Source organism: Convolutriloba macropyga, chromosome 1, assembly GCF_964194025.1.
Source record: "Convolutriloba macropyga chromosome 1, txConMacr16.3, whole genome shotgun sequence".
Lineage (NCBI taxonomy): Eukaryota > Metazoa > Xenacoelomorpha > Acoela > Convolutidae > Convolutriloba > Convolutriloba macropyga.
Genome location: NC_134468.1, coordinates 62,940,379 through 63,084,557, shown reverse-complemented (window position 1 = coordinate 63,084,557; position 144,179 = coordinate 62,940,379). Strand labels below are relative to the sequence as shown.

General features: G+C 35.3%; 4 protein-coding genes across 4 annotated transcripts; 3 read left to right on the top strand and 1 right to left on the bottom strand.

Annotated features, from left to right (window-relative positions):
* The first annotated feature begins 18,651 nt into the window (after window positions 1–18,651).
* Window positions 18,652–32,346, top strand: LOC142341420 (serine/threonine-protein kinase ULK3-like). Its single transcript, XM_075392353.1, has 3 exons — window positions 18,652–19,144; window positions 23,277–23,691; window positions 31,286–32,346. Exons 1-3 carry the CDS (start codon window positions 18,706–18,708, stop codon window positions 32,283–32,285), a joined length of 1,854 nt encoding a protein of 617 aa, XP_075248468.1. The 5' UTR covers window positions 18,652–18,705; the 3' UTR covers window positions 32,286–32,346.
* Window positions 32,347–43,774: 11,428 nt separating this feature from the next.
* LOC142350492 (SH3 domain-binding glutamic acid-rich-like protein 3) lies at window positions 43,775–44,810 on the top strand. Its single transcript, XM_075402346.1, has 2 exons — window positions 43,775–44,168; window positions 44,620–44,810. The coding sequence occupies exons 1-2, from the start codon at window positions 43,956–43,958 to the stop codon at window positions 44,680–44,682; spliced, it is 276 nt and encodes a 91-aa protein (XP_075258461.1). The 5' UTR covers window positions 43,775–43,955; the 3' UTR covers window positions 44,683–44,810.
* Window positions 44,811–56,239: 11,429 nt separating this feature from the next.
* Window positions 56,240–99,144, top strand: LOC142350482 (regulator of microtubule dynamics protein 1-like). Its single transcript, XM_075402335.1, has 5 exons — window positions 56,240–56,432; window positions 60,060–60,349; window positions 81,670–81,934; window positions 84,627–84,760; window positions 98,786–99,144. The coding sequence occupies exons 1-5, from the start codon at window positions 56,240–56,242 to the stop codon at window positions 98,822–98,824; spliced, it is 921 nt and encodes a 306-aa protein (XP_075258450.1). The 3' UTR covers window positions 98,825–99,144.
* Window positions 99,145–104,585: 5,441 nt separating this feature from the next.
* Window positions 104,586–112,676, bottom strand: LOC142341412 (tubulin beta-4B chain-like). Its single transcript, XM_075392343.1, has 4 exons — window positions 112,438–112,676; window positions 111,682–111,901; window positions 107,988–108,914; window positions 104,586–105,047 (listed from the first exon to the last, which is right to left on the bottom strand). The coding sequence occupies exons 1-4, from the start codon at window positions 112,492–112,494 to the stop codon at window positions 104,917–104,919; spliced, it is 1,335 nt and encodes a 444-aa protein (XP_075248458.1). The 5' UTR covers window positions 112,495–112,676; the 3' UTR covers window positions 104,586–104,916.
* Between the last annotated feature and the right edge of the window lie 31,503 nt (window positions 112,677–144,179).

Here is a 144,179-nt window from a genome sequence, read left to right as displayed (position 1 = left end):
GAGTGTTCATTGGTTTTTACCGCTCTGTAGTGGTATCTATTAGTGAGTTTTCCTCAGGGTTTGCATGAGCCACAAATGCATAAGATTCTCCAAGTGCAAGATGTTTTCTCGTTGTAACATTAAACAAAATTTTGCCAATAGACGTACGTCAGCGAGCTATTTTTCTGTTTTACATTGATGTACTGTGCATTTCGAGATAGGATATTTTAGAGAATACTGGCACGTCTGACGAAATTCTCGTCGGATTTTCTTTTTCGGGTGCTGTTAAATGCTAGTTCTTTACGCTGACCCTGTCTGGTTGACTCGTTTTCATTAATAGTCAGAAGTGCTGAGGCTTTTATATCAACTCTGCCGTTAAGTATCATTTGCAGGTAAAGTACATCAAGAAATTCAAGGTAAAGGGATACTGGTAGGAGATGGCAGCGATTTAGCTTTGCTTTGTAGTTGTCTTTGTACCCGTAGAACCAAACTGTAGCGTTCTTTTGGATTTCCTCTAACTTTTTCAGAGAGCTGACGCTGGGATAATAGGCTTGAGAGCAGAAAGTGAGGATTGGTATGACATAACCTGTGTACGCATGGATTTTAAAATGACTGTTACAGTGTGCCGAGATATTCCTTCTGAATTTAAATAGGGCTCTTAGGGATTTGCTCGACCTAATAGTACAGTTTTCAGTTCAGCTCAAAGAGTTACTTACTAGGAGACCCAGATCGCTTTGTAAACAAGATCTCGTAACTTCTTGGTTTTGTATTGTAGCAGTCATTTTACCTTTGATTACAACCAGACTATATTTTTTGGCATTTAATTTCATGTTTTTAAGAGTACACCACGATTCTAGTTTTTTCGTGCCTTCATCAACTTTGTCTTGATTTCTGAAGAGGATTTTGTAGTCATCTGCGTAGCCAAAACACTCTTGCAAAGAATCTGGTAAGTCGTTTATATACATGAGAAACAGTAGGGGACCAAGTATGGAGCCCTGAGGGACTCCACTCGTTACTCGGAGCGGCGAAAACACTGTGTTGTTTAGTTTGACAGATTTGACATGACCCGACGAATAGCTGTTGATTAGTTTCAGCAAGTTTCCACCTATACCGAAGTTTCTCATTTTTCTGATGGGATTGTGTCCAATGCCTTGGAGAAATAAAGATAGAGGACGCTCAAGTTTTCCAATTCTTTGTCGTCGTTGTACTGATGGACTCTGTCGTGGAAAACTAACAGTTGTGATATAGCTGATCAATTTTTTCGAAATCCAAATTGTTGAGCATGCGGAGAGGAATTTACAAAGGAATAGATGTGATCAAACAGTATTCTTTCGAATATCTTGGAGACGCAGCTTATGAGGCTAATGGGTCTATAGCAGGACACATCTTTTTTATCTCCATCTTTGAGAACTGGGCACACATGGCACAACTTCCATTGGGTTGGAAAACAATCTTAATTTACAATGGTTTGATACACAAAGGTGAGTGGTTTAGAGATGCCATCGTCGGCTTTTTATAACTTGATATTCCCTATACCATCGGTTCCAGTAGATTTCCTGATGTTGATTTCTTGGATCAATTCATTTACATTCGACTGGTCGATCCTGAGCCAGTTGAGGGCATTTCGGCTGAAGTCATTATCGTGTGTTGTTGTGAAAACGCTAGCGAAGAAGTTATTAAACATTTCAGCACAGTCCAATACTGATACAGCTGGTTTTTCTTTATTATACTTTCTTTATTGAAAAGGAATTGCAGGGTTTTTGCGGATGCAGGAAAGGTATTTTTGAATATGGCTGAAATAGCGAGTCTCAAAGAACTTTGCTTCGTATAAATTAAAGTCATTCTCTATTGATTGGCTCACCTGTTTCTCCAGTTTCTGAATTTTTGGGAGCTTGTGACATATGGAAGGTATTCTTCTTTTTCTTTTTCTTTGTCATGAGAAGCTTTTGCAGATGGGATGTTCTGCTGGTAATCCAGGGTGGCCGGGACATTATGTGTTTAGTAACTTTCTTCAAATTGACCTCCATGATGCCGTGGAACCATGAGTACCAAGTTTGAAGGAGAACATCGACATTGCTGTAGCAGTATGGCTGGAAGGGTTTTCAAGGCTTGCAGTGACAATTCGCTGATTTAAGGCTGTAAACTTGCTGGAGTTTTACAGGGGTCCATCTATTGACAGTTAGTTGGATAGTGGTGATGTATGCAGAGTGGTCGGATACGTTGTAGCGGGATGCGATCTGTTTGTCCTCCTTGGAGATGTAAACACTTTCGTCGTCGTTACAAAGGAAGATGTCGAGAGACTTTTCGTTGTTGTGTTCCAGAATCTGATTGAAACCTTGCTCACAGAGAGTGTCCAAAATGCTTTGTTCGTAGTTGTCAGTTGATTCCATGCTGTCCCATGAGGTCTTAGAGAAATTAAGTTCTCCGGTAATGACAAATTTGCAATCCAGAAGTGCTTGTTTACATTTCAGTTCGTTGAGAAGAGCAATTAATTTATCACATTTCCATCGGAAGGGACTATTTACAGGGGGATTGTAGAGGCAACATATGAGAAAATGTTGGGAAGCGTTTACTCTAATTACAAGAGATTCCTCGAAGGTGGCATCCAGTTGCACTAGTTCGTGTGAGATTGAGGGCTTAATGCCTATCAGGACACCTCCATGTTTCGTTTTGATGACTGAGCTCAGTCTGTCAGCTCTATATACAGTGTGGTTTGTAAGAAAAATTCTTCATCGGGTACCTCAGGGACTAGCCATGTTTTCGACAGGCAGATTATGTAATTGCCCTCATGGACAGAATTTGCGAACAGTGTCCGTCTTTCGAAAGAGAGTATGCTACGAACATTGAAGCTCAGAATGTGCATATCAGGTAATAATTTAGTGTTGTTGTTGTTGTTGTTGTTGTTGGGAATTTACGACTGCTTGTCGAGGGGTCGTTCTGACCCTTAAGTCTTGCTTTTAGAGAATTGTCCGTAAATTTCTGCATCGGTGGCAATCGCAACACAGTTGCCACGTGCAGATATTTTGAGTGTTGAACGATTTATTAATCGTTGCCAGAGCATAGTCAGCACCCTTCTTCTACGGTAGTTCTCCTTTACTTTTATTTACTTTAGTTCTGCTGTTAATAGTTGCTCTTGTAGTCAAGGGTATTTGACAATCGCGATTTCCGATTGTCTCACACTATAGTCCTCTGTGGAGCTAGAGCATTTAATTCCCTCACTGCCATAAAATTATCAAAGTTTTGGGTTTCAATGGGTGTTATAATTGGACAGACCACCTTTTTGACGACTGGAGATTACATCAAAACGTATTTATAACGAGTGGCTTTGCTCTTACCGTAAAATAAGTGTTGAGATGATCCTGATTGAGTAAATGAAACAATCATCTTCCAGAAGATCCCTTCAAACGGAATACGAAGAACAAATGCAGTTGTTTGAAATTTGTCGCCGATGATGTACGCACTTTCTTGGGAGAGCGCGAAACTTACTTTCGGAAGGGAATCATTTATCGAATTTCCAATGAATAAAGATAGGTTTTTGCTTCTCTGATTATCGAAACCCACGACCGTTAACGCAATTTGTTTCTGATTGAAGCGTTCATCTAACTGGAGGCGCAAAGTGAGCTCAAATGGCACAAACAGACAGTTTTGCTTGTTTTCCTCCTCAACGCAATATTCTAAAACATATCCCCATCCTCTTAAAGCAATCTTTAGTGATGTTAGTTGCCTTGATTCAATGAACTCTTGTGCAATAAGTTCTGGTTTCGCGGGTTTCGTATTTGTTTCGAGAATTTTGTGACTGCTCCTTGCTTCTTCCTGAATTGCTGCAGCATAGAGGAAGTATTTAGTTCCCGGTTGCAAGTTTTTGAATTCCATTTCTATTTCTGATCCGTTGCAGTTAACTTGCGTTTGAGGATGGTCATTTGGCTCAAGAGAAAGAGAAATATGTGAGCAGTCACCGTTTTGTGCAATGCGAACCTTAAACTCGAATTCTTTGCCCTTTTCAGAAATTTCAACCAACGGAGGCAGGGGTTGTAGAATAACTGTCCTGATTTCCTTGTCGCCATTTACCAGAGGATGGAACGGAAACAAAGTTATTTCGTATACTTTGCCTGGTGTAAGATCTGTTTGTGTATAAGAGTGTTTTTCTTGATACGTAAAAGTTGAGGTGTTACTGCCAATTGTAAGACTTGTTCGGGCGCCTTGTGAACTGACTGCCCATTGAAGATAAATGTAATTTGATCCTGTGGTGATTGTTAAGTTTTCAATTGTTGGTTCATCAGCTCCTATAACAGATAGATAACAGCTTTTTACTAGATAGCTTGAACGTCTGCTGGATTCAACTCTAACTTCGTTTGATGACGCAGTGACATATTGGATTTCGTTTTTATTAAGGTCATGTGACTACAAAAAACGTACCGAGACAAACACAGTACGGGAAGTTGAAGTTTGTGGACAATATGCGACAACAGTCTAGTTGGTTTTGGTATGAAACATTTTTGTAAAGAAAAACGAATGCTCAAATTAAGAAAGAAATATGGCAACGAAAAACAAGGATCTTCGATAATTTGCGATGTTACGCAAACCTGACTCATCTTATTACAAAAGTATAACTCTGATGTGAAACTTTGATTCAATTCGACGACATTTTCTCCAATTTCCCTGGCAGAAACTTTTACCATGCCTACTAGCTTCTGGAGACAAAAAAGGAAAAAAAAGTTTTTATTAGCCGCCGTCAGCCTCTACACTGCTATTATTTAGGCGCTCTCCTTTTGTAATTAAGACTCGAAGAGTCTTTGTGGTTTTCTGTTTTTACGACTCGAAGAAGAATATTGTCGGAGCGGCTTTTTTATCGGTAATTTTGTTGGAGAGTATTTGAAACAGGAAGTGAAAAAGTGTCAAATTGCATAAGAGCAAAGAGAAGCGAGAATGGTTTCTAGTCATGCTATATTTTTGAGAGAGAGCGCGAGAAAATTAGTTGTGAAAACATTTTCGTAAAGTGAGCGAAATTTTTTTGATCTCGTGCGGCCTTTTCGAAGCAGATTTTTAGTTTAATGTCCAATTTCTTTAGTCAAAGATGTTTGATTTGCTTACCCAAACGTAATAGAGCGTTTGAAATCTTTTTTGACCATCTGAATAAACAAATGATGTTTTTGATTCTATTTTAAGCTATTTTTACCATTTTGCCATAAACGCTTTTTTAGAACGCTTTTTTTTTCAAATTTAAATAGCGTTTGGAGTGTCCTATGGTTCAAAGCTGTTTTACATGTTTTGGTTGGCTTTGTGATATAATTGTTATTGATTTTGAGTTGACTTTTTTTAATTGAGTAAATTTAAGAAAATTTTGGACAATTTTTGTCTGTTAAGTTTTTTTAAAGAATATTTTTGCTCATTTTAAGCTTAGGTTGGATCTGTTTATAGGTTATGTTATGAATCTGTTATTGGTTATGCTCCTGAAAGGTGCCAATGAAGTTCAGAGAGTGCACTTTTCCCTGATATAAATAGTACAAATTTTAAATTTTTTTAGTTGTTTGAATTTTTGGTTGTTTAAGTTTTTGTCAGGTGTTGGGTGGGTAAGTGCCTGAACAGAAGCAATGATATTTTTTGCCGAATGATTGATGAGAAATAGAATTTCAATTTTTTTGCATAATTTTGTTCAAATGTTCTGTCGATTTATTGTCGACATTGTACTTCTCCTTCATTTCTTTTCCTTTCCCCGGTTTTCTCTATGAACTATTTTGTGGCATCTTCTATCAATTGGCAATCGGTAACTAAATCAGAACTAACTTTGTTGAAAGGGTTTTAGCCAGTAGTTGTTTTGGAGCCGCAATTCTTAAAGAACTTTGTTTAATCGGATTCTTTTTCAGTTGTCAGTAAATTTTTCCTTTGTTTTTTCGCCTGTTGTTTCAAATTGATTGGCATTATCAATTAGGAGGTTCATTGTTTTAGTTAGGTTAGTCAGTTTTCTACTCCGTGTCGTTTCCGGAAGTCTTCCGGCTATGAAGCGAGCGATCAAAAAAACCGGAAGTTCAGGGGGTGAATAAAGTATGAAAAAGTCGTCTCAGTGAACAATTTCGAAGAGAGGGGAAAAGAGAGACTGTTTTTTTGTTCATGCCTTTTTTAAAACAGAGCAAAAAGTGTAGGTGTAAAAAAATTTCCGCTAAGCGAGGATTTGTTCACTTGCGGCTTAAACTTTTATGTCTAAAAGGTTATTTCAGACTGAGTTTTCAGGTTGTTTTGATAGCTTTTCAAAGGTTTGTGGTAATTGAAGGGAGTTTTACGTTAATTTGAATGTTTTTCAACTAATTCTCTAGTTTTGAGGCTATTTGAGCGATTTTTTGCTAATCATTGTTTTTTATTGCTTTCATTTGTAACTGAATGTAGGCTTAACGCTCGTGGACAGTTTTTATTGCGAATGAAATACAGGTTATTGTCCGATTTCGTGTGAGCAATAAAATTGTCTCAATTACTTGAAATATTGCTCTCCCTTTGTATTTGTACTTGTACAAATTTTAAAAGTAATTGATTCATTTTTTTGTTCAAATTGTTTTTTAGTTAAATTATTTTTTATTTCAATTAAGATAGTCTTTTTTATTCTTTGATGCTCACTGCCATCAGAACCTAGTTTTTCCAGAGGCTGTTTTTTGGCGAAGACATCTTTGAGTCGTTTCCGGAATTCTTCCGGTTATGTATTGAATTCTCATGTATTGAATTACGTGATGTAGTGAATATCGTCAAAGTCAAAAGAGTTAAATCAAAAGAAATGGGCTAAACATATAAGTCAAATGTGAAGACTTCAAGTCATAGTGCATTGGGTTATCAAAGTCTATTAAAGCGATTGCTAGCTGGTATTAGTATTAAGCTTAATAGCTTCCAGTTTAGTAGCAGAATTAACTGTATTTTTAGAATCTAACCTATTATGCAGAAGTCACACACCAAATAAGAACTTTGACACTTAGTAAATTTCTGTCAATTTCTATCTCTTATTTTCTGTTTCAAACCCAATGTGCGGGTAAACGGCGGCTATTTTCTGACAATTTGTCGGCTATATTTCAAATTCGAACCCTGAAAACAGCATTATACCAGCAAAAAGAATGGAATTGTGTTGCAATATCTCAGACTGCAGATAGGAATCTCAACTCAATTTCTAAAAGTTTGAGTTTGTAATAACCATAGAGTCACGAGATGCGATACAGGAAAGCAGAAAAGGACAAAGCGTGCCGTTGATTGCTCTATAACAGCAGTTCCGCTCTTAGTTGAAAGAGCGGTGCAATTTAAAGTATCAACAACTATAAGAATCAACAAAAGGTAATCGTAACTTAGAAGTTAACGAAATATTGAGCAACCCAAAAATTAATTTAGCTGCTTTTGTAGGAAGTTTTTTGAGAATTCTGTAATATGAAAAGCTATATGGACTTTTGATTTTGTGCCTCATGATTGTGAAGAAGCATAGGAAAGACAAAAAGGTGAGAAATGTGCATTCGAAGTAGAAAATTAAAAAAAATCAGACAAATGTAAAAACTCGTTTTGAACAGTCAAGTTCTGCTTAATGAAAAGGTTTAATATTAAATGACAGCTTAATTGTTGCACTCTTCTTAAAAAAAACTACTAGTTGTAAAATATTGTACTAAAAAAGTTTTCTTTAAAAAAGTTGTTAGTCGTGATAACCTCTTATAGTCATAGTGTTCAGGCTGGAAAGGCTATATATTCGGCTATGTTTTGACTTTCGATGGCAAGTTTGGTAGTCCAAACAAATTTTGTTTTTCTTGAGTTTAATCATTAATTAAAAGCTTCAATGATATATCGGGCGCTATTATTGGCCTTGGTTTTTTTAAATCTCGCAAAAGAGTATTGGTAAATCGGAAGTGCTATTTGTTCAAGCGGTGTTTTGAACTTAATGCAAACGTGAGTAAAGTTGCCGTGTCAATTGATGTTTTTCCAGCAAGAAGTTTTCATGCGCTGCGTTGTATGAGTACTTCCCGACTTTAAAAAGTGTTTTTGTTTAGAATGGGGGATACAGATAGTCGTTTTCAGCGTTGTTCATTTTGATCTTTTTTTGCGTTGACTTTTTGGCGGTATTTTTGATAGAGGCTGCATCAAAATATAGACCTCTGGAGCTGATAATACCCTGTTTTTATAATACCCTTTAAAACCAGTTTTGGAGGTTTTAAGTCCTATTTCTGCAAATGTTAAGTCCTAGTTCTGCAAATTGGTAATTGCGATCTTAACGATGTTTTCACGCTTTTCAGTTTTAAATCATTGATTTCTGTTGTCACTCTTTCATTTTGACACAAGAATGGCTATGAAATTTTGCTGAGTCTCCAATCTAAGTAATGAAATGTACTTGTTTTTGATTAAGTTTTTTCAATGTCATTTTAAATGGCTGAAAACTCTGAATACTTTGTTACTATGATGAATATTTTTTACAATATGTCCATAGCCTCAATAATCTAGATTTAAGCTAATATTAGTTTCTTTCAAATATATATGCCGACCTGTTGCCAGAAGCTAGAGGTTTGTTAGAAAATCTCTTTTGGTCTGTTTTTAATCTTTTTCAGACTGATTATGTACCAAGCTATTGCGGCTTTTTTTGCTGTCAATCTGCCAGCTATGTTTTTCATGTTGTCGCACCTTGATCTAGTGATCCACCAGAATAAAATTTGGATAAGCAACTCCCTATTTTTTTGATTGTTTTTAAGTTCTATTGATTAGTTATCGATTAACTGTTTCGGTGGCTTTATTAGTTTTTGTCTGATCGTTTCAGTTGCTGCTAGACCTGTGGATTTTTAGGAAGTTGAAGAAAGAACTATCACAACCAGGCATGAAGCGTAAGAAGGTAGAAACGCGTTATGTAAAAAGGATTCGAAAAGCTGCTTAAAAAAGTTTGAAACCAGTTCTTTTAAGATTTCAATTGTTTTGGTCAAAAAATTTTGAGACACGAAACATTAAATTTCACCGAGTGGTAGATGACTATTGCACTCTGGACAAAAATTATTTCACAGCAAAGTTATAATTCGTTAAAAACCGGATAATTGTGTTATGGATGACAAACGGAAAAGAATTCGGTTAAGTGACATAGAAGATTCGCGAATTTTTTTTTCAATGCAAGATCGGTTTATAATCAGAGGTGTAAAAGGTAAATATATGTTGAAAAAGACACAATTTAAAAAACGAAAGATTTGGTCTAAAAGGGCGTAAGTGTTGCAAAAAATGCGGCAAAGTTTTATTTAAGCGTATAGTTTTCTGCTTTTTTTAAACTTGACTCAAATTATGGAGTTCATTTTAGTCAACCTACAAAATCGACGTACAAATTTGAACTGAAAATGTGTAAATATCCTGAAGAAATATCCCTTTTCAGTTGAAAGTTTCCTTAAATTTCTGCTTGAAGTCTAAATGTCTCCATAATGATTTGTTTTCGATAACGTAATGTAAGCTGACATTTGGACCATTTAAACTAAAATGTTGCAATTTCTGATATAAAAATAAAAGCCTAAATTTAACCCAAATATCATTTATTTTTAACGAAGCCTTCTCTCCATTGAAAATTAAATCACAGCCCTCAAAGTATTCCAAATTTCTCTGATAATTTGGCAAAGTTATGGAAAATGATTGATTTGGCGACAGTGTATGCATAAATCCTGGAAATTTCTATGCAACTTTGGGGCCTTACAACATCGATAAGGATTAATTAACAGACTAGTACCGTTAATTAGTCATAACTTGATACAGGTGGGATTAAGGTCAATAATTGAAAAAAAAACAAAAAAGCTTAGAAGAGAAACAAGATAAAAACCTGACTTAAATTAGACGTAAAAGTTGGTTGCTGATTTAATCAAAGGGATTTATCTGCGATATCGATTTCTGAAATAGCTTTCTGTTTGATTTTCACATATCAATCCTGCTTCCACAACAGAAATCTTCGAAATAATTGTTTGAGAGCGGGCGAATGCGTTTAAAAAGTTGTAACTGCGTTCTTTCAATTTTTTTCGCCGTTGTTTTTTGTAACCCAACTGTATTTGTAATTCCGTTCCTTTGCCGATTATGTTAAGAGCGATTATATCGTGAAACGTATTAATATAGCTCAAATTTTCTTAGTTGATGCCAAATTATCACAAGTCTCTCGAGAATTCAATGATTTAGTGACCATTGAAGATTGGTTAAAAAATTTGAAATACTGTAATAGTGAGCAGATCATAAATTTAACAGCGAAGAAATCAGCTTGAAAATTGTCAAATGTTCATTAAACGTTAAACCTCGACATGTCTTGAAAAAAGTGAAATTCAAAAATACTTTTATTAGGATATTTTGCGCTCTATATTATTTATGATGATACCACTCATGTCTTCGTCAAATATATAGATTGACCAAAAGTGACTGAACGAAAAAAGTTGAACTTATATTTCCTTCCCAAATATGTGGATGGGAACAAAAATCAACAACATCGCCAGTTAGAGTTTCTCTCAACATTGTTTCTTAGCCCGTAGAAGACGTCTGATACGTACAGGCTGATTATGTTTAAATCAATATTCAGAACAAAGGAGCAATGGAATTACATTATTCACAAGAAAAATCTAAACTGTTTCCTCTTTTCTTTGAATTGGGTGTCATTTGTGCCTGAATATCCTAAGTTTTGTAATTACTCGCTATAGAAATTACTTCGTGCTGTAATTTGTTCTGTATTGGCATAAAATTAAAGCCCAATTTTCTGTCATCTTTGAGTGTTATAGGTTAGTCAATTGAATACCTTTAGTAACAGTACAATTTTGTTGCTTTTCTAAAATTTCAGAAATAAACATACGTCCAAATGCAAGAATCTCGCACAAAAGAGCATCAAGTGGTGGCTTTTGGGTGCTTCTTATCTTGATGTGTGTTGATAGTACGTCGGGGTTGCATTGTACGCCCAGCCATTCTCCGGGAAGTAAAGACGATTGGCTTGCGGCACATCGATATTCTCTGCCTGTGCTACTAACTATATTTATAACCAGTCCCGTCAAGTTGCTATCTGAAACGATCATTTGCGCAATATTTGCTAAAATCTCCACTTCCTTCCCGAAAAATGCTTACTTATCATTTGATGCGGCTAGGGCCGCAACATATCTCTCCAGGAATAAAACCTCTCATCTATATTACAATTTTTTCATAATGTTTTGAATATGCAGCTCGCAAGTACAAAATATAGAGTTCCGGAAACGGCTGGAGGTAGAAAATGGACTATCCTCACTGAGCTAGTGCTCATCACCTAAATAATTATTCTAAACATTTTGAAACCAGAACACGAAAAATAACATGAAAGATGCTATATCAGCTGAAAACTGATATAGCATCTGATTAAATTTACTGTAGGTTGGTGCTCAATAAAACTATTGGCAAAAGACCTTGTAATACAGATAGTTTGCAACAAAATATCAATTGATGGACAATCTAAAGGGTTCATGAAGAGAAAACCGAGGAATGGGAAAGGAGATGACGTATGAAAAAAAAATGAAAAATAACATATCTATAAAAATCTCTAATAAATTCTCTACAAAATGCTCAATTAAAAGGTCCCCAAATATTTTTCTTAACGCGGCAGAGAAACATTAAACGCCATTTAAAAATGCAAGGAACAAAAAAAACACACTCTCTTTCTCGTGTCTCTACTCTTCAATTCGTTCAGCCGTTTGAACTAAAAACTTAGTTCTCACTTGCGGCATTGACGTTTCCATCCTGTTTTAAATACACTCTAAGAACTTATCGACAAAAAAGATGCTCCACCAATACACCTCTTCGAGTCGTAAAAAAGCAAAAAAGCAATAAACAAGGTTTTCAGATTACTCACTCGATGAATTCTTCATAATCAATAGTTGAATATCGGTGATATATCGTTGTTGTCTACTATCATTAAAACGAACTTCCACTGGTGCCGTTGTGGTGAAAAATTTGAGGCATTTTGACCCGATGGTTCGATACTGTCCGTCATGTATCAATTTAGTGGTATTTGTTTGACTTCCCTCATCAGAGTTGAGTTCGACCAGTTCTTTCGCTCGTGGATGAACTAAAAAAGATCAATCCGCGCTTTTTTGCACATCAGTTCAAACCTCAAAATTTGCATATGTGTATTTGCTTAGCACTGGCCTATCCAATGCAGTAATACGATGCCTGTGCTGTCAAATAAGACAAGTACGAATGTGGTAATGTTATGTGCCACGCTCTGAATCATGTAAGCGTTCTTGTTGTTCCGACCCCCACTTTAGTGGGGAGGGAGGAACTATATACTCAACTGGGTTTTTTTTTGTTCAGTCAATTTTGGCCGATCGATATATTCATCGTAGAGGGTTGAGACTGACATCATTAGAAAGCTCGTCCAGTGTAGAATATGGAATTTAAACTATTTTTGTGATTTTCATTTTTTACATTGAGTTATCGAGGTTGAAACTTTTAAGATTAGTAGAGTGAATTCCATTGTTTTTATTCACATTTTCCGTAATTTTTGACCTATTTTTCTTCCATTTTACTAAAAAATCGTTTATTAAATAAGTTAGATTGAATTTCATACCCTACTCTTGTACGCCATAGTATACTGGAAATTAAACACACTTTTTTGTTCCGACCCCCCTCCACGGGAAGGAGGAATATATTTGGTTTTTTTGTTCAGTCAATTTAGTTGGTTTTTTGTTCAGTCAATTTAGGCTAATCGGTTTTTTTGTTCAGTCAATTGGTTTTTTTGTTCCGTCAATTTAGGCTAATCGATATATTCATCGTACAGAATTGTGAGTGGTATCATTAAAAAGCACGTACATCCTAGAATATGGCATTAAAAAGATTTTTTCCGATTTTCGTTTTTTACAAGGAGCTATCGAGTATTAAAGTTTTGTGAACATTCAACTGTTTTTGTTAATATTTTCAGTAATTTTTGCTAAAATTTGGCACAATTTTGGTAATATTTTAAAATCAGTGTAAATTTATAACGGTACTTGTTACCGTTAGAGATAGAAGACCGTTGCTGAATTGTTTCTATGAAGTTTTTTTGGCTAAAATTTTTCGATAAATATTTCAAAATTCGAACTCTTTTCATCAAAAATTGGCACATGCTCTTTTGGTCCACTTTGTTAAAGTTTGCCAGACGATGTGACCTAGAAACCTTAACATAGACTCCCTAACATCCAAAAGAGCTTTAGCTGAATTTAGGTGCCCTATGAAAGTCTTCTGGAATTAAAATTTTGCCGTTTTTTGCAAATTTAACTCGATAATTATAGAAAATGCATCGTTGTTTTTTTTTAATATTTGAAGAATTTCACTCAAGAATTGGTCTAATTCGCAAACATTTGAACCAATTGGGGGGTTTGTTAGGCGCGCGGCAAAATCGGGGATAGGTTCGATATTATCATGGGTTCTTAGAATCAGAAATTTTTATTTTAATGCTGCCTTCTTTCAAAAAATTTTGCTTGTTTTTTTAAATGTTAATTATTGACAAAATTTTTCATTCACGGCTCCATTAATGACAGGTCCCATTTAAGCAAACATGAGGCTGAATTTAGATAGAGTCTGTTTTCAGAGAACCATAGGGTTTTTATGGCTTTGAGGAAGAGTTTTAGTAAACTTCAACTGAATTCTTGGATTTTGCCTTCCAATGTTATTCTTTTTGCAGTCTCATTTTTAAGTTTAACAATTCAAAGATCCAAATGGCTTCCTCAAGAGGTGTTATTGAACCTTCAGCATGCATTCGGTTGTTACCTAATTTCTCTTGTGTTATTGAATGTGTTTGTTTTAGGGAAATTTCAGTGATTTTTTTGTACTTGTCAATTTCTTATATCATTTTATTCAATTTTTGCGTATTCTCAGTAAATACAGGTCAGATTATCTTCCCTATAGAGTACAATCTAACTTTGTGGCGGATTGTTTTAACGGGAGGTTCTCTTGCTTTTGGTACTACGAGTTTTCATACAAAATTTTATGATTTTTGTGCATAATTGCTCATTTTTGCTGTTGTTTTTGTTTCTTTGGCAAATTGTCACAATAGTTAAAAGTCTTAAGTGAAAAACCCTTTACATTTTGTTCTCATTATATATGATTTTAAGGGCTGCGACACCATTCTCTTGCAGAATTTGGTAGAGTTTTTTATTTTTGACCTCTGTTGTTAATTTTTGTTGTCTTATGCCAAATATTTGGAGATGAATGGTCCTAGTGGCCAACTATAGATGAATCTTTGAACCTAATAGCTGATATCAGTAAATAGCTAATGGTTTTTTTGACTTTCAAATAAAATTCTTAAAAAGAGTAATAGTATTCTTCAACTTATCCCTTTTTGTTCAGATTTGCGTTTCTTTCGTATTTTACAATGTATAATTTTCGTAACTTCGCATTATTAAGAGCTCTTTTTAATGTTTTGTTGAACCAGACAATAAATCCTCTGTTGTTTAAACGTTTTGACTGATGTCTTCAAGGCTTAGACAATTTGTTTCAGAAGAATTTTGTGAAATTTAGATACTTTTCCTTTTTTGTGGTTCTTTTTGCTGTCAATGTGGTAGTCGTTTTACAAAAAGACTTTATGATGATCAAACCAAACGCAATTGAAGATTTTAAGTTCTGCTCGTTTATTTTTTTTATAAATTTAATGGTTTCAACAATGTGATTTTGTAAAGTTTTGTGTGAAATTTTTTAGTTCAGCTTGTACTTAATGTTATTTTGTAGTCCTATGATTTAGTCTCAGTAATAACAGGCACAATTAGTTTTCCAGTTAATTGCAAGACAAATTGTCTACTCTTGTAGTCGAAAGCTTTCGTTGTCTATGAATTTTGAAAATATTTGTTTTTAAAAAAAGACAACATTTTTGAGAATTGCCAATATTATGTCTGTTTACTTGTTAACTTGTAGCTTAGCATCTCTAATGACAGGTCATTTCATTAATATATTGAAGTACAATCTGCTCTTCATAACGGTTTTATTTTCATCAAATGGTCATTTTGCTTGGTACAAGCAGTTTTCATAAAATATTCTTGATTATTGCATATTCGCCCCCTCTTTTGTAGGTTTTTGTTTTCATTTCACAGTATTTCAATAATGGGCGTCATTTGATTCAATTTTTTTTCAGTTTAATAAAACGCAATCGAAGATTTTCAATGTTTTTAATGGACAGCTAATGTTAATTGGCCGGGGATATCGTTTTCGTGCAAATTTTTCCTTTTTGCCTGTATTCGTCGTTCTTTTTGCAGTCGTATGACATATCCTGGATAGTGAAAGGTCTCAATCGCTCTCTGTGGGGGTATAAAAGAATCTCTCAATGATTTCATTTGATGCATAATGTTTCTAATCAGTTCGAAATTTATTCTTTTCAATAAAGCAATGTTTTATTAAATTTTGTTCTTTTGCTCATTTCTTGTCGACTTTTTACCAAGTCGCATTGAGGATAAGTTCAATATTTTGTTCTAATAAAGTACAGGTTAACCTCCGTAGTATAAGTTTTTCTGATGCCATCTTGATTTGGTTATTAATGATTTTCAAAAAATAGACAACGAGTTTTGGTCGTAATTAATATTTGAAACTATTTGATTTTTATCGCCGTCTTTTCTGGTAGTCATATTATGGTAGTCACAGGTCTCATAGGCCCTTTAAGGTAGATTGTATTATTCATTTATTAGTTTGTTGAACGACATGTTGCCATGTTAATTTTTTTATCTCTTCTTCATTTGGTAGACAATTAAGTGAAAATGTAGATGAGCGGGGTCGGAAATTAATGTGCGAACGCACACTACCGAGCCTCCTTGTTAACGTCTACAATGCTTTTCGAATGATGCCATTCTTGGATCACCGAAAGAATATTAACAAAAGACATTGCCCGAGAGCCTAAAAATCAAATAGATTTTATCATGGTGTAATTTGAAGCTTTAAAAATGCCATCACCTTTCTCTCCAATGAGAGATATCTCGCATATGCCTATGACAGATGTGTTTGTTTGGCCCTCCAGATTATAAGTAATTTCCACTTGAGTTCCAATCGAATCACACTGTACATATGCCCAGCCTGTTCTAATTGTTTCTGATGCAACGTGCTTCAATTTCTTGCATTTGTTAGAAGAATCCGATGCGAGATCACGTATGATGACGTCCACGTGTGTATTTTGATTAATATCTGAAATTAAACCAAAATTGGGCGTCATAGTAAAAATTAGACATGAAAATTATTTATTAACCATTTCCGTAGAACAGTCCAACTGCGTGTATGAAGTGCCTCTCTTTGATATTCAGCCCCAATATTGCGTCATTCTGAATAGCAAGAGTTTTAAATTGAACACAGTGTACGTTGAAATCCTCAGTATTTGCCAGAATACTCAAGTCGAACAGTAAATTAATGTATTGATCTGAAAAATAATTAATATTCATAAAGATATTGTACTTCTTTTCACTTTGCTTTAGAAATATAATAACCGGAATCCGTGTGATCGCTTGTTCTGACCATTGTGGAGTCCACTGGAATCCTCTCAAAACCTGAAAAGAAAATAGGCCTTAGAATTGTGCTAAATTTGCGGTGGGAAACAAAATTTTGATTTCTCTTTCTCGGCTCACATGATTTCCCATTATACCCTGAATGAAATATTTCTTTTCCAACTTGTACTCATACACAATCAGCTGTACAATTTAATTTCGCTTCCTTTGTTCAATGATTTTACAATTTGGTACCGCTGGGATTGTTCAACAGCTACATCTAGTGCGCCAAATAGAAATATGTATAGCAAAATCCTTTAAAGTTGTAATTGTGATCCAAAAAATAGGCGGAAGAAAGCGCGATGTTTCAAACTTTGTTGTTTTAACATTTTAAACAACATGTGCAATTGATTTTCTAACATTGTCTCTTAAAAATATGTCTGCTCTAAATATGCTAAAAGAATATTCCGTACAAAAAGGTGTATTTTTGGTTTCGTATTCAATGTGGCTGCGAAGTTCTGATTTCACCTGTGCAAAAGAGGCCATTTCCTCTGAGGTGAGGTGGACATTCGCAGAGAATAGTGAAGCCATCAAATGAACAATGAGCCAGATCATCGCAAGGATACTCATCTTCAATTGCATGACATGGGTCTGTGAAGAAAATTGTTTAATGTAGACAATGTTGAATGACCAAAATGAAGCAATTAATATTAACGTTGACAGAACTCACTGGATAATGGAGGTGGTATTAAGTCAGCTGAAATAGTTTTACGTACAAAAGTTAACCATCATAAAGAAATTTAATAAATGAGAGTTAAAACGATATTACGGTGTGCACTATAATGGTAGCGTGTCTGTTTGGGTGACCATGAGAAGTCGTGTAGAGTTGATTGGAATTGTTGTTGGCATCTGTTGAAGAGATAACATGTGCATTTGCCAGAGTGAGTTTCGTATCTGTTCACATGGTTGTTAAAGTGGTCGTTCCCAATGAGTCGCTTACACAAATAAGTGCACTGCTGTATGCTACTACTGAACAAGACATGTGCGATATCTTCAGCTTTGAGTGTATTGTGTAATTCCAGATTTCGGTCAGTTCCTATGAAGAGCAATCTCTTCATTTCTGCCTCAGTTGTCTTGGTAACAACATTTGGATTGACTGGGGTGTCTGTACTCGTTATTGCACTTAATCCATCATTTTCTATGACTATTGCATCGGTGTAGCTCTGTAATACTAATTGCTTGATGGTTAACGAGAATTTCAGCCATGCGATTATGTGATATCTTGTTAGAGGTCTACAAAGTTTCTTGGTCATCTGCATCGCTGTCATCTTTAATGGATCGAAAAGACTATCATAGCGGTAATCAATCTTGAATTTTAAATTTCTCCAAGTTGATCAATTTTTAAGATGATACTTCAGCGTTGCTCTATTTGGATCTCAAACATCGTCCGTGATTCGAAGTAATTTAGATAGCTGAGAATTTAAATAGCCTTTTTTCAGTGCTTAGGAGCACCGGTTTCCCTCTCCGAACAAATAAGTTGAGGGAGCAATACATTAATAATTATGAATACACTTTAAAATTAAATCAATATATCCCTTCAAAAATTTAATTTTAACTTTATAACGAATCCGTCTTTTCAATCTGAATACATTAACTTAATCGTATGTCAATCATTATGGTCTCTGCTGTAAAAGAACGGAAGAACGGTTAATATGCAAATTATCAGGTTTAGGTACTGCTGAAGATGAATATTTGCTTTTATGGAGAAGGTATCAATATTTGACATTCAATAAACTTTTTCGAACCTACTTACTCTGAGTTTGGAACTTACCCGGAGTCTTTCAACGTAACCAGCAAGTTTTAAGTCAATTGGGGTTCTCCATCGCAAAAGAAAAGCTCAACGACTTTTTTTTTAATTTTTCAAACATTAGGGTATCCCCTTAAACAGCAACATAGGAGCGTTCAAAAGTTAGTTTTACCTTAAGGAAGAAAACCAACTAATTCCTTAACGTATCGAAGAACTGATTAGTTCATGGTTTAAATTAAAAACTGATGGGTTCTTTCATTTAATATTTTGTTTCAAGTTTGCTTAACCGTTTGATTATAATTTTAATTGTTTTTTAAAGACATCTTGTGTTGTCATTATTAAAAAGTATTTCTTATTCTATCATTCATTCTCCACTCAAAATCATTCTCCGCTCGATCATTATCCACTCAAAGTTGCACGACTTTTCTGCCATTTCGTTTTTTATAACAGAATGATGAAGTGCTTATTTTTCAGAGACATATGGGCGAAGTAAATCGATAATGTAAAAAGATTTACTTCAACATGTTCCACCAAGGGCAGACGTCAAGTGGGTCGCGCACTGGCGTCGTATCCCGTAGACCAGTAACAGCTTATCAAAGTAAAAAGTACGAGAAACCTCTTTTGGATCCCTACAAGTTTGAGCGTGTCCTTGGTGAAGGAACGTACGCGAGAGTATACTGTGCGTCCCTGAAGTCACAAGCTTCCGACGTATCCCGGAGATACCTAGCACCCAAATTTGCAATCAAATGTATTCCGAGATCAAATGTCAAAAGCAAAGTGGCTGTGGACATCCTCATCAACGAAATTGGAGTTCTAAAGAAGTTGCGACATCCTCACATTGTCGAAATGATTTCATTTGATTGGGACAAAGTATATATTTACATTGTGATGGAGTTTTGTCCCTGTGGTGATTTCTCCATTCTGCTTGAAAGAAATAGAGGAAATGTTTCTGAAGCTCAAGGTTATTTGCTAGTTGAACTTTTGTCTTCTAAACTTCTGTTTTCCTTCGTCTGTGGTTTTTGGGGAAAAAAGGTTTCGAAGTAGAGCAGTACTCGTTTCAACAGATAGATAATTTAACTATTCTGCACCCAAACCTAGTGGTCATGTAATTTGAAAGCCTCTCAATCGTACGTGGTCATTTTTACGTAGCAACGTGCTATGTGCAGAGAATTTGTAATAGGGACGAGGGGTCATAAACGGGACTGGGAACAGAAAGAGAACTGATCCGAACTATTTTTGCTATTTAATGTCGCTGATAGAGTTACTCGTCGTTTATTCTGAACATTGGAAAACCTCGGAGCAGTTATTGTCAAACCATTAATACTTCTTGTCCAACGAATTTTCTGTGCTAATTGAAGGTTTTTCGTTTTGTAGGAAGCAGCTGCACAGGAATGACCGGACTGTCGAAATGGGTTTTGCACTCATGATTGAATTTATTGCTTTTAAATGAACGATTTGTTTAGCTTTGACTAAAGGGAGTACGAAGTAGGTGAAATGACTTAATATTTCCATGGCTGAATGCGAGAGAGAGAGAGAGAGAGAGAGAGAGAGAGAGAGAGAGAGAGAGAGAGAGAGAGATGCATACATAGAGGCTATTATTTGGATTATTATCTGTATCCTGCTCTTCATTTGCCATTTGTTTTTAAATTTTTGCAAATATTTTTCGAATTGAAACAACGAGAGGGCTAAATTGTGCGTTAATTTTTTTGGCGGGGGTGGTTGCTAAAATGCGAGTTACCAGCAAATTCATTAGAAACGGATGAAGACGTGCGTCACAAAGTATCACATTTTTGGAATTCATTGTAGCAAAAGTTACTTGTGCCGAAGGGAGAGGAACTATTTGCTCAACTGGATTTTTGTTCAGTCGAATTTGGCCGATCGATAAATTAAGCATAAACAGTTGTGAGCAGTGTCATTGGAAAGTACCTCAAGCGTCGAGTTTGAAATTAAAGTGATTTTTCAAATTTTATTCGGGGAGTTATCATGTTTTAGAGTTTTTGTGATTATCTGATATCTGACGTGTTTTGTTCAATTTTAGCGTCATTTATGTTCAATTTAATATTTTTTAAGCAAATTGTTTCAAATTATTTTTTACGCTTAGATTTGTTCCGATTATCTTAGATTTTACAATCAAAAGGCTTCGAATTTTATTGGAGCGCTTTTTTATCGGTTTTTCTTTAGTGTCCACTACAGACAAGTCATTTTTCTTAGCAAAGTTCTAATAATGGCAGATTCCATTTACGCTCAGATGAGGTCCAATTAACATATACTTTGCTTTTGGGGCAAAAGTGCATTGTTTTTATGGTTTCGACACTGTTTTCGTAAACTTATGACTTTTGTTTTTCGTGCATTTATTGCTCTTTTTGTAGTCCTGTGGCTGAGTTTCATTAAACAAAATTTAATTGGCTTCCTAAAGAGAATTTAGTGAACCTATCCATTGCTTTGAGGTGATACCGAATGGCTGTTATGACATTGCTCAAAAAATTGTCCCAAAAGGAGTTTTGCATTATTTTTAATTTCTTTTCTATTCGTAGTTCGGTCTCACAAACTACTGGTCCTGTTTTCTTAGACAAAATGGGCTTTTTTGTTTCACATATTGCTTTTACGTCTTTGACTCTACGAGTTTTGATTTAAAATTTTGCGATTTTTGATTTGTTCATAATTTTGGCTTTATTGAATTCTTGTCATATTATTACAATAGTTACAGTTTCCATTGGTGTTAAATGGAAGCCCAATAGCTCATGGTTGTAATGACTTTGATACTTTTTTCTTGCCCTGCTTTTGATTTTCTTGATTTACTGTAGTAAGACTTATTCTGATAACTGAAAGGGATGTAAGTCAACGTATTCATTGCTTTCAATTGAAAGCGAATAAGTTTGGCTCTGATGCTACTACTACGAGTTTACTTTAAAATTTTGATTTCGGATATTTAAGAAGATTTAGGTTTTTGTTATTTTGTCACTTTATCACGTTAATGAAAGATCCCATTGGAGTTGAAAAAGGCTCAATTGAAGAAGCTGGTTCTAATGTCTTCGGCGCTTCTTTTTTACCTCACTTTTCTATCGACTTTGTGGTTTTTGCATGTATGTTTTGCGTTAATTTTGAATAATGACTGGTCTCTTTAGATTGATTTTGATATATCAGTGAGCCTATTTAATTCCGCCATTTGGTAGCTAGTGTTTTAATTTATTTTCATTTTACTGGTTTTCAAATATTTTGAGTATTTTTGAAATTCGCCTCTTTATACTTTTTGTCACTTTGTCGCATGACTGGTCCGGTCTTCTTTTTTGTAAGGCAAATTTTGTTTTAGAGTGTAAATGTTAATTTTATTGAAGCCAATAAAAGTTTCAGCTTTAGTTTTAATTGATTAGTTATTATTTCATTTGATATTTATCATTTTGAGTTGTTATTTTACTGGAACATTGTTTCCCTTTTAGGACTTATTTGAAAATCAGTGGGACCTGCTTATAAAGGGACTATGTGAAAAGACAACTATCAGAACCACAAATATCAACCGCTCAGAAATTTTTTCTGACAAACTCATAGTGTCACAATCGTAAAACTTCAATGTTCTGAGACTTGTACGTAGCGTTTCCATGCAAATCTTTTGAGTGGTCAATAATTGCTTTCAATATTCTTTTTGCAACTTTTCTCGTATTCCCTTTAATTATTGGTCCCATTGATTTTCAAATGAGACTGAAGTGAACGTATTTCTTCTTTCAGTTATCTAATAACTGTTATAATGTAAATAATAAATGAAATAATATAAATTCAGTTAAAAACTAACAATATAGCTAATTTTATTCGTTTCGATATACCTTTCGTTGTAATTTTTTGATCGTTTCTGTTTGTTTTGTTGTTTTGTAGTCTTGTGACTGTTTCACTTATGGTAGGTCCGATTAGCCTCTGTAGGTGCTATATGTGAATCTATCTAGTCTTTTTTTAGTTTAAAGCTAACGATTGTTATGTTTTGAATATTCGTTTAATTTCTGAACCTCTCCCGCTTTTTGATTTTGTACCTAATCCAATTAAGGGTAGGTCCGGTCTGTTTTCTGGTGAAGGATAAGTTTGTGTAATTTTGTTTATATAATGGTATTTTGACTTTACTTTAAAGTATTTTTAAATTAGTTATTGGGTTTTTTTGTTAATCAATGTTTTTCGTTTTTATTTTTTTTGTCTTTTCTCCTAGTCTCATTATTGGCAGTTCTTATCGGCTCTGTAATGCGGCATGGCTTTACTCAACCCATTTAGTTGTTTGGGTTTGAAACAATTTTTATAAGCTCAAACACCAATTATTTTCGAATTTCATGTGAAATTTAAGTTGGCTATTTCTTCATTTGGTAGACAAATAAATCAAAAATTTTGATTAGCTGGTTGGAAAATTGTACGAACGCACATTATCGAGCGTCTTTGCGGGTTGTTGTAAAAATATTACTAGGCTTCATGTTGAGCATGGTAATTTATATTTGTTCATACGAGAAAATGTTCAGCAGAATTGTTAAAATTTTACAATGGAGGCTGATAGAGGTAGTATCTTGTAACGGACCGGCAACTTTTTTTATTTATTACGTAAAACGTAATTCGGATCCTCCTTAATTCAGATGGCTGGTGTTTCGCATCTTTTTTAACATGGATCCACTTGTGAATTTTGATTGAAATGTTTAATTGAGTTTAATTGAGGTAAAATTGTTTGCTCATAGAAGCCATGCACAATAAACATGTTCCCGGTCTGAACAGCGAAGTTGGCAGAAACATTAAGCAGAACGATCATTGCTTTTCAGTTCTAATTTTTTTGAAAGCTGATGTAAGGCAAAATTTCTCAGAAATGCTTAATTATGTTGCCATTTAATTTGCATTAAGGTTTTGGTTGGATATGTTTGTAAATTTATAGTGCGTGAATTTTTTATGCATACTGGAATTATAGTGGTGGGCGTCATGGCTCTAAAAATGACTAGTGCAAACATAGTTTCCAATTTGTGAATCGAAATTGTGTGTCAAACTTGACCTTTAACTCCTATTAATGTTCTGTTCAACACGAATTCCAGAAATTCCGTAGAAAGACTTTGTAGTGATATTGTTAGTTTGTGTTTCAGCCAAATATTACTTCCGCCAGCTTGCGGATGCAATGTGCTATCTCAATTCACAGAATGTAGTCCATCTTGATTTGAAACCTAAAAATCTCCTCTTAACTCACAACAAACAGCTGAAAGTTGCGGATTTTGGGTTCTCTCTTGTTCTCCATGATGCGACGGAAGATGACAAGAAGTTTGCTCTGAGAGGAACTCCGCTTTATATGGCTCCTGAAATTGTTAAGAACGCGACATCTAAATCAAAGCCACCGACGCAACTGCAGCGATCAGTATCGGCTTCTGCAGGGCGCCCTTCTACCGCCCCTGTTGGTAGACGTAAACAGAAAGTTTCAGACAATGTGTTTGATGCCAAATCTGACCTTTGGAGCTGCGGTGTGATTTTATACGAAACTCTGCTTGGAACTTGGCCAGTTACAGGGTAGGCATACATACATACAGTTCCCGTTTTAGATTAGATGGGGAGCGTGGGGCCAGTTGAGGAAAAATGAAATCAGACAAAAACTGAGACTGTTCCTTTTTTGTACGTTTTACTTTGCAGTGTGCTGGGGTTTTGAATTAGGAGAAATTTGATTCAATGTAGATTTTTTTCTGGTAAAGAACCAAGAAGACAGGTTTTTCGAAAAATCAAACTATTTTTCAATCGCTCTAAAACGTTTTTGGCGTGAGCCCTATTCTCAAAAATGTGATAAACGGGTTTAGCAAAGAAGCTCTAAACAGCTTGACTAAGTGTACGAATCACGGAAGCTGCTGAGAAGACAGGAGCCCCTCACCTGCTGATGCACGCCATTTTTAATAATAATAATAATGGTTTTTCTGATTTATCAGATAGACACTATAAAACATTTCCTTCGAGTATCTAACAATTTATGATGCTAGAGAGGGCACCATAAAGGCTGTTGACCTGTTGTGCAGCTCTTTTGCCCTCCGTAGCAGCTCTTTTGCCCTCTGTTAAGCTTAAGCTAGCCTCCCTGAGCCCCAGCTGGCTACTGACGAAGTTAAATGCTCGTTTTTGTCACATGATTGCTGCTTTCTGTTTGTTTTTGACATGAATTCTGCTTCCACGACAGATATCTTCGAAAGAATTGTCTGAGAGTGGTTGAATGCGTTTAAGAAGTTGTTGTAACTACGTTCTTTTAATTTCTCATTTTTTTCTTGCTACTCAACTGTATTTGCGTAATTCCGTTCCTTTGTCGATTCTGTTAAGGGCGATAATATTGTGAAACGTATAAATATAGCTCAAATTTTCTGAGTTGATGCCAAATTAACACAAAGTCTCATCAACTCAGAAAATCTAAGCTATATTTATACGTTTCAAGATATTATCGCCCTTAACAGAATCGACAAATGTACAGAATTACATAAATACAGTAACAAAAAACAATTGAGAAAAGAATTGAAAGAACGTAGTTACAACTTCTTAAACGCATTCACCCACTCTCAAACAATTCTTTCGAAGTTGTGCTATGGAGGCAGCTTTCATATGTCACAAAAAAGAGCGCTAGGCTATTTCATAAATCGATATCGCAGATAAATTCTTTTAAATCAGCAACCAACTTTGCCTTTACTTGAAAGCGTGTTTTTGTTCTCCCCTACAGTTAATTTGTGTCAGGTTTGTATCTGATTGCTCCTCTAAGCTTTTTTATCTGTTTTTTTTTCTCATTTTTTGACATTAGTTCCACCTGTATCAAGTTATGACTAATTAGCGACACTAATCTGTTAATAAAATCCTTAGCGATGTCGTACGGCCCCATTGTTGCCTGAAAATTTTCAGTATTTGTGCATACACTGTCGCCCAATCAATCATTTTCCATAACTTTATCAATTTAATAGAAAAATTTGCAATACGTTGAGGGTCGTGCTTTAATTCTCAATGGAGAGAACGTCGCGTCATCAATAAAGGCTGGTTAGGTTGAATGTAGGTTTATGTTTTGCTTCAAAAATTGGAACATTTTAGTTTAAATTGTCCAAATTTAAGCGTACAATATGACTGCAGTTACCAAAAACAAATTGCTTTGGAGAAACTTTCATCTGAAAATGGATATTTCTTCGGGATATTCACATTTTCAGTTCAAATTTTTTCTTCGATTTTGTAGGTGACTAACATTTACCAATGAGCAAAGTTTTTTTATCTACTTCACTCAAATTTCAAATTTGAGAGGCTTAAAGAAACGCAGAAGAATACACGCTTAAATAAAATTATGTCCCATTTTTTTGTATCACCTACGCTATTTTAGAATAAATCTTTTTTTCTTTTTAATTCTGTGTTAATTTTCAACCTATGATTACTTTTTACACTTCTGATTATAAACCGATAATTCTCAAAGAAAACTGTTTTGCAAATCTACTTCACTTATCAACCGAATTTTTTTCGTTTGTTATCTATAACACAATTATCAAGTTTTTAACGAATTATAATTTTACTGTGAATTAAGTAATGTCCAGAGTGCAATTGTCATCTACCGCTTTTTTAAAGAGAAAAACAGTTTCGATGAAATTTAATGTTTCATTGTGTCTCAAAATTTTTTCACGAAAACAATGGAAATCTAAGAACTGGTTTCAAAACATTTTTTGCAGATTCTCGAATCCCTTTTACATTAAGCGTGCTTTGTTGTGATTGTTCTGTCTTCGACTCCCAAAAAGTACACATGCCTAGCAGCGACTGATTAAAATACTCATAAATTTATCTTGCCATGACCGACCCTTTCAAAATTTTACATAATCGCTGTTTTAGATTATCCCAGAAATCCAGGAAAAGGTTCTCAAAAATAAATTAAGAACCCTATTTGTCTTCTAATTGATCAATTCAGTCTATTTAAATTATAATTTTGTCTACAATCTGTTTGATGTTTGGTATTGTTATAGTATTGTCCAGGAAAATTTTCAATGGTTCGAGGTTGCAAAGATCGAATCAACAAATTTAGATAGAAAGGACGAACTTTTGCAGCTTTTAACCTGCTTCGCGGTCAAACATTTTTTTGTAGCTTTTCAACCAGTACTCATAGAAACGAACTGTTGACAATCAAAGGACAAATTGCTCTTGAAAAACAGCAGCCGTGATTTAATGCAAAGGAGTCAAATCCGACTTATTTAACACTCATTACTAAATTGTCGCTATTTGAGTTTAACTGCATTAAGATTATAAAAAGAGTGCAATGTAGATCGGGCAAAACTAACGGAACCAGGGAAACCGAGTTAATCCATAACTATTTAATAGAACTTAAAAACAATAAAAAAATTAATAGGGAGTTGATAATCTAAATTTAATTCTGATGGATCACTAAATCAAGCTGCGAAAACATGAGAAACAGAGCTGGAAAATTGACAGGAAAAAAGGTGCGATAGCTTGGTACATAATCAGTCTGAAAAGGATTGAAAACAGACCGAAAGAGAAACTTCTTTCTCTTAATTGCTAAGTTATAATATTTTGATTATGATGTATAACCTAATGCTGGCTTCACTAGCTGCTCTCAGATAACCTTCCATTAGAGCAGCAGAGATTCATTTGAACTTGTGAAGAGCAGTTATTTTGAAAGTGAGGAAAGCATTTTTTTAAACAGTGCGATGTAGTATTTTTATTATGATTCTACAACTTAATGCTGACTCTACTAGTTTCTCTCAAATAACCTTCCAAAAGATGAAACCGCTTAGCCATTAGCTCGGCACACACTCATTTGAACTTATTCCCATGAATTAAAGTGAAGAACAGTTATTTTGAATATGTGCAAAAAATATTTTAAGTAAGGTAAACCACATGTGGCCAAAAATTTAACCCAGCGAATGAACAAAAAACTAACATATGATAACTCACGCACACCGCAGCATCTCAGAGCGCGCTTTTCGTTTGTTTTTGACAAATGAATGCTGCTTCAAAAACACAACAGACGTCTTCGAAATAATTGTTTTAGGGCGGGTGAATGCGTTTAAGAAGTTGTAACTCGTTCTTTTATTTTTTAATAGCCGCCCTCATCTTCTCAGCCGGCTATTATAGCGCTCCTATTTTTTACAATTCAAAGAATTTGAATTGTATTGGGGCGCTGTCTTTTTTTTTAAGATCTGTTCACACATTTTCGTGATTTTGAAGTCAAATTGGAGTGAAGATTTTGGTCACGCCGAAACAGGAAATGGAGCGAAAAAGCGAGTGGTTTTGCGGCGTGAATTTTGTTCGCTCTAATTTTAGAGTAGAGTGAGAAAACGGTGTTTGAACAAAAATTCGGTTTCTCGGTAGTGGTTTTTTGTTTACATGCGGCAATTTCACTCTGATTTTTACTGTTTTTTCGATTTTTTGGATCGGATTTTTTTCGAAATGGTTTCCCCAATCCATTCACAGCTCATTCTAGGCCTAGTTTTTTGTTTGAATTAAATTTTCATTTCTCGCTAGTGGTTTTTTTGTTCCCATGCGGCATTTTGACATTGATTTTCTGTTTTTTTTCTGATTTTTTTGTTCTGATTGTTTTTAAAATGGTTTTCTCATTTTACTTATAGTCCATTCTAGGTCTAATTTTTCTGTTTAGTCAATGAAAATTCTTTGAATTGTACGTCAGGACTTGTCCTGCTATGTTTTTTTACTTCGTCGAATAAAAAAATGTTTCGCTTTACCTCATTTTGCCGCTTTTTCAACATTTTGCGTGAAATCTTTTTGACTTCTCTAGGCTAGTTTCTCTCTTCTCTCATTCTGCTAAAAGTGATTTTGAACATCAGTTGCTCAGCATAGCAATTCAAAATGAACAGAGTCAGTAAAAAAATTGAAGTCAGAAGTAGAAACGGGATAAACCCATAAAGCCCAATTTTAGATGCCCGCTATTTGAACGTCGTTCCTATAAGTCTTAGTTACCATCTCTAATGCTTATTGGTATTGATAGTAGCCCCTTTAGCCTCTCTCTAAGAAACACAAGTACGTTATGTTCGACTACGAAATGTCATCAAAATAAATCGGACTTAAAAAATGTTTTTGTACAAAAAACTTTTTTTTTTCATTATCTTCTATTCTTTCAATCCCAATCATGCTTATTGGAATCAACGGCGGCTATTTTCCGGCAATCTGCCGGGTATGTTTCTTAATTGATTTTTTGTTACTTGAGAGACTTTGTGTTAATTTGGCATCAACTCAGAAAGTTTGAGCTATATTTACGCGTTTCAAAATTTAATCGCTCTTAACAGAATCGACAAATGAACGCAATACAAAAATACAGTTGGGTAACAACAAAACAAAAGAATGAAAGAACGTAGTTACAACTTCTTAAGCGCTTTCACCCGCTCTCTAATAATTCTTTCGAAGATGTTTGTTGTAGAATCAGCTTTCATATGTCGAAAACGCTCTGAGGGGCTATTTCAGAAATCTATATCGCAGATACTCCTTTGATCAAATCAGCAACGAACTTTGCTTTTTTGAAAGGGTTTGTTTTCTCTCCCTACAATTAATTTGTGTCTGATTTTTGTCTTGTTTCTCTTCTAAGCTGTTTTATCTGTATTTTTTCAGCTTTTGACATTACTCCCAACTCTATCCTAAACTGTTAAAACTTACAGCAATTGAAAGTGTAGAAAGTTTGGTAAAATATTTTGTTTTTCACCTCTTCGATCTTAAGTTGCCCGTGTTAGCTAGCAATTTCAGCCTTAAAGTTAAAAAATTAGTTGGATTGGAATATCCATACGAAGCCATTTGGGACCTGCCATTAGTGTGATTAAGTCATAAGACACGGAATAACAGCAAAAACAAGCAAAGCACAAAAATTTACTAAATATTTTGGAAACAGTAAAGACATTAAAATGAGAATAAGCTACACGTTGGCAGATAGAAGATTGAGAAGGTTGCAATGTTCTTAAGTTCACTGATATTTGGAAACAAATAAATTCGAATATATTCAAAGTCATGAGGCATTGGAAAGCCGATGAGACCTGTTAATTAGATTACAGACCAGAAAAACGAAATAAGAAAAAGTTAAACTGAATATTACCTTAAAACATCCAACAAAGGTTAAATAGCCTTGGAGAAAAACAAAAAAATTCGAAAAATGAAAAAAAATTCTTAATCCACTGAAGTTGATGAGACCTTTTCTTTATGAAACCTGGTTACAAGAAGAAAAAAAAGGAGTAAAAGGTGCAGAGTTCAAAAATCCATTGAATTGTTTTGAAAGAGAATAATTTCAAAAGTCATAACAACCATAATCCTTCAACTATACAAATACTCGTTAGATTCAAATACATATCAAAACGAAGCCAATGGGACCTTCCATCAGCAAGATTAAGTCGTAATACTATATAGTAACAGCAAATACAAGCAAATTACATAAATTTACAAATAATTTACGAAAACCGTGTTGGTGCCATTGAAATAAGAGTAAGATACAAGTTGACAGCAATAAAATTGAAAGTGTTGCAATGTTGAAAAGTTCCTGTTTTTGTGAATGTTTTTGAAACAAATATATGCAAAGTTATAATAGTCATTAGGTATGAACAGATCATTAGATGGTTTTGACCTCTTTGGGAAGCCAATTGGACCTCTTTTTATTGAGACGAAGTCAAAAGACTACAAAAAGGACACATGCAGGCAAAAGACAAGAATTCTTCAAAAGTTTGCGAAAACACTCTCGAAGACATAACAACCATAAGATTTTCTCTGAAAACATAATGTTCGTCGGTTAGTATTTGACCGTAAACGGAACTGTCATCAATTGAACCTTGATTTGAAGTCCTTGTTTTTAATTGAGACAACAAAAACCTTGGAAAAACTTTTTTTAAGACAGCGCCCTAAAACAATCTCCATCATATTTTGCAAATATCGACGATGAGACCAAAACTAGCCATGCTATCGCTGAATGATAACAAAAGCACGCCATTTTTCCAAATCTTAGCGCTATACATTACCATGAAAAAAAGCTCAATTTTTAAGATAAATTTTGCATTTTTGGTAAATGTAGATTTAAATCGGGAAAAGCCAGGAAAACCTTAATTCTTGAACAGTGTCTTTGAAATTGAATTGAATGTAATGCACTCAACGGAGTTTAGAAAGCTTGCTTCAGTAGTTATTAGGTCTGTACTTCTGGCAAATGTGGACAAAGTGGGCTAAAGAAGCATGTTTGGTGTGATTTTGCATTAAAAAGAGGCTGAATCTTTAATAATTTAGCAAATCTAATTTTTAATGAAAAAGTCAGATCAAACAGTTCAGCAACACTCCTTCATCTTAAACACCATGTTTTATTACTATCATTGTCAATATTTACTTATTTTTGCAAAATTGGTGAAAACTTGAGCAATGATTACAGAAAGTAGGAACAGAAATGTTGCACGCTTGACGGTTTTTCTTATACCGATCACAGCTCCCTACGATGATTATATCGGTCTCCCAAAATTGGCTGAATAAAAAATCCAGTTGAGTCTATAGTTCCTGAAATTTCGTGGTTAAAATTTTGACGTCGAATAAGCTCGAATAGCAATGTTGTCGAAACTTGATCAACTGTTGCTAATGTTTGGGTGTTGACCGTGAAGTGGAAAATATTAATAGCAGGATAAGTTTCTTCAATTCAAAGAGGAGTTTTAACAGGCAAGTTATTTCATGTTTTTGTTTGTCATAATGGAACCTTTTTGTAACTTTTATAATCCGAACAATTTTCAGATCATTTTACAGATAACTTTTGTGCTGATAAAAAAATTGTTGTCTTGAAAACCGTTTTGTATCAAATTACAATAGTTTCTTAGAAATCATGATTTGGGTAATTGTTAGGTCTTTAGCTGATTCTCATTTATTAATAATGGCGTAGAAAATGTTCTTGCTCTCTGAGAGCAAGTAGCATTTTTTGGATGAGTGCGCCTATTGTTGATATGTATACTTTTACCTTTGAAGAGTTCATTTTGTCGATTTATTCATTGAATACATCAAATTAGGCTAGGAAAAATTTCGACCACAAAGAATTGGATTGGGCAAAGGGGAAATTATATCCTAATTCCATCGCGCCCACATTTCCGTGTCAAACCGATTTGAGTGTTGATCTTAATCTGTTAATTGTTTCATATTTCAGAAGCTCGTCTCAGGAGGTTTTGGAGAAACTGATGTTTCTGAACAACCCTATCAGCATTCCAGAAAGCAGTCTGAACAAACTTAGCCTTGAATGTGCAGATATACTAACACGACTGCTACAAGTGAGAGTAGAAGATCGTATCTCGTTTTCCGATTTACAGAACCACCCGTTCACAGACCTCAATACATATCGAAATGTCGTCAATTTGCGAACTCGAGCAGATCACAGCTTCGCCGAAGCAAAAGCTGCTTCGAATGCAGGAGACTTAAACGGTGCTATTCATCTGTACGCAGAGGGTGCTAAATTGCTGATGGATGTTGTTCAGGTGTCTGAAACAGAGTTCGAGAAAAATGCTCTGAGAAATGAGGTTAATCTTTATACACAGAAGGCCGAAAAGTTGAAGTTGCTATTAGAGAAGCAGCAAAATGCCGAAATGTTGAAAGCAAACGTGGGAACCACGAGCCTAGTAGAAACACAGCCCGAAAAACTCGAAAAGGCGAACTTTGGTGAGGAAATTGAGTCCTTGTTCGAAGCTGGAGCTAAAAGTGAAGTAAACTTTCTTTCATGCTTCAGAGATTGTCCGGAAATTACAATGCGGCACCGTGAAAGTAAGAAGGATTTTTTGCTGCCTATATTAACGAAAAATGATTTTGTCAAATGCAAAGATATTTTGTTGCGCGTGATAGAGTTTTATCGTTCATACTTGGCCAATTTCTCAAGCAACGATGAAACGTCACAAAAGTGCAGAAAGTTGCTGAGCGAAGAAGTGTTGAGACTGGTTTCTTTAGCCGAAAAAATAATGGATCTTAAAACTCAGAGGAAAGTTTGTTTGACCGATAATTCCGATGAGTTCGTGGAGTGTTCGGTAAATGATGGTGGTGCAACTTTTTCTGTTAATGCCATGAAAACTTCTCCCGATGAATCGGTGTTTCCAGAAGTTGTGAATGATGAAACCTCTTCAGAAATTGAAAGTCCCTCAAACAAATGTTTAATCCAATGAATTATCAATTGTGATTAACTAATTTTATTCTGCTTTATACTTTAACTAGATTAGAAAGTTTTCCAGTTTTTGCAGAAAGTTTCCAGATGAAAAACAGGCTGTTCTGCAAATATGCAGTTATAACTGACATATTCAAATTGTCTCGTACTCTCCTGTTTCGTTCTTGTGTTCTTAGCCCTATTTAGATTTTGTTAACATTTGGATAGTTCTATATTTGTAAGTTTTTCAATCTCGCACACCAGCCCAGCTATGATACACTCAATCAGAAAATTGTTCTTGAATCTTGCATTCAACGTTAAGCGATGTGTCTGAAGATTAATTGTGGCTTTACTGTGATACTTCGTTCCTCGCGTTCTACCTTTATCCACGGGTGCAAAAGAGTTTAATTGCTCTTTTACGAACCCACAGTGAGTATAGGTTTTCTATCGGCTTTTACGACTCGAAGAGTGCAAAGAAATGGAGTGACATCCAGAAGTTAACAAAAGAGTACTGTTAAGAAACAGTTAAGAAAAGTATTAGGGAAAGAAAAGGGACGTTTTAAAACGGAAAGAATGGATCTTTCTTTCTTCAGGGAAGCTGTAAATTTGAAAAATTGGTTTGTAAGTGTGCGGAACTAAATATGAAACAACTCTTAAGATATTGAGCAATCATAATCGATCCAAATTTGAATTTCTATACTAAATTAAATTAGTAGTTGTTCGTTTAGAACCGTTTTTAAAATGTTTTAAAATGTAGAAGACATCTATTAGGTACGGACATAGAATGTATATAATGTATAGAATATAAAAAGTTCATTTTAATTGGCTAACTCTTTCCTTATCTTATAGCAGTTCATTGAACATCCTTCACAAGTTGCAAATTCAAATTAATTATATTGCACAACAGACCTCACGATACAGTTAGTCACAGAGTTGTTAGGAAACAGCATACCGAGAACACGAAGGATAAGGAAAAGACAGGAAAGGCCAAATATTGAAATCTATCATGTCTTGCTATATTCTCAAGTTACTACATCGTAACAGTTGTTCTTAGAGAACTCCTGACACTTCAACGACTTAATTAGGAACACAATCTGAACCCACTAAATACCAATTAACGCACAGTCAGAAAAGCATAAAACCTGGAGAAAATATCAATTGTTTTTCTGTAACGAAGGGCCTATCACATTCGAGTGTCTCCTGTTAGCAACAGCTCCCATGAGATAGTTCTAAATGGGCTGTTCAAAATTATGTGACCCAAATAATTTTGATCTTAACTATACAGCTAAAACTTTTTTCTTCTGATTCCTGATTTAAACATTCTATAAACGTACCCACCTACGTAACGTATTCCTACGGAGGGCGAAGTTCCTAAAGCAAAATTATTGTCGTAAACCCTCCTGTGACCGTGCTTAAAACTTTTAAAAACGGTTCTTAACGCACAATTGCCAGCTCAATAGAATAATCCAAAAGAGAATATTCCAAAAGTTACAACGTCGCAACATTTGCAGCGAACTTTGCTACCGCAACGATTTAATCTGGATTACAACTAAAGCAAAGATTGAAGGCCTGTCACCTATTCAAGTGAATGAGTATTTCTTTATGAGCAGTTGAACAACAAAAAGTATCGGTTTCTGATCAAGCAAAAAAGAATTGTATAAGAGGACAATTGTCATCGCAAGCATTATAAAAACTTAATTGAAACCTGAAAAGAAATCAGTCTAGCCATTTCAGATATGTCAAAAAATCGAACAAGGATAACTCGGTATTAATCAAAGAGTGAAGAATGTACATAAGAGTGCCTCTTAGACAGGTATGGGTAAATTGGGGTCGTGAGTTAAAAAGAAGTAATGGTGGTGGTGATGGTGATGGTGGTAGTGGTGGTGGTTGTTGGGGGGGGGGGTGGCTGGTAGTAGTGGTGGTGGTTGTGGGGGGGGGGGGCAATACATGTAAATAGTTAGGAGATTTCGGGTTGATAGATAGTGGGAGAGATTGAGAGTTTGATTGGAGGAGTGGAAGGGGAGTGGGCTAGAGATAGGTGTTGTCTGAAAACGAGAGAAGTCACTTTGATCAACCTCACTCAGAAAAGTGACTTTTACACTTTGATCAGTATTCAATGCATTTTCAGTAATAAAAGGCAATATATAATTGATTTGTTTGTGGTTTCACTCGCTTGTCGATTTTGAGAGTGGTTATTCCTAAGCTTTAAACATCAAGAGTTTTCATTATCCCTCCGACCTATTCGAATCCGAATGGCTATCTTGCAAGATCTTGTAAAATCTTGCAAGACGATACTTCGTCTTGAAAAATGTTCTTTCAAAATCTTCCAAGATAACGATTCGCCTTGCAATATACTTGCAAGATAGCCATTCGTCTTGCCATAATCTTATAAGATAAGCATTTGTCTTGAAAGAATCTTGAAAGATATACATTCGACTTGCAAGAATCAACAGAAAAATCAATACAGAATCTTGCAACATAACCAGTTCTAGCGTCCTACATCCTAATGACTTAGTCTTAGACCGAAAACTGTTAATGTCGCTAAATTTGAATGTACACATATTCATGGAATCGACAAAATTGATAGGAAAAAACGTCAGAATATTACTAGTGTAAGGCGTCAAGAAAAATGACCTTCCAACTTCTATCTTCGTTTTTCTCAAGATTTCTAAATCTTTTCGTCTTGATTTTTCTGTATTGATTTTTCTGTATTGATTTTTCTGTCTTGATTTTTTTCAATTTTTGCTAATTCTAAATAGCTTTTCTGGAAAAGCAGTGAAGTTTACTATATAATAAATATAATGCTTTTTAAACAATATAATTCTTTTTCATGACTGTCCTTAAGTTCAGTGACTAATGATTTTGGTTTCCATCACTTTGTTCGTGCGTGCCGTGCTACTATGAGGTTGGTGCCCCTTTTTAGACGCTAAAAACGGTAATTTTTCAGTCTCTTCAATTTTGCAAGAACCTTAAAAGACAAACATTCGTCTTGCAACAACTTGCAAGATAACCAGTTTTCAAGAATTTTACAAGATAACCATCTGCTGGTCTCGCCTGGGGTGGTTTTAACTTTTTGACAGATGTGTTTACATTTTTATTATAGAGCTTTTGGAAAGGTTCTGGGCCTTTTGTTGCAATGGAGTCCCTAGGCTAGATTTAGTAATCTTTTTTAAGATATTTTATGTGAACATTTTGATGTACTGTTAATGCCGACTTAAACCTTGAAAAATGTTTTAAATGAAGATTTCGTAATTTTTCCTGAATTTTTCGGATTTTTTGTGCGCTTTTTAATCAATTTTTTGACCAATTTTGTAATAACTGCTATAGTGATAGCTTAGCAGAGTTTTTATTGGCCTTCTTTTGGTGTTTCATTTTCAATCGTCAATAACTTGGTTTTCAGTCGTCAAGATTATTGTTGCAGCCAGCTCTAGTTCATTCATTCATGCAAGTATTTGGCTGAGTTATGTACGTAAATATAATTATCACTCTTAATAGAGCTGGTCTGTGGATCATGCGAGTGAATCAATTATTCATCACACGTGACTTAGCCCACTCTCAAAACAGACTCACATTACTCTCAAAAATACCTTTGGTTACTTTAATTGAGTGAGTCAAGTTCAACAGAGGATCTACCATTCTTATTGAAGGTTATGTGGGCCGCTAACAAAAAAACACAAGTTATACAGTCTCTTATTCAAAATCAGAGAAGCAGCAAAATGCCGAAATGTTGAAAGCAAACGTGGGAACCACGAGCCTAGTAGAAACACAGCCCGAAAAACTCGGAAAGGCGAATTTTGGTGAGGAAATTGAGTCCTTGTTCGAAGCTGGAGCTAAAAGTGAAGTAAACTTTCTTTCATGCTTCAGAGATTGTCCGGAAATTACAATGCGGCACCGTGAAAGTAAGAAGGATTTTTTGCTGCCTATATTAACGAAAAATGATTTTGTCAAATGCAAAGATATTTTGTTGCGCGTGATAGAGTTTTATCGTTCATACTTGGCCAATTTCTCAAGCAACGATGAAACGTCACAAAAGTGCAGAAAGTTGCTGAGCGAAGAAGTGTTGAGACTGGTTTCTTTAGCCGAAAAAATAATGGATCTTAAAACTCAGAGGAAAGTTTGTTTGACCGATAATTCCGATGAGTTCGTGGAGTGTTCGGTAAATGATGGTGGTGCAACTTTTTCTGTTAATGCCATGAAAACTTCTCCCGATGAATCGGTGTTTCCAGAAGTTGTGAATGATGAAACCTCTTCAGAAATTGAAAGTCCCTCAAACAAATGTTTAATCCAATGAATTATCAATTGTGATTAACTAATTTTATTCTGCTTTATACTTTAACTAGATTAGAAAGTTTTCCAGTTTTTGCAGAAAGTTTCCAGATGAAAAACAGGCTGTTCTGCAAATATGCAGTTATAACTGACATATTCAAATTGTCTCGTACTCTCCTGTTTCGTTCTTGTGTTCTTAGCCCTATTTAGATTTTGTTAACATTTGGATAGTTCTATATTTGTAAGTTTTTCAATCTCGCACACCAGCCCAGCTATGATACACTCAATCAGAAAATTGTTCTTGAATCTTGCATTCAACGTTAAGCGATGTGTCTGAAGATTAATTGTGGCTTTACTGTGATACTTCGTTCCTCGCGTTCTACCTTTATCCACGGGTGCAAAAGAGTTTAATTGCTCTTTTACGAACCCACAGTGAGTATAGGTTTTCTATCGGCTTTTACGACTCGAAGAGTGCAAAGAAATGGAGTGACATCCAGAAGTTAACAAAAGAGTACTGTTAAGAAACAGTTAAGAAAAGTATTAGGGAAAGAAAAGGGACGTTTTAAAACGGAAAGAATGGATCTTTCTTTCTTCAGGGAAGCTGTAAATTTGAAAAATTGGTTTGTAAGTGTGCGGAACTAAATATGAAACAACTCTTAAGATATTGAGCAATCATAATCGATCCAAATTTGAATTTCTATACTAAATTAAATTAGTAGTTGTTCGTTTAGAACCGTTTTTAAAATGTTTTAAAATGTAGAAGACATCTATTAGGTACGGACATAGAATGTATATAATGTATAGAATATAAAAAGTTCATTTTAATTGGCTAACTCTTTCCTTATCTTATAGCAGTTCATTGAACATCCTTCACAAGTTGCAAATTCAAATTAATTATATTGCACAACAGACCTCACGATACAGTTAGTCACAGAGTTGTTAGGAAACAGCATACCGAGAACACGAAGGATAAGGAAAAGACAGGAAAGGCCAAATATTGAAATCTATCATGTCTTGCTATATTCTCAAGTTACTACATCGTAACAGTTGTTCTTAGAGAACTCCTGACACTTCAACGACTTAATTAGGAACACAATCTGAACCCACTAAATACCAATTAACGCACAGTCAGAAAAGCATAAAACCTGGAGAAAATATCAATTGTTTTTCTGTAACGAAGGGCCTATCACATTCGAGTGTCTCCTGTTAGCAACAGCTCCCATGAGATAGTTCTAAATGGGCTGTTCAAAATTATGTGACCCAAATAATTTTGATCTTAACTATACAGCTAAAACTTTTTTCTTCTGATTCCTGATTTAAACATTCTATAAACGTACCCACCTACGTAACGTATTCCTACGGAGGGCGAAGTTCCTAAAGCAAAATTATTGTCGTAAACCCTCCTGTGACCGTGCTTAAAACTTTTAAAAACGGTTCTTAACGCACAATTGCCAGCTCAATAGAATAATCCAAAAGAGAATATTCCAAAAGTTACAACGTCGCAACATTTGCAGCGAACTTTGCTACCGCAACGATTTAATCTGGATTACAACTAAAGCAAAGATTGAAGGCCTGTCACCTATTCAAGTGAATGAGTATTTCTTTATGAGCAGTTGAACAACAAAAAGTATCGGTTTCTGATCAAGCAAAAAAGAATTGTATAAGAGGACAATTGTCATCGCAAGCATTATAAAAACTTAATTGAAACCTGAAAAGAAATCAGTCTAGCCATTTCAGATATGTCAAAAAATCGAACAAGGATAACTCGGTATTAATCAAAGAGTGAAGAATGTACATAAGAGTGCCTCTTAGACAGGTATGGGTAAATTGGGGTCGTGAGTTAAAAAGAAGTAATGGTGGTGGTGATGGTGATGGTGGTAGTGGTGGTGGTTGTTGGGGGGGGGGTGGCTGGTAGTAGTGGTGGTGGTTGTGGGGGGGCAATACATGTAAATAGTTAGGAGATTTCGGGTTGATAGATAGTGGGAGAGATTGAGAGTTTGATTGGAGGAGTGGAAGGGGAGTGGGCTAGAGATAGGTGTTGTCTGAAAACGAGAGAAATCACTTTGATCAACCTCACTCAGAAAAGTGACTTTTACACTTTGATCAGTATTCAATGCATTTTCAGTAATAAAAGGCAATATATAATTGATTTGTTTGTGGTTTCACTCGCTTGTCGATTTTGAGAGTGGTTATTCCTAAGCTTTAAACATCAAGAGTTTTCATTATCCCTCCGACCTATTCGAATCCGAATGGCTATCTTGCAAGATCTTGTAAAATCTTGCAAGACGATACTTCGTCTTGAAAAATGTTCTTTCAAAATCTTCCAAGATAACGATTCGCCTTGCAATATACTTGCAAGATAGCCATTCGTCTTGCCATAATCTTATAAGATAAGCATTTGTCTTGAAAGAATCTTGAAAGATATACATTCGACTTGCAAGAATCAACAGAAAAATCAATACAGAATCTTGCAACATAACCAGTTCTAGCGTCCTACATCCTAATGACTTAGTCTTAGACCGAAAACTGTTAATGTCGCTAAATTTGAATGTACACATATTCATGGAATCGACAAAATTGATAGGAAAAAACGTCAGAATATTACTAGTGTAAGGCGTCAAGAAAAATGACCTTCCAACTTCTATCTTCGTTTTTCTCAAGATTTCTAAATCTTTTCGTCTTGATTTTTCTGTATTGATTTTTCTGTATTGATTTTTCTGTCTTGATTTTTTTCAATTTTTGCTAATTCTAAATAGCTTTTCTGGAAAAGCAGTGAAGTTTACTATATAATAAATATCATGCTTTTTAAACAATATAATTCTTTTTCATGACTGTCCATAAGTTCAGTGACTAATGATTTTGGTTTCCATCACTTTGTTCGTGCGTGCCGTGCTACTATGAGGTTGGTGCCCCTTTTTAGACGCTAAAAACGGTAATTTTTCAGTCTCTTCAATTTTGCAAGAACCTTAAAAGACAAACATTCGTCTTGCAACAACTTGCAAGATAACCAGTTTTCAAGAATTTTACAAGATAACCATCTGCTGGTCTCGCCTGGGGTGGTTTTAACTTTTTGACAGATGTGTTTACATTTTTATTATAGAGCTTTTGGAAAGGTTCTGGGCCTTTTGTTGCAATGGAGTCCCTAGGCTAGATTTAGTAATCTTTTTTAAGATATTTTATGTGAACATTTTGATGTACTGTTAATGCCGACTTAAACCTTGAAAAATGTTTTAAATGAAGATTTCGTAATTTTTCCTGAATTTTTCGGATTTTTTGTGCGCTTTTTAATCAATTTTTTGACCAATTTTGTAATAACTGCTATAGTGATAGCTTAGCAGAGTTTTTATTGGCCTTCTTTTGGTGTTTCATTTTCAATCGTCAATAACTTGGTTTTCAGTCGTCAAGATTATTGTTGCAGCCAGCTCTAGTTCATTCATTCATGCAAGTATTTGGCTGAGTTATGTACGTAAATATAATTATCACTCCTAATAGAGCTGGTCTCTGGATCATGCGAGTGAATCAATTATTCATCACACGTGACTTAGCCCACTCTCAAAACAGACTCACATTACTCTCAAAAATACCTTTGGTTACTTTAATTGAGTGAGTCAAGGTCAACAGAGGATCTACCATTCTTATTGAAGGTTATGTGGGCCGCTAACAAAAAAACACAAGTTATACAGTCTCTTATTCAAAATCTAACATCTCAGCAATCGGTAAAACTAAATCTTTTCTTTGGTTTAACTTTTTGGGCGTTTGAGACTATAGGTACACGTAGTTATCGGTCATTTTTTCTTGTAATGTGTTAGCAGTGATTACTATAGCCGCAAAGCTGTAAGCTGATTTCTTTCGTCTGACGCTCTTTTTTTTGTCTTACATTTGTGCACCCAGCAAGGTTTAAGAAGTTAACTTCCCTAAATTACTTCTTACTCTCACTAACGGAATTTGCGCGCGTGACGTTGCTTCTCACACTTTAGTTCTTTCTAATCCTTAAGTCATTTACGTGTTTAGATTTTGATCATAAACGACTGGCCCCATTCAATAAAACGACTTTTGTACTGAAAAACTTAGTTTTATTTTGAATTATTTGAAGATCAAAGGAACTTAAAAAGGCGTCTGTTGAGTGAATTTCAACAAGTCTTAATTTATCGCAGAATGTTTTTACATAGTTTTTGTGCGGTTTCGATAACTTTTCGCCTTTACACCTGTATCTTTTTGTATCTGTATAATTATACGGCACGCAAGTTTATTTCACAGCTATTGGGGCAATCTGCCGGATGTTTTTTTCTAGGCTGTTTTTGATTAAATATCCTGTGATGAAAATTTGTTTTTTAAATCTGGTAATTTGCTGCACCTTTTTTAAAAATTGTTTTGATATTTCGGAAGTTCATTAATGTATGCTCTTTTTTCACTACTTCTACTTTTTACAATGTGAAATTATTTTCATTTAAATCCGTGTTTCTCAGATCTGGGTTCTCATTACCTATTTTTGGAAGACCTTTGATAGATGTAAAAAAAGTATTTGAGAATAGTTAGGTTGCACAATCAGTTCAACAAAAGTTGGAAGCAGAGAAGAGAAAAGGGGGAAAGAAGTGGTTACAGTGATTTTTGACCGTTTTCTTTTTCATTTATTGAACTTTAACACCAAATTTTGAATTATAGTCAGTTTGCCATATTAGGCGCTTTTTAGTGGTGTTATTCTTGTTCAACTGTCCACGTTGAGATTTCTCGATTGAAAGCAGTGTTTCTGTTCAGTTCTGTTGGTTGATCTACAAAGGTGGCTGATATTATTTTGAGCACAATTGTTTGGAGTCGTTACTTAGACAGAATTTTGAAAAAGCTTTTTGATTGCTTTTTGTCCATTCTAGCTTTTGTATTTTTCAGCTGTTTACGCGTTTTGATGATTCTTGAAATCAAACTGGAATGGTGATTTGGTCATATTGATACATAAACCGGAGCCAAAAAGGATTGGTGTCGCAGCTCTAGAATCAACACTGTGTAGTTTTTATATGATAAAACTTGCTTTCTGTGAAACAAATGAGTTTTAAGAACGAATGTCCTTCAAATTAGCGGGAAGGGCCTTTTGAGTGGGAATTACATAGAAAGCATGAATGTTCGTCGTGGCTAGGATTACAATTTAATTATAATTTTTTGATATATAATTTTGAATTTTTTTAATTTTAATTTTGAAATTCATTCTGTAGAAATTTATAGCAAGGATGTTTCATTAAATAGATATGGTTATCTGGTTTCAAAAAAAATCATTTCTTCAAAAGTTTCATTGCTTTTTTCAAAAAATTTCAAATCTATCAAATGCTGTTGTTTTATTGCAATGGAGTCCTGATTTACTTCTCTAAGTTTTACTTCTCTTAGTGATGTCAAATAGTTGTAATCAAATTTTTCTTAGTGATGTCAAAAAGTTATAAGTACTACTTGCAATTATACTCGCAACTATATCACAAATAGTTTTAACTTCTCTTTGGGATGTCAAATAATTTTAATCAAATTTCTAAATAGTTTCGGGAGCTCGATTTTTATAGTTGTAGATTTTTTGTGCATTTCATGTTTGTCTCCCTAAAAAGTATGCGAGCGATTCCATGAGTATTTATTTGCTCTCAAACAAAGTTTGTAGCAGTTCGATTAGTCTTGTTTGTAGCAATTATATTAGTCTTGTTTTTAGCAATTATATTTTATTAAATATGGCTGAGCAGCTATCTTAGTCCCTTACCCCTTGCTGGTCTCTAAGTCTCGATTCACTTAAAATGTGAACGGTGGTTATTAATATTAGAAGTCATCCCCACCATAACAATTCCCCGTCCACCCTCCTTCACCTTTCGGTTTGAACCCACCTCACCTCAGCCCTCCCAGCCCCACCACCACTCGTCCCACCCCCCTAATTCTAGCATGTTTATGCCACAGCTGACTACTACGGAAGCTAAGCCATCGGCGGTCGTTTACCGGATCTAGCTGTTTGCCCGACATAAGTTGGTTATGTTTGTAGTTTTCATCCAGGGTTTTTTAACAAAGAGAATCCATTGAATTTTTTGGATCTAAAGACCCAAAAAAACTTGATTTTTCGCAACTTGAGACACTTAACATTTGATTTATAATACACTTTTTTCAACTTTAGATCCTTTTTAAGATTATATCGTGCCATGCTGTTTTTTATGTTTCAGTTTTTAAGATTGAGATGTTGCGGTTCTCTTAAGTATATATAGTGTTTCTGAGAATCAAATGGATTTTTTGTATTTGCAGGAATTGTTGTTACGCGGTGTTTTTGTTGTTTCTGTTCTCTGTCAGCGGTTTCTCTTCTGATGAGCAGTTATAACGGGCATGGAATCGGTGCTGTTTTTTCGCAAAAAAATTGGTTTTGTGGTTTGGTTATGTTGTGGGATTTGACGATGCTTCAGGAATTTTGCTGCCTATATTTTTCGCCGGCAAGATTTCTGTTACGACCAGATCGTCACTCATTTCAAATCAGCTGCTGTTTTCATTTATTCAATTTTTTGACTGATTTGCTTGCGTGACGTCAGTTTTTACATTTACTGGAGACAGTTTTTTTTCATCTGCGTAAAATTTTGGTTGGTCTAATGCTCAATATGATTTCTCTAAGGAATATTACTTTTTTGCTGACTTTAATTGACGGAGGTGAGGTTAGTTGATGATTATGAAATTGAGGGGGATTTGAGAGCATCTTTATAGTACTTAAGTTTAAATTAAGTACAGACATCGGAAAAATGTGTATAACTTTTTCAAACTTTTGGCTCCTTTTCATTAATATTTTGAAGCTATCGGAGCAATTTTCTGGTAATCTGCGAGCTATGTTTTTATCATGCATGACTTCGGGAGCTGATAAATGAACATCTGAACTTGACTGAAGTTTAAACAATGACACGAACGTGAATTTCAATAACTTGCCGGGCTGAATTCCGTGTGAGATACTGATGTCTTTTAGGAATTGAAAACTATGAATTTTGAATTTATTAAAGTGACGGTGCTCGTTTTTCCGTTTTTTTGTCTGTTTATTTATGGTTTAATTGCTTCCAGAAAATTAAAGATGAATTGGACGCCGTCTCAACTTTCGATTTTTGTCCAACCGCTGTTTGTTTTTTTAGTTCCGAAAAGTGAATCGAAAATTTTTCAGCTTCATACTATTCAAGCACGCACGCAAAATTTTGCCAAACTGGCGCATGTGCATGTATACATGGCAAGTATGCATATGACCTAACGTATACATTCGCTTGTTCATATTAGCAAATATGAGCTTATTATTAACGAAGTTTCTAATCAAACAAAACAGCATAGCAAAGTTACACTTGCGGCAACTGTTTTCAACTCATAATTGCTTTCAAGTATTACCGTCATAGTGCGAGCTTTCATTCTCGATCAAACGATTAACAAGTTGGTATCAAATTTTAAAAGTAAAATGTCAGTTGTGTGTTATTTCTCCACCGTCTCCTCGAACAAGGAAATTAAGAAGAACCAACAAAAGATCCAGATGATCCTGGATAGCAAGAAGATTTCGTATGAAGTTGTAGATATTTCATCTGACGAAAGTGGGAAAAATAAGATGAGAGAGTTGGCCGGCGACCCGAAAGCTTTGCCTCCCCAGATATGCAACGGTGATCAGTATTGTGGTGTAAGTGTTTGTATAACTTCTATCCCTTGTTAAATTTATGCCACGTTTATGAATCTGTGATATGAATAAATCAAATAAACAATAGATCCGCGACTTTAAAATTTAAGCATCGTCCCAACTAAGCGTTATTATCGTTACTAAAATGTTTTTGTCTCGAAATAGGAATTGAATGTTATTCATGTTTGCTTTAAGACTGTTGCAAATGAGAATAACACCCATTTAGATGTCAGAAAGTGAAAATTTTAGAGATAAAATACTTGAAAGAATATACGGAAAAGACGCTAAATGTAAATAGTGATCTGCATGCTGGCTTTAAATACCATTTGAGTAGACCATAATTCTCTAATTTCAGTTGGGCAGCAAATATTTATAAAACTAAGCGTACCGGTTGAAATCTTAGCTAATGAATAAAAATGAAAATACTATAAATGTCAAGTGTTTGCTGTTTCAGAACTACGAGCAGTTTGAAGAAGCAGTTGAAATGGAAGAAATAGAGAAGTTCCTCAAACTATGAGATAAAAAGAAACAAATCTTATGAAACATTTGTCTATGGAGGCATTTTCCTTCTCCCTCAAAAATTAGTGCGATCAAATAGCTTTTTCGATGAGATAATCCAAACGAATTGAATGGTTTACAATGCTATATCCGTCTGTTCAGAACTGATTATTTGCAGTTGCGGAAGTTAAATTGATATTTAAGCATTACTTCGAGACGATGTTTTATCGAGAAGGGAGAAGGGAGATATGAATTTCGCATAACTTTTTTTTGTTTAATAGCCGCACAGCGATAGCTGAGGCTATTATTGGCCTTCTCTTGGTTTTTTTTTATTTCGTCGTCATGATTTTTGTTACGACCATATGACGTCACAGCCACTTTTTGTTCATTCGTTCATGCAATTTCAACTGAATTGCATGTGTGACGTCATTTTTCGCTCTTAGTGGAGCGAGTTTTTTTGTTCATGCGCGTGATTAAATTTTTGGTCACACTTGACTTACCTCACTCTCAAAAATGACTTCCTCGCTTTGAAATTGACTTTTATTTACTTTAATTCAAAGAGATAAGGTCAAATGGGTGTGTATCACTCTAAATGAAGGTTATTTGAGATCAGCTAATACAGGCAGCAATAACTTATACAGATTTTAAATCAAAATGTAACAGATCAGCCTTCAATGAAAAGACGAATTTTTTTGGTCTGTCTTTTTTACTGTTTTTTTTAGACTGCCGATCTACGAATCTATTGCGGCTATTTTCTGGCAATCTGCCAGCTATGTTTATTATTAAATTTGTGAAATAACAGATTTTTTTTAAAAATTGTTCCAAATATGAATAATGTGAATAATGGAGAAGTTAAATAATTGAATCCAGATTTCACTAAAATGAGAGTTATGAAGGTTTAAAATTGGTTAGGTCAGGATCAACTAATTATGGTTTTTCCCAGGAAGCGAAAGAATTACTGTTTTCATTTCTTGCCAACCGCAGACAAAAGGTGAAACTTATTGGCATGTTCTCTGATTGTGAAATTGTGAATCACGGTGTGCCACTGTTTTAGGACCACTCATTTTTCTTTTATATGTGAACGATTTCTCATCTAATATAATCACAACGGAAAAAGTAATTCAATTCGCAGATGACACAAGTATTGTCGGTTGTGGACAAAGAAGTAGCTTACATGGAAAAGTCATGGAAATTTTACAAGAAACAGAAAAATATGTAGAGATGAACAAACTAACTTTGAATACAAACAAAAGCGAATTAATCTTTTTCTCGCGCGATAATTCTGATTTCGGATCTTTTTTTTTGTACAAAAACGAAGTTCTCACAACACAAAAAAGTTGCAGATATCTTGGTATTCAAATTGACAGGAATCTTAGTTTCGATGAGCAGCTGAATAAAACCTTTAAATAGATGGCTCATGGTATAAGATCATTTTAGCTAATAAGACATCAAATTCCCCTGAACGCGCGCAGTCTTCTAAAATTGTGCATTCACAGTTATCATTTTCGGCAATGTTTTTTCAAAATTTATCTGCAAAAAACCTAAAACGCCTTAACCGACAGATTAACTGCGGTTTAAAGGTGTGATCTCTAAGCAAAAAGTATGACAAAGCGAGAGATCTGCTAATCCAGACAAAGACCCTACCAGCTGAGCTAATAATAGCAAAAATGTCGCTAATCAAATTTCATTATAATATAGCCGGGCCAGAAAATTCTGAAAATTTTCTCGGGTATCTGAGTCTTCGTCAAAATACTTGCACAAAACAGTTAAAAATTAGACAGCATGCAAAAACCAGCTTTGGAATGAATTCGATTGTTCGTCAATGCGTACAAAAATGGAATAAGTTACGACAGTGGCTTCGGTTGGCAAAAAGTGAAAACGTTTTTATGAAAACGTTGAATGATTTCTTGCTCTCACAACATGAAAAAATTCCTATGAATAGTAGCGTAGAAACTTTTAAAAGTTATTTCTATCTTTAGGAAGAAAACAGTCGGAAGAAAATTTATGTGATTCTTTAAGAAATTTGTTTATGTTAATTATTTTATTTTGTTTGAATGATTTGAAGTATTTTTTGTTTCAAGTATATTTAACCGTATGGTTATAATTGTAATTTACTTGTTGCAAAAAAATAATTGCCTGCAGATTTGTGTTACAAAAGCTTCATTGATTTGGTAATGCACGGAAATACATCTTAGAGATTACTTGTTAAGAGACTAAAAAAGGTAGCTAAGTTTGATAACTCTCAATTGTTTTTCATGTCAATAGTTTAAATATATATGAATAAGAAACTTGTTTGAGTAGAATTATTAGTATTTATTTTGAGCAAGATCTGTCATTGTGCTGTGGGTACGATACAAAATGTTTTCTTTTTTGCTCTAAGACTCAATTCAAATAAGCAACTGTTTCCAACTGAGCATACAATAGGCGTTTTCACAAAGTACTTATATATTTGTAGCCCAAGATTCAACCAGTCGTATTGTCGCATGAAGAGATTCATGATACTCACATTCGTGGAAAAAAGCTGAAACCATGGATCGGAAAACCCAAAACTTTTAGACTACGATTATTAAAAGTGCATCATTATTTTGTAAGGGTCATTTTAATCCTCTTTTCCTTTCTTTCTTAAGGTTATCTTATATCATTTTTATCCCAGTTTGAAAAAATTCTTTTAACTTTCGGTTGATGCCGCTCCCTCTGTGAATGAAAATCTGTGATTAAATTGTTTAGGTGGCGCCCTTAGGGGCTAATCCATTACTGATAAATATTTCTAGTTCCTAGGTGTAAATTTCGTTCGTAACGCAGTAGTCTCTTTGCCAATTGTTAATCAATTAGCTTTTATAAATAAGAAAACGGGATTGTTCTTTTGTTATATACCAATATTTTGTTCAATTTATTTTTCGGACACAAATTAAGTCGTTTGATCGATTAGGAAAATTTTCTCAAGTAGGTGAAAAAATAATGGCGCTTTTAAAGGGAATTTATGCTGTTTTCAGGAGAAAGTAAAAAATTGAATAACATTGAACTGAATTTGCGTAGTTCTTGGAAGTTCTAAATTTGTAAAATTTTTTGATGATTTTGAAAAAGTCAGGCAATTTTGAGAATTGAAAAATTAAATAGTTATTGTGGAGCTACATTGTCGTGGAATCTAGGTGGTTGTTCTATGGTAGCTTTTTTCAAGGGAGACGAAAGAAATATGTACATTGCAGAAATCAATAGAATGATCTATCGAGTTGGAAGCTAGAACGCTGCAAATTTTTATCTGTTGTCCGTTAATTGCAGTTGCTGTTGTTTTAGTGGTATTGAGATGTTTTTTTTAAAAAAGATGCATCAAAAGGACTTATTTTGCACATTGAGTTCCATGAAAGTGTGATTTTCAAGCTCTTTCGAAGATTCAAATTGTTCAATGGGATAAAATTATAAATAATAGTGAGAATTGAAGAAATGGAAAGTTTTAATATCGTCGCTTTGAATTGCGTTTTTCGTCCTCTGAATAAGTGATATGAAGCCTAGAATTAGCATCGCAGGTGTTCAGAGACAAGAACTCCGGTATGCGATTGGTTGGTTTTTTGGAACTCCATTTTTTTAATTGTTTTGCTACAATTTCCGAATCTGTGGTTTGTTGTTAATTTTGTGCCCCTTCAATTCTGATGATTGGACAGGCATCCTCTTTTGCAGTCAAAGTGACAACCAGGTTGCTTGTTTATGTTTGTTTGGTTAAAAGCCGCGAAGCGATAGCTGAGGCTATTATTGGCCTTCTCTTGGATTTTTTTTTATTTCGTCGTCAAGATTTTTGTTACGACCATTTGACGTCAAAATCACTTCAAATCTGCTTTTTGTTCAATCATTTATACAATTTCTACTGAATTGCGTGGGTGACGTTTTTTTCGCTCCTTTTTGTTCATTTGCGTGATGAAATTTTTGGTCACACGTGACTTACCTCACTATCAAAAATGACTTCCTCGCTTTGAAATTGACTTTTCTTTACATTAATTCAAAGAGATAAAGTCAAGTGAGTGTATATCACTCTAATGGAAAGTTATTTAAGAGCTGCTAATAGAAACAGCGATAACTTATAGAGATTCTTAATCAAAATTTAACATCTCTTCCTTTAATGAAAAGAGTTATTTTTTGGTCTCTTTTCTTTACTCCTTTTTTAAGACTAGATCTACGAAGCTATTGCTGTGGCTCTTATCTGGCAATCTGCCATCTATGTTGGGAAAATTGTTCCTTAAGACCTTACTGTATCTTTTAGCTTATTCGAGTAAAAAAATTTGGTAGAGTAAATTGAATGTTAAAAATTTCCGGAGACGTGCCCCCCTCTTTGTATTTGACTCTTTGCTGGTAAATTTTTGGTTGAAGCAGTTTTTACTAAGTGAGTTAACATTAGTTTGGTTGTTTTTGGGCAAGTTTCTGGGTGCTCAGAAAATACTGCTCACGAGGTCATTGAAATGAAAACGGGTTTTTATTTGGAGCTTTTCAATCTCGCGTCAACTTCTGGTTGTGATCCACCTTTTGCCTTTCACGAACTAAATTGGAGGGTTTACTTGTATCTTTTGAGTGACTCGCGTTGTGACTAGGGCCTTATCGATACGAAACATTGATGAAATTAGAAGTCTTGATTTCTTGGTTTCAACATAAACGTCGTAATAATTTATGCGTTCAATAAAACCCCCGGAGGACTGAATGAGCTCACTTTTATTGGAGCTTGTGAGGAAATGATTAAAAACTTTTCTCTCAAGTCTAAGAAAATACACCTTGTTAGAAGCTGTGTGATTCAGTGAAATAACATGGTTAATTTTGAAGGATCACATAATGGTTGAAATGGGTCTCTGTATAATCTTCCAACTTTCACGCAAACATTTAGACTGCGATTTGTTTGTAGTTTTTGCGCGGTGTCTTCTGGGCCGACTTATTTCCTCACTTGGTCCGAAATGATAGTTTTCTTCTTGAATGACTGTTTAATGTTATTGTCCATATGGTACAATATTGGCAAGTTATGAAATAAGTGTCCACCAAAAATTTGTTTGAGAAAAAAAAACTGAAATACTTCGCAGTCTTTGAAATGAGTTTGGAAGATAAAGCATTTTTTTCCAGGAATGAAAAGCTATTGAAATTCTAACTTGGCGCAAGTTGGATTCTGCCAGAGAAGTGGGCTAGAATTTGTAAAGCTGCTGTTGTTCGATAACTGAGAGAAAATTATAGTATCTAACTCTGCTGCAGGGAAATCCGGAAAAGTCGAAGTTCAAATAATTACATTTTGATGAGAGTTTCACCGGTCGCGTTGATTAAAAATTTTGCTTCTTCTTATGGGTTCACTGATGGATCTCGTTTCGTTTAATGGAATCTAATTTCCGTTGAGTTAATTCTCCCTTTTGTTTAGAGGAGTTTGTTTCTGCAGTCAGCCAGGAACAAGAATGGGAAGAAATTTTAGCTCGATAGTAAGATAAGAAGATAAGGGGTGTGTGTTTAAGGGCGATTTGCTCATAGAATATGAATTTGAAACAAGCAGCTTAACACTAACAAGCAGCTTAACATTGTCCAAAGATAATTGGTGTATGACTTAAAAAATGGCTTTCAACTCAAATCACTTGGTAGAGTAAATATTGGCTCATTAGAGGGCCGATGAGACCTGCCATTATTAACACTACGAGACATGAAGACAAACAGCAAAATCAAATAGCAACCAAAAACATTATTTACATCCAAAACCCAATGTCATTTTTAAAAAAATACTTAACAAAGTCAAAATAGTGTCAAATAAAACGTAAGTCCTTATTCCTAAGTTATTAAAACCCAGTACTTATTGAGACCCAGTAACAAGTAGACAATAAAAGAACAAAAAGGAACAGAACAAAGAAAATACGTTTATATTTTTTGAAAACAAAAATTTAAAACAATGAAAACAATTAGATATCAGCTGAAATCTTATATTAGGTTCATATAAGTTAATACATCCCTTTGAAGACATTGAGACCTGGAATTATCCAGAATATGTCTTACGTTTACAAGAATAAAGGTCAAATTGAAACAAAAATCAAAAGTTTTGCGAGAAAACGGTGTCGAGGCCGTTGAAACCACAATCTTTTCCGTAAAAATAAGATAATCAATTGCGCCTTCTTTAAACACCAATATTTCTTTGAGCTCTGTTATAATGAGACAAGGTAACAGGTACAGACAGCAAAGAACGATAAGGGCTAAGATAAAAAAATAGTTATTTTTCGAAACGATTTAATTTCAATGTCATAGAAACTTAAGCTATGGACTGGAATCATAAGAAGCCGTTGAGATCTGTCATTATTCAGAATATGTCTTAGCTCTACATAAATAACAAAAAATACAGACAAATATCTTACAAAATAAAATTGAATAATTGCAAAAGTTGTAATCGAAGCCGTTAAAGCAATAACCAATGCTCTTATAACATTAGATATGTTCAATAACGCCTTTCTTAATCACCAAGAAAGTGATATGCTACCTGTAATTAAAGAGACTAGGTAAAAATTGACAAACTAGACCAGCAAAGTGCATGTCTAAAAAATACGTCTATATAAAGTCTTGAAAAACTTCAGTTATCAACTGAAAGCATTAAATAGGTCCCTTTATTCATCCGTATGACGCCGCTAAGAGCTGCAATTATCCAACTTTTTTATATGTCTACAAAAAGAACGTCAACTAAAGTCAAAAATAAGAAATTCCATAAATTCTTCTAAAAGACGGTGTCGAAGCGGTAAAACCATAATCTTTTTACTGAAAAAATTGAACTATTCAATTTTGCCTTCTTTTGAAACTCCAGTAATGTGATATCTGACTTGTTAAAATTGTGACAAGACGAGAAAGAACCTCAAAGATTAGAAAATGTCCAAATAAAGAAATTTTTGAAAACTCCAAATTATTCTTTTTCAATTAAATTTTGATCAAATAGAAAGAAGATGCGACCTGTTTTTGCTGACCTTAAGGTGCAAGGTGAGCAGAAAAGGAGAGAATAGTGGCAAAGTTCAACCCTTTGTTTATTTGGAAATAAAGTTTTTTTAAAAGTCAAAACTACCCTTAGCTTTCGACTGTAAAAGGTGGAAGTTGGAGTTGTTCTGCTCTCTTATTAACTTTTAAATTTGTTCGTCCATTAGGAACACTTCGTTGTTCCGAAATTTATGGATTTAGATAATTTGAAGTTAATTTATCAAATATGTTGCATTTTCGATAAATGTCGATTTAAATTAGCAAAATTTCAATTCAGGAACACTTTCAAGGGAAACGCAAAAAAAACTAGCCCTCTTTGGATTTGAAGATGTTAGAGCTTTACCGTTTGAGCTCCCGCCAGTACGTTATGCGCCCCCAGTTACAGACCACGTGCCATTACATAGTAAATCATTATGTAAAAATATGGCACTTGCATCGAGGGGGGTGGGGGGTTGCAAATAATATGCGCCCACTAAGCTAGGGGGCATAAACGGTAAAGATCCACGATGATGGTGGACAAAACAAAGTGGATTAAAAAAGCTTAATTCGTTCCGTTTTCGTAAAAAAAAGCTTACTATTGATAAAGTCAGCAAACATTTTAGCCAAAAAAGTTGGATCAATTAGTGCAACAACACTCATCTATCTTTAGATTTAATATCAACAACACTGTCGTTAACATTTTTAACATATTTGTTAAACAAAATCAGTCTAATGTTCGCAGAACTTTAAGCCTCGATAACTCCGTGGAACAACGGAAATTGAAAAAGAAGTGTTTTAATTATATATTCAACGCTGGGCGGGCTTTCTAATGATACCACCCCACAACCCTCTACGATGAATATATCAGTCGGCCAAAGTTGGCGGAACAAAAAAATATCCCAATTAAGTATATAGTTCCTCCCCCACGTAAGTGGGTCGGATCGGAACAAAGGTAACAGAAATCATAGTTTCTACATGTTCAGCATTTTTGCGACTTGAGTCTAGGAAACCAATTTTCTCGTCTGGCAGTTTTGTATGAAGTTTTCTGTTTTACCAAAAGTGGGTAAAGAATACCCTAGATCTTGGGAACCACAAAACGTTATTTGACAAAAAATAAATCCATTTTTCACAAATCCTGGCAGCAAGCGGACCTTAAAATTGCTATGTCTTCAATGGTCAGTCTGTTTCTGCAGCTTGAGTATGGCTATACGTAACTTAGGTTTCGCATCTAGAGAGAGAATGTTTAAGATATTTTATGCTTCAAACTATGGTTTGTTTCAGGTTTGTTAAGGGCTGGAAAATTTTGCGAAGACATATTACGGATTCGTCCTGTTTAGTTACGAAGACGAATTGAGCATAAGGATTTGCTTCTAAACCACCGAAATTCTTTAGTGCTCTCGAATTTCGGTGGTCTCTCGCTTTGGAGTCGTATCGCATTAATCGATAACCCGTTGCTCTTTAAGGTGCTCGCGCAAGCAGCATTGTAGGTTAGACACTAATTATAACTACAGAAATTGACTTAGCCAACCCATGAACGATTTCCTGAGACTATTAATTTTAACTGTCCGCTGTTACATTTGAGCATATGCGAGGAAAAGCTTTATTAATAGCGGCACAGCGATAGCTGGGGCTATTATTGGCCCTCTCTTGATTTTTACGACTCGAAGAGGAGTATTGGTTTTCTTGGTTTTTTTTGCCCGAAGTACTTTTCGTTAAGACGGCGTTTTGACTTAAAATCGAAGGCGAGTAAAACTGCCGTGTGAACTAATCGTTTCTGAGCGAATGAAGGTTTTTGATTATGCACTGCGTTTAATGGATGACTTTTCGAAAAGTGATTTGGACAGAGTGGTGCATATGGATAACCATTTTTAGCCGTTTTTTGTCCAATTGGCCAAATTTCTTCTTTGCAATTTGGTTTTTGAGATATAATTTTTTGTCGGCGCTGTATCAATATGCAACTCTCTGAAATTGATACCGCATTGTTTTTGAGAGCCTAACAATGCGTCTCAATTGTAAAATGGGCACCGAGTTTTTGGTAATTTTTTTTGCTTTTGCCATTAATTTCTTCATTTTTGAATATTTAAGCAATTTTTCCGTTAGAAAGTCAGTGCATGTGAATATATTAATTTATGCATTGAATTCCTCTTTGTAACGTGAGATAAGTTTTAAAATTTTTTACAAATGCTTATCCGGTTTTGTAGTTTTTGTCCAATTTTTCTTATTTTTTATTCGATTTTGTTTTTAAGTACTAGAAAAAGTGCACTGTCAGGGATTTAAATAGTTTTGTTTTTAAGAATAGGCACATATTTGTCTGTTTTTTTATTCAATTTCTGAATTTTATTGATTTCTTCGAAAGTTTTGGAGCTTCGAAAGGACGCTTTTCTAGAAATTAAGCATATTTGGTAACGTCCACCTGACAGTTTATACATTAGGCACTTCATTTTAACTTAGTCATTTTTGTCTTTATAGAATTGTACCTATACTAATCCGATTTCTGTATTTTTGTCCATTTTTATCAGTTTTGTTATGTTTTTCGTGTTTTTAATTACTAGCAAAATTTCTTTCCGAGCACAGTCACGGATTTTAATTTTGTGTTATGAATAATTGGTTTAGTTCTTGGTGTTGTCTTTGAAATTGAAAGAAAAATTTGTTTCATAAGCGCAGTTTTGTTTTGACAATTATTTTGCAAATTCTTCAAATCTTTTTCAATTTTTTTCATTTAGAAAAGGGATTGAGAATGTAATATTCTGCGGCATGGGTACTAAGTTAAATTTTCTGCTTTTCTACTTTTCCTATTTAATTTTTAAGTTTCAAATTTTACTGAGTAGTCTTTTTGTTTCTGATCTTTTGTAGTGTTTTCGGATTATCCCAACTCCTGCATTTTCCTCATACTTAGAAAGTTTCTCATACGAAATTTACTGAATTTCATTGAAAGCTTTTTATTTCATCCTTCGTTAGATATTTCAAAGTTTTTTGTTTGTTTGGCAATTGGTTTCGTATATAATATAGCTTTGCTGAAATTATTATTAAAAACTTGGGATGGTTTTTAGATTTTGTGAATTTTTGGGTCTAGTTCAGTAATAAACGGTTTTTTGCTTTTGAGTTTTACTCTTCCTTTTATTTTTCCTCAAGACTATTTAAATTTTCCAATACCAGAAAAACTATCTCCTACAAGAGAAATATATCTTTGTGTTAATTGTTAAGTGCTGTGACGCCAGAAGAAAATGTTCACTGTTTTCTTGAGTCCTAATTTTCTTCCTTATCCTTTATGATTGTGTCTTTTGGGTCGAAGAGTTAGTTTCGGAGCTCTGAGTTTTTTTAAAAAATTTTATTTGTTGTTTTGTGACAATATTCAGCCTGTCCGTTGTTTAAGAGAACGAATAGTTTTCCGTTCTAAGAATTTTGGCCAGCTTTCACCGTTACCGGATATGTTTTTAGTAATATAGAAATTTGCGGTATCAAGATATCACAGTGAGTGTCTTCTAGATTTAGTCTTTTCTTGCGATCCCTAAATAATTTTGTACTTGTCTTTATGTTAGTTAGTTTCAATGATGTCAATGCTCCCATCTTTCTCGTTATGAGGTATAGATTTGTTACCTAATACTTTGTTCAATTCCGGTTCGGTAAAGTATCCCTGATTCAAGACGAAACATAATAGTTTCGGATTTGCTGGTAAAGTTGCGACGATTCCAGTCAGTTCAGAATTCTTGCGGCCATGTTCTTACGACAATATGTTACGACAATATGACACTTTGATTCTGCTTTTATTTTGTTACGACTTTGATTCTGCTTTTTGTTCATTCGTTCATGCAATTTGAACTGAATTGCGTGCGTGACGTCATTTTTCACTCCTAGTGGCGCGAGTTTTTTTGTTCGTTCGCATGATTAAGGTTTTGTTTACACTTGACTTACCTCGCTCTCAAAAATGACTTCCTCACTTTGAAATTGACTTTACTTTATTTCAGAGATAAGGTAAAGTTGATAAGTGTCACTCTAATTGAAGGCTATTTGAGAGCAGCTAATAGAAGCAGCAAAATGCTTTACAGATTTTTACGTAACCGAATGTAATACGAAATGTATAACGTCATCGAAATATAACATCACTGTATTGAATAAATAAATTTCTTGTTTCTGTTTCTTTACTATCTTTTTGAGACTGCAGATCTACGAATCTATTGCAGCTATTTTCTCCATTGAGGCTTGAAATAAATGGGCTAGATGCTCCCATTTTTTCTACATGTAGTCCAATTGTGTCATTCTCAATTCTGATTTGGTCTAGCTTGAATTATGGATGTTAGTCGTATAAGAAATCTGAAATTTTTAGTCATTTTTTCTGTGATCATTGAAAATGCTCTGCATAAATGGGCGGCAATTTACTCATACAAACCCAATAGGCGGCAATTTACTCATACAAGAACAATGCGTCAAAATTGGTATCCTTTTGATTGATATCCCGCTTAGCGATGTTGCCCCTAGAAGCAAGCTACAACCGAACCCCGCTCCCCTTGCGTCTGACGTACTAGAGCAATTTGTCCGTCATTATCTTTTTAACAGCCTGAAGATTCACTTTTCTCGCACTCGACTTGTCCGAACTTCAGTGGTTATATAATTTAATGTCTTTGATATTGCTTTTCAGATATATGATATACCAAAAAGGTGGCGTAAGTTTACGATTGATTGCAGCTGCATTCTTCCCCTTCAGAGTGCACAGCTCCACTCGCCGCCTCCCACGCGCTCTTTTTCGAATATTTCTCAGACAGAGAAATCTCTGGAGGTCCAAAGCCGTAAAGACAGGATTAGGAACTGCATTGTCTGCTGCTTGGTTCACATCGGGTAAGAGGCACCATCTCACAATTTTTCTTGACGTGGGCTCAAAATAAGAATAGTGATAGAACCGCTTTTTTGTAATTTGGATTTTCTCAACTGATCAAATACAGCAATGACCTGTGTTTTGTAGTCGAGTGACTGTAGTAAAACTTTTTATGCAAAAATAAACTTTTTGTTAGATTAAACATTTTGGGAAATTTATCCATATTTTGTAGCCAACTTGACTTCGGTTTTGAGGTAATATTTGATAATGCCAAAGAATTTCTTTAAAGTTCAAATTTTATAAGCATAACAAAAAAGTTAAACATTTTGAAAAAAATTGTGGTTAAACATTCACATTTTGAGAATCACTTTATAAACATATAAAGTTTGGTTTTACTGTTTATTTTACCTTTTACTTTTTTGTACGTTGGTCTTTTAGTGTCATTTTACGTTGTAACTGGGATGTAACTCTAAAACTTATCAGTCATAGTCTCATTATTCAGCTTGAAATTGAATTCAGCTTGAAATTGAATTTTAATAAGCAAACAATTTTTCTTTTTACGACTCGAAGATGGGTAATCGTAGTTTTATTGCTTGAACAAGGCTATCTTTGTTTAATAGCGCACAGCGATAGCGAAGACGTCACAACCGCTTCAAATCTGGTTTTTGTTCATTCGTTCATGCAATTTCAACTGAAGTGCGCGCGTGAAGTCAATTTTCGCTTTTAGTGGAGCGAGTTTTTTTTGTTCATTCGCGTGATTAATTATTTGGTCACACTTGACTTACCTCACTCTCAAAAACGACTTTCTCACTTTGAAGTTGACTTTTATTTACTTTAATTCAAAGAGATAAGGTCAAATGGGTGTGTGTCACTCTAATTGAAGGGTATTTGAGAGCAGCTAATAGAGGCAGCAAAAACTTATACAGATTTTTAATTAAAATATAACATATCAGCCTTCAATGGAAAGACGAATTTTTTTGGTCTGTCTTTTTTACTGTTTTTTTTGAGACTGCAGATCTACGAAGCTATTGCGGCTATTTTCTGGCAATCTGCCAGCTGTGTTTTTATAAATTTACTTTAAAAACGTCAGACTCGAGATATCTAAACTGGGCGAAACTTGGAATACCCTACTCTGTTTTGTCCGTTTAGTTTTTTTGAAATTTTATTGGATCTACAAAATTTATCATCGAAACGAGTGCAGTCAGCGACGAATTAAAAAACTTACGGCAAGAACTGTCAGCATTTTTGACAAAAAACAGGTTGAATTTAGACATGGATAAGAAGAGACCTTTCTCCTTACTAGTAACTGCTGTCTCGACAGGAAAGTGGTCTATTCGAGGTGCTGGTGGGTAAAATCGTCGAATGCTGTTTTGATGGGAACATTCGGTGGTTGTCAGATTCAAAGAAAGAATAATGCAGATTCTTGACCGTCTCAACCATTACGCATTGATGCTAACAGACTGTTTTGGGACTTTAGAGCTGGTTCAATAACATGATCTCTAAACTCACTCCTGTATTTAATAAGTTCTCTGCGATGATAAAACCTATCCTTCAACACTACGCTTGTTAGATACATGTAATCGGGGCTTATCCTTCTGAATAGAAGAGTGCCAATGTCTCTACTCCCAGGAGTATCGTTTATGGAATTTCAGCTGTCTGTTCATAGGGGTCAAAGGACAGAAACACTTTTACGCTGGTAATACTTATGACAGATCTCTAGTATTATTAAGATGCACTGCACTATTAGAGAAATAGGGAAAGTTGAACACACTGCTAACAATTGGCAATTACATTGTCGGCGAGGCAGGCAGCATTCAATCTATACCAGGCTCACCGTAACCCAATTCCTCAAATTGACTTATCTGAAGCATTGATGTGAGCTACCGCAGACCGCTGCACTGTACTTTCAGAAGATTCCATGGAAGGTGCCATCTTAACTCGAGAAAAATGGTCTTGGCTCAGTCAGATACAATATACGTCCTAAAAGTCTCGAAAAACAGTTGGGATCTTGGGATCATTGTCCACCCTTGTTACTGTTTTTACCATAACATGCTAAGCGCACCAGCTGTTTGTGACAGCGAGATATACTTGTTGCTAAGTCCGAAAAGTGCCACAAATCTGGGATATGGAATTTGTTTTTTTTTGCAACGAGTCTTATACGCTCCCTTAACCTCGGAGAAAACAGTATATTTATAACAATAAAGGGTATGAAAATGAAGACCAACCTGGTTATAAAGTTTGCTTAATCGCACTAGAATATGGCTGTTAGCTAATTACTAAAGTTAAGACCTGATATCCAAATATTTGATAAATTACAATCAAAACGAATCGGAGTAAAACTACCACTCTCTTGAATATCTAATATATAAACCGCCAACTATAGAAGAATTCCCTATTTCTATTCTGGAGCTGACGAGTAACCTAGAAGTGACGCAAACGTTGCCCACCTAAGAGAAATTTGATCACAATCGATCGATAACCCTCAGATCCTTGCTATATGCCTGTACCGCCTATTTACCATAACCAAACGCCTCTTTCCTTTCCGAAATTTGACAACATTAGGATTCCGTTGAAACCCGTAGTGGCAGGTGATGAGGAACATGCGGATCACCTCTATGAACAACATGACGTTGCTCACAAAACAACAACTTTCTCTACTACAACCTACCCTGAGTGGAAGCGCTTCAACTACGGCTACAAATACTCCTAAAGTTGATACTGTTGTAAATGGTGAAATGGAGCTTTGAAAATCTGGGGATATCATATTCTGTGTGGATTCTTAAGAAAATGATATTTTTTTCTGAATCAGACCTAATGACTAAATTTGTGTTAAACATTTCCAAAACCTTGGGAAATGTAATGCACCTACATAAATGTTTTAACATTTGTACTTAGAGATTGATATGCTGTTTTATCCTCTATTAAACGGATTGATATAACATTGTGTTAGATGCCCTTTCAAACGCAACTTTGTAACAATTGTTATGAATTTTATTTAATATCAACCTTACTCCAACTATTCATTTTGATTTATGGAAACGCTTAATCTTGCAATTATAAATGCTGTATACTCATCAACAGATTTAATCTTTATATTGATTGAATAAAAGCATTTAAAGTTTAATTATATAAACGGTTGCCAATTTATTTAAAATAAAAATTTGTCATTCAATGAGAGAAGAAATACATTATTACAAGCAGTTGATCTTTAAAGTCTCAAAAGTAAGCTGTCCTAACCCGCTCAGAAATTGCTATCAAAATTTTCGGCATTTATCTTTAATTCTGTTGCCTTAAGCTTTTGCTAGAACTTAATGCGTGTCATTACTTTCTGTAGTTTTTCTCGAAGAACTAATTCTGTAATGCTAGTCTGTGGCTAAAGTTGGGCGCCATAAATAATTATATTGAATGTTTTGATCATTTATTAGGCTAGGTTAACAATGAAATTACTAAAATCAAATTAGTGGCGAGCATTTAGATGATAGTCCTGCTCAAATATCACTGATACCAATGCCACTGACTCATTGACTGATCTTTGTCATAAATGTGATGAAATTTGATAAGCGAATGGCTTTAAGGGCAAACAAACTAATTCTGTTCTTTATTCTTTTGTTGAAAACGGCATTAGTCAACTTAACAAAGATTAATTTCAGCTAGTTCCTCAACTTCGAAAATGCCCGATGAAAACTCAGCAGAGACTGCTATCAAGCAGGCAGCCGAATTTTACGACAAAAGTGAATTCGAAAAAGTGTACGACACCTTAGTGAAGCATAAATCAGAGACATCTAATTGTGAACTGCAGTGGCAGTTGGCGAGAGCATGTAGAGACTTAGCCACTTTAGCGTCTACAACTCCCCAAATGAAGAAGGATCTGACTTATGAAGGCCTGGAGTGCGCCGAGAATGCAGTCAAAGCTGATGATAACAACTTCGCAAGTCACAAGGTTAGCGTATGGTGCTTTGTTCTTGGGGTGGGCTTTTTGCCCCTGCTCGATGTTTCATGTAATTGCGCCTCTAGATAGTAGCGGATAAAACAAGGAAACCAACCACCAGTAAAATTTGACCCTTTCTCCTAACGCTAATCGCGCATGTCGAATAGGGCCAAATTTTACTGCTTGTTGGTTTCCTTGTTTTATCCACTACTACATATTCACTCTAAGTCTAACATTAAATTATGAAATGGCTTAATTCTAGAAAATAATAATAAGCTCGTTTGCAAATTCACCACTTTTTCGTTTTTTCACAGTTTTATGTTAAATCTTTCAGCATATTCCTCGAATCTATCTTTGGTGTGTGTATATCTATATCTATGTAAATAAATACATAATCTACACTTAAAATTTTTAAATCTAAATCCGCTGATGTGTTGGTTTTCATTACACAAAATACAAGTTATATATAGACTAGGATCATTATAATGTATATTCATATGATTAATATAATCTCTATTCTTAAAGTAAACCTTACAGATATAACATTCAAATAAACTATCTAAACATTTATCACAACATTTTTTCCATGATTTATCTTTACAACCACCACATTTTACTGATGTAGACATTTTTAATTTGTATGTTTTCAAAAATGAATTTTTTGTCTATAAAAATAAAAATGTCTAAAGTAGAAAACGTAAACTTTTGTTATATTTGTGATTTGGCCTTTGAAACAAGGAAACAATTTGTCAAACATAATTTAAGTGATGAACACTTAAACAGGTCGAGAAAGGAGTATGAGGATGAAGTGGAAGATGAAACTAGGGAAAGGGTGTACAATTCAGATGAAGATGATTATATTCTCAAACCTAAAGATAATACTAAGGATATTATTAAAACTAAAACTGAAACTGAAACTAAAGCTAAAACAACCTAAAACCGAAGATGGGCCGGAGGCCATGCTACGCCATACTATCTACACCAGAATTAAGTATGAGTGTAAAGAATGTCATGAAGAATTTAGGAATAAAATAGCTCTAACTAATCATTCATATAGTCATAATCGCAAGTATCTAGAAAACACAAGAATACTTTGATATAAACTCTAGCCAGAACATGGAAGAATTTTATATTACTGATAAAGCTGGAAATTACATTGAAGATATAGATGAAGCCATTAATAACTCATTAGAAGAAATTAAAAACTGTTAACAGTATAGAAAAGTTAGAGTTTTAAATATAAGATCACAGCTGAGTGTGAGTACAAAAAAAGAACCAAAGACGTTAAAACTACTAAAATGTTTTTCAACACTGACTATATTATTAATAACGCAAGATATGAAAATGGAGACTTCACTCAATGGTTAAACTTTGAAAAGGAAATATATGAGGGTTATGGCTTTGACTTTGAGTTTCTCGGATTAAGAAGTATTCAGATAAATTTCAAACCAACTAAAGCATCTATTGGTAGTTATATTGATTTACCCCCCCCCCCGATCTCAAGAACTCTAAATCAATATTGAATATACGCAATTCCAAATATAACTGCTTGCTACTAACTATTACTCCTTGGCTATATCCTGCTATCGATCCGCGAAGTGGCTTTCTCAATAATGCAACACGTGAAAAAAATACCAGAATAAACTAATTGCACCAAGACAACAAAATGAAGATGACTTCGGATATATATTAAGAATACAAAAATTGTACAATATTAATATTTGGATATACACACCTTGTGGTGGGGGTAAAGTAGAATTGTTTAAACCAGTGGATGATTTTGATTAAGATAGAAAAGATGTTAGAATAGTGGTTTGCGGAGATGGTACTACAGAACAATGTGCTCTAATTAAAAACATAGAAACCTCGTTAGATCGACCAAATAAAAATAACATTAAATATTATTATTGTGATAGATGTTTAAATTGGTTTGATTCACAAATTAAATACAACAAACATGAATGTAACAACTCTTTCAAACCCGAGGTTGTTTGTCCTAAGAAGAAGAAAATTACTTTTATAAATGAACACAAACTTCAGAATATGAAAAATTTTATAACTGCTGATATAGAATGTTGCATTGTTGAAGTCGCGACTAATATCTGTAAGTATGTAATAGCTGAACACATACCAATAAGTGTGGGTTACATCTGGCAGTGTAATTTCAAATACTATTTCGGTCTTGATTGTATCAAAAGATTTGCTAGTGATCTATTAGAAATAGAAACTGAGAATAACTTCAAGCGCAACAAACAAATGATATTTAATGAAGAAGATCAATTATATCATGAAACTAATAACACTTGTCATATCTGCAGTAAAACATGTATTAATAAAGTAAGAGATCATTGTCATGAAACTGGTAAATATAGAGGACCAGCATGTAGAATATGTAATCTGAGGTACAAACAACAAAACTTCATTCCTGTAATATTCCACAATGGCTCTCGCTATGACTTCAACCTACTATACAGTGAACTCTTTAAACAGAATAATGATAAAAGAAAAGTAGATAACATACCACTAGCTGCTGGTAAGTCTAAGATGTTTAGCATTGGTTGTCTTAAATTCTTAGATAGTTATAAATTCTTAGCTATGCCTCTAGATCAAATGGCGAAGATATACGGATGTAAAACTGAAACATTATATCCATATGAATACTTTGGTTTGGACTCGTATGACAGTGAAGCTGCCAATGGTAGCAAAGCTACCTACCAAGAAGTTATAGGTAATCTAAAAACAGAACACTTCAAATCCTCTCTCTCGAATAAATTACCAACACAAGAAGAAGTATATACCTTTAATAGACAACAGTAATAAAACTGGTAAAGATCTAACTATAGAGTATTTACAAAATGATGTGGAAATATTAGACTACTGCATGAATGAATATGTTAAACTAAGTATGAAAGAATTCGAGCTCAATCCCCTACACTATGTAAGTCTGCCAGGCTAAAGTTTTGATTGTTGGTTAATGTCAAGCGGTGTAACATTAGATACATTACAAGATAAACAAATGCTAGATGATTTCGTTGAGGCAAAGAGAGGTGGTATATGTGGTATAATGGGTGATAGCATGGTCACTAATGGTGAAACAGGGATAAAGTTCCATACCAGAAATATCTGGTACATCGATGCAAACAACCTATACTGCTATGCAATGATGCAAAAGCTACCTTATAAGGACTTCCAGTTTACTACTACTACTCTTGATACTATATTAAATACTCCAGATGATAGTGCTCATGTTTACTATATAGTTTGCGATATTAATTATACTGACACATGTAAAGATAGAACAGAGCAACTAGCATAAACCCGATAAGAGAAAGATAAATGATAATGAATTGGAATACCGAGAAAGAGAGAAAAGGAAAGCAAAAACAGAGAAATTAATCTTAGACCAAAACAACAAAACAGAATACATGGTTCATTATAGGATGTTGAAGTTCTATGTTAAGATGGGAGTAAAAGTAACAAAAATACATAGAGTAATTTAATTTAAACAAGATTATATATGTAGAGATTATATACAAAACAATAGAAAGAAAAGAGCAACAGCTAAAATTGAAGCAGAAAAGGATGTAAGGAAATTAATGAACAACTCCCTATATGTAAGAATGTGCATGAATCCCCTACACTTCCTTCAAAGTAAGTTCTTACATGATGAAGAAAAGTGAATGAAAAGTATAAGTAAACCAACATTTAAGAATATAACTAGATATAAGGATTATAGCCAAATTGAATATATAAAGAAAAAAATAGAATATGATTCTCCAGTATATGTAGGTGTTACTGTCTTAGAATTAAGTAAATTACACATGTATGATGTATTCTATAATATTCTTCAACCATCTCTCAAAGATCTACAACTCCACTATATGGATACTGATAGTTTTGTATTAAGTTATACTGAAGGTAAAGTTAGTGACGAGCACATGGATCTATCCAATCTCAATCCGCGAAGTGGCGGGTTCCCCGATACTCCAATTAAAACTAATAATGAAGTTCCAGGCAGTTTCAAACATGAATTAGGTAGTAAAGTTAGAGAAGAGTTTATAGCCCTGTCACCAAAGACATATAGTTTCAAAGACTATCCTAAGAATACTAAAGAGAAAGGAATAAAGAATTGTAACATTGCTAAACATGAGGAGTATTATAATGCACTAATGTATAACACAGAGAGAAGTGTAGATGAATGTAGAATACAAAAAGTTGGTGATAACATGACAACAACAAAAACAAGTAAGAATAGTCTAAAAACATTTGATGATAAAAGATTTTATGTAAATAATATTAAAAGCTATCCTCAATGATGGATGAGTTAATCCTTGCTGCAATTACACTATATAATAATTTATTATAATTATAAAAAATGACTAAACTAGAAACACTTATAAAATTAAATAATCTAGAAAAACAAAACAGAAGAAATAGATTAGAAGATTAATTAAAACAACAAGAATATTATGGTGAAATAGAAGAGTTATTTGATCTTTTAACTAAAACACTAAATGCAAACAATGAACACAATCTAGCATTAAGTGAACAAACGTTAAGAGCAATAGACTGGGAAAAGCAAGCTGGTTTCCAGATCGGTGAAACCGCTTCACGGATCGGTTAAAACACTTCCAAGATTAATGAAACGTTAAAGGGGACCAGAAAGGAATCTCAAGATATAGCACCAGTTTTTGTTGATACAAAGACATTTAAAATTCTTCAGAAAATGGGGGGTCAAACTAATCCTCAATAAAAATTAAATCTTATAGATTTGCCTACTAGAAGATATAAAATGAATGATGTTGATATAACCCTAGAGCAGAGTGCATTTTTAGTTAAGGATAATATATATTAATTCTCAGAAGGATTTACTGACTTTGTTACTAAATTAAATGTATTATATGATGATATCGAAGAAGATGAAATCAAAATTAAAAGGTTTTTAAAGGATATTAGATATGATGTAGGAAAAGGGGATAAGAAAAGCGCTAGATATCGAACAATAAAACGTATAATGGGGGTAAAAGATGATGTATTTGGCAGGGGTTTAAATAGCAACCCTAACCCAAATAACTTAATAGAAAGATTGGAATTATTAATACTGGAAACAAAGGCTGGTCGTGATGGATTATATGATGAAATGCTAGATATATCTAAGCAACTATTATCTATGAATATTATTAATCAAGAGCAACTAGATAATTTTGTTTTTAACTATGGTAAATAAGTAATGATGGAAAAACAACAACTATTAGCTAAAGAAGTATTCAGTCCTCAAATAACAAAGTTTAGAAGAGAAAGAATAATACCATTATATAAAGATGAAACATGGTCAGCTGATTTAATTGATAAGTCATCTCTAACTAAATACAATAATAATTATAAATTTATATTAACAGTTTTAGATATATTCACAAAAAAGGCATGGGCTATTCCATTAAACAATAAATCTGGTTTATCTATAACTAATGGTTTTAAAATAGTATTAGGTGAACATCCACAGGGTGGCTCTGAAAGTCGAAAAACAGAAAAGTTATGGGTAGACAGAGGTAGTGAGTTTTACAATAAAACATTTAAATCTTTACTTAAAGAATATGAAACAAAACTATATTCTACTTAGTGATTTAAAGGCTGTGTTTATAGAGAGATTCAATAGAACATTATTACACATAATTAATAAACCAATGTTCATCAATGGTGATGGTAATTGGGTAAATATACTAAATGATGAGTCATAACATATAACAATAACACTCATTCAACAATTAATATGACACCAGTTGATGCTTCTAATAATCCTGATAAAGTTAGATACTATGTTAAATCTTCCAAAGCAACACCAAATTTTAAAGTTGGTGATTATGTTAGAAATGCAGATAAACGTAATATCTTCTCTAAGGGATACACTTCTAATTGGAATAGAGAACTATTGAAGTTAATAAAGTTTTGAACACACAACCACCAACACATAAGATAGAAGATATGAATGGAGAGATAAAAGAAGGTAAGTATTACGAACAGGAATTATTAAAATCCGAGTTTGATTTTGAATCTAATAATAAAGTTTTAGAATCATTAAATATAGACCTACGGTCCTAAGCCAGCGACGCTGGATAGACCTACGGTCAGCTACTTGGTAGATTAATTTCTTACTGTAAACAAATACAAAGATGACAAGAAATAGATTTAAACAAGCGAAACAGCAATCGGGGAAGCCACTTCTTGGCTCATCGGGGAACAACTTAGCAATAAGTAAGGCTCGTGGTTTATTACTAGAAGATAATGATAATGTTGACATGAAGGATACCTATAAAATTACAAATATGCACCCTCCCATAGATGAAAAAGATGTTGTTAATAAAGAGTATTGTGACAATAACTTATTATCGTCTAATAATAAAAAGGATATTTTAAGTAGAAATATAACCAAACTAAGAAAAGGTCATAATCAATTAAAACTAGAGATTGATAATAATAAGTTTAATCAGAATATCACTAACATACAACTAGGTGAAATGTTTACTACCGGGCTAAAAGAATTTAAAGAAGTTAATAAAAAGTCTAAGTTAATAAAATTCTTTTATAGATGAAGCCCTTTTAAAGAATAAAAAGAGAATAGTACAATATATAATTGCTATACTTTTAAAAAGTACATTAATAGACAACAAAAAAAATCCAGACGAGATGCATTATGATTTTTATCAAGAAGATATAATGAAAGAAATAGAAAGAATTTTTACTAATTAAAATAACCGAAAGTATGACTAACCCAACAGCACCGAGTGAGAGATTACTATATCCAGATCTGTCTTCGGTATCAGAACGATTAATAAATGAAAAGATTGAAGCCAATAATAAATTTAACAACAATATTAACATTATAAAAGATATTCGAAATTATTATGAAACTGAAACTAAGAACTATAATAAGAAGTTAAGTAGATATAAAAATTATAACGTAGCTGAGATGACAGAAATAGTATTATCATCAATAGCAACAACGGCAACAACAACATCAGTTGCATTAACAGGTATAGGATTACCTTATTCTATACCAACAGCTTTTGCTACAGCAACTGTTTGTGGTTCATTATCAAAAACAATTAATACAAAAATAAGAAATAAAATTATAAAGTATTCACAAATGTATATTTTAAGTAAACAGTTTAGCGACAAGTTTAATAAAGTATATACGAAATCAATGAATGATAATAAAATAGATAATGATGAATGTAATGAATTGTTCAAGGTATATGAAAAATATAAGAAGAATCGGCGAAGCCGCAACTCCGTTGATAAGAAAAATAAGTTAAGTGTTTTTTTAGACTAAAGCTATTGGTGCTTAGTAGTAACAATGTTTTTAGTAATAATAATATTAGTATTAATGTTTATCCAGGAACTGGCTTCGCAGATAGATAGATATAGAGTTTTAACTGAAACTATAGTCTTAGTCTTAGCCATAACTAAATTATCTTTTCTATGTACCTAAGTATAACCCTCTTCCTTTTTGTACTACCTTTATACCTTCACCAGTAGTTGCAATTTTAATTACATCAGGTGTGGCTGATAAAGCAGCTCTAGGGTTTCTACTTGCAGCTGCACTTCCTATTTTACTTGCTAATTCTTATGCTCTTACTGGATTATTAGCAACTTTCTTTCCAAAGTTAACCGTAGCTTTACCAACACTTTTAAAGAAATCTTTCATGTATTGGTTGTATTGGTTGTGGGCCTATATAATCACTTTGATATCTAGTATCGAATACATATATTCTATAATTACTTTTGAATGTTCTATGATTTATATCTGGTTTTATATTATGTGGTAGCCCATTATAATCTTTGTTAAAGCTAACAATCTCTTTAAAAGCCTCATTATAATTATTGGTTCCATAATTAATATTCATTCTATCCTCAGGATAAAACTCGCTACCAATCTTACAATAACATTCAGTAACATTCATTATATCAAATGTACTCGCATCATGAGTTTGTTCATTAACATTATTATTTTCAAAACCAACTATTATATATTGTGGTCTTTCCATCCCACTTTCCATAACTAGATCAAACAAGAAGTTAGTAGCATTGGGTACATTCTTATAAAATGTCTTTCTTTCATAATAGCTAAAGTCTACATTATTCTTTTTACTTAAACCCTTTTGCACAATAATTCTATTATCATTACTAGGATCAGTACTAGGTACACACCATGATATATCTCTAATTTCTATATTACCATCATTAGCAACAGCACCAGCATTAACTCTAAATAGAGCTCTATCATTATTATTATGTCTTTTTAATATTAGTTTAAATCCTAAGCCATATATAATCTTTTCTAAATCATTTACAAAACCAAATAGATCACTCATCTTAATCATCATATACATATGACCTAGTTCTGCAGCAATATGGTCACCTTTAAGTTGACTATCTCTATTGTCTTGATTTCTAACAAAAATCACTCTCATATTCATCATCAGTACTAGTTAATAACTTATACATCAATAGATTAGGATGACAATGATCTACATATTCAATGGTCCTACCACCACTAGTTTCAAGCTTAACTGAACTAAATAATGCAGTCAAACCATAATTAGCTAATGTGATGTTAGCATCAATAGCAAATACACCACCAGCATCATCTAATACAACAAACTCTATCTCGAGATAGAAATCACGCAAATTTAAATGATTCTCTTCTCTATTGAGAATGATATTAATATTGGTATTAACCGTATTCATTGTTGCTAGATTATTTGGTTTATACTTTATAATCTTATTTTTGTGTATATCATTATTATAACCATAAGTTGTATTCAAATAAAGTCCATTTTTATTAGATAAAAATTTAACTTTTAATTATAACAGACTATAATTATAATTATGACTAAAACCAAAGCTATAATTATAACTATTGGTGTAACCGCTTCGCGGATAACCAAAGCTATAATTATAACCATAAATATAATCTAATATTTAAATATAACCAAAGCTATAATTATAACTATGGGGCCTCGCCCATGTTTCTCCATAAATATAATCTAATATTTGAATATAATAAAATGACTGACAGTTTAATCACCGGAAATACAACTTCGTTAATCTTATATGAACTACGAAAGATAAATGAAACTCTAAGTAGAACTCTAAGAAGAGCATACACTTAACTTTAGAATGATAAAGCCAACAGAAAAGTTTAACTTTAGTGAACCTATACTTAACTCATCAAAATTAGGTTTAATTGGATTATCGGTTTATAATTCGGTGTTTAATGTGAATAGAAGGAACAATCAATTCATGTATGATATCAAGGGTGAAACATGGTCAGATACCCGTGTTTTAGCTATTATACCAGGAGCATATGAATTGTTCGAAATAGCAGAATTAATAAAAAAGAAACTAATGGCAATGTTATAATAGAATCTGATAAGAATACAATGAAAAGTTTAATGGAAGTAAAACAAGGTGCAATTAATTTTGACATTGAAAATTCAATAGCCCCATTACTTGGCTTTAGAAAAATAGTATATGAACAAGGTAAATATACATCTCAGAAAATTGTCGATATTATGGGTTTTAGTACTATTAGTACTATTAACATTCGTAGTAATGTGATATCTGGTGTTAAAGATAATGGGAATAACACAGACATACTATATGCTTTTACTCTAACAGAACCACCAGGTTACTTGATAAATATTATACCAACTAATATCTTGTATCAAAATGTTACTAAAGATAGAATAAAATATATAGAGTTTCATATTAAAGATGAGCATGGAAGACCTATAGACTTTAATGGTGATGTATTAAGTTTTACTTTACATCTGTGTTAACACAGCAACTTCGTTGATCTGGTGTAGATGTAAACTTAAACTTAAACTAAACTACAAATCCCAACTCTCCGATCCCAATTAATTCTTAGTTTACCATTAATTTTTTTATTTTTAGTTATATCAATGACAATGTAACTATAAGGCTCTTTCCATACCTTATTACATATATTAGCAAAATCATTATAACTAAGTTCAGCATTTTTAAAGAAATCTTGATATATAGATATGAAGACTTTACCTCTTTGTACAAATAAAATAAATAGATTTCAATTCTCTCTAACACTCTGTCTATCTATTGTGAATAGATTTTGGTTAAGATAAATCATATTGCAATTATTACGTCTACCCCTACAAAAGTATTCATTAATAACTGGTTCCTTGGCTCTAACATCATCAAATATCATTAGTTTTTTTAAGTCTTTGGGTAGTTGATCGGGAGAGGGTAAATCTTTTACATCTTTAACAAACTCGACATCTGCTTTATCGTCAACAGAGTTGCGACTTCGTCGATTATAACTCTCTACACCTTCATATTGATCACCAGTAGAACCAATGATGTATAGCTTATCAAAGTATATTCTAGCCAAAATTAATTTTTTTAATAAGAATGTCTTACCGCATTCACTAGGACCAGAAATTGTACATCTTAAGTTGTCTGGGAGTGTAGCTTCAGTAATTTTATTATCATCATTTAGCCATGATTGTAGATCTTCATTTATATTAACAGAGATATTGTTACTAAGACATTCTTTGTTGTTAGGTTTACCCCTTTGATGTTTTTCATCAAATAGATATATAAAATTATCATTAACATTATCATTATCATTAACATTATTAGCAAAGCTACTTCGTAGATCATTATCATTAACATTATTAGCAAAGCTACTTCGTAGATCATTATCATTAACATTATTAGCAAAGCTACTTCGTAGATCATTATCATTAACTTTATCATTATTAGCGAAGCTACTTCGTAGATCATCATTATCATTAACATTATTAGCAAAGCTACTTCGTAGATCATTAACATTATCATTAACATTATCATTATCATTATTAGTAAAGCTACTTCGTAGATCATTATCTTTATCATTAACATTATCTTTAACACTATAATTATCTTTATTGTTATCTTTATCATTAACAGTATCATTATCATTAACATTATCATTATGAGCAAAGCTACTTCGTAGATCTTTACTACAACTTAAACAAAAACTCATTATATATTCCTGGATATTTACATTGATTAACTAGAATATTCAAAGCATTGTTAATTCTAAATCCTCTATCAATAAGATAGCTCATATATAAACAATAAGCCCCACAATAAGATTCATCATATTGTTGTATTCTCTCATTAGAGCCTAGATCAACATATTCTTCTAAAAATAATGGTGGGGTTTCTACACCAAAACTATCAAAGTAATACACAGGATCACCTTCTGTTCTTATAACTAAAACCCAATGTGTACCGTCAGTTGGATGTAGATTGTCAATAATGTTGAAGTTAGGTTCACTTGTGTTATCTAGAGTCTGATCTCTCATTACTATTTCAATTGGTGTTAGACTTATATCTTTTCCTATATCTTTTATTCTGATATCACTCATAGCATTTTTATCAATGTTAAATTTATTATTGAATTCCTTAAAAGTTAGGATAAGCATTTTTAATAGGTATAAAAATGGAGACGGGTATCGCAGTTATAATTTTTATTTTCTTAATTGGAATTTGTTATATAATATATGATTCAATACCAAGTAAATATTCAAAACTAGGAAGCTTTGGTGGATTCATGAATAGGAGTCTAGTTAGATTTGAATATGAAAAGGCACCATTACATACTATTGTTTATGGTGGAACTGGTACAGGCAAAACATATTTTATTAAACAATACTTAAAGTTATACTTAGATCCGCGAACAGACTCCGTCTGTGGTAAACCAAGCGGTTACACCGATCAAAACCAAAACCAAGATCAAGCTAAAAATATAATCATTGTTTGTAAAGATGATAGAGATTGGATAGATCCTGAGACTGGTGAGTTTTTTATTGGATTTAATACATGCGATATAAATATGATCACATCAAAAATTAAGTCTAAATTCAAAGATAGTGTAATTGTTCTTGATGATATGGGTGATAAGTTAAATAAGGATATAGCTTGTTATTTCACAGAAGGAAGACATTATAATATTCAAATGCTGTAATGTGTCATAAACCAGCTCAAATAATTAATACAGCAAGAATGAGTTGTGATGCTATTTATTTAACAACTTATAATGGAGCTGATCTATTTAAAAATTTTAATGAAATATATAAATGTGAACATAACTTCAATAAAATAATTAGTGAGTTAAATAGTAACTATTATAATTGTACGGATGGAATGTCAGATGAACTTCCTTATGGTATAATTAAATATAATAGGAAAGAGAATACTTTTATTTTTATTGATAAGAATAGAACTATGATATATGACTCGAGAGTTGGTTTCTTTGATTTAAAAGCTCTTAGTTTAAAAGATAAATTACAAAGCGAAGATAAAAATAAACTTATAGCATATATGAAACCACTCATGATAAATGCTACAGATAGAAATACTATTAACCACGATAATTATCAGTTCTATTTTAATAAACTTCTTACATTAAAAGGTATTAAAATGCAGAATGATGTTTTAACAAAAGAAATGATTAAAGGTGATGGTTTTAGATTAATATCAACTATTTTAGGCAATATAGGTACATGTTTTATGATATATAATTATATGAGTCCTGATACAACAGTAAAAACTGCTGGGCATGTGGCAACGAGTGCAAGTAATATATTGAATAGAGCAAGTACATTGGTTAACTTTGGATATGGGGAAGAAAAGCAGCTACAAGTAGAATATATATAACGAGACTGGAATTTTAAATAAAGAGAGACGAAGGTATATAAACAGACTATATGAAAATAATGAAGAATTTAGAGAAGAAATTATAAATTTTAGAGATAAAACGGAATTAGACCTTGAAGTGATTTTAGATAGAAGATATAAAACTAATACACTCAAAACGACGGGGAAGAAATATTTAACAGAGTGTGTCGCGTCTAAAGATAATACTAAAGATGTAATTGAAATCTTGGCTAAATATGTTGGTTGTAATTGAAATTTGGCCAATTATAAAAGGTTATAAAATGTTTAGAGTGTAGTCATAAATGTGGACTCCCTTTTAACTTAGCTTTTCTTTATTCAATATATCATGAAGATAAAATTAGTAAATGTGCATGTGGTGATAAAACATTAAGTGGTATTTGTATCAATGAACTTGCTCAACGAAGTTATTTTGTAAATTCGCCGATGAAAACTGATTGTTCTTTTAATGTTAATGATAATGTTAATGTTAATATTAATGATGATCTTAATGTTAATGTTAATGATAATGTTAATGATAATATTAAAGATAATGTGAATTTTAATGATAATATTAATGATCTACGAGGTAGCTTTGCTAATGATGTTAATCAAAATCCAAATCCAAATGTTAATGTTAGTGTTAATCCTAGAATCAATAAAGTTTTAACTAGAAGTTGTAATAAATGTAATTCTGTAAAAACCATTATCTGATTTTGAGGAGAGTAAGTATACTTGTAGAAATTGTACTTCAGCTAAAGTTAATTGTCTATATTGTCCTTCTTTTGTGAGATATGATGGGATAAGAGCTCATGTAAAGAAACAATATCCAGATGTAGAGTTAACTAGAGGATTTAGTAGAAATTTAAATCCTCGAAGAGCTATTACCCAAACTGGGGAAAGTTGTTTGTGTAAATATTATAATTTTGTATCATTTCTTATTAATAATGGAATAAATATAGAAAAAGTAAAAGAGAATATAAATTTATTGAAGAGTATGGATAATTTAAAATAAAAAAATATAGAAAGGTAAAAAAAAATAAAAATTTAATAAAAAATTTAGATAATTTTAAAAGATATTTAAAAAAGGGATTTCACTCTTTAAGCGCGATAAATAGCGATTTTGTACTGGGGTATTACTTCGATAGGGGCGATTTCGCTCTTAAAGAGTGATTCGCTCTTAAAAGAGGGAATTTCACTCTTATTTTGAAATTTTAATTTTTTGTTTTTTGGAAAAAAATTATTTTTTTAAAATGAAATATGTAAAATTAGCTTTCTTTCATATTTAGCAACCACTAATAGTACACGAAGTCAACAAGCTTGGTATAACATTGCATTACACATCAAATGAAAAGTGCATGTCATGCTAAAATGGCCGCCACCATTGACAAAGAAAGCCACCACCACTAACAGAATGAAATCAAACAAGTGAAAATTTCGAATATAATATGCCCTTAAAAATTAGCTAGTAAGGTGAGTATTTTTAATTTTTTAAATTTTTAATAAATTATACAGAATTCAATTTAATGAAGGATTTAATTATTATTTTACTTTCAAATAGGTGATTACTTGGGAAAGGATAACTAATTTTAAGTTAAAATCTTGCCAGAATACTCTAGAAGAAAGAATGTTCTAGAATAATTCTCCATGTGGGGACCTTTATTCTCCACGGCACATTTTGGCTATTCATCATGAGTTTCACTTCACTACAAAAACTTGCAAAAAATTTTAAACAATTTTCGTCATTTGACGAGACTTTAATAACTGGAGCTTTGCCAAGCACTTCTTTATCTGAAGAAAATCTAAACGGTTGACTAATTTAACAACTCAATTGATTACATTTTGTGAGGAAAACAAATGCATACCCGACAACACCGACGAACTTGAAAGTGAGACTGGAAAACCAACTAAAACAGAACTCTTCCAGTTATTCCTCTCCAAGTTCAAGAAGGACCTACTAAATTACGAGCATCAGGAAACACTGGACAAGTTTGAAGTGAATGTGCCAGAATATTTATGTTTTCGTGATACACTCAGGAATTCATTCAATGTTGGTGAATTTGAGTCTTATCTCGCCACAGTCAATAAAATGGAGGGAAGGCTGAATCGTTTATATCTACTGACAATTTCTGACAGAGGATACATATGGGGGACAGTGAAACAAAATCATCAAGAAAAAAATAAGGATACTCGCGGGAAACAATTACTAAACGGTAAAGAATATTCCTACTCTACTGTCCAGAGTTATATCAACTTCTCCCAAGCATGTGAAAGCTATCCAAGGATCGTAGTCTCAACAGACTACTACTCAAAATGGAAAAAGTTCCTAACAATGTTTTTGACAGAAGTTCAGAAGGATAGCCAGCTACAATCTAGGTGCATGACAGATTACAATTTTCATAAATGATAAACAAGTGATTGGTTATTGAGAAATATATTTAATATTAATATTGATATTGATATCCCTACAAATGATACATTAATATTGATATCCTTAGTGCACACACAGTTGCCATTAAGAAAGGTCGAGCAATACTGCCGTAGCGTGGTAAAGGCGAGTCAAACCTTTAACAAGACCTCTCAAGACTCGGCTCAAAAAAATGTACCCTGGTACATAGAATCACTCAGTTAAACATCATAGATCAATCGTCTCCAAGGGTGAAGTCAAAATTTTAAAGAAACTTGTTTCTTATTATCGATTTCTAAGCAATTTTGAGTTATTATCAGTCCATCCGATTCTATTGAAAAAAAAACTTTGTGAGATGATTAACCTGATTTATTTCAATATAGTTTGGCATATTAGATATGAAATTAGGCTTAAAACTAGCTTTGAGAACTTTTGGAGTAAAATTTGGCCCTATTCGACATGCGCGATTAGCGTTAGGAGAAAGGGTCAAATTTTACTGGTGGTTGGTTTCCTTGTTTTATCCACTACTCTAGATTAGTTATGGCTGTATTATGAGGTGTTTATAATAGCCGCAAAGTTTTTTTTACGTAGATTTTCATAGAAAATGAGGATTCAGGACGTCTGTTTCATATAATTAGAGTAGTAAGTAGTAATCCACGCCTCCACAAAAGTTAACTTTTGTGAATCGAATCTGGTAATTTTAAGTATTGCTTGTCTCAATTTGTAGCAAAAATTCCTTGAGTCTTGGTCAAATTTGATGAAAAAAAATGATTTAATCAAGTTTTTATAATTTTTACTGGAAAATTAATTTGTATCATTGCTGTCACAGTTGCACAATATCAGCGTTTGTAGGTTGTTAGATAGAATGACTTCATTAGTTTTAATCTATTTAACATTCGTTTTCATTTACAGTTAACTTTGCGAATGGCATCTTGCAATCAAGTTTGGCTGCAATCATTAACCATTAATTTTTTCTCTGTAGCAAATGCGGACATTAGGTTTACATTAGGTTTATGTCAAAAAAAGAACGTTAAACGTTTAAAAGTTTCGCAAAAACAATATATATGTGTGTGTGTGTGTATGAGCTCAATTATCCTTTCTTTGTATACATACTTATGAAGTATAAATATATATAATCATTTACCTCCATTTCCTTTAATAGCCGTCTTCTCACACGTTTATTTTGTGGCGCTGTTTTTACTATCCAAAGTCTTTGGATTGTATTGGTGTGCTGTCTTTTTTAAAGATCTTTTATCACTTTTTTCGGCTTTTTCATGTCAGTGAGCAGTCAAATTAGAGTGGTGATTTTATTCATCCTGGAGTAGTAAAGGGAGAGAATTTAGGTTTAGGAAGTATTTTTCCGGGTACCTTTGGAGTGGAGTGAGATGTTAGTATTTGAACAAATTTTAGGTTTTTGAAAGCCACTTGTTTTTCACTTGCAGCAATTTGACTGATATTTTCGGTGTTTCTTCTCTTGAGTGCTATTAATATGATACATTTCTGTTCTAATGGCGCCTATTTGAAATTGATTGAAGTCATCAACGAGTAGTTAATGCTTTTTTACACTGACACTTTGTTGTCATTATTAAATTTTGTTGAAATTTTGATTCTTTTTTGTTATTATTTCTTTTGTCTTTTCACCTATTATCATGAATTACATTATCATTAATGAGGTATAAATGAGCTTTATTAATTGTTTGAGTTTATGACTAATGGTTCTCATGACTTCGACACTATTTGTTCTCAAAATATTTTAATGATTTTTAGTTTGAGAATATTTGTTGTACTTTTTGTTGTCTTATCAGTTCATCCATTTAATATCATTCGGGACAGGTCTCATAGGTTGCTAATATGAATTATTTTAATGGATTTAATTGTTTCAGTTCAAAGCTAATTCTTTCTATGACTTCGACTTTCTTCTTTTGAATAAATGTTATTGCTTTTTGTCTTATCGCTTAGTCTCCTTAATGACAAGTCTTATTGGTTGCCAGAGCTGCCTTAATATTCGAATTAAGCGTTTGTTTTTAATTGTCTTTCTTTTACGTATACGCTTTTCGTTTTCAGATTTTTTAGTTCTTGTTGTACTTATTGCTCTTTTGACTTTAACCTCATTAATGGCAGATTTCATTGGTTGCTAACGAGCAATGAGCGAACTTAATTAGTCACCTGAGTTCATATTAATCGTTTTCAACATTCTGGCACCTGCATTTTGACAAATAAAAGTTGATTGCTTGGTCTTAAATGTTTTGTTTAATAGCCGCCCTCATCTTCTCAGCCGGCTATTATTGCGCTCGTATTTTTTTTTTACTTCGTCAAACTTTTTTTCGCTTTACCATTTTGCCGCTTTTTCGACATTTTGCGTGAAATCTTTTTGACTTCTCTAGGCTAGTTTCTCTCTTCTCTCATTCTGCTAAAAGTGAATTTGAACATCAGTTGCTAAGCAAAGCAATTCAAATTGCACAGAGTATGTTTTTCTTGTGGTCTTATCGCTTTCTCAAAAAAAATAATTTCTTTTTGGTCTTCTAGTGTGGCGTAATTTTGTTCAATTTATTGGCTGCAACTTTTAGCTAACGTTTTTATTCAGTGGGATACCATTTGTTTTTGAAAGGTCCGAGTGAATTTATGAATCTCGCCTTCATTTGTGGTTCTATTGTCCTTTTTTCAGCCATTAGATTTCAGTGTTAGTCCATCAAATTTCAGCATTTTTCAAAATAACACAAAATAAGCTTCTTTATTTAAGTTGACAGATTAAGACACCGAAAACTGCTTATACAATTTTTGTTAATTTTAAGAGGCTAGATCTACTTGCGCCCTCTTTGATAGTGTTCTTGAAATATTTTTTGTTGTTTTTTTTTGTCAAGTTGTCAAAATCCATAATATTAGGAACATTTACGTATTCCTAATAAACGAACAGCAGTAGCAATCTCAGTTTTGTTCTAGCCGTTGTTTCTTACAGTCCAAAAATAATTCGGATTGTAATCAGTCGCTGTCTTTTAACAGTGTTTTTGCATTTTTTGCATTTTTCATGTTAATTCCAGAAACGAACTATTCAATTGAAGGCTTTTTTGGGACATGTTCAGTTGGCATCCTATGGAGGTTCAAGGAAACCAATCTAGTTTTTTAGTCCAAAGCTTTTGGTCTATTTGACTTGTAATATACTTTTTTTCAAAAAAAACTTTGGATTATTGAGCATTGCCACTTTTTCTATTGTTTGATGATTTTATTGCTTGAGGTCAGCAAAGACAGGTCGCATCGTCTTTCAAATGGATGAAAGTTTAACATCCTTGAGGTTTTACCTTTTGGGTAATCTTTAAATTAACGAAATTTTATAAAAAGTTCTATTTTTGGATATTTTCTCATTTTTGAGCTTCTTTTCTCGTTAATGAGAAAAGACGTGCCTTGTCACGTTGTTGAGTTAAGAAATCACTTTAATGGCGTTTTAAAAGAGGGCAAAATTGAACATGTCGGTTTTTGCAGTGCGTTGTTTTTGGTTTTAACGGCTTCGACGTCGTCTTCTGATTTTTTTTAATGTTTGTCTTTTTTCGTCGTTCTTTTTGTAGTCGGATAAAAAATGCAGGTCTTAGCGGCTTTGTATGGATTAGCAGAATGAACACCTATTTACTCATTTCATTTCAAGCTTATCATGAATTTGAGATCAAATGTTTTGGAAAATTATAGAGATGTTTTAATTTCGCACATTCCTCTTTTTTTGTCTGTTTGTTACCTAGTCTAATTAAGTGTACGCTTCGTGTGACATCCTTGGTGTTTAGGAAAGGAGAACGCAGTATATGTAATGTTTTTCGTACATTGCTTATTTTTTAACAGCTTCAACACCGCTTTTTGTTTAAACTTTTTTTTCCTGTATTTGTCGTTTTTTTGGTCGACGTATGACATGTAGTGAATAAAGACAGATCTCAATGGCATTCTGTGCAGACATAATGAACCTGTTTAATGATGTCAGTACTACTTAAGTGAATTGTTTTTGAAAAACACCAATGAATTTGTTAGCTTTCCCCTTTTTGCTCTTTGTACACTTGTCCCCTAATATCATTTGTCAGAGGTCGCATATCGTATTCTTAGTGTTAAAAAAGACGCAAATGACTGTATGCTGATTTTTACAGAATAAATTATGGATTTGACTGCTTTGACACCGTTTTCTCGCAAAATTTAATTGAGATTTTGTTTTTCGTATATATTTGTCATTTGTTTTTGTAGACGTACGACCTTTTCTGGATAATGACAGGTCACAATGTCTTCATATGGAGGTATGAGGTATGATTGAACATGAACCTATTTAAAGATTTCTGCTGATATCTAATGGTTTTCCTTATTTGAAATTGTTTGTTTTCAAAAACTAAAAACTTTTTTTTGCCCTTTTTGTCTGCTTGTTGTCTCAGTTTTCTGAATTCACATATCATATTTTTAGTGTTAAAGAAGACGCAATTGATTGTATCCTAATCTTGACGGAGTAAATTATGGGTTTAACGGCTTTGACACCGTTTTCTCGCAAAATTTGAAAACAATTTTTGTTTTTCGTATTTGTCATTTATTTTTGTAGATGTACGACGTATTCTGGATGACGGGTCTCAATGTGTCTATGTGGACGTATGAATGGAGATAAACCTATTCAAATATTTCTGCTGATATCTAATGGTTACCATTATTTGAAATTATTTGTTTCTGAAAATTAAGGTATCTTTCAACTTTGCCGTTTTTCTTTTTTGGTGACTTGTTACCGAGTGTCGTTAAGGACTGGTAGTATGTTTTTTTCTAGTGAAGTACATATTAATTTGTTGGAGTTAGCTGTTTGGCTCTCTTTTGTTTTTGTTATTAAGCATTTCTTCAAATAACCGAAATTGAGTTTTATGCAGAGGATGCAATTAATGTAATTAATGCAATTAATGTATGTTGCTGTTATTTGAATTTGTTGTTTGTCTTGTCTCCAAATCTTAATGATGGCAGGTCTGATCAGCCTTCTAAAGTGGCATAATTTTTTTACTAAGTGATTTGAGTTGGAAGACATTTTCATAACCAGTTATTTTTGAACAACATTTGATTTTTTGAAAGCTTTCTAACTCGGATCTTTTCCGTTTGTGCCCCGCCTAGTACGTTATGCAACCCCCAATCACAGAGCACATGTCATTACACTGTAAATCATTATGTTAAATTATGGCACGTGCGTCTAGGAGTGCAAATAATCTGCAACGACTAAGCGCGGGGGGGGGGCAGGGCACAAACGGAAAACATCCTCTAACTCTTCCTCATTTGTTAGACAATTAAGCCAAAAATGTGGATGAGTGGGGTCGGAACATTAGGTGCAAACGCACATTACCGAGGCTCCTTGTATCATCTTTTATCACCTACACTAAGGTTTTTTGTCCATAAAAAAGTTAATGCGCCAAAATTAAAATTTCTCTTTGCTAAAATTGCTTTTGAATTGCTCTCAAAGAAAATTTGTAGCAATTATATTAGTCCTGTGGTCGTTTTATGCAATTTTTTGTTTGACTGACTTCTCTTTCGGCGCATTTCTTTTCGTCCTCAAAAACGGTATAAACAGGTAGCGCTCGGAGGGCATTTATTGGCCGAGCAGCTCTTAGAGCCTTAATAGTCTCTAAGTATGCGATTCACCGAAACTGTGGAGACAATTTCTAGGTGCGAGGGGGCGACACTTTCTTAGCCTTAAAAGTTTTAGCCCTCAGTCACACCCAGACTGGTTTTTGGTCATGCAGTAGCAATAAAATGGGATTGTAATCAGCAAAAGGGGGAACTTCTTATGATAGAAAATTCTAACTATCCTTTGAAGTATACTAATGGTTAAATTAGCAATATTAGATGTAATGATGAAAGAAGGGTCATATTCTCTTTTCTTAACCACGAATTTTTGGAAGACATTGAACAAATTCTGCTAAATATGGCGTATTAGAAAATTGCGTCAAATCTCGTCAATGAAATATTCTTGGAATAGTACCACTCATATTTTTCAAGCAAGATAGCAATAGTCCAGAAGTGACAGAACAAAAACGTTCTTTGAGTATAAATTCTCACAAAGCAAAGGAACGGGAAATACTTTGTTTCTTTGCATATCAAATTTACATGCGGTAATAGACAAATGTATCTAGGGGAGAACTCTAGGGAAGAATTTAATATTGTTTGCTTAAAAAGGTAATTCTGTTATTTGTTTCAGTGGAAAGGTATCTTGCTAAGTGACGTAGGTGACTATGAGGGCAGTAAGAAGAAGATACAGAATGCGTATATCATCAGGGATGAGTTTGTAAAGGCATCCGAGCTTAATCCGAATGATGCCCTCTGCTACTTTTTGTTGGGTGAATGGTGCTACACTGTATCTGACATGAGCTGGATGTTGAGACAAGCAGCCAAAGCAATCTTTGGGACTCCACCCTCGTCCACTTTTGAAGAAGCTCTCAAGCATTTCTTAAAGGCAGAAGAAGGTGCGATGTATTTAGTTTCTTAATATAAAACAGTTTCCTAAATAAAATTGTAGCAATTCTATCAGCTATCTCATGTGTTCCAAATCAACAGGTTTAGCAGAAAGTTTAGGAGTTATAATTTTTCAAAAGGTGTGTAATGGAATCCCTTTCTTGCTCTTATTGAGGTTAGCCAGATTTAGCAGATTATCGGGAAATGGGACAGAGAAAATAAAATGTTGGTTAATTGGGCACATGAAGACTTGGACAGGGAAAAAACTGGACATTTTTTTCAACACCAAAAAAATGAAATTGTGTTGCAATATCTCAGACTGCGGATACGCATATGAACTCAATTTCTAAAAATGTGTTGCCAGAATTTGCAATAATCATAGTGTAACGAGAAATGTGCATTCGAAATGGAAAATGAAAAATCACGAAAATGTAAAAACTCGTTTTGAACATAGTTATGTTCTGCTTAATGAAAAGGTTTAATATTAAATGACAGCTTACTGCTTAATTGTTGCATTCTTCTTGAAAAAACTTTTAAAAATATATTGTACTAAACAAGTTATTCAGTTGCCGTGTCAATTATTTTCTGAGCTAGAGAAAATTGTTGATCATGTGCTGAGTTCAGTGAAAGATTTTTGCCTTTGAAGAGTGTTTTTGACAGAAAAGTGCATATAGATAACCGGTTTTAGCCGTTTTGTGTCCAAGTGGCCCAGTTTTTTTGCTTGAGCAGTTCACCCCCCCCCCCAACCCACCCTTTCACATCGTTCAGGCCGTAAGGGTTAGTGCAGCCAAAAACCCCTCCCACCTCCCCCCACTGGTATCTGCACCACCCCCATCAGCCCCCCGGTGCACCCCCCTCCCCGCCGCTCCGCGCACCTCACTCCCTGTCAATTAAGCCTCACTAAACCCTGGCTAGCTACTAACGTAGCCAACCGCTCCTTGGTTGTTTGAGAGCACTTCGGTAGACGTTAGCCGGTTATGTTAGTTGATGTTTTGGGCGTTTTTCAATAATTTCATTTTTGGATCTTCGAGCGCACTCTGTTCGAAAATCAGTGCATTTGTATTTTCCTTTTGATAATTCATGCACTTCTTAGATTTTTCATTTTTTTTGCTTAACAGTTGATTTCATTTAGTATAATGCAGTTCTAAAAATCTGCTGAAATTCCATTCAAGATCTTTCGACCGATTATTTTTGCAAATATGTTTGAAGCCTCGGTTTTGGTTTTAAACAATTTTTTGCCTATGAATAGTATTGTTCATTTTCTCTTTTGCTGATTTTTTTGTAATAGTTTGGTTTCATTTTAAACTGCCCTATGCTTTAAAATGTTTCTTTTAAGTAGCACAGTTGATTGGATATCTATTTTTCGAAGTTGCCAAATGTTTTCAATATGAAATTTTGCAGTTTTAATAATTCAGTTTTTAAAATTATGTCTTATGTTTTAAATCTGTTCTGTTTTTTTTTGGGTTATCGAATAATGTAATTGTTTTCTTTTTCTAATGATGTCAATACTCAAATGTTTCTCGTTCTTAAATCCAATCTGGTTAGGTAAAGAGTTTTGAGAATGTTTTCTGATAAAAATTAATGTGTTCAATTGCGATTACGGTTTTTTGTGTAAGTTCTGACGCTTCGAGTTGCTTCCGAAATTCTTCCGGCTATGTTTTTTTTGTTTCGTTGTCTGGCGCTCTTTTTTAAGTTAACATTTCACACAGCAGATCTGAAAAATTCAATTTTTCTTAATTACTTCTTCCCTATGACAGCATGTGTGCGTGACGTTGTTTCTCACTTAAAGTGTCATTTAAAGTTGTTAGGTCATATGCGTGAATAGATTTCGATCATACGTGTCTTACATCACTCAATTATGACATTTGCACTTTAAAAGTTAAGTAGTTAGAGGTCAAAGGAATTCGTTGGTGCAATAAATGTCCCTAATAAGAAGCCTTCTGCGGAGTGTATTTTAATAAGCGTCATTATTATTTAACATAGTTTTTTGAGCGCCGTCGAGAACTTTTTGAACTTATATCTATATCCACTTCTATCTGTAGTATATGGCACGCGAGTCTATTTGGAAGATATTCCGGCAATTTGTAGGCTATGTTTGTAAATTGCTGTTCCGCTTGGGGTGATATGACTGTGTGACATTTTTTAACCCCAGTGTTCACGCCGATTTTGGTCCCTAATTTATAAATGCAGCAGCTTTAGTTACTTCAATTAAAAGTACCTTCAAATCGGGTGAAAATTGATTGTAGTGTTTCAAAATACTGTTGTTAGTTTATTGGGGAGGAAAATAATTGGGGTGCAAATTATGAGCCAGAACTCCGGAGTGCCTGTAGCAGTCACCTTAAATGAAACGCGCCGCGCACTTTTCCAAGTTTTAAAATGACGGCTGGTACTGTATATAAGAATGTGACAATTTTGTGATCAGGCATTTAAAAACTTGCACGTGCGTGTTTCAAGTGAAGTTATTCCCCAAGAAGCAGGCTTCAATTAACCCTCCATTCAATTGTATACGAGCATTTTATGCGACTAGTCCACAAGTTGTCTGCAGGGACTAGTTGTCTCGTCTTTTTGGTCTTTGTTGGCAGTTAGCATGTTCTATTTACTTTAACTAGATTATTGTGACGATTCACTATTTTTAAGTTGCCGTATCTATTTTCAATTAGTGGCTGGGTGGAGGGGACTTCTAGATTTTGAGTTCTGTTTTAGTGAACAGTGGTTTCTACGTGGGCAATTACGTGAGCATTGGCAAGACGTATATAAAGCTGAGGAATAAAGAGGAGGCCAAGAAATGGTTTGAGAAGGCTCTCGATTACGATGCAGAGAACGAAAAGGACACAGTTGTAAGTAGTTATATCAACAGAAAAGTTGATTTCGGTTGCTTACGCATTCCTGTTCCAACCGTGCATACATATTTTAGGGCTAGGATTTTGATCACCCTAACGTATTTTTTTTGTTCAGTCAATTTTTGTCGACCGATATTTTTGAGGATTAAAAAAAGTTGATAAGTAATAGCTGTTATTTATGTTATTTATACGCTCGCTATATTTATTCGGCTGTTATTTATACGCTCTCTTTTTCTACAATCCAAAGAATTTGGATTGAATGGGTTCTCTGTCATTATACAATTCAAAAAATATCTCATAGAATTTGAATTATATTGGTGCGCTCTCTTAAGATCTGGTCGCACTTTTTCACGATTCTTGAAGACAAATTGGAGTAGTAATTTTGGCCACGCCGAAATAAGCAGTGGATCCAAAAGGCTAGTGGTTTTCGACGTCAAATTTTTTCATTCTATTTTTAAAGCAACGAGAAAACGGTTTTTGAACAAAAATTCGCGTTCTCTATGTTTTTTTTTGTTTACATGCGGCAATTTGACTTTTTTTGTTTTTACAATTTTTCATCCGTTTTTGTTCTAAACGGTGTTCCAAGTTCAGTCCTATTTTCTAGGTGTAGGTTTGAATCATAAGTAAGGAGTTCTGTTTTTAGGATGTTTTCACTCATTTTTCCATGACGAGCTTTCAAAACGGGATAAACAGTTAAAGCCCATTGGGTATAAAGTTTTTTTTATATCTGCTAAGCTGTTTTCGGTTATCTTTCATGCGCTTAGCAGAAGCTTTTGAGAAGGCTTAATTCAATGTGAAAATGTCATTTTTGGAGTTTTTGAGACGAAAGTGGTTGAATTTTTCACGTTTTTTTTGTCATTTTTAAGTTTTTGTGAAGTGGGTATTAATTTAATGTTTGCCAAAGTTTATAAGAGACTTTTTGCGCGCCATGATTTTTTATGTTTTTCATAGTGCTATGTTTTGGTAATGCAATCTTGAACTCTTAAATTGATAATAATTTTTCGTTGTTTTTGTCCTTTTTTGAGTTTTTCGCGGGGGCAATGAATCTTTTTACGGGCTGAACAATATTTTACTGGATAGTTTCAATAGTCAATGAATTGGCTTTGAGAATATTAATATCGCGAAAAAAATTTGTTAGACTGTTAGTATTTTTAGTTTTAATGTCTGTCTTTTGAGGTATTTTTATTGCTCATTTTTGTTTGAGCAGGAAAAAGGGGTAGTCATTTGCAAGTGTCTGCAATTTTTTAGTAGTTTTTTAGTTATCTGACTCTTTGTGGCAGTGAAAATTTCTTATGGCTTGCTTGCACTTGGGGTATTGGGTAAATGTTGGCAGCTTAAAATTGGTTTTTAGGATTTATCTTAAACTTTTGATTTTGCTGTTCTTCCAGTTTTTTTAGTTTTTCGAGTTCATATGCTCAGGTAAACCTTTTGTGGCTTGAAGCTGAGCACTTGCGTTTTTTGCTTTGAAATATTGGTTCCAAAGATATCAACATGAATCTTCAACAAATTTTTGGTACTTTTTTCCTTATTTAACGTTGTCTTATGTTGTTTTTTACTGCATTTGCTCGACTCATATATCAATCACCAGATTTCTCTCAGATTTAAGTTTTTTCTTTCTCTCTAGCTTTTTATCTATGGACATTGGTATTCAACACTTTCATACCAAAAAAAACTACAATTTAGACATTAGTTTTCATTTTCTTTAACTTTGTGAAACTAATTTTCATCTCTGTCTCGTAACATTCGACTGTCTGCTGGTCATCTGAGAGATTTTATAGTTTTCCATTCAATTCATTGAATTGCTTTCCAGTAACCGTCCTGTTATGTTTTCGTTGTAAGTTGAGTTCACAATTTCTTTGTGTGACTTTTCAAAACAGTACACGCATGTATTATTACTGCTTTCAATATAGGTTTTATGTCAATGGTGTGATAAATCTATAATCGTAAATGTCGTACCTCACCTAATAAAATAACTTCTGCACCCATTTATTAAATTCATAATGTAATTTCTCAATTGAATTGAGGTCACCAAAGCTTGTTATTTATAGGGGTATTTTAATTGAAAGTTATCAGTGCCCGAAATTTAATTTGAAAATAAGCATAATTTGAAAAAATGAGATTTAATGCAAAAATTTTTCTAACCGTTTTTTCGCTTTTGTTCTGGAGCATTCTTTGATTTCTTGCTAGGGTGTTTATGCTAGGGATTTGGATTGTATTGGTGTACTGTCTTTTAAGATCTGTTCACACTTTTTCACTTCAGTGAGAATTCAAATTAGATTGGTGATTTCAATCACACTGGAATAGTAAAAGGATCGAACAATCGATTAGGTATGAAGTATGAATTTTTTCAAAATTCAATTTTAAATTGAGGTCGCCAAATCCTGTTATTTATAGGGGTATTTAAATTGAAAGTTATTAGTGCCCAAAATTTAATTTGAAAATAAGCATAATTTGAAAAAATGAGATTTTATGCAAAAATTTTCCTAACCGTTTTTTCGCTTTTGTTCTGGAGCATTCTTTGATTTCTGCTAGGGTGTTTATGCTAGGGATTTGGATTGTATTGGTGTACTGTCTTTTAAGATCTGTTCACACTTTTTCACTTCAGTGAGAATTCAAATTAGATTGGTGATTTCAATCACACTGGAATAGTAAAAGGATCGAACAATCGATTAGGTATGAAGTATGAATTTTTTCAAAATTCAATTTTAAATTGAGGTCGCCAAATCCTGTTATTTATAGGGGTATTTTAATTGAAAGTTATTAGTGCCCAAAATTTAATTTGAAAATAAGCATAATTTGAAAAAATGAGATTTAATGCAAAAATTTTTCTTACCGTTTTTTCGCTTTTGTTCTGGAGCATTCTTTGATTTCTTGCTAGGGTGTTTATGCTAGGGATTTGGATTGTATTGGTGTACTGTCGTTTAAGATTTGTTCACACTTTTTCACTTCAATGAGAATTCAAATTAGATTGGTGATTTCAATCACACTGGAATAGTAAAAGGATCGAACAATCAATTAGGTATGAAGTATGAATTTTTTCAAATTAGCTTTTGCGTGCAGTAATTGCACTTCTTTTTTCGCTGTCTTTATAATGCAATGTTATGTTTTTTTGTTCAGGAATTGGTAAATTAATTTTTATATGACTTAGACTGTTTCTCCTAATAAAATATCAGTTGTTTTTGTTTTGCTCGTTTTGTTGTTCTTTTTGTACTGTCTGTTAGTGTCGTATTAACTGGCATCCTTGGCTCTCGCATGGGGAGTAATGAAAACTAGTTTCAATTGATATCTAAAGCTTTTTACTTCTTCACAACTATTTTCAAAAATAGTTGTAATTTTTTAGTCTTGCTCAGTTTTAAATTGTTCTTGCTTTTTTATCATTTAGTATCATTACTGACAGGTTCCACACTTCTCTGATAAGAAAATAATTAATAATTTGTTTTCCTACTTGTATTTTTCCATAATTTTGTGTTTATTTTCAAAGGCGATTAGCAACTTTTTGCGTTTTGCTTGTGTTTGTTGCACCTTTTGTTGTCATGTCACACTGATTAATCATCAGGCCAATTATTTGTTGCTAATGAATCCTAAATAATTGTTTTTGAGTTTTTACCCGCTTGTTATAGTTTATTCTGTGTTATAGTTTGGGTTCCATTATTGACAATCGTCATCGGTTGCTTCTGGAGCATAAAGGAGTCTAGTCAATTATTTGAGATCATAGCAAATTTTTTTATTGCTTAAAACTTTCTTCTCAAAAAAAATATAATACCCGCAAAGCATTGGCCTGCTTTGTTTTTTTTCCATTTCGTCAAGATTTTCGTTTGTGAAGGCTATTTGAGGGCAGCTAATAGAAGCCGCAATAATTTATAGAGATTGTTAGTCAAAATATAACATCTCAGCATTTTATAAAAAGATATTTTTTGCTCTGCTTTTTTAACTTTTTGAGACTGCAGATCTACAAAGCTATTGCGGCTGTTTTCTGGCAATATGCCAAAGATGTTTGCGCATCTTTGAATCTTGACCTTTTGTTTCTTTTCTTGCGGTTCTGTCGCTGAGTTTCAAAAATTTTTGATCTCATTGGACTTCTGGTTAATTGTCGTCAATTTACTGACTTCACCTTTTAGCTATCTCTTTTCTTGAGTTCGATACCATTTGTTTTTAAAAGGTTTTGAGTGAATAGGCAAATCTTGACTTCATGTGTACTTCTTACTTTAGTGCACTTAATTTTCAAAAAAATTCGGTTTGCGCCATTTTTTTCTTAACCCATATTGCACTGTCTGATATTGATTTCCAAAAGTTGATTTCATTGTGTGCTCATTTAAATGGCGTGTAGTTTTTTCACAGAGTTTTCTGATGGGGTTTCTAGATTTTTTGTTTTTTATTTTTAGGCTTATATTTTTATGTGCTTTGTTCATGGTCATAGTTTGACGTTTCTGGAAAAATGTTGATTGTTATGTGCTGAGGTATTTCAATTCTTTGAATTGTAATTGAGGACTTGTCATGATATCTTTTTCACAATCCAATGATTTGGATTGTATTGGTGCGCTGTCTTTTAAGATATGTTCACACTTTTTTTCGACGTTTAAATATCAATGAGAAGTCAAATTAACGTGGTAATTTTAGTCGCGCTGGTGTAATATATTGAACAAAGCTGCTATTAGGTTCGAGGCATATTTTTTTCAAACTGTCTTTAAAGTGGAGTGAGAATTTGGTTTTTCCTCCATTTTTCGGTTTCTGGCTTTTTTTCACGTGGGGGAATTTGTTTGCTGTTTTTTATTGTCTGTTCTATTAGAAAGTTAGACATGTGTTCTAATCGCGCCTATTTGCAATAACTTGAATCGTTGAACCGGTACCTAATGCTTTTCATGACTTTGAAACCCTCTATTGTCATAATATATATTGTTTTTGACTTTGATGCCACTAATTTTCAAAAAGATTCGTGTTTTGCCAATTTTGTTTTTTTTTTCGATTTTTTACTTTGTCTCATTGACTTCGGCAAGGTTGTTCTATGCTGTACGTATTTAAGTATCCGTAGTAGCAAAATTTATATAAAGTCTTGTCTGTGATGTTTACGACACTGGCTTTGGGAGAAATAAATCTTTTGAAATTGTTTTCAGTTTTTTTATGCGTTTTAGGCATTCAAGATCATATGCGTAGTTGACCCACAAAATGTAATCTTGCTGCCAACTTTTTGATGCATTCGTTATTTTAGCCTTGGGAATTTTGTTCAGGACTTGTTTTGCTGTTTTTTTAATTTGCTTTCCCTGTTGCCCGTCTCGACTTTGTAATTTGACCTCACTTACTCACTCTTTCATGATTTAACTGAATGTTTATAGCTGCGAAATGTAAGTTGAGTCATGCTATTTTGTGGTGCTCTTGTTGCAATCCAGGATCTGGATTATATTGGCGATCTGTCTTTTTTTGTGAGAGTTTCACACATTTTTCAATAACTTTGATCTTGCAAAACGGGATAAAGAGGTAAGGCCCAGTGGGCATTAAGTTTCATTACAGGCCCAAACCTGGACTTAGTAATCTTTCAAGTGCTTAGAGTGGTGTAGCTGCCGGGAAGGCCTTAATTCAATGTTAAAATGTCGTTTTTAGGAGTTTGTTTAGCCGAAAATTGTGCAATTTTTCAAGTTTTTTTGTCATTTTTCGAGTTTTTTGTTCGATTAGTCTTCAATTGGCGTTTGTCAAAGTTAATAAAGCTCTTTTGCAAGATATATAATTATTTTTTATGATCACTTTATGGGATAAATCTCTTATGAGATATATCTTTATGAGATAAATCTTTACTGCCAACATAAAGACGATTTTTTGCAATTATTTGATAAGACTTGCAGTTTTTTTCAAGTTTTCCCCAATTTTTTTTTTATATTTTGATTTTTCCAAGCCTATATGTCTATGAAATTTATTATAGAATTTGATAATAGGTTACTGCATAGTTTTTAGTGGCAATGGAATTGTTTTCAACATTTTAATATTACGAATTTTAGCAATTTGAAAAAATTTGCATGTTTTTGAAAATTTACATTTAATTAAAATTTACAATTGTCTTAAAATTTTTTGAGTTATGTCATTTTCTTAAGTTTATCGATATTTACGGGCCAATGATTTTTTTTGTTTTTGCAGTTGGGTTACTGGACAATTCCAGATACAAAAAGGGGGCTTGAACGTTTTAGTTTTCCGAAATTAAACTCTTTAAATTTTGCAATTTTCAATTTGTGTCATATTCTCGATTTTCATTGGCCATTAAAACCCTTTCAGGGCTTGTGAGTGGGTTAATGGGGATATTTTAATAGATTAAATTTGGAAGGCCGAATAAAAGTTTCAAGTGTTTTAGCAATGATTATTTTTTGTTTACTTTGTTTTAATATTTTTAACTACTGAGTTTGTTTTGATTTTTGGCTGGCATTGTTCGATTGGTCGCCTGGTCAGATAGTAATTTTAAGTTTTTTATTTAGTTCTTGGGTTTATATTTCAAGAATTGTCTGGCTGTTTTTTTGTTTTGTGTTTTGACTTTCTTTTTTCGGTTTACATTTGTTCACACCGCAAAGCTGGAAGAATCAATGACTTCTTCCTCTAACGGCATTTGCGCGCGTGACGTCATTTCTCACTAACTATAGCAAAATCTTCAAGGTCATTTACGTGATTTAGTTTTGATCCTGCGTGACTTACCTCACTGAATTAAAAAGGTTTTTAAACTTTTAATTCTAAGGTTACTTTGAATTAGTCTAAGATCAAAGGAACTCATACGTGTAATAAAGGTGCCTATTAAAGAGGCCACTGAGGAGTGAATTTTATCAAGCCTAATAATTTAACGCTGAATGGTTTTTACAGTTTTTTGAGTGGCGTCGATAGCTTGATCAACTTACATCTGTATGTCTTTCTGTATTATGCGGCACATGCAAGTCTTTTTGGCGGCTATTCCGGCAGTGTGCCGGCTATGTTCTAAGTACTCCCACACACTGAAGGACGCTATGGAGTGAATACGGAAAGATCAATAGAGCAAAGTCTTTAGGCCGAGACATTAAGTCATGGTGCGTAGTTATCAAAGTTCAATGCAGCTATTGAGAACGGGCATCAGCATAAAGCTGGATAGCCTTCATTCTAAGCTTAACTGAAGTTAAACTGAACTTCACTGAAGCTCTATTAAATTCAGAGCTTTAGTTCGTGGGTTCTCGGTCTGTTTTATCTTATTACGAGTTTGGCTACAAGAGCTCAGAGTTCAGGTTCATTACAAATTCATTAGTCCCCCTCGTTTTGGCGTCGTAGTCGAAACATAAAAAGTTAATAGTTTGTTAAATTTTTTGTGAATTGGAAACTGATTTTTAAATTTCTGCCCTGTTCCAAAGTTTTGATCTGTTTCCTGAAGGACGCTATGGAGTGAATACGGAAAGATCAATAGAGCAAAGTCTTTAGGCCGAGACATTAAGTCATGGTGCGTTTTTATCAAAGTTCAATGCAGCTATTGAGAACGGGCATCAGCATAAAGCTGGATAGCCTTCATTCTAAGCTTAACTGAAGTTAAACTGAACTTCACTGAAGCTCTAATAATTTCAGAGCTTTAGTTCGTGGGTTCTCGGTCTGTTTTATCTTATTACGGGTTTGGCTCCAAGAGCTCAGAGTTCAGGTTCATTAAAAATTCATTAGTCCCCCTCGTTTTGGCGTCGTAGTCGAAACATAAAAAGTTAATAGTTTGTTAAATTTTTTGTGAATTTGGAATCTGATTTTTAAATTTCTGCCCTGTTCCAAAGTTTTGATCTGTTTCCTAGTAGTCAATTACAAGTGCTAACTTTACTCGTCTTGTTCCTTTTCGGAACCCAGTTTTGACTTCACACGATCTGACTCTTCCCACCATTGCTGTTAAATATGTTCCACAACACCGACGGGCCGAATGCCTCATGGAGTTATGCCTTCTAATATCCATACTAGATGACCTACTTCGGAAGGCTTCTGATCTGTTATCCATTTGAGTCTCTTAGCCATTGTAGGTATCAAATCGCGAAGGTTTGTGTCCAGAATTGCTGTGAAAATGTAATGCTTCGTCTTTGTTGTAGTTTTTAATGATGTAATTTAGGCAATATTGACGTCAAACTTTTGTGAGGTCGGCCGATAAGGAAATCGTTTGAAGTGATTGGTTGATAAGACAAACCGTTGTCTGTAACTCAAATCAAAAGCCTGCTGTTGAGCATTTCTTCGACTTGAGTTAGGAACGAGTAAAAAGTTTCTTCGTTCAATATTTGTGAGCCAATCACTGAGTAGAGAATGTTTTGAGACCTTCACAAGTCTTTCTCATGCTCTCCCGAAGTGGGGCGTGTATGGTGGAAGAAAGCTCAATTTGATGGTCTCTTTCAGTAATCGGTCAGTGATTTTCTGGTGTTAGAATTGATTTATTTTTGTAATGAGTTCACGAGAAGCGCCAATGAAGTTTCGACCTTTATCACAATCAGGCGAGGTTTTCTTTGTCGGGCAGTAAGCTTCAGGGACGCTTGAATAAAGGAATAAGTGCTTAATTGTTATTCTGGTTCTAGATGAACAGCTCTTGTTGTAAGACATGTGAAGATGCAGGCGTATCGTTTTGGATACATGTTGTCGCTGGTCTTTATTGCTAATGGACCACAAAATCTACTCCTAATTTGGAAATGAAAGTTTTCAGAGTTTGGAATTCTGAAGTCTGGCAGAGATGCCATTTGTGGTTGCATTGCTACTGCTTTTTTGTTGATGGGAATCAAAACATCGGTAAATTATTGTTCGTAAGGTGAAGCAAAGACTGAATACAATGAAAGATTGCTGAACAATGAAATGGCAATGATCGTATATAGTCCTATATCCATTGTGATTGTGAACCTCTCTAAGCATTAGAAACGTTATGTTTTTGCCGCTCAGAATTACTGGTTTTCGCAGTCTCTTGTCTAGCTGGTTTGCATAGCGACGCGTGCATTAGCTTCTCTAACACCGTCTTCAGAAATGAATAATAGAGATCGTTCGATTTTAGTGTGCTATCATCGTTTTCGTAGCACTCTCTTGATGCATTTTTGATGATTCGATTATATTCGCGAAAACTCGGTCGGACGAAACTTGAACGTCTTACATATCGAAAGTCCAATGAGAATTGATTCCGTTTATAGAAAGGTTGACATAAGTGTACTTCACTTTTTTGTTCCATGGATACCTTTGTGCAATTTTTGGTGCTGGGTTTTTTGCCAAGAACAACTACAGGTGCCGAAGCGGTTTTGGTTAGCGTCATTGATACGAAGCTTCTGTTGTCTGGGAAGGCGTGCGCGATTATTGACTCATCATTCCTAAGAGTGTTACGGGAAGTATGAAGTAGTGGACTTTCAAATGGCCCAACAGTACTGCAATGTGTTGAGTTTGCGGGCCCACTGATGTCATTGTGTAAGTGAGTTTGATGTCGTTGGTTTCAATTTGTACAAAGTCGTTGAAGGGCATTCCTTTGAAGGATGCCCAAATTTAAGGCAATTGAAACAGGCTTTGAGTTGATTGGTTGCATCTTTACGCTGCTTAAGGGATATATTTTTTTGAATTTTCACATCTAGTCTGTGATCATAGTCTTTGAAAAAACACTTTGAGCCTCTGTTGGTTTGAGGAACGTCTTGTTCTTTTTATTGTGGTAGTTGTTTCTGGAACTCGTGAACTGTCTTAGATTTTGACTGTTTTTTGTTTTAGCTTGAAATAGACTGCAGATCAAACCTCATCTCCTGTGTGGATATATATCATAAGGTTCCTTGAAGTTGATCTTAAGCATATCTAGAGTGGGCGTGCTCATTATGTGACCAATTGCGCCCGGAATTTGTTGCTTCATTTTTGCTCTGCTTGTTTCAGAAAAAGGTTCTATATTCTTGAAGGTTTGTGCACAAATTTGTCCTGACAGCTGGTTGGCTATAAGGTAGTTTTCGTAATGCAATATGCGTGTTATTTTTTGGCTTCAGGTGATGTTCGTATTCCAGGCGTGTGAAAGTATTGACCAAGTCCTTTATAAAAATGCTAAAATTGTCGAAATTTTTGGTTGGCAGGGTGGATTGGCTGGGAAGCGACGCAAGTTTCTCCTCGTACTTAATGACGTTTACATCACCCTTGCCATACTTTTTTTGGGGGTCGGCTAAAGCTTGATAGCATTGCCCATTGCATCCGTAGCCTTATACGAAGTTCTGTGCTTGTCCAGTGAGAAGTGAAGGCGCGTCAGTTTTTCTGTTGTGCTGAGTGGCCTCGAGTCAATGATAGACTCAAATAACTATCCAATTTGTCCAGGTCATGATGCCAGTAAATGTGTCAAGATTTAGTGTTAGCAGGCCTCCTGGTGAGATTGTGGAGGTGATAAATTTCTGCGCAAGGACATGATCTTGATATTTTACTAGCTAAACAAAAGTTGATGTTGATGAGAAATGTTAGTCTGATCAAGCACACTTCTGGCGTTTGACGCATGGAATGACAGTTTTGACGTCTCTGCCTTTATGAAACATCATTGGTTAGTTTGAAATAATTGTTATACCAGTTGAAACAGATTCCTGGCAATTTTCACGATGTTCTGATACTTATTGTAGCATTTGCTGTTGGATGCTTGATGACAGATCTGTTTGTGTTAATGTTGAACTGTTGGCCGGATCACAACTGGCTTTTAGTTTTCTTGAACCATATTGAGTTTTTTTACGAGAGTCGCGTTTGACTGCTAATGTCTCGTCTAAGAACTGACAATGTTACGATTCGTCTAGACTTAGTTGAAGAATTTCATTTGTCTTCTCTAATTCAGATAGTAGCTGCTGATGTTCTTTTTCTCCTTCCAAGAATTCATCGTGTTAGAGATTTTCATCAGTTGTTGAAGTATGTTCGACCAGATCTCTTATGCTCGAGACGTAAGTTGCTAAAGCTACGTTGACTTTCGACTTCTGACGAATAATACTCCTCTGTCCCTCACAGCCCAAACCTCCAAAACCCCCCAGCCCTATTCCAATTTTAGCACCGGCTTGTTCGACACCCTTCTCACACTGCGCTCCCTCCCCTCCCCCAATGCTGCCCCTGGCTTGTTTCTCCCTTTCTTAGTTCAGCTCAAGGTAGTCTTCCAAAAGCCTTTGCTATCTAATGACCCAGCCTAATTCTCGCCAGTCATTTGAGGGCAAATCCACTGACGTTAGTTGTTAATGTTTAATTACTCTCAAACCAAGTTGGTAGCAATTTATTTGTCCTGGGGTCTTTTTGCAATTTTTTTGCTTGACCTATTTTTTGTGACCCTTTTGGCTTTTTGTCCTCAAGAAGGGAATGAACAGGTAACGCTGGGAGGGCATTTAGTTTTCTTAGGGTCTTACGGCTCACTAGTCACTAAGAATGCGATTCACATAAATAAATTGAGACATAAATTGATGGCGTGAAGGGCAGTTCTTAGGTAACTGTGCACGCTCGGTTATGTTTTTCAGTTTTTGCATGTTCGAAGAGCTCAGTGAGTTTGGCTGAACAGAGACTCCTGTGATTTGGCTGAACAGAGACTCCTGTGGCTATTTCAGCAGTTCTGTCTGTGATTTTTTTCTTTGGTTGATTCTGTTCGATGAAGCACCGGTGGATCGATAAGTTTCAGGCATTTTCCGACCATTCATCACGCTCCATGAGGTCAAAAAGTTAAACTTTGGCACTAATTTTACGCTTTGTCAGCTGATTTTGTGTGCGTAATTTCATATGTGTGATACAAATTCTCGACCATTCTTGACCTACCGCTCTAAAGAAATATTTTTCCTCACTAATTAAATTGAGTTCAGCATTTAAACTTAATCTATCTATATATTAATCGCGTGAACACACAAGGTGGCATGTTTTAGAGGCATAACTGATCAGCATGTTTTAACAGTACTACCGAAGAGCACGGTTAAGCGGTCGCCTAATTGGGGTTAATGACCGAAAAAGTGTGCTTAAGGTCATTTATGTTTCTATTTATGTTTCCATTGACCCAAAATGTTGCTAAGAGGTTGTTTCATCTACCGAAAAACGCTTTGCGGAAAAGCGTGTTACCAAAATTTTCGAAAAAGACAATAATCGGTGTTGCAATAAACAAAAACAATAATGTCGAAAAAATCATTGGCAAATTAGTTGTTCAATAAGGGTAGTAAACGTCATGGATTGCAATTTGGACAATGTAAATTTGTCATGTCAAAGTTTCACTGTACCAAAGTTTTTTCAATACAGACAGACGAATTCTGCCAATAAATTTTAAAAGACACAGAAGGTGCCGATGCAAGAACCAAATTTAGGTGCCAAAAATATATATGACAAAACAAGTCTTGAAATACAAATTTTTTAGCACAAAGTAGAGGACTCTTTATATTAAGAGCTGTTACTATTAAATTATTGCATAAAAAACATGATAAATATATAATCTTCCTTCTTTAATTTTTTCGAAGAAAGTTTTGTTGGTGGCATTAGCCAGCACTTTAACTCAGTTCTGTGTTTGTTGACTTCTTAGAAGCATTCGCAAAGGCTTGCCAACGGTTACTTTTTATCAGCACATTCCTCGTCCTGGGCACATCCATCGTGTTCTCATTAGCACATTCATTCTGTTTATGAGAACCGGAATTCATTGTCTCGCCCAGGATTTCTTTTCTCTTCTTTTGAACTGTTGTAACTCTCCCTCTCTTCAGTTTCTTCCTCTATCTTCTTTTTTTCTGTTGTTCGATACTCTATTTTTTCTTAAGTGTTCTCTAACTGTGATATATTTGCAATTAATTTTTTGCTTTTTGCGCGTGCTCACTATCTCGCTGTTTTTGTACTTTCTCTCATGATTGCGTCTTCTTTCTTTTTGTTGTCCCAATTTCCTTCATTCTGTCGTTTTCGTTTTTTCTTGCGTTCTTTCTTTCGCTCACTTTCATTTTTCCTCCTTTCTCTGTCTTTCTTTTCTGGTGTTTTTACTAACCTCTTTCATTTTTATTTGTGTTTTTGATCCAATTTTTTGTGTCCTATTGTTTTTCTTACGGTGGGTTCCTGATGTTATTGTTTTTGTTGCATTGTATTCTTTCTGTTCTTTCTTCTTCCGGCAATTTCGATTTTTCGTTTTCTTTTTCTCGTCAATTCCCTTTTGGCTCCCGTTGGCTTTCTCCCAGACTCTTGTTTTTTCGGTTTTCCTTCACTGCTTTCAACCTTCTTTTGTTCTGCCTTTTTGGTTTTTTTTCGTAATTTAACCTATTTGCTCTCCACTCATTATATGTTTCTGCTGCTATCGATCTCTCTCTTTCTCTCCCTCTTTATACCTCATTCTATCTGTTTTGATTTTTAATGCTCTGTGAGAACGTCTATTACCCTTAACTCGCATAAAATTTTTCTTTTACATATTTGGCGCTCTTCATTTTTTGTTAGTGTGTCCAAAGTAGTTTTGCAAATAGTTCATTGAAACTTTCGCATGTACACCAGTTATCACGAATTAGTTTTCAATGGAATATCAATAGTTAAAGTTTAAGATAAGATGCATTCAGATAGCCTCTACGGACCTGCTAGTTGTTATGAAACATGTCACGCGATCATTGATGTTCGTTCACTTGAATGTTCAGATGTAACTAGAACGGTCTAGCTTTCAACCAACAGCGGATTTTGTTTTAAGTTTTTCAAAAACAGAAGAGAACATGTTATCTTCTAAAATCAATTATTGGAAAAAGCGTGAGTTTGATGTGATATCATCATGGTCGAAACCACTTGATATGAGATGAGAAATTAACAACTTGAGCCAAAAATTTTTAAGAACAATTTTTAAATTAGTTGGCTGTGGAGTAGTGCTATTTATTTCTATGTGTCGGAAATGCATTCTACCTCGTTTTGTTTTACAATGCGCAGAAAATGTTAGAGCTTCGGCTGAAGGAAATAGATAAAAAAGCTGCCACATTTTCTATTCGCTCCCGGTCTTGAAAAGGTTGGAAACGACTCAAAAACCGTTTCTAAATGATAACGGTATTTAATTTAATCCCGCTTTGCTTTGACTGGTCTAAACAGTGATGTGATTGTTTAGGGGTATTTTGATTATGAGATTTTTGTTTTTAGCTTATAAAGGAAGCAAAGGAGCATCTTAAGGGCCTGTAAACAATGAACATTGTGCACAATCTGACAGTGCACGCAAACCCATACGACTAGTACAGAAAAGCTGCCAAAAGCCACACCTCTGAGAGCCGTCGGCTATCTGTTGAACTGCTTAGCAATGTTGCGGGCAGTATAATATTATGCATCATTTACAATACAAAGCAATTCAATGCTATAACTTGGCATGTCAATAATATTTTTATCCACTCCCAATGATGTCCTTAGTCTGTGATGTTCTCCTGGTGAGTAAGTGAAAATCATTCATACACAATGTGGTTAATGTACAAATTGTAACATTGAACTAATAAAGTTTTCGCAAAATATTTTTTGAGCTGATGGAGATAAAAAAGCTGGTGAGACCTAAAATATAAATGTGATTTAGCTCAAGCGTGTCATGTTTTCTAGCCTCATGGATTCTAGTGCAATATATCTGCTTAAAGTAATATTTCTGCTCCCGTCGGAATATTGGAACGTAACCAAATTTTAAAAGCAGCGACATCTACGCTTAATTAATCAAATCCAAAAAAAGGTGTACAAATCGAGTTGGGACGCTGACTGAGCGTATTTCGTTCAGAAATACGTAACTATAATTTTAAATGACCATATTCGGGCATGTAAACTTCAAAGGTAACGAATTTTAATAGCCTATTCTGATATCCATTTCTAATTGCTCTCAAAGAAAGTTTATTAATTGCTCTCAAACGAAATTTGTAGCAATTATATTAGTCCTGGCGGTCTTTTTTATGCGATTCTTCGCTTAACCGATTTTTCGTCTGACCCATTTGAGTTTTCGTCCTCAAAAACGGCATAAAGAGCTAGCGCGCAGTGGGCATTAAGTGCTTTTAAAGTCCTTCAGCTCACTAGTCTCCAAGTATGCGATTCACAGAAATTGTTTGGGAGAGTTATACTTATGGTGTGAAGGGCGGTTCTTAAAGGTTGATCCTCACACCCCCACACACACACACAACACCCCCCTCCCCCCACATCAGCGCCCCACTCACTTCACCCCTCTCCCCCTCCAATCCCCACACCTGCTTATCGTTCACCCTCAATCCTCCTCCAACCCGGCGGTTTAGACCCCCCTCTGGTCTTGATCTATCTCAAACCTAACCAACCCCCCCCCAATCGCTTAGCCACCCTCACTCCGCTTTTACAACCACCTGGACATCACCAGCTGGGTACCACCGAAGCCCACCGCTCAACAGTCGTTTGAGAGCAACTCGCCTTAAATTTTTGGGCTATCTTTCTTCGCTGCTAGAAAGGTATCCCTTCAATAAAGTGAAATGAAACTTGGACCTTTAAGAGTTAGTTAAATTTGATGACATTTACAAGTTCCTAGAGTGGCTGCGTGTTTTCTAAGATCATTGTACGCGGAGGTGGTTGATATAGTGTGTGTAAGCAGCATGCACAGAAAATGGAGTAGCCAAATTTTTTATCTCATTGCATTTTCACTTTTGCTCGAGGATCATTGCATGCTTTTTAAATTGCTCTCGAACGAAGTTTGAAGCAAGTATTGTAAGCATGTGTGTCTTCTTTAATGACAAACTTTTGCTTGACCGTTTTTGGCTAAAACATTCTCTCGGTTTGACTTCTTGAGCGACTGTTTCACGCGTGGCTTCCTGATATTTTGCTTGACCTAAATGCTCTTGAGAAATAAGTTCTGCTTTGCGAAAGTAAAAATTTAAGCTATGCGTTGGCAAGGACCTAATAGCCGGCGGAGAAGTTTGGGGGTTGGAATCACCTAGGTGGTTTTTTGCACCCATAAAGAAAAGTCCGTCTGTTGTGCATGAGCAATTTGTCGGACGTTAGTCGGTTTATGTTTTTTATTTTTACTTAACTTATTCCGCTTAAAATGTTGAGAGCTTTAGTTAGTAGATTGGTTGAGCAATGTTTTAATGAAAGTTTCTAAAGATTTGTCAAGTCTCGAAATTCCGGTTAAATACTTTACGGCCTTTTGCCTTTTTAAAGCTCTTCAAATAAATTTGCTGTTAAATCTTTGTTTTCCGCATTCAGAAAAGTTTTAAAAACCACGTTTGTTTGTCATGAATTGCTGCAATATTGGCATTTCTTTTCAATGTTTGGTTTTCTAAATCAAGAACCTCTGCAACATTTTGAGTGAACGCTTGTAGCTATGCCACCGATTACGTTAAATGTTGTATAAAATTTTTAAAATCATCAGTTTGAATGGCAGGATTCTCACTCTTACTTTTGATTGCAATCAAACGAATTTTGTAGCAGTTATATTAGTACTGTTGCTTTTTCCGATTTTCTGCGCTACCAATTTTTACCTGACCATTTATTTTTTTGACTTTTTATCTTGAACGTAATAAATTGGTGAAGCCTCAGGGTATTGAGTTGCTGAGTCACGTATTTGTCAACACAAAACAAGCAAACAAATTTGGCTGGAAGTTTGAGGCGAGGCATAATAATAATTGTTTAATAATTTGAAGATGGTGTTTTTCAGATGCGTATAAATGTTCTTAGATTTGCTGCGGAAATATTGTACTCAACGTTTGGGCCAATTTTTGTGTAAAGTAAAATTTTTAGACCAAGGTTTTGTGGCCGACAAAGTCAGATTTTTCAACTTACTGGGGTGAGCTTAGCAACTAGCGTGTATTTTGTTTAACCGCATTCCTCAACCACTAGCGTCTTCATTTGTTTCATTGAGCCTACGAAATTTTTTTGAGAGTAGGATAAGTTAGTATTTTAGGTATTGATCCTTGCGCTTATGCAGAACTACTGATGAGTTGTAAAGATTTTGTCTATTTTTAGATTAATGATGTCTGGTCGTTTAACAATTTTATGTAATTGTTTTTTTGTTTGTGCTAACTAGATCGAAATTATTCGGGACATTGTGCTGAGGTAGTTGAAGTTATTAACGAATTTAGAAACTGTTAGCGATGGCGTCCACGTTTTTCCAAACTGAGGTTTACAAACTTCAAATGAAACGCACCAGCTGCATAAACATACTGATATATATTGTTGCATGGAATCCTGTATCAGCAAAATTCACAATTAGTTCTCTTTAGGTTTTCTTCAGATTTTTGTAATCTAGTGAACAACTTTGATAACAGTAAGCTATTTTAAGCTATTTTTGGTATTCTCATTTTTTTAAATCATTCTGCCGCAAAGTTTGAAGTAATTTTTTGCATAGGTGTGTCATCCAAAATTTTTGCTGGAACGTTTTTGTGTTGTCCTTCTAGAACACTTTCTATTTGTTTTTTCGAATGATATTTTGCGCTTAACTTGATTTTTGCGTGATCTCAATTGCTCTTATTCAGAAATAAACTCTTGCTTAAAAAAGCGATAATAAAATAGGAGTTCCAAGGGCCTGATTGCCGAGGGGTCAATATTTCAGCCTAGCATGCGGGGGGGCGGGGTTCGACCAAAAAAATTAGGCTTCACCCCTCCCACCCAATCTGAATTAAATTTACTCGGTTGTCGTTCATGAGCAATTTTTCCGATGTTAGGTTTTAGTTGTCCACAAGTTTGTCTTACTTTTACTGTCTTCAAATTATATTAAAGAATTGTTTTTGGTTTGTTGCGCTGCTTGCAGTTATAATGCCATTTTTTTCCAATGACGCCATTTTTTGCTCACCTTGTGGCTATTATCACAATTTTTCGAACTGTATTTTCATATTAGAATGAACAGGTTTTTTGGCAGCCCTTAGTTGCCGCAAAACGAATTTTTATTATATTTTATGGGCAATTGGCCAACTTACGCCTAAAAGACTAGTGAAGATTTGTGTTAGTTTTTGAACACATTAACGCCCTAGTCAACGCTATTGCAGAGTCTTTTCGAATTCTGTTAGGGGGTCTAAACAGGCACTACTGTAAACATGGACCAGTACTGGTTTCGAACCAGCATCACTTGCAAGCCTAGTGTGCTAGCCATTTACACCCACTGGACTTAAGCTCTCGAACTTGGGCATCTCTTATAATCCGTTCTCATGTTCTCTCTTCTTCATCAAGGCTTCAATTTTCTAGCCAGTTATACTTTGAACAAGCAGAGCTTCTTGTCAAGCTACGTCAAGCTTATCTTATTCAAAATTTATGTTTGTTTTTTCTCAACCTTCTAACATGTCTCAATCTTCTAGCATCTCTCTCAACCTTCTTAACATGTTTGAAGGTTTAGAGAGGACAACCTAATGTAAATTATACATAAGATAAGCTTGACAAGGAGCTCTATTAATTCAACGTATATTTGGCTAGAGAAATCAAGCTTTGAAGAACAAGAAAGAATGTGAGAACAGGTTATAAGAGATGCCCAAGGGGGTAGCACACTAAGCTTGCAAGTAAGTGATGCTGGTTCGAATCCAGTATTGGTCCATTTTCACAGTAGTTGCTCCTTTATAGACCGCCTTACAGGTTATGGCCCAGACCCTAGTCTCTGAGCTTAACGGCAGAAGACGCACAAGATAGTTGGAAACTGTGAAAATGATGGCGCGCAATTTAAGCGGTGTTAGAAGGTTGAGAGAGACCAAACTAATGTCAATTGTGCATAAGCTTGAAATAGCATCACAGAGAGCTCTTATTGGTCACCGTATGCGTGACTAGAGAAATGAAGCGTCGAGTAACAAGAAAGAACTTGAGAGCGGGTTATAAGAGATAACGAGGTTCGAGAGCTTAAAACCAGTTTGTGTAAATGGATAACACACTAGGCTTGCAATTAAGAGATGCTGGTTATAATGCAGTACTGGTCCATTTTCAAAATATTTGCGCCTGTTTAGACCTAACAGTTATTGGCCCAGACCCTAGTCTCTGTGTTTAACCACAAAATCAAAACAAGATAGTTGGAAACTGTGAGAGATGATGAACAATTTACGGGGGAGTGTTGGAAGGTTGAGAGAGAACAACCTAATGTAAATTATACATAAGATAAGCTTGATTTAGTTTGACAAGGAGCTCTATTAGTTCAACGTATACTTGGCTAGAGAAATAAAGCCTTGATGAACAAGAAAGAACGTGAGAACGGGTTATAAGAGATGACTAAGTTCGGGAGCTTACGACCAGTTGGTGTAAATGGGTAGCATACTAGGCTTGCTAATAAAGAGATGCTGGTTCGAATCCATTACTGTTCCATTTTCACAGTAGGTAGTTGCACCTGCAGAGACACCCTAACAAAATCTTATTTTGTGTTTCTCTGAGCGTAGATAAACTGATGTTCAAAAACGGTATAACAAAGCTGATTGAGTTGGTATCATTTCAATTTTGTCTTTATTTTTCATCTAAACTAAAAGGCTGATTTTGTTTTGTGGGCTTCTTTCTTATTGGGCCTGTTTAAAAAGGCGGAATTTAAAGAAATCGGGCTTTTTCCGATATATTAGTGCAAAAAATGGTTTTTTGAGCTATTCGGTTTTTAAAACTGACAAATATGTAGATTTATCAGATCGCAGAAATCTTAAGTCAAACCGTTTTTCAAATTTATAGTGCCAGGGGCTATATTAAATGCGTCGTATTACTGAGAATCACATTTTAGCATGATGAGGGCCTACATTATATTATACCGACTGATACCGATTTGCGCCATGTAGAGGTCAACGTATTAAAAATTTGAAGTATATTTAAAGCCACAAATTTTACAAAATGACCAAGTCCCGGTTATTTGCTGCAAAACTAACACGGCAGTTCATGCTAAGCTGCTTCTGTAAATGCTTGTGATAACAATAACTTGTCGACAAAAATTTAGTGCATCAGTAAAACCCACTCTTGTTGATTGTCAAAGGAAGCATGCTTATGTGTCGTACTATTTGTGAGCTTAAAACAGTCGTCTCAAAGTTTATTAAACTGTTGTCGTATTGGTAATATAAACACAACAATTTACGTTTCTCTCTGCAACATAAACATGTATTCAGAGTTTTTGTTAAGGTGACTAAAATGGCAAAATGCAGTATAGCAGTAAAGTAATATTGAATAAGGGAAAAGTTAGTTAATGACAATGATTGATTGGGACATTGGGTTCAATCAGCTACTTATATTACGTTTTTTATCTTCACAGTCTGTTGTAGTCTCCATTACATAATATTGGCTGGTTGGGAATGGAACGTCATTATGACGTCATAGCAGCCGTTCGGGGGGGGGGGGGGGGGGAGTACCTATCCCTCCTCTTCCTCCTCCTCTTCGAACTCGCCTTCCTCTTCGGCTGTGGCGTCCTGGTACTGCTGGTACTCAGACACCAAGTCATTCATGTTGCTTTCCGCCTCCGTGAATTCCATCTCATCCATACCTTAAACGGTTTTCTGATCATTTTATAAAATTAGAGAACCCAGGGTACCGTTTCATGGGTAACTAAAACTTCGAGAGAGCTAAGTTCGAAAGATTGACGCTTGCTTTATTTCAACTCCTATCTATTTTCAAGAGGAAAACTTTTCTTTCATTACTCTGCGAAATTGTACAACAACAATGAAATTCAACACTTTCGTACCCTTTGGTTCTCTAAATACGTTAGAACAACAATTTCTTGGCGGTTGAAAGATATCTCGACAGACTAATGATTGACCCAGAAACAAAACACGTACTTTGTGGTGATTTTTGTGTTAATTTTTTAATAAACAGCAAAAAAGCCGAAAGTTTAAAAAACCTTTTAGCCGGAAACGGTCTCAGAACATCAAAGAATTATGAGCCAACGAGGGTATCAAATGGCAGAGTATCAACGAGGGTATCAAATACGCTCATTGACGCAATATTTTCTAACTTTTTGATAGAAACAAAAGTTACATCAACCTGTATAGCAGATCATCACACGGTAGAAGGTTCCTTTGACCTCGATGGCAGTCCAGAAAAGTATCTTAAGGCTCTAAAAAGCCGCAACTGGCATAACCTAGATAATCCAATTATAAGAGAAAAACTCGAAAAGGATCCCAGATATCAATTTGTGGTCCACAAAAGCAGTTTAGAACTCTTACCAATAGACAACGCCTTCAAAAAAATTCACGAAATGCTCACTGAAGCATTAAACAGTCACCTCCCTGAAAAACATCGTAAACGAAAAAACAACATAAATTGGATTGACAATGAGGTTAAAAACTTAGCGACGAAAAAACGTAGTCTTAAGAAACTGGCAGATGCAACTGGAAGTCCACAAATTAACGAAAATTTTCAAAAAACTTGTAAAAACCTTAAATCGCTCATCAAATCTAAAAAACAAACTTTTTTATCAAAATCTACTTAAAACCAATTCGGTAAAAAACAGAAAAACTTTTTTTCAGCTTTATAGTTCTTTAACCGGCAAAACTACCTAAAGGTTTTTGAAATTCTCACAGATTCACAATTTGGCCTCAGTCACGGGAAGAGCACAGTTGATGCCATTGCAACCTTAATAGAGGAAATGAGATCAAGTCTCCACAACAACAGCGAAAAAACCAAATGCACCTTTCTAGACTCAAAGAAAGCTTTTGATACTGTCGATCACAACATTCTACGCAAAAATGTTAGATATGGTCTAGGTGGTCCAATATACAACATTTTAAACTCATATTTGTCCAATCGAATGCAATATACCTTAATTGGAAAAAAAGTCCAAACTGAAGCTTATAGAACTAGGCGTGCGGTGCCACAGGGTTCAATTCTCGGCCCTCTTTTGTTTATTATCTACATGAATGACTTGAGTTTTTGTCCCAGAAAAAATTGAATGTTATTTTATACGCCGATGACACTGTTGTGAAGAGCAGAAGTTCTGCATCGAAAATTGAGGATGATCACGACAAAGCACTAGATAACGTCAATAAATAAACTATCGCTGAACAAGGAAAAAACAAAAAGCATGCTTTTTGTAAAGAAAAATCAAAAAAAGTTGTGTCAAGAACATTCATAAAAAACACTAAAATTGACGAAAAACAAAGTTTCAAATACCTGGGTATCACGATAGATAATGAACTACGTTTCTCAAAGCACTCAGAGCATGTGGTCACAAAACTTATGTCCAATTTGTTCTATCTTTTATAAACTGAGAAAAGTTTTGAGAGAATCACAGATGATAAAAGCATTTAGAACATACATACAACCAATAGTACAATACGGAGTCTTGATATACGGGTCAACAACAATCACAACAATTAGGGAAATAGACAAAGTTGTCAAACATATCGTGCGGCTAATTTTTCATCGAAAAAAGTTTGAAAGCACTTACGAAGAAAGAGTAAAACATAGGATCTATTTAGCAGCAGAGTTACATGTCTATGAGGTACTTAAGCAAACACTAAATAACATAAGGGTACAATGTAATATTTCACCAATTTCAAAGGGTTTCTCAATGCAAAACTGCCTTAAAAAAGCAAGCGGTTGATTAAAAACAAAATAACTCTAGGTAAAAATCTATTTCACAGTTTTTCAATAATTGTTAGGATAAGGCGGGTCTTAAGAATGCTTCTAGGTTACGATGATGAAATAATCTAAAAGATTGAAAACATGTCTAATACCGAAACAAAAAATTTCTGTCATCAATTTCTAGATAATTATATTTTGGGTAATGAGGACATAGTCAGACTGTTGTATGAGTTTTAGTATCACTACTCAAAGGCGTTCCAAAACCAGAATAATGTTTTTACTGCTAGGTTCAATGGTACCTTGAAAAACAATGCTTCCTCTTTTTTTTTCATTTTGAATCACTTTCATCCAGATAAACTGAATGAGACACTTGAGAACGGGCCATCGCCCATCATTGTAAATTGTATGATTTCTAAATATTCATATAGTTTGAGCAGGATCTGCTTCGTTTTCCTCGTTGAACTTCCCCGTGTACTTTCAAAATACGGCAATTTTTAACTAGCCAATGGGGGGTTTGCATTTGTCTTTATACCCCCATAAGTGCGAGTTGCCAGTAATTAAAATGCCAGTGACTGATGGTCCTTTTTTATTGAGGGGAAAGTTTTGAATTTTACTGCTCAACTTTTAAAAGGCTGTTAATGCCTTTAATTTACATTTACGACATTCTAATCTATAAAGTTCCATTTGGGTTTTGACGGAATTTCCCATTATAACCCCCACCCCAAGTTAAGTGGTCATATAACCTATAGCCCCATCATGGTAATTATCCATAATGGGTTCTATAATTTCTTGGGGTTGGGGGGGGGGGGGGGCTATAATGGGAAGGCTAATTTGCAATATGTGGTTGAGAACAATTCCTCGGTAAATTTGCTAAAAATAATTTTACTAATCAGTATCTTACCTTCTCCGGTATACCAATGCAAAAAGGCTTTCCTTCTAAACATAGCAGTGAATTGTTCGCTTATGCGTTTGAAAAGCTCCTGAATTGAGGTGCTGTTCCCAATAAAAGTAGCTGACATCTTCAGACCACGAGGCGGGATATCGCACACTGCGGTCTTCACGTTATTTGGGATCCACTCCACAAAGTAGCTGCTGTTCTTATTCTGCACATTCAACATTTGTTCATCAACTTCTTTCATTGACATTCGACCTCTGAACATGGCCGCCACCGTGAGATAGCGACCATGTCGAGGATCGCAGGCCGCCATCATATTCTTTGCGTCGAACATTTGTTGGGTCAACTCGGGTACAGTTAGCGCTCGATACTGCTGGGACCCTCGTGACGTCAGAGGAGCAAATCCTGGGATGAAGAAATGAAGACGTGGAAATGGGACCATGTTGACCGCTAGCTTCCGCAAGTCTGCATTTAGTTGACCTGGGAATCGGAGGCAGGTGGTCACTCCCGACATTGTTGCAGAAACCAGATGATTCAAGTCCCCGTACGTTGGCGTGGTCAGCTTGAGGGTTCGAAAGCATATATCGTACAATGCTTCATTGTCAATGCAAAAGGTTTCATCGGTATTTTCAACTAACTGATGTACAGACAAAGTTGCATTGTAGGGCTCCACGACTGTGTCGGACACCTTAGGAGAAGGAACTACCGAAAATGTGTTCATGATTCGGTCTGGATACTCCTCTCGGATCTTAGAGATCAGAAGGGTTCCCATCCCGGATCCGGTCCCGCCACCGAGAGAGTGAGTCAATTGGAATCCTTGCAGACAATCGCATGACTCGGCTTCCTTTCTCACGACGTCTAGTACTGAGTCCACCAACTCGGCACCCTCCGTGTAGTGACCTTTAGCCCAGTTGTTCCCCGCTCCCGATTGACCTATTGGGTAATTCATTTCAGCAATTTAGTGGATATAGCTCCCAGTATAGCTCCCCATTTTAGTGGTCATGTAACTTAGCACCTCTCATTAGGGTAAATATACCATAGTGCGGGATATAATGTGAATGTTTAGTGTTACGGCATTTTGCAGCTAAGATCCATCGGCGTATTATCAAGTCTGAAAAGGTCTGACCTCTATCGTATGTACTATGATTTGTGCGTGCACCGATAGTTCGTAGACTGGAAAAGAACCCTGGTTTGAAACAAATTGGTAAACATAACCGACTAACGTCGGAATTGCTCTCAATCGACCGGCGAGCGTTTGGCTTTGTCAGTAGCTAACCACGGTTCAGTGAGGCTGGCTCTAGCTTGATTCGACTCTGCAACTTATAGTTTTCTAGCCTTGGTAGTAAATAAATCAAATAACTGTTTTAAAAATTTGCAAATTATTGGAAATTTTTTCCAGATTTTGCAGTGAAAATTTTCAAAAGTTTTTTGTCTCTGGAGTTATGTCAAGTAACCTATCTGAGAAACTTGAAAAGCTACGTTGGCCAGTAATGATCATTAAACTCGGAAAAGGACAAAAAGTCAAAAATTTTGAAAACATGGCAAATTTTAAAATGTTGCTAAAATTCAAGGTGTTAAAATCTTCAAAACCAATTCATTGTCTCAAGAGATTATCCATTATCCCTATTTCAAGCTTTTAATAGTTTCACTGGCTCATAAAAAACCAAAAACTTGGAAAATGATAACAAATTTGAAAATTGAAAAAAAATTAAAATTTATCAAAAAAACTGCTAAAGCTGGAGTCATTAAAAGATTGATACCCATTCCATTAGTTTTAGAAACTATGCAACAGCTTATTATCAGGCTTTGGAGAAGATCCCTTGGACCCTGGTGCCAGAAAAATTGACAAATTTAAAGATTCAAAAAAATTTGCAAACATTTTCTAAAAATGGCTGATATTAAAATCTTGAAAAACATCCCATTACACTTAGAAGCCATAAAGTAACTTTAAATCAATTCCTAGAGGAGATTATGTGGCTCTTGAGGCTGGAGAAGCCTAAAAATGACAAAAAACTTCAAAAAACGTGTAAGAAATTGCAAGCTGCATAAAAAACTGCTAAAAATTGTGATAATAAAAATTGAAAACTAATCCATGACCAAAAAAATTTTCCCTTAACTTATTATCAAACCCTAACCGAGATTTTCCGTTAGGCTGAAAAACATGAATAAAGAGATTAAATGTGCAAAATATTGAAAAAAATCGCAAATTTTGTAAAAAAAAAAATGCTGAAATTTGTGGTGTTGAAATCTTGAAAAACATTCCATTACAATTAGAAAATATACACTAACCTATTGTCAAACCCTAGAGGAGGTTCCTTGGCTCTTGAGGCCAGAGAAACATAAAAACTGACAATAATTTTTAAAAAAAAACTTGAAAAAATTGCAAATTTTATCAAAAAAATTGCTAAAGTTTGTCATTCAAAAATTGAAAACCAAACCATGGCAATTAAAATTTTTTTCAGTAACTTATTATCAAACCCATAAGGACGTTTTCTGGCCCTTACGTCTGGAAAGACGTGAATAATGAAAAATAAATGTCAGAAAATTGAAAAAATTTGCACGTTTTGTCAAGAAAATGCTAAATTTTGTGATGTTAAAATGCTGAAACCTTTCCACTAACACTAGAAGCTATGCAATAACGTGCTATAAAATTCTAGAGGAGGTTCCTCGACACCTAGAACCTGAAAAGTTTCAAAAAATGACAAAAATTTTCAAAAAACTTGATAAAAATGTGAAAATTTGTATATAATTGCGGATTTTTAGCTATCGGTCGTTCGTCAGTAGCCACGGGGGAAGGGTGGGGGGGGGGGGAGGAGGGGCTGCACGGACGGGTTGATGGGGAGGGAGGGGTGGGCAACAGTGGGGTAGGGGCAACAACGTGGTGGCGGGGGGTGGGGGCAATTGTTGGGGGGGGGGTTAACAGTGGGGGTGTCTTCAACTCTAAGAACCGCCCTTCACACCATAAGTTTAAGTCTCCAAAACAGATTGAGCTAAAACAGAGCTGAAATGCTCTAAGAGCACTTAATGCCCGCTGGGCGCTACCTGTTTATCCCGTTTTTGAGGACAAAAAGTCAAAAGCGTCAGACGAAAAATCGGTCAAGCGAAAAATCGCATAAAAAAGACCGACAGGACTAATATAATTGCTACAAACTTCGTTTGAGAGCAATTAAAAACAGTTGACAGCTTAATGAGTGACAGTAGTACAAGTTTATTGGGTCTGTCCCAGATTATAGCCCCCTCGCCCTATTATGGCATAAATACGCTAACTGTGGCGCCATGCGTTTCATGCCCACTAAGCTGCTAATGAGTCCATGCAGACAATTAGAGAAGCGAAGAATTATTGGATCTTTTTCGTTTGTGCCCCCCTCCCAGTACGTTCTGCACCCCCAATTACAAAGCACGTGTTATTACATGGTAAATAAGTGTAAAAATATTGCACGTGCTTCTAGGGGTGCAAATAACATGCACCCACTAAGCTGGGGGGGGGGGGGGCACAAACGGAAAAGATCCGAATTATTTACACAAGTGTGTTGCAGTAATGGACTTCGCCATATATGTGTCGTCTGACCCGAATGATTCAAATCATAAGAAAAACATTATGAGGGTTTATTCTTATTCTGACAAACTGCTGTGGTGGCACAACCGGTGAACTTTGTCAACCTTGCCAATTCTGTTGGCTGATCGAATGAAAAATGCGTACCAAAGACAAAGTTGTCTGGTCTGAATATCTGTCCAAAGGGTCCACTCCTCACAGAGTCCATGGTTCCTGGCTCCAGATCCACCAGGATAGCCCTGGGCACATACTTGCCCCCTGTGGCCTCATTGTAGTAGACGTTGATCCTCTCCAGCTGGAGATCGGAGTCTCCGTGGTAAGTTCCAGTCGGATCAATCCCATGCTCATCCGATATCACCTCCCAAAACTGAAAAATTGAAGTCTTCCATTATGCACCGTTATCACCCCCAATATTTGTGATTCCAGCATTTGAGCGCGATGACCAAAGAAAGTGTCTTTCCCGGGTCTTTCCCATTATAGTCCCCCCCCCCAGCTTAGTGGTCAGATAACCTACAGCCCCCCCCCATGGCTATAATGGGAAAGACCCTCTTTATGGCCACCCCATGAAATTATAGCCCCTCATTATGGTATAATTACCATGATTGTGGGGGAGGGCTATTGGTTACTTGACCACTCTGCGGGGGGGGGGGGGGGGTATAATGGGAACGACCCCAAAGAAGATCGAAAAGGGATCATTCTATCTATTCTGCCCCCTCCCCCTATGCGAGCGGGCTCCTTTTACATTGTAACGTGCTATAATATAACAACTTAACATTTTTCCGTGGTAGTCAAAAACACTGGGGATGCCGAAATAATGTTATTCACTAAAGTTAGTATTTCGAGGAATTTGAAATTTCCGAGAAATTTTCATGGAAAATAAAATATTCAAATAATTGAACTAACTTTTGCTCCAATCTGGTTTCCACACTGGCCTGCTTGTACATGCACAATCTCTCTCATTTTGGGTTATAAATTAAATGCAGGGGAACTGTTACTTTTAATGTTATATACTCAAGATATCCGTTTCCTCTCTGGGAAGTTTCACTGCCAAGACTGTTTGAGACAAATTTGGAAAAGTCACGACTAAATGATGACTCAACTCAGGCAATGGTCAATTTGTGGAAGCGGGAATTAGTTTCTTCCTTGTTCAAAGTGAAATATAAGAGCAGAAGTCACACTCTAGTAGCTGAAGCCAAAAGTTCTGCATTAGTTTGAAGCGACAAGTTCGTGTATCTCCTTTTTTGAAAGCAAAAAGGTACAAAATTGATGTTTTGGTTAAAACTCAAATTAATCCAATGGTGCAATAATTTTTGTGTGCAACGGCGGGTTGGGATGTTAGGCAAACAGAGATTTCGTAGCCATTAGGCGAATATCCGGAACTCAATTTTGTGGACTCGCAGGCGAATACCAATTATAAAACGCTTTTAAGTGTTTTATAATTAGTATTCGCTTAATTTCACAAATTTCTGGTTCAGGATTTTTGAGTAACGGCTAAAAAAATTCCGGTCGCCTAATATCCTATAACCCGTGCTATTAATATAGAGCTGAGGCTTTAAAAACCATTTGATGCAGAGTTTAGACAGCTTGAAAAAGAAGCGATCGAGACTTCAGAGTCACTTCATTCAGAGAAAAAAACAGCAGATTCAGGCATAATTTTTGAGTTTCTGGCTGATCTCAACTTTGTGAGTCCTAAGCACTGTTGTCTCCAGCCTGAAACCTGCTTCATTAAAAAGGGAGATTTATTCAGTGTATCGTCAACTGGTTCGGCGATAAAGTTAGTTAAAACTGACTCGAAGGACACCATGAGATCTGGAGGAATTTCAAAGGCAGAAGTTCCGGTTTAAAGTAGTTGCGACTTCTTGAATACAGTTAAATGTATTTCTCGGTTTGTGTACCGCAGCTCATCCTCAATGATGAGGTCTGGAAATTGCATGGAATGCCGTGATTTATTAGTTATACTTCTATTTGTCTCAAGAAATAAAAAATTTTCTGTTTGCGCAAATCTTTGGGAGCCAATTTGGGTGCCATATCATGTGACCTAAAAGCCCGTGCTACATTACCACTACAATTTACTGTAGGCACCTATTCTATAGCAGGGGGGCAGGTGACAACAACGAAACAGATCGTGAGACCGCAGCTGTGTAGGTGTCATAAAACTATTAGGAAGCATATCAGATACATTCTGTTTCGGTCTCCAATGACGTTTAATCCTCCGTAAAATAGTTTAATCCTCTCACTAAGCTGGGAGAGGGAAGGACAGAATGGATCTAATATCTCAATATATTGTTGCCGGTCGTATTGTTTAAATGTGGAGCTGACGCAATCGGGCAAAATTCTCTGTAAACAGCTAAATTTTGGCAAAGAGTCAAAATCGTAAAGATTGATTTAGAGATCTGCGTGGACGGGAAATTTTTTGTGCTTACCTTAACTGGTAGAAAAACTTGCAATAAGGATTAAAAATCTGAATCAACAACGTATGAAATGCAAATAACAATTTGGCGTGATAGCCGAGAGGTAAGGTGTGTGATACATACGCCAATGATGGAGAGTTCAATCCCCTACCTCCGTGAAGCTGTCTGTGTGAGGATGAACTCTTACGCAACCATGGCTTCAAGTTGAAAATAGCCTGACCAATGTTGGCTGCAATGAAGGACGCAAAAAAGTGACCAAAGTCACCAAAAGTTACCTTATGAAAAGAACAGTCTGAAATGGTTAAGAGCGCACTCCACGGTCCAATTTCTCACTTTGCCCACTCTCTTGCCAACTTTTACTCCATCCTTCAATGCAAAATTCTATTTCCTTTAAGTTTATACAAAATTTGTACTCTCTCTCTCTCTCTCTCTCTCTCTCTCTCTCTCTCTCTCTCTCTCTCTTTCTACCGATTACACGTTTGAATTATTTTTATAGAGAAGAAGCTGCTGCTGACAGATTTGATTGTTGATAAAGTTTCTGAATATTTGAAACATCTATCCACTTGACACAAAATTGATCAGATATGTTACTCACTGGATTGTTTTGACGAGGAGTTTTGGAATACAAAATTTGTGGTCTCTCTCTTTCTCTTTCTACCGATTACCTTTTTGAATTATTTTTATAGAGAAGAAGCTGCTGCTGACAGAGTTCATTGTTGACAAAGTTTCTGAATATTTAAGTCATCCATCCACTTGATACAAAATTGATCAGATATGTTACTCATTGGATTGTTTTGACGAGGAGTTTTGGAATACTCATATATTTGCATAGACAAATGGAAATGAATAAATACTAATTGCAGAGGCACCAAAATATGGTCTTCAATTTATTCAAAAATACAGTTTATGAATGATTCCTTTTGGCTATAATTAGGGCTAGTGTATATTTTAATTTGAAAAACAATGCAATATCTGCGTTAGCACTTTGCTAGATTTTGCAAATTTTGAAACAAGTGTTTGCAGAAAAAATACCAGTTGAAACTGCAGTGATGTGAGAAAAAAACTGGAGAACGCAAGTCGTATTTTGAAAAAGAGAATAACACAGCCGAAAAATTTAATGTTTGCGGAAAAAATTGTTTGCAGATCTCGTTGAATAAGCTTATTGAGCAGACGCTAGTTAAAGTGGCAGACGTCAAAATGTAGACATTTCATTCCAGACAATCAGAGTTGATGAAATCGTATTTCTTATTATTGATGGGATCGGCTTACTTTCACTTTACTTATACTCACACTTAAAGTTATACTTATACTCAAATTCAGACTTATACTTAAACTTGTACTTATACTTATCCTTAAACTTACAGTTAAACCTAAACTGATGCTTATTTTATACTTATTTTTATTCGACTTCAAATGTACTTAGAAATCCCACCAAGCCAGAATCAATTAAAAATGTATTCTGTGTAACTGACAACAATGGCAAAGACAAACATTGTTTTGAGCTCAATAATCCGGAATGCTGCGCATAATAGCCAAGATTTCACAGTGAAGTGAAAAAGATAACTATAATCAAATCTTCGACCGCAGCTCAGCAAAAAAAACTGCCATTGCCTGATTAAATTTTTTTGCGCTATGAAAGAAGAAAATTTGACATATATTGGTAACGGACGTTTAATTTGTATTGAAGTCTTAACCGACAGTCACAAACAATCATTCGCCTATCGGTAATTAGAAAAATAAGTTTGCATGATGTCCAATTTTCAATTTGGAGTGAAGTTTAATTTTTCGTGTTTATGATGTTTGAAATAACTTTACTTTTAAAACTGAAATGCAATCACAACTGACGTTTGATGTCAACTAAAATTGTTGTAGAATTCTATCAAGCTGAGAAGTTTTTGAGCTACGAGAATTATAGGGCACTTGTTTTGAAAAATGAATTTGCATACAGTGGCAATAAAAAGTCCCAACTCAAAAATCAAGATGTCTGAACAAACTTTTACGAAATTCAGGTTCCCAGTTCTTGGAAGAACTCCGAAGATTTTAATTTTCACTGCAAAAACAAACACTTTATTTGTCCGCTTCTCCTTCTCTTCAGTAGAAGCTCCGAGATTGTGAACAAAATGATCTCTCAAGAAACGTTTCTGTGAAAAGAACGATGAACTTTCTCGAAATTTTTTCGAGCAATTTAATGAGCGACAGGAATCAAATGAAAAATATTATCTTGAACAAAGTCAAAACTTATCTCCCAAGTAAAAGACATCAGAAGAACAGGTTCTGGTCAAGTTCGGTCTGAATATTGCTGTAACATTTACGCAAAGAAAAATCGCGAAGGTATCATTTCAGTTGAAGCTGCACTATAAATTTGCATCGCAAGTTTCTTATGTTATTGAAACCATTCAGCCATATTTTGACCACTGCTCAACAACTAGTGTTTCAACTTTATCACCAACGAATATTAAAATTTTTATTCCATTCCCTTGATTTATTGTCCTGATTCACAGTTTGACAATAAGTATATGCAAAAAACGCATCTGAATCCAAACGCAGCATTGCTATAATTGATAATTTATATATCGATTTAGAAAGTATAGTTCTAGGGCTACGAACAGCAACATTTGTATCTCAGAATTGATATTGGGCACAACCGACTAATATAAGCAGTTTTGGAATCGAGTTCTTTGATTTATGAAAGGTTGATTTCTTAAAAATGCGATTCGTAAAATACTGCAGGACTGGTAGACGCAAAATAGTGTCAAATTATTAGAGCAGAGGGTAGATTAGGTTGCATAAGTTACCTTCCCAGAAAAAGCATGAAAATGTAAGGCAATCAACCGAAGCGCGTGGTTATTGGGTTGATCTACGTATCGTAGGCCGTTATAACTTACCATATTTACGATACCATGTTTTCCAGGCTAAGTGTCCACAAGGACACGTCCCAAAAGTCGTATCCAACGTGACGGCGTCAGTTTCTTGATAGATGAATTTGCGATGCGCTTATTTAACATAGAGACAAGCAATGCCGTCATTTATATGGAATGAAACTGTATATTTGAAAAAGCAAAGTAATAGAGGTGCAAAATGGTTTTGTCCTCGAGACCGCAATACTCCTGTTAAGTCTCCATTTTGCGACCGTTTTTACAGGCGGTGACTTTTGTTGGAAAACGGTTAACAGCAAAAGTTTTCGAAGGAACATCTAAGAGTTCTCAGTACCTCCCGCTGTAAAACGGTAATCACTAGCTCGTTCAAACGCAATCCCTTATTTAGCAAACTGAAAGAAGAATCAGTAGTAAGCAAAAATTGACCAAACATTGGAACATACCTGAATCAAAAATAGGCTGCAGTTGTTTTGAAATTTATATAAGAAATAAGAATGTATTCTGTTTTGGTGTTGATCCGCAGCTTATTTGTGATAGTTTCTTATCATGTCCCGCGGTCCCTGAATCTTGGCCATACCCACAAGGCATGGTCAAATGCCTTAACTTTTCTTTAAAAACCTCAGACTATGTTGAGGGACGGCATAATGAGTGCATATTGCTAAAGTGCTGGCATTTCCGAAGCCTATCAGAATGATTTAAAGGTCTAGTTTTTTTACACGTCCGCCATTCGACTCACCTATTAGAAGCTTGGAATTGTCAACACTGGAAATGAGAGACATGTTATGTCAAATTGAACCAATCGAATTTTTGTGAGTTCCTCAGATGTATTGAGCTCATTGACGCGGAATGCTGCGGATGAACAATTTTGAGGAGCATAATAGCCAAGCTCCCCTAATGCAGTCAAAAAGATAACTACTGTCGAATCTTTGTTCGCTTCTCAGCAAAAAAAAATTTGTCGCTGTCTAATTGAAAACTATTTTTTTGAGCTATCAAGACAGATATTTTGACATCTATTAATTACGGACGTTTTCATTTGTCGTGAAATGAAAGCCGAAATCAATCACAAACAATCACTTGCCGATAGGGAATCGGAAAACTAAGTTTGCATGTTGTCCAATTTTCAATTTAGCGTGAAGTTTGAACTTTCATTTTGCGACGTTTGAATGATTTTAGTTTTAAAACTGAAACTAAGATCACAATTGACCCATTTTTGATGCCAACTGAATTTATTGTAGAATTTTTCTAACAAGCAAAAAATTTTTTGAGCTACGAGAGTTACATTGCAATGGTTATGAAGACTTGTTTTGCACACATTGGTAGCAAAAAGAATTCCCATCTCAATACAAAAGATCTTTGAACAAGGTTTATAAGTAATTTAAGATTCCCCGTTTTTGGAAGAAATGCGAAGTTATTATTTCCACTGGAAAAAGAAAAATTTTATTCCGGTTCTTAGCTACAGTAGAAGCTCCGAGATTGTGATCAAAATGATTGTCTCAAGAAACGTTCCTGTGAAAGAAAGATGCGCTTTCTCGAAATATTTTAAAGCAAATTATTGAGCGACCGAAATCAAATGAATAAGATGATCTAGAACAAATTCAAAACATGTCTCCCAACAAAAAGACATCAGAAGAACAGGTTCTGGTCAAGCTCTATGTTAATATTGTTGTGACATTTACGCAACGCGAAGGGATCTTTTCAGTTCACGCTGCGCTATAAAATTGTTTAGTAAATTTCTTATATGGTTGAAACCATGAAGCCATACATTGAAATCTTTTCAACAATTGCAATCTTTCATTTTTTTCAACAACTAAATTAAATTTTTCATTCCATTCCATTGTTTTATTGTTTTGTTTTCTCACAGGTTGACAAAGTGTATATACGAAAATCGGATCTGAATGCAAATGCAGCCGTTTTGTGATTTAAAGTTTATTTTTTAATCTAGCAAAACTAATTCTAGAAAAGAAAAAATGGTCTACAAATTACAATAATATTTTAATCTCAGAGTTAGTAGTCGGTGCAACAGACTAATGTGCTCAGCAGTTTTGGAACCGCGTCATTTTTTAAATGAAAAGTTGACTCCAAGAGTGGTAGAAGCAACAAAGTGTAAAACAAAAGCAAAGGGTAGATTGGGTTGCAGAAGATTCCCTCCAAGAAAAATAATGAAAATAGAAGGTAGGCTAATCAACAGAGGCGCGCGGTTGGGTTGATCTTGTTTCGTTGGCCCTTTTACCTTACCAATTTCTAATATTTAATATTTCCAAGGTCAGGTATCCTCAACACGTCTCAAAACTCAAATCCAACGTTATTTTATGTTTTTTAGGATACAAAGGTTATCATGTTTCATATCATTCTCACCACTTTGTCAATGTAGGTATATGTTTTTTCACTAGACTTTTCCAGGCGTGGTTTGTCAGTTGCTGCAAACTTTTTCATGATCCCAGTGTTGCTTGTATGACGTAGATATTCCAGGAGGCAAAGAATTGTATGGTATCCGAACGACAAAAAAAGCCCGTTTCACAGGTGCTCGTTGTCAAGAAGGTCTTCAACGTTTGTCAGAAGATGAAAACTCAACGCGTTTTTTGTTTTTGCAGGAACCGCTTGAAAGATGTCAGAGGTCAATTTTGGGCTTCCAAGAACGATGAAAAGCGCTTTTTTGCGGTTAAGGCCGACATTTCCAAGGCACCACTAAAATGAGGTAAATTTGCTGGGCAAAATAGATTGAGGACCGAGTTTCGAAGATCTCCGTTTGTACCACTGAACGTTTTTCTTTTGCCACTAACTTTTAAATTGGGTTTACACCTTCTGGTTAAAAGAAAGTGCTGAGAAGTGTCTCTGTTGAGGTCTGGAAAAGCTTCGCGCCGCTTGATGTTCACTTCACGAAGCAATAAAAAAGAGACCGCATGGTTTGCTAAATTTATCTGTCTTACGCTCAATGTAAATTGGACGGAAGAAAACAATTCCACCTTTGGAAAAATTGGATGCATAATCGATGCACATGTTTAACATAGAGACGAGTGATGCTGTCATTTATGTGGATTAACACTGGAAATTTTGGTGAACTAAAACAATAGAGGAGCAAACTGTTGTCTACCTCTAGAGCTTTGTACCCAGGTTTTGGTCCAGACCCAAATTGAGCTATGTTTAGACCCAATCGAGCGCACACCCCTGTGTTCCCAGACCGAAATTACAGGGTCTGGAAAGCGGTTCGAGCGCACAATAGTCTGGACCATGGTCTGATTTCGGTCTGATCAGATGTCAATTCGGTCTGGACGGTCTGATCACAGTCTGGACCATGGTCTGGGTTCGGTCTGATCAGAGGTCAATTCGGTCTGGAAGGTCTGATCACAGTCTTTATAGTCTGGACCATGGTCTGGGATCGGCTGATCAGAGGTCAATTCGGTCTGGAAGGTCTGATCACAGTCTTTATAGTCTGGGCCATGGTCTGGGTTCGGTCTGATCAGAGTTCAATTCGGTCTGGAAGGTCTGTTTTCGAGTGCATTATTTTTTCATTTGTTTTTTGTTTTATTGAGGGATGTTGGCTCTGCTAAGAGGCAACAAAAAAGCAGCGTTCCGATCAGAGACTCATGTAAAGTCCGATGACTCTAATCAGAAACAAGGAGTCCAGCTGATAGCAAATGCCGGTCCCCTCAAAAGGAAATGAAGGATTGATTAACTGAAGACCACGACGTTTCTTGTGGAAAGCTGTCTAATTTCATCCATTGAGTCAGAAATATGAACTAAGGGGTATGGTAAATAAAATTTTCCTCAACAGTTAGGTTTCGTTTTCATTAGCAATATTTTCAGAATTGGGTTTTCCTTAGATGATTTTAATACTGCAAACACCAGTTTTTGTGAAACGAATATATTATAGCAAAATTAAGAGATTTGTTCACAAGTTAAATTTTTCTCTGATCAGACTATTTTGAGCGCACTTGAGTCTGATGATAGTCTGATTAACGTCTGGGCAATGGTCTGAAATTGAGTCTGGACCATGGTCCGAAGATGGTCTGATCATAGTCTGTTTATAGTCTGGGACAATGGTCTGGGCTCGGTCTGATCAGAGGACATTTTGGTCTGGAAAGTCTGATCAGCGATCATTTGGGCCTGGAAGGTCTGATCAGAGATAACTTCGGTCTGGAAAGTCTGATCAGAGGTCATTTCACTCTGCATAGTCTTATCATAGCTCAATTTGGGTCTGGACCTAAACCTGGGTAGTCCGTTTAAGTCTTCATTGGGCGTCTGTTCATCGACATTTGAGGCATTGACTGTTGTGGGGAGAATGTTTTGCTGCGATTTACAGTAGGTATGTTTCGCAATATTTATAAGTAACAGCCACTGTGAAATGGTAATTAATGTCGTTAATCGTAAAAAATTTGTTAATTCAAACCAAATCCTCTATATAGTAAAATGAAAACAGTAGCAACAGTAGTTTAAACTAACTGACGTTTTGACGTTTTTTCGGTCATTTTTGACGTTTGTTTGGCCGTTTCTGACTTTTTTGGCTATTTTTGACGTTTTTTGGACCGATTTTGAGGTTTTTCGGCAATTATATTGACGTTTTTTTGGCCGGATCTCCGTTTGTACCATCGAACGTTTTCTTTTGCCACTAACTATTAAATTGGGTTTACACCTTCTGGTTAAAAGAAAGTGCTGAGAAGTGTTGAACTCTGTTGAGGTCTGGAAAAGCTTCGCGCCGCTTGATGTTCATTTAGACTTGCACGTTCTGGCCAAGACTTGCATTTAGACTGGCACGTCTTGGCCTAGACTTGCATTTATACTGACAAGTGTACAAAGTGACTCAAATCCAACATTATTTTACGGTTTTAAGGGTACAAAGATTATCATGTTTCATATCGTTCACGTTATTTTGTCTGTTTTGTCAATGTAGGTAGATGTTTTTTCACTAGACGCTTCCAGGCGTGGTTCGTCAGTTGCTGCAAATTTTTTCGTGATCTCAGTGTTGCTTGTATGATTGAAGTAGAATTTCCAGCAGACCAATTACCAAAGCTTTGTATGGTATCTGAACGATAAAGAAGCCAGTTTCAGAGGGTGCTCGTTGTCAGTAAGGTCTTCCACGTTTCGTTTGTCAGAAGATGAAAACTCATTGCGTTCTCTGTTTTTTTCAGGACCTGTTTGAAAGATGTCAGGGGTAAATTTTCTGCTTTCAAGAATTTTCTGCTTCCAAGAATTTTTTGCGGTTTGGGCCAAGATTTCCAAGGCACCACTTAATCGAGGTAAATTTGCTGGGTTAAATGGCGTGCGTGCGGACCAACTTTTGAAGATCTCCCACTAACTATTAAATTGGGTTTACATCTCCTGGTTAAAAGAAAGTGCTGAGAAGTGTCTCTGTTGAGGTCTGGAAAAGCTTCGCGCCGCTTGATGTTCATTTAGACTTGCACGTCCTGGCCAAGACTTGCATTTAGACTGGCACGTCTTGGCTAAGACTTGCATTTATACTGACAAGTGTACAAAGTGACGTGATCATAGCTCTGAATCAGTACTGATATAAGACTTGCAGTTTGACGTTCCCAGTGCTCATGTTGACTTGCCGTTCATTCCGGGTTGGTTCAACATCGGAACACAAGATAGATTAAGATTAGGCTGCAGTTGTTTTTTATTTTATATGCCTAATCCGTTCAAATTTTTTTTCGAGAGTTCATATCTAATTGATTTTGTTTCTTCTCGAAGAATACTGGGCCATTTGTCTTTGTGACTGGTAAATATGCAGATTCTAACTCAAAATTGCCATAATTGGCTGGATTTTGAGATTGTTAGTGCATAATGCCATTTCGGCCACATGTTATAATAGTGCATTTTTTGTTTGTTTACCACAAAAACATATTGTAGCATTAGACATGTACTCTTTCTTAGTAAAAATGGCGAAACCAAATGCATTATGAGCTTACTGTCATTTGTTGTTGATGAGTTCATGAGTTGTACGGCCAGCTTAGCAGGTCCACGTTCCGTGAATGGATCAGGTATCGTTTTACCAGTGGAAACTTAATCTTCCAATAGATATTTTGAAAGTATTTCTAAGTATTTGCCAACGAATATGAGTTAAAAATGGCCAACAAGGTTGCTTCGGAAACGTCCACAAAAACAATGGTCTCATTTTGTTGTACTTTGAATTTTGGAAATGTGATCTCTCTGTTCCAGTCCAACTGGCGTCCTGTTGAAGACGTTATTATAATCATTTGGTAAATAATTTTTTTTCCGAAATTGGTTGGCTCCATTTTTACCTAATTCCCACTCTTATTCGAGAACAACTTTAGCTCGGGTTGTCAATAAAAAAAATAATAGACCAGAGAATTAAAAAATTGGGACCGGCTATTTTTTGGATCCACTGGAATCCACTGGAATAAGTCCTTCGGATAGCAGAGAGAAGAAATCATGAGTAAACTGTCTTCAACTGGATTTCATTCAATCCCACCTACCGCTTTTATAATTTCCATGGCAGTTTTAATATCTTTGGAAGATAAATTTCCAAATACCTCGGGGTGCGTTAATATGAGTTTTATCGACTTAAAGTATTATATATATATATATATATATATATATATATATATATATGTGTGTGTGTGTGTGTGTGTGTGTGTGTATGAGCTCAATTATCCTTCTTTGTATACATACTTATGAAGTCAAATTGATGCTTCTCGATTGTCTGGACGTTCTGATTATGTTGTATTTTACTTATTTATTATGTTGTATTTTATTTTATTTATTATGTTGTATTTTATCTTTATTTATATTTGTTGTTTTCGTGGTTAGTGCAGGCAAAATTCAAGCAATCGTTGATGTAATCAATAAATTTGACTTTGCGCCTTTAATTGCATCATTCACAAAAAAATTATCAATTCATGGTCCAACTTAATTTCATGTTTTTTTCCTATAATTTTAGTCCAGCTGAAACATGATGATTTCAATTTCTTGCTCTGAATTCTGGAAACAATTTTTTCTGTTATAAGTTGACACACAATGTCAGAGTTCATCCAGTGTAGTTTCTGTACATAAAAATATGCAAATACGGGTCGGGTCGCAGAGCTTCGAAGAAATATTATAAAATGCTTGTTAAACGAGATGACTCTCAATTTTTTATTGTTTTTTCGGAAAGCATGAAATCATCGCAGTCGTAAACGTTTTGTGGAGCACGAATATAAGTGAATTCATTTTCGTTGTTCCTAATGGTATGTCCAGTTGTTTGTTGATGACAATCATTTCAAACTGTTTGAAAAAGGTGATAACAATCGAACAATAGCCCCAGACATACAATGGACATACAATGAAAGAAAAAACGAGGAAGTTCAAAACCTCGTCAACCACCCTGGAAGAATACCTTCTTTTACTGAACGAGTCTGAAGGTATATCAGTTCTTCCTGGGCTAAAATCTTTAATTGGATATGCAGAAACAGTACAGAGATCCGGCATTATGGAACTCAGCTCCCAAACATTAAAAATTAATCTTTTGGAGATTTGTTGAACAGGGTCGACAGCTTGATTGAAGTTTGCTTCGGAGCAGGGTCGACAGCTTGTTTATAGTTAACAGTGATATTCAATCTAAGACTGATGTTTTGGGCTGCTGAACATTAGCTTCACAATTCTGGTTGTGCTCTCACAATTAATACTTTCCAAGACCCATGGACCGAATTTACATTATATTAATGGAGTTTAATAAAGTTTAATTCAAGATGAAAAAAATTCTGGTGAGGAATTTGATGCGTAATAAATTTTCAACAAAAAATCTAACGAAACTCATTGTCAGCCCTCAGCTTACGACCGTCGATCAGCTTGAAGCAAATGCAAAGCTCACTTGCAAATGATATTTGTCTTGTTAAACCTGCGCCTATTGCTGAGTTAGAAACATAAGTACCATGCCTGACTGCTATAGTGCACACCGTCTTTGCGCAACAACATCACAAATTCAAATGTACACCGAACTCCAAAATTTCTAAAGCCACGTCCAAATTAACACATGTGCGTACGCACATTACCGACCCTCCTTGTTTTAATCTAAGTCAGAAAGTTTTATAGAGACAGTGATTTTGCGACATGTTATGCGTTATGTTATAAAGACTGTTTCTTTTACTTTTCGTGTTTTTTCAATCTAATGACATAGCTGAGCAATTGCAAGCAATGATGATTTTGAGTGATATATGACACTTCAATTAATATGAGCTTTCGAGTTTATATAGTTCTTCTGCAGTTCAGTTAGTTCATGTTCAATTCAATTTTTTTTATTAGGCCAATTTTTAATATGAAACCTTGTTTAGAGTCGAAAATTAATTTAAAAGAATGAGCACATTCAATCTACCTTTGATATCTTCTATGCAGGTATAGTTCATTTGTTTATTCAAAAATTTTGATAATTTTACACTATTTGAAATTTTTTAAAGGTTTGTAGCATTTTGTTCTCTATTTAGATTCCGATCTTCGTTTCTTCATATGAGCACCTGTTGAGCCGATCGAGTTACTATTGTGAAGGTACTGCATGGAGCGGAGGGACTGAAACTGATGGAAAGCTGATGGAATTGAAATGTTAAATTAAAACTTTCAAAATACAAGAGTTGTTAATTTAAACTTAAAACTATATATCGTTTTCACTGAGCGGAGAAACTATAGTAAAAATAGATTTAATGGAGTTTTCGTAGCTCAATTTTAAATCCATTTCAAAGGTTTTTTAAGCAATTATTATCCATTTTTTCAACGGAATTAAATAGATTTAGGAAGATTTAAATCGTTAAAATTGTCCCAGATTGAGGCCGTAGAAGGGATTTTGTTGATAAAATTTTGTTAATGAAAACCGCTATAAAATCGATATTTAATTCAATTATTCCAATGCGGGCATTTATTGTAGATAAAAATACCGGTTAGAATTATCACAAATTCTTTTGTTTTTTGAATAAACCCAATACATCAAAGAACATTGTGTTTTTGTAGCATATTTAACTGAGAAAGCTTAGAGGATATTAATAAAATAGATATACTTTTTGTCATGGTTATAAGGCAGCGAAATCAAGTTCATATATGGCCTTGAATGCATAACACAAAGTTTAGTTAAAGGATTACATTAAAAAAAGGGGGTAGATAAAAATACCGTTAGCAATATCACACAGCCCTTTGTTATGAGAAAATTGACAGGATATTAATAAAAATAGATATACTTTTTGTCATGTTAATAAGGCAGCGAAATAAAGTTTATATATGGCCTTGAATGCATAGCACTAAATTAGAATATTACATTAAAAAGGGAAAGTATCCATCATATTAAGGAAGGTACGTTAGGAGGTTTGTCATAGCTACCAAGATGGAAATGGCAATGAAGAGCCAACCTTACTTTTCTGTCGGTATTTCGTCTCTTTCTATAGAGTCGTTGTGAAAGTAATAGTTGTTTTCTTTAACCTACACACCGCTGTGTTTGGAACATAAGTATAGCTCAAACTGTCTCTTCGTACAACTGTCATAGTTTTTTTGCGGTACCATCATACTGCAGATCAGCTTTACGCCTCTATATCACAGATTCAGGTTTACACGTGACCGAACTTTAAACCTTCCAAAGACACTACACGGCGACCTACAATTGAAACCTGTAGTCAAAGTAAGTATTGATAAAACACGTCATCAACCCAGCGACAAAGTAGATATTCAGCCTGGAAATATGGCCGTACAAAGTGGGAAGATGATACTGAAGAAGTTTTCAAACAAAACATTGTATTCAAAAAGCACTCGAGTGTTAGTACACGCTCGCGCCGACAACCATTTCGCGGCAGAATGGAGATTGATCACAACAAAATATTTTTTGGGAAAAAAACAATCCGGAAACTTGTAGCTTATGCTGCAATTATTGACAAGAGGGCGTAAGCTTCTCGTGGACAAGGGGAAACCATAATTAACTTCCAGATTCAAGTGGTATCATTTGCCAAAACTGTTGATTTTTGGCACAGATAATGGCTCCAATTTGTAATATTTGAAAGTTGCTTTTTTAAAAACTTTATCGAAGTTCAAAAAGCTGTGGTTAAAACCATAACAAATTTCTCACTAAAAGTGTCATCCTATTTGAAAAGGCTAATAATTCTCCATCTCTAAAACTCGAATTCGCTAACATTTTTAATGCGTAAAGTTATTTTCCATATTTTAACTATGTACAAAACAGTTTACTTGAGAATTATAACCGCCGAATTGGTAGTTACTGAAATACATCAAAACTCAAAAGATATTGAAATACATATTGACGTGTGTTGACTTCAATAAATCATTGATTGAAAGAGTAAACAATTAAATGTTGCGAACTATCCATCTTTGAAAGTAGGGGGAAAAGTCGGCCCATGCATTCCTCTGTTGAAAGATGTTGCACCGCTGAGGATAATTAGAATGATATCCGGAATTGCGGCACACATACAATTGGTATATCAGAGTCATCTGATTAACTGAAACTCAAGCTTTTCTTCTCACTGCCCAGGTTGAGTTCCAGACCCAAATTGGTTTATGATCAGACCCAGTAGAGCGCACACCCCCGTATGTTCCCAGACTGAAATTAAAGGGTCTTGAAGGAAGTTCGAGCGCACTACAGTCTGGACGATGGTCTGGAGATGGTCTGATCAGAGGTCGATTTTGTCTGAAAAGTCTGATCATAGGCGGATTCGAGCGCACTTTTGTCTGATCAGAGTCGACTTCGAGCGCAATTGGGTCTGATCATAACCTCTTTGAGCGCGCATGGGTTCGATCAGAACTGTTTCGAACGCAACTGGGTCTGATAAGGGACCATTTCGAGCGCATTATTTTTTTCTTTTTTTTGTTTCTTTTACTGAGAGATGTTGACTCTGCCAAGAGTCAGCCATAAAGCAGCGTTCTGATCAGAGACTCATCTAAAGTCCGGTAGCTCTGATCAGAAAAAAGGAGTCCAGCTGATAGCAGAGGCCGGTCTTCTTCAGAAGAAATTTTGATCAAATGGAGACCACGATGTTTCTTATGGAAAGCTGTCTAAACTCATCCATTGAGTCAGAAATAAACACTAAACGATACACTGAATGAAATCTGTTCTCAACAGTTAGGTTTCATTTTCTTCAGCAATACTTTTATATTTGATTTTTCCTTAGATGAATTAAATACTACAAACATAAGTTTCTGTGAAAAGAATATATTATAGCAAATATACGAGATTTTTTCATAAGTCAATTTTTTTCTGATCAGACTATTTGGAGCGCACTTGAGTCTGATCAGAACTGGTTTCGAGCGCACTTCAGTCTGATCATAAATGGCTGCATACTTAACTCGGCCTGGTCATAAATGCTTCGAGCGCATCTGGGTCTGATCATAACCTCTTGAGCCTGATCATAGTCTGATTAAGTTCTGGGCAATAGACTGAATTGGAGTCTGGACTATGGTCTGAAGATTATCTGATCAGAACACCTTCGTCTGAAAAGTCTGATCAGAGACCTTTTGTCTCTGGAAAGTCTGATCAGAGGTAACTTGGATCTGGAAAGTCTGATCAGTGTGAATTTCCGTCTAGAAAGTCTGATCAGAGATTATTTCGGTCTAGAAAGTCTGATCAGACGAAAATTTGGGTCTTAACCTCAACCTGGGGGGGGGGTCCGTGATTGCAAGCAACACATTGGAAGACTTTTTTTCAAACAAAAAATTGATTTGTTTAGACAAACAGTTTCATATTATGGTATTTAATTCTATTGTGGCTGTTTTGTTTTGTCTATAGATGGTTAGCAACAGATGTAGCCCGGGCGAAATTCTCCCACGGTATTTCACCGTTATTAAACAAGAATAAGGGTGTAAAAAGATTTCCATTCCTAAATAGCAGGGAAATGAGTGTAAGATTGAAATGTTAAGGAATTTACACTTTTTTACACTCTTTACTACACTCGTTACACTCTTTTTGCACTCTAAAAAGTTACTTATGATTACACTTTGGAGATGAGTTTTTAGTAGGGGATAGAGTGGAGGAGTGTAGTTTTAAAGAAACTATACTCCTAATAATACAAAAAATTTTTTAAAAAAATTACACTCTTAGAAATGCACTACAATTACACTGTCTCATAGTCATTTTTTGGAAATTTAGCTATTTTTGATCATCAACTAGTCGGTGATCGAATTTTTCCTCTTTTCTGTAATGAACAATCCATTTGATCAAGTAGATCTCAAAATTTTTGTTTATTTCCATTAATGTAGTAAAAACTGACATGATGTTGCGTTGTTAAAGTTTTATCCTTGGGAAAGTGAAAATTTAGGAAGTCAATTTTGTATGTAATAGCAGTTGAGAAAAAGACAATGCTAAAAAATTTATACGGGAGTAAAATTAACTCTTCAGTTACAATCGGCGAAATTTTTCTGAGCGGTTTAGATGATCCACGATAACAGAAGATCCTCCATTCGCACAATTTCAATTCATTTTAGCTGCTCTTAAAATAGTCACTATACGTAATGTTTAGGGTCTGTTTAGCCCTATAGAAATGTGTCGCAGTTCAAAAATGGCGATTTTTTTGCGTTCATAGTTATTCTTAGTACTGTTTTCTGATAACGCAGTAATTTAGTTTGTGTTTTTCAGTACTCAACATATCAGCATAAATTCTTGTAAAGTAATATCTTTCAATCGCAAAACAAAAACCAAACACGTTTTAACTCTCTTTGAATATGTAGTTGAACTCAAATGGCGTTTGTCAAAGTTTGTTCGTTTAATCTTGAGAATGCCAACAAATAGCAATTAGGGCGGTGAGTTGATTCAAGACTTACTTGTTGTTTTTCTTCTAGAAGGAAGGACAAAGAGCAAAAATAAAAAAAATTTGAAAAGACATCAAAAATTACCTCAATTAACATATTGTTTTTCTAGAGGCATTTAGTAACAAGCACGTTTGAAAGTTTTTTGGGTGTTACAGCATCGACAACATATACAAAAACAGCTACTATTATAAAGAGAAAAAGGTTGAAGCTTATCGATTAGATACCTACAAATGACAGATTCATCAAAAACTCTATGACTCCATGTCAATGCAGAATACTAGACGGAACAATGAAACCCTCAGAAAGCGTATTAGTTGGTTTTAATAATTTGTACTAATTGGAAAAGTTATTTGACAATGATCGAAAAAAACCTTTTCGGGGTTCAATTCGTTGTACTTCAAAACACCAATATCTTATTTTATGTTGAAAAGTTAGATAAAATTCTGAAGTCCAGGAGTCGCAGGTGAAAACATATGGTTAAAAAATTCTCTTCCGAAACAATTGACATGCGATAATCTGTTCCAAGTATTCATGCAAAGCAACATGTATGAAATCTGTTGAGCTTCGTCATCATTGATGTATTAGCAAGCCCTGTTTGACTTTCATCGAAAATGCTGATAAAACATAACAAGGAAACAAAATGTACTTGACATCAAAAATGAACGAAGTAAAACTCTTAAAACAATTAATGCTCGTCAAGAAGACATAAGCTTAATTTAGACCATTTATTTTTTTTTATCAATTTTAATACTAAGGTAGTTATAAACTGTAGAGGAAATTGATTTGTCATTTTCAATTTGGTTTGGATTCCTAATACAAACATTTTCAATTTTTACGTTCATCTTCAGATTAAAGCTGCTGTTTCACAAATTGTTAAAAGGTAAAATGAGAACACAATGACCACAATTTAAACAATTCTAGGAAATAAAAAAGAAAGTTTTTTTGAACAGTAATTTTCCATCTACGCAAAAAGTAGCTTTATTACAACTTAATACTTACATCTTTTATCATTGTTTTTAGTTTTTCTGACATCGAATTTTCGGTTTTGACAAGGTTTTTTGTGTTTCTAGGTTAATTCAAATAATTGCACTACCCCTAAGCATTACTCTTGTGGGCTTTTGCAATCTTCTTTTAGATAGGTACAAATTAATTTTCTACCCTTCAATCCAATCAGATCATCATTTGGAATAATATTTAAGCGTGAGTTCCAATCCCTGATTTTTGTTGCGTGCGTTTGACCTATTTCAACTGGCTGGTGTATACATTTTCGATGATCACGAGTTTTCTACTGTGCGACCGGCATCCTGGAATTTCCATTCAAAGCTACTCGTGGAGCCACAGCCTTCAAAAGGGTTTCGACTAACCTGTGTATCCTTCTTTTGATGTTCTGATATCCTAGTGGTAGCATGCTGGCTCGGCAACATAGATTGGTCATCATCATTAACTTTGTATTTTTAATTTATTTTTATCTGAAATCTGATTCACTATTTTTGTAAACCATTCACCTAGATACTGATTTAGGATCCAGCCTTTTTTGTTCATTTCAAGCGCCTGATCGAAGGCCATTAGCTAGTTGCTGCATTGAAAACACTTTGAACGGTCATTGAACTACATTTTTGCGGAGGCAGTGCAGAGCTGCAGAAACTCAGATTTTTTTCTTGTTTCACTTAATTTTTGATACCAATAACAGAAAACTTTTTCAGTTGTTCACCTTTTTTATAAAGAAAAGCGTCCACTTTTTCCATAGTAGTTTGCAGGTTTTCGTAGTGAATTCGCAAGTTTTAGGTAATCAAACTGGTCACCCCTATCTCTGGAATTAATGTCAACCACATACCTTTTGAACAAGTTTTTTCCTCAACTTTCCCCGCTGTTTGTTGATTGACGCAATACGTTCAAATCGAAACTCTTTTGTTGTTGTTCCATTTGGCATGAAATCAGTTGTCGCATAACTCCACTTTACTCCTATTATGCGGAAAGTCACTCTCCTGGTTGCAGATTTTACAGTTCCCGTTTACGTTTTTTGATCGTTTTTAGAGAGATTAACAAGGAAAACGCAGAAAAAAGCCGTCTTCACGGAACACTTAAACACAAGAGACTTTGCTGTCAGGCTAATCATTATCATCTTATTCCAATGCTGCAGTCGAGCTAGATATTTCAGGGACTGAATCAAAATTTTAACGTCATCGGCAAAAAGGATAGGGAAACAGTCTGAAAAATAACCAGTTAAATCCTTTAGAAAAATTAGGAGTAAGAGTGAACTTAGACAAGAACCCTGAAGAAATCCACCGGGAACTTGTAAGGATTCTCACAATACACAAGTTATATTTTGTAGAGACCGAACAGGTAAGAAAAAAAATTTCGAGGGACGTCTTACCAAGCTTCCATAAGTACAGAAAACATTTTTTCGAAAAATTCGATTAGTGTCAGAATTTTAAGAACAATTTAGCACGGATTTTTAACACATTGCTCACTGTTTACTCTCTCAGATTGATTTGACAATTCCCCGTTGCCGTGTTGCCTGTAAACGACCCGTTTTAAGAAATAGAGGATCTTATCCGTTTGTGCCTCCCAGTAAGTTATGCAACCCCCAATTACAGAGCATGTGTCATTACATAGTAAATTATTATGTAAAACAACGGCACGTGCATCTGAGGCTGCAATTAGTTTAAACACACTAACTGGGGAGAGGGTTAAAAACATTTTTTTCAGACTGCTCTTTCTGTTTTATGAACTAACTGATGAGAGGAAAAATGATAATAAAGGGATCAACTAAAATAAAGCCCCTCCCTCTAAAAAGGTATTCTGTCAACTTAGCACTGACAAGTAAACTCTTATTACATCAATAAAATGTGACAGAGGTCAAAAATTTAAGCATCAAAAGCGAGAATTACGAATAGCAGAATTACGATCAAAATAGATTTGAGACTCTAAACTCAATATATAAAATGTGATTTTGAATAATTTTTACAAAAAAGTTCATAGACATCTAGGACCTTAGCCGCCCCTCCTCTACAATGGTTCCTACTGCGGCTTTTACTGTAGGGCGCCGGCAAATGAAGCTTTCGGCATGGAGGCAGAGTATGGAGCTACGCGCATTATTTTTGGTGCAGTCTCGGATTGGTTGGGCCGAGCTTCAACGTTAATACAGTGCTTTAGTTAATTCATTGGCATCAACATTAGTGATGCAAATTGTCCAATAGAAGAGATCAAAATCGAGACATAGGCATTTTTGCGGTCGAAAGCGTCCACCCACCCGTAATCTTTTTACACAGAAATAGTTTATTCGCCATGGAAACAGAAGCAACTATGCTGAGTGCATCCCACAAGAACGCGGCCAATCGGACACTCTGACAATCCTGATGAATGACACGATGAAAAATCGAAAAAGCAAGTGCTAATTGAGAGAGTTAATGTCACTCGCTCTTTCTTGACGCGTCTGAGAGTATATCAGAGGTCCTTGTTTTGTTTTGATTTGATGTTTTGGAGAGAGCGTTCTGAGCCAAGTTTTTTCACCTAGTGCTCTGCTCAATTAACCTATAGTTGTTTAAGGTAACTCCGCCACTGCCGGTCCCAAGCCCTTAATGGAAAAGGAGGAGGGTGACAGAAAAACATATCATGCTGGAAAGTCTCAAAAAGTTGTTTTTTAACTTGACTTTGAGATTTTTCCGACAATACGTTAGCTATATTTTGTACAAAAGACGCTTTTCAGGCGACCTATGATCAGACTAAAGTGCGATTTTGTCCCCCGATCAGTCGATTTTGCCCTCACAATAATGTAAGAAATGCAGTGAATGGCCTTGAAAAGAAAATTTCTCCGCAAAGCGCCCCCATCTTATAGCGTTGAAAGCAGTGAAAGCGGTGAATTTCTGTAAAATTTACGGTGAAATTAGTGGTGAAATTTGTACGATTTCTGACTTTAGCTGTGATTTTTTCCCACCAAATTCGCTTTGTATCGGTTAAAAAACTCCACCGCTACCAATCAAATGCTGTGAAAGAAATCACAGCCAAAGATCGCAAATTAGAACACAAATTCACCGCAGTCATGCAGGACGCCTTGCTGTTAATTTTTTTCACCGCTATTCACCGCATTTCTTAATTTTTTTGACAAATCTTCAACCCAGGCGAACTGACTCGAATGAAAGAACTCTGAAGAAACAGGATCTTTAATCAATTCGGACAAGAGCAAGAACGATTTAAGTCAGGGAGAATCTAGAGAATTTAACATACAAACGCACTGACCACCCGATAAAAACTCATCAATTTTGGTTACTTCAAAAAACTTTAAGAATGAAAAGAACTGATTTTTTTGATGTTTTATAAACTGATAAAAATAACGGGTAAATCTAGTTAACCCACATCACTTCTCCGTTTTCTTTGCTTTATTATGCGAGTTCACCCGATCACTGATAACTCACTCCTTCACCTTTGTTAGTGAATGAAAATGAATTTCCAAAAATTTTGGCTGTCAATTAGAATTGACCAATTTGCAGTACAATTTTTGAATTGAAAAGCCTCGTACGCTTTACAATGCGCGAAACAAGAAACGTTTCAAAAACTTGACTAATTTTGAAAAAATTCCGAACAATTTATAAAAAAATAATTTTTTAAATGCTGTTATAACGGTTGCATAAAGTTGCGATTAAATTGCAATCAGAAGTTAGCTCTGATTAAAATCAAAATTTCGCCCAATCTTGCTAAGGTTTTTTGAAATTCATGCAAAAATTTTTTAAGGTTCGGAGATGACTGAAGCTCACATCAACTATCTTGCAAAAATTTTTTTATCGTGTCAAGTAAGCTGCCAGTTAACTGCATCAGGCTACAAAGTTTGCCCCAAGCATTTCAAAATCATTATCACAAAGAGAGCTACACATTACCAGGTCTGAGTTTTAATCATAATGCTGTGAAAATAATGAAAACTGATCAATTTCATTTGAGTCGAATCTTTCATGACAAAAGGCGCCTATATTTATAGCATTATGTAGTGAAGGATTCCCTTACACATCGCCTCCGCAAAAACTATTAGTCTTTAACATTTTACCAGCTTTTTTCAATGCTTGAAAAGTACCAGAAGCGCCCAGAATCTATAGTGTATTGACCCAGAGAGGTAACTCCTGTTTTTCACGGTCAGCTCAAGCGTAGTACTCTAGTTAGTGAGCAATGTGTCTAAACCTAAATGGAAAGACCCTAGTTTACTTAAAGAGTACAGAGGATTACATCAAGAGCCGGCTCTAGACCTGAAAACACTCACTATAGTGTTAGCACCTAAAAACAACCTCCTATCCTTAATCTCAGGCTCTCGACCAGAAAAACTTTCGGAGCGTCGTTGGAAAACGCTTCTTAACCGACATGCATTCGAGGGTGGTAGCCCGGTATTTCTAAGTTTAGCGTTGTTTCAGTAGTCCATCCGCTCATTGGTGGTGTGACTCAGTACACTCACGGTCTAGTTTGTGTTTAATTTTTTTCAGTAGCTCTCTCCTAAAATGTTATTCTCCTCATTTTTTCATAACACGCAACTAATTACATTTGATGGTCAATTTGTCTCCAATTCTGAACCAGTAAACATGGCGTCTCTTCTCGGCTGACTCAAACGGCTCATCTTGTTCATCTAAGTATGGCAAAATCTCTATCGGCACCAATCCATAGGATGCAACGCGCGCACCTGTTCAGGACTCCTTGAAACGAGACTCTTCTAGAACCCTTAATTAGAATTTATTGTGGTGCTTGGGCAAGAACTGGCGTGTAATGATCCCCATGCACTTCTTCAGGCAGCTAAGTGTTCTTAATCTCCATCCTCTAGACCATCTTTCATGCTTAGAGATTTGAATAGAGAGCAAATATCGGATATGTACTCAACGTTATCGTGCAGTTGACCAAGTTCATCTATATGTAGGTGGTCATTCTGCTTTTTCAACATGTCATCTATCTCGAAGTCCTTTCCGGTAGATTGCAGATCTCCAACCAGGATTGGCGACTTGATGTCTACCATCGGTTTTTTCTCAGGTGCAGTTCCACTCAGATACCCTTTCTCCTCTTCCCCTTCACTGTCACAAGCACCTCTGCTCTTACCAATTTGCGCTCTCCATTTTTGTTATTTATTCACTACCGTCCGTTTTCCAGAGCTCATCTTGTTAATTTTTTTTCTTTTATGTCATTTTCTGTCTTCGTTTTTGCCGTGTTTTTTTTTACCCGTTTATCTGTTGTATGATCCAGTATGCTGATTTTTGATTTGTGACTTTAATTATCTAGCCGTGTTGCGGTCTAGGGTGTGACTTATGATTATTCCGGAGTTATACCTGGTTTATCGCGTGACTTTAACTAATTAGTTTGTTAGCAGTTATGTTGCAGCTTGTTTCTTGTTGTTTTTTTGGTGGAATGTCTTTTTTGTTGTCTGGGTTTGTTAGTTTACTAGGGCGCCACTTAAGTTTAATCTGGTCACTTATTTTGTACGGCTACTTTATTACGGCTAGTTAAGGCTAGTTTGTTTGTTTGAATCTGTGGCTTTATTCTGCCAGCATAGTCCCTCCGGTCACTTTGCTCGCTCGTTTCATTCTTGGTACACGCCCGTGCTATGCCGGCTCCCCGTCTCGTGCGTCGTCCACCCGGAGTTTTTGTCCATCCGTATCGTTTCCCGTTTTGTCGTTTGCTCTTCACCCGGCGTCTGATCCTGTCCGTATCCCTTTCCGTCGTGCACTGTGCGCCCGGCGTTGTCATCCCATCCGTCTCAACTTCTCGCCGTGTTGATTGACTTTTTCTGCCTTTGTGTTGTGTCCGTGCTGTTTCCCGCCTCGTCTTGCATAGTTTGTCCGCCGTTTGACTTTATTCCATCCCATTTTCCATTGCGTCATGCGTCCCTTGTTTGGCGTTTCTCCTGCCGCCTGCTCCCCGTTCCGTCGTGCGTTACGCTTCTGTGCGCTTACCACCTTTTTTCGCCTAGTACTTCTATACTCGACTAAAACTTTTCCTCTCTGGCAGTTTGCTAGTCAAACCGTCATACCAAGGTTTAGTTTGACCCATTTGTGTGTTCTTGCATGCAAATATACCTCTTTAAGAGTGATAAATTTAACTTTTAGTTTCCTGTTTTGATAATATCATGGCCGCATTACAGGAAAAGTTCAATAAAAGTTATATGGCGAGGGCAAAATTAAAGGCTGAGCTGAGTATCATCAATAGCAACATCAACAACCCTATTGATAGGGAATTAGGAATGCAGGACAAGAAAATTAAGATCGACCCTCTGATTGGAAAGTGCAAAGATAACTTCGTTTATTTAATTGAAAAGAATGCGGAGCTCTTGATCTTGCACATAAAACTAAAGATCCGGCCGCAGACTAAAGTTCCGGACGACTAAAGAACCTGGACCAATGGTTGAAAACTGCAACAAAGAGGTATGACAGAATTGTCACTGCTGCCTGAGGTTACATTGATTCGTTCCAAGACAAAGGGTGCTCAGCATTCAAAATATGGCTTGCCTCATAAACAATCATGCGAGCGTCAATGAAACTGAGAAATATCAAAACTGGAAACGCAGGAACTTGAAAAACAACACGACGCAAAGCTGTGTATTGCCAGACAGTGCCTTGAAATTGAAAAACAAATGCATTTGTAGGAGTTTGAAATGTAGCATCTTGAGGAAGAACATCGTAAGCAGGTAGCTGCTGCAGCCCTTGAGTTAATTGCGTTGATGACAAATTCATTAACAGAAGGTTCCGACACAGGTAGACAGAACCAGCTGTTTAATGAACGAAACACGGTAAAGAGCAAGAATTCTGTTCAAAATTCTGACAATTCAGCACAAACCGGAAACATGGCAGATGCTGCAAATGAACCTATTTTGCGCCTTTCGGGCTCCATTGTTCAATCAAATCAAGTTACTGCTATTCATGCCTCTTCAGCTCATTGGCTTCACTCGAAACCTTTGAATTTCAATACACACACTCCATGACTCACTATCAAAAGAACGGAAGGAGCCGGTACTAGGAATTTTGTAATTGATTTTGCACCGCTTGAAACTAACATTATTAAAGATTAATAGCAGCCTCAAAATACCCCTCTATCATCATCAAAACATTTGGCAATCCACCACGATTGACCGCCCTGAACACAGACCGACAGCTCTTTCAGGCTACCATGCATTTTGATGGTCTGCAGTTAGACGATCAACTAGCCCGCGGTTTAATATGCCGGAAAGATGAACTTGATCAGCCCTTTTTGTTCACCACTATTAATCACACTTGCTGATGCTCGGTAAGCACTTATCCAACCAAAAGGATAAATAATTGCGCCCACCGTTTTACTGCCGGTCTATAAACCCAAGCAACGCAACTCCCGTTAATTTCACCGGCACCACTACCACCAGCGCTCCCCTTAAATGTCATACACCCCTTGGCCAACAATGCCAATCAGTTTCCACCATCTCCGCCTGCACTGAACATCCCTTTTCCGCAAAAGATTTTGTGCGACTCGTAAATTATCCAACGGCACCAAATTAGAGATACATGCCCTTCAATTCTGTTCCCTCAACTAATGCAACTCTCCCTCCATCAGATCCAAACGTCTGGTGCTTTTGGCATCAGTCCTAGCTAATACCATCCCACTTGTTGTCACGTCAGTAAATTTAAACAGCGTACCACTGGCCTCGTTATACAACACTCAGGTCCCTAAATCGCTCAGCACCTCCACTGTGTGAGCAGAAGCAGGATCTCAAACTCACGTAACATCAGACTTCAAGCAACCAAATCCTTTCTCTTCTTCCACCGGTACCATCTCAACCTTTGTCACTTCCATCGTTTCCCCAACTTTTGGAGCCATTGTCCGAACCAGTTATGTTGGGGTGGCCCGCCAGATCCCTCAACTTTGGCTCTTTTTTGGACTCCGCGGATTTGAAAAAACAGTTGGCTGACGCATTTACTAGTAAAAACAACAATCCACTGCTTGATTGGAATTCGCCACAATACAGTTGTGAACCCTTCAGTGGCAAGAATGGTTTGGGCTATTTAAAAACACCATAGACTCAAAGTCATTGACTGATGATGTCAAACTGGCCTGCTTAAAAACTATAGCAATTTGAAAAATAAAAAGAGTGCTAACGTTGTCCTACTGCGGAACAATGTAAAAAGATGCACTTAGGACTCTTGAACATAAATTTGACCAGCCAAAGGCAGTTGTCAGAGCACACTTAGATAAAAATCTTTTCCACCTTTAATGATGCGCTATCGTGATATCCTCATAAACTGTTCTGCAAACATTTCAATTCTTGTCGGGGTCTTTTAGTCACTTTCATATGACACTGAATTGAAGAGCGCCTCTGTCGTTAACACGGCCATGCAAATTTTGCTGCCCAAATTGAAATATTCATAGTAACTCCAGAAGCATTTTACGGTCCAAAAGCATTGGGGAAAATCAACACTCCTCGAAATCAACGATTGGTTGAAGCAAAAAGCCAAGAGAATTGACTTGATGAAACAAATATCAACAGGACAAGAACTGGACAATATATCATTTCAAAAATCAAGTCCAAGGATGCCTCAAGGACATTAGCTGCCAACACACAGAAAGAGAGCACATAACAACCGGCTCCAACAGCAACAACATAACCCTCTGCACGCTGAATTGTTTGTAATGGAAACCACCGCATATTGGGGTGTCCAGTATATACAGAAAAATCTCCCTTTTCACGAAGCACGGTAGTGGCCGGAGAAAAACTAAGCTTCTCAAGTTTGAGGGAAAACACATATTCCAAAATTTCCCTAATAACAGGAAATGTAGCAAAGATTGGAAGCAAATATAGATTGCAACAGCTCCCATAACATACTTCTTTATGGAGCTGAGAGGGTATATCCATCAAAGTCCTCTTCAAAAAACAACAACGGTAACTATAGTGCTGGCTTAAGTCAAAGTAAACCTTCTAGTGAGCTAGTGAGTTTTTGTCGTGTAAGACCACTTCATTGTCATCTGTCAATAATGTGAGAAGCCTCCTTCAGTGGACCAAATCGCAGTTGAAAAATTCTTAGGTAAAAATAACACGGCTTAAGTTTGGCGCGACAAAGCTTGCTGTAACTGTTGGGTGGCAAGTGGCTTGGGAGAGCATTGAAACTAACAGTTATAGGCAAAAATACCGAGGAAATTATTGACACCGAGTTAGGAGAACTGGTTGCATAGTCACGGAACAATCAAATATTCGAACCCTTTAAAGTGAGTCGCTACGTGAAAGAAAACTTGAATGTAGATGCCGACTTAATCAGTTTTATTTCACTTCAAGTAAAGTATCAGCACCTATCAGTTCTAGACCTGGTTACATAATGCTAAAGAAACTTCGGGATGATACTTGAACAGAATGTGTATCAAGCCATCAGGAAGTGCTCGGTTTCCGCCGATCGCTTGCCCATAGGTTGGATTTTACTCGGCCCTGTTCAGGTTAAATCTGAAGCTTCTTCAAAGCTAATATTGAGCGAGATTTTGAGCTTACTAGTCAGGTAAACTCTCGGTAGGACATGCAGTCGTATAGCGCACTTAGGCAAGTATACCCACAATCCACGCTGGATGCACGTGCACAAAAATTTACTAAAAACACCAGAATGCATAATGGGAAAAAGCGCGGTGTCAAATTGATTTGGGCTAAAGATAACATCCGAATGCCCAAAAATTACTTTTCGGCGCGGGTTCCACCAAAATTTTGGAAAAGCGGCTTACAAAAGAACAACATTTAAGAGAAAAGTTTTGGAACATCAGCATGAAAGATTTTGAGAAGGGCTGCGTAGTAAGGGTCAATGATGCCCACAACGTAGAACGTCGCTCGGAACGAGATTGGTAATTACCACATCATCGGGTTGTTAACCTAAACTAGCCGGGAAAAGACGCGGGGTTTTAAATGGTGCTTCTAATTCCCATGGCTCATCTCTTAAAAAGTTTTCACTTAGTGGTCCTGAATAAATACAGAACCTCAACTATGTACTCCTTTGGTTCAGACAACATCCATTTGCCGCATCAGCGAACATCGAGGGAATGTTCCTCCAAGTGGAATTGTTACCATGTGATAAGTCATCTTTGCGCTGTTTGGGACGGAGTGACACTACGATTCTGCAAACATTTTTAGTCGTGTAGTGGTCTTTCAGTCACTCTCGTATGACAATGAATTGAGGAGCGCCTCTGTCGTTAACACCGCAGTGCAAAAATTGCATCCCAAAATGAACAAGTCATGGTAACACTTTACGGTCCAGAAGCATTAGCGAAAGCAAAAACAAATATCGATAAAAGCAAGAACTGAGGACACACTCAGTAACCAAGACCAAAGTAGCCTCAAGTACATTCAATAATGACACGAGGCAAGATAGCATATACAAACGGCTGCAATTGCAAAACCAGCCCCCTCTGCTCGCGGCAATTTTTGTAAAGGAAACCGTTGCATCGGGGGTGTCCGGTATTTGAATAAAAGTCTCCCATTCAGCAGGCCAAGGTAGTGGCCGGAGAAAAACTAAGCTTCTCAAGTTTGTGGGAAAACACTTATTCCAAAATTGCCCCAGTCACAGGAAATGTAGCAAACATTGAAGCAAATACAGGTTGCAACAGCACCCATAACATACTTCTTTATGGAGCTGAGAACTTGTATCCATCAGAATCCCCTTTAAAAAACAACAGCACGAACTATACTGGTGGCACAAGTCAAAGTAGACCTTCTAGAGTGCAAGTGAATAATCGTGCAGTAAGACCACTAGAATGTCAGCTGTTGATAATGTGAAAAACCTCTTTCAGTTGAACGAAATGCAGTTGACAATGTTTTTGGATGAAGATACCACGGCAAAAATTTTGTGTGACACTGCTTGCCGTAACTGTTAGGTGCCCAATAGTCTTGCAAGTAGACTCAGTTTGCACCGAACAGCCTTGAAACTAACAGTCAAGGGCATAAATACAGAGAAGTTATTGGCAACAATTTAGGAAAGTTGAATGTTTAACCACGCGACAACCAACCAATTGAACCGCTTAAAGTGCGCCCTTACGTGAAAAACTTGAATGTAGATGCCGACTTTTTATTGCATTTCATGAAATACGTTTATCTATTTTATTGCATTTCATGAAATGCATCCGCACCTAGCAGTTCTCAACCTTGTTACAATTTGCTATAGCACCTTCAAGATGATACTTGAACAGGATGTGTATCATGTCAATCGAAAAGTGCTCGCCGTTCGTTGTTGGCTGGAACATTCGTTGGATTTTATACGGCGCTCTTCAGGTTTAGTCTTAACCTTTTTCAAAGCTAATATGTAGCAGGATTTTGATTCTACTATCCAGTTAAACTCTTGTTACGACATGGAGTTTTCTGTTGCACTTAGGCAAGTATACTCACGATTCACCCGTGGATGCACGTGCGCAGAATTTCGTGAAAACACCAAATTTCATAATGAAAAAAGTACGGTGTCGAAATGCTATGGACTAAAGATGACTTCCGATTATCTAACAATTACTTCTCGTTGCTGTTTCAATCAAAACTTTGGAAAAGCGGCTCACAAAAGAAAAACCTTCAAGAGAAAATTAATGGGACATCAGCATCGAAGATTTAGAGAAGGGCTGCGTAGTAAGGGTCATTGATGCCCACAACGTCGAAAGTGGCTCTGAACGAGATTTGTAACTACCACATCATCTGGTTGTTAACCCGAACTAGCCGGGAATGGATCGTAGAGTTCTAAATTGCGCCTCTAAATGCCATGGCATAACGCATCTCTTAGCAGTTTTCACTCAACGGTCTTCGTTTAGTAAAAAAAAAACCTAATCTACGTAATCCTCCGGTTCAGACAACATACATACGCGGCATCAGCCAACCTCGAGGGAGGTTCCTCCAAGTGAGATTGTTACCATGTGATCAGCAATATTTTTCGCTTTTTGGGGCGGGAGGACACATCAGATTTTTTTGGTACATCAGTATACACGCCATATTTTTGGGGCATAAAATTTGCCCACCTGCGGTTAATATGCGATACAGCGCACGCCCCGTATTAATGCTAAACTGTATAAGGAGGACGCAAAGTTCGTCCTTGAAACTTCCACATGGATAATTAGTAAGATTTTGCGAAATCACCCTAGAGGGTCCTCTTTCCGTCGAAGGAAATTTTGTATCCGCTCCATCTAGGTGGATTGAAGCTCACTCTGTCTTTAAGCAATCTGCTAGATCTGGATGGCCAAAGTTTCCACAATCTACTGAGCCGAACACCATTGCTTCATCAAGGGACGAATCAATGTACGTGCTTTCGCTTATGTAGAAAACAACAATGACATTTGGGTTTTGGGCAGAGATATTAAATTGAAGAGATACTAATTGAAAAACGATTGGCGTTTCAGTGGACAAAGCTGGGACGACGAGTTTCCCGATGAAACAGTTTATATATTACTCGCATGGTGTGTCGAACTGCCGCAGTTGGCTAAGATTACTATACCAAGAGGTTAATTGTCAGGACCATTCAAAAATTTTGAACTCCACATGTTTGGTGATAGCTTGCAAAACGTAATCAGTGCTGTAAGTTTTCCTCGGTCACAGTTAGCTTGCACCTCCGGAGAGATAAAAATAGAGCGGGCGTTCGTACTGGGCAAGGTTTGCATTGCACCTATGAATATGATCACCGTTCTTCTTGTCGCATGCTTAAGAAAGAAAATTTTTCAAGCATTGACCACTCTTGTTGACAGAACCTTCACGTGGACAAATAGTATCGACTTGCAGTTGTTGAACTCAAACAACAAACACCCCATTTTTATTGCAAACAAAGTAAGTGAAATCAAGGAAGTCACCAGCCTTGATCAACATAACCACGTTGTCATTTGTGATATTCTGGCAGATGCTGGCACGTTTGGTATGTCCGCTCAAACTTTGCAATCCGTTAGCTGCGTGAGGTGTCTGAACTTCTTGAGAACTAAGCAATGCCATTTTCGTGCCAAATACTACGTCATCGATAGCATCAAAGCCGGCGTTGTAACCAAGCAACAAAATGATGACTCCATCTCATTCTTAGTCACATTTGCAACCAAGCCCGTAACGGAACAAAGCGTTCAACTAATAACGTTTGATAATTTCATTTCTGATCAAAAACTATCTCGTGTTATGGCATACATGATCCGTCTTGTTGAGCTTTATGATGTCGAGCGTCATCTCCAGTACCGAAGAAAGGATCTTGTTGACAACAAATCTGACAAGAAGAGCTACCGCATTGCTCAGTTTACTCCGTTTCTTGAGCTTCATGATCTCGTTTGTTCTGATGGTCAATTTCGACCGCTATTGGAAGTTGATTTTGACATTTAGATTCTATCTTTCTGTATGCGCATCATACATCTGTTAACGTGTTTCTGCCGCATACTCAAATAAATTAGTTGAAGATAGCTGAAGAAAGAAACCCTGGCTGCACGAATTGGAGATCTCCAGTATGATTCAGACAGCGTCGCCTGCTCCACAGTGGAACGCAAGTCATACGGATTGCTCGTCCGCCCACTCGCTAATCTTGTACTGATCGTCCCAACATCTCCCTTTAAACCGTATGATGTTTCTGAGTAAACAAATGAGCAATGCGCTATTCAGACAAAGCTAAAATTCCAACAAGAACGTTTTTTACGTAGTTTAACTAATTTGTCTACTTCAGAAAATGTGTTCAAAACAGAA

Coding starts and splice junctions, on each gene's coding strand:
- LOC142350492 (XM_075402346.1), top strand. CDS start 43,956: ATGTCAGTTGTGTGTTATTTCTCCACCGTCTCCTCGAACAAGGAAATT. Junction 44,169..44,619: donor ACGGTGATCAGTATTGTGGT/GTAAGTGTTTGT, acceptor TTGCTGTTTCAG/AACTACGAGCAGTTTGAAGA.
- LOC142350482 (XM_075402335.1), top strand. CDS start 56,240: ATGATATACCAAAAAGGTGGCGTAAGTTTACGATTGATTGCAGCTGCA. Junction 56,433..60,059: donor TGCTGCTTGGTTCACATCGG/GTAAGAGGCACC, acceptor GATTAATTTCAG/CTAGTTCCTCAACTTCGAAA. Junction 60,350..81,669: donor ACAACTTCGCAAGTCACAAG/GTTAGCGTATGG, acceptor TATTTGTTTCAG/TGGAAAGGTATCTTGCTAAG.
- LOC142341412 (XM_075392343.1), bottom strand. CDS start 112,494: ATGAGAGAGATTGTGCATGTACAAGCAGGCCAGTGTGGAAACCAGATT. Junction 111,902..112,437: donor GAAACCAGATTGGAGCAAAA/GTTAGTTCAATT, acceptor TCAATTTTTCAG/TTTTGGGAGGTGATATCGGA. Junction 105,048..107,987: donor GCATTGGTATACCGGAGAAG/GTAAGATACTGA, acceptor AAACCGTTTAAG/GTATGGATGAGATGGAATTC.
- LOC142341420 (XM_075392353.1), top strand. CDS start 18,706: ATGTTCCACCAAGGGCAGACGTCAAGTGGGTCGCGCACTGGCGTCGTA. Junction 19,145..23,276: donor AAATGTTTCTGAAGCTCAAG/GTTATTTGCTAG, acceptor TTTGTGTTTCAG/CCAAATATTACTTCCGCCAG. Junction 23,692..31,285: donor GGAACTTGGCCAGTTACAGG/GTAGGCATACAT, acceptor TTCATATTTCAG/AAGCTCGTCTCAGGAGGTTT.